The sequence below is a fragment of the Falco peregrinus genome, chromosome 1, assembly GCF_023634155.1.
Source record: "Falco peregrinus isolate bFalPer1 chromosome 1, bFalPer1.pri, whole genome shotgun sequence".
Classification (NCBI taxonomy): Eukaryota; Metazoa; Chordata; class Aves; order Falconiformes; family Falconidae; genus Falco; species Falco peregrinus.
The window spans coordinates 95486410-95625691 of NC_073721.1; the positions used below are offsets into that span (position 1 = coordinate 95486410).

General features: G+C 47.5%; 6 protein-coding genes and 1 long non-coding RNA gene across 11 annotated transcripts; 4 read left to right on the forward strand and 3 right to left on the reverse strand.

Moving 5' to 3' along the window:
- Nucleotides 1-2406: 2406 nt before the first annotated feature.
- On the reverse strand, nt 2407-44225 carry TXNDC16 (thioredoxin domain containing 16). Its single transcript, XM_005242996.3, has 20 exons — nt 43687-44225; nt 38521-38724; nt 37494-37576; nt 36317-36390; nt 35405-35479; nt 34952-35073; nt 34349-34439; nt 32074-32230; nt 30009-30175; nt 28845-28905; nt 27236-27389; nt 25916-26062; nt 25403-25462; nt 18919-19087; nt 18277-18413; nt 13350-13434; nt 8437-8575; nt 7658-7818; nt 5886-6076; nt 2407-4515 (listed from the first exon to the last, which is right to left on the reverse strand). The coding sequence occupies exons 2-20, from the start codon at nt 38687-38689 to the stop codon at nt 4232-4234; spliced, it is 2526 nt and encodes an 841-aa protein (XP_005243053.2). The 5' UTR covers nt 38690-38724; nt 43687-44225; the 3' UTR covers nt 2407-4231.
- On the forward strand, nt 8809-17572 carry LOC129785093 (uncharacterized). Its single transcript, XR_008748627.1, has 2 exons — nt 8809-9467; nt 15529-17572. It is a non-coding gene; the product is annotated as an uncharacterized LOC129785093 (long non-coding RNA).
- A 478-nt stretch (nt 44226-44703) lies between the features above and the next one.
- GPR137C (G protein-coupled receptor 137C) lies at nt 44704-61514 on the forward strand. 3 transcript variants are annotated; one of them, XM_055820076.1, is made up of 7 exons: nt 44707-45150; nt 52786-52829; nt 53584-53812; nt 56910-57059; nt 57616-57738; nt 57853-57968; nt 58825-61514. In XM_055820076.1, exons 1-7 carry the CDS (start codon nt 44782-44784, stop codon nt 58841-58843), a joined length of 1050 nt encoding a protein of 349 aa, XP_055676051.1. In that variant the 5' UTR covers nt 44707-44781; the 3' UTR covers nt 58844-61514. The 3 variants fall into 3 exon arrangements, with proteins under 3 accessions (XP_055676044.1, XP_055676051.1, XP_027650420.2); XM_027794619.2 differs by having other exon boundaries at nt 44711-45150; nt 58706-61514; XM_055820069.1 differs by lacking the exon at nt 56910-57059 and having other exon boundaries at nt 44704-45150; nt 58706-61514.
- Nucleotides 61515-63532: 2018 nt separating this feature from the next.
- Nucleotides 63533-86680, reverse strand: ERO1A (endoplasmic reticulum oxidoreductase 1 alpha). Of its 2 annotated transcripts, XM_055814966.1 has the most exons (16): nt 86390-86680; nt 77937-78056; nt 76259-76342; nt 74265-74303; nt 73711-73784; nt 73545-73618; nt 72939-73059; nt 72173-72210; nt 70955-70963; nt 69982-70008; nt 69719-69811; nt 67579-67825; nt 66752-66821; nt 66268-66354; nt 65596-65729; nt 63533-63972 (listed from the first exon to the last, which is right to left on the reverse strand). In XM_055814966.1, the coding sequence occupies exons 1-16, from the start codon at nt 86495-86497 to the stop codon at nt 63912-63914; spliced, it is 1386 nt and encodes a 461-aa protein (XP_055670941.1). In that variant the 5' UTR covers nt 86498-86680; the 3' UTR covers nt 63533-63911. The 2 variants fall into 2 exon arrangements, with proteins under 2 accessions (XP_055670941.1, XP_055670945.1); XM_055814970.1 differs by lacking the exon at nt 70955-70963.
- Nucleotides 86681-87647: 967 nt separating this feature from the next.
- PSMC6 (proteasome 26S subunit, ATPase 6) lies at nt 87648-100511 on the forward strand. The gene is made up of 14 exons (XM_055813215.1): nt 87648-87806; nt 88447-88526; nt 88883-88922; nt 89127-89179; nt 92861-92928; nt 93376-93490; nt 94430-94517; nt 94722-94783; nt 94873-94996; nt 95354-95415; nt 96410-96530; nt 96618-96698; nt 98804-98875; nt 100031-100511. Exons 1-14 carry the CDS (start codon nt 87680-87682, stop codon nt 100147-100149), a joined length of 1212 nt encoding a protein of 403 aa, XP_055669190.1. The 5' UTR covers nt 87648-87679; the 3' UTR covers nt 100150-100511.
- Nucleotides 100512-102780: 2269 nt separating this feature from the next.
- STYX (serine/threonine/tyrosine interacting protein) lies at nt 102781-121500 on the forward strand. Its single transcript, XM_055802978.1, has 11 exons — nt 102781-103048; nt 113550-113582; nt 114427-114480; nt 115602-115699; nt 116342-116402; nt 117747-117783; nt 118361-118400; nt 118485-118535; nt 119146-119218; nt 120208-120301; nt 120995-121500. Exons 1-11 carry the CDS (start codon nt 102992-102994, stop codon nt 121066-121068), a joined length of 672 nt encoding a protein of 223 aa, XP_055658953.1. The 5' UTR covers nt 102781-102991; the 3' UTR covers nt 121069-121500.
- A 4560-nt stretch (nt 121501-126060) lies between these two features.
- Nucleotides 126061-132939, reverse strand: GNPNAT1 (glucosamine-phosphate N-acetyltransferase 1). Of its 2 annotated transcripts, none has more exons than XM_027794673.2 (6): nt 132817-132939; nt 130250-130341; nt 129394-129456; nt 128608-128735; nt 128045-128106; nt 126061-127606 (listed from the first exon to the last, which is right to left on the reverse strand). In XM_027794673.2, the coding sequence occupies exons 2-6, from the start codon at nt 130323-130325 to the stop codon at nt 127459-127461; spliced, it is 477 nt and encodes a 158-aa protein (XP_027650474.1). In that variant the 5' UTR covers nt 130326-130341; nt 132817-132939; the 3' UTR covers nt 126061-127458. The 2 variants fall into 2 exon arrangements, with proteins under 2 accessions (XP_027650474.1, XP_013159136.1); XM_013303682.3 differs by having other exon boundaries at nt 130154-130341.
- Between the last annotated feature and the right edge of the window lie 6343 nt (nt 132940-139282).

Sequence of the window (139282 nt, forward strand, 5' to 3'; positions counted from 1 at the left end):
GCGTAGCACCAGGCACCGATGAGCCCAAGAGACACAAGCCAGCCCACCAGGTCTTGTCCTGATTCACATCCTGGCAGCGCTGCCAGGAATCGCTGACACGGCCACTGCCTGCACACAGGCAGACGTGTCCTCCCCGTGCCCCCGCTCCTGCCTTGCAGCATCTCCCTCCTGGAGGCAATGCCCTCTCCCACCTCCTCCCCACAGCCTTCTCTCACACCACCCTGAAGCTGTATCCCTATGGCAGAGCCAGATGAGAGCCTGGCCATGGAGCGAGGCTTACTGGGAGGGACTGTGGCCATCAGTGCTCCAGGATGAGCTGAGAACAGCTGATTTGGAAAATTCACCTTCCACCGCAAGGATTTGTCTTTCACCATCCTCGTTTTGCTCAAAGGGAGAAAAATCTGAGAGAAATGCCATAATTGCTTCCCGATGTCCCATGGTTTGGAGAGCACCCAGCAAAGACATCAGTGGGAGCAGGTGGGAGCTTGCTGGCTCCTGAGTCAGTTGGCACCAAACACCGAGGGTGGCAGACGGCATGGGAACCCTCGTCCTGCAGCCGGCTCCAGGCTTTCATGCTATTCAATCCAATGCCCCTTGGCCCAGCCATGCAGTGAGCACCTCTGTAACTCTTCCTCTAAAAGCTTTTTAAACAAGGACAAAACAACGTGCACCCTTAATGTTCCCTCTGCCCTGCAGTGAGCACTGCTGCTGCAAGCCTTCCTCCCTCTGAACTGATGATGATGGCTCTGCAGGACTCATCAAAGATGGCGAAACATCACTCAGACCACAGCACATGGAGAATTTCCTATTGTTTTGGACAATAATTTAAATTGTTTTGCTCTCCAGGACAAGCACTTAATCTATTTTTCGGGGTGTGTATTATCATTTTATCTTCTGGTCAACCACTGACATGTAAACATCCCCTGAAAGGCTCCAAAGCGCACAAAGCAGATGCAAATGCCCACCTTTGGCATAGTGCTGGAATAAAGCGCCATCAAGAGAAGAGTTTGGTCTGAAGCTATAAATAGTTGATACCGTATCTGTCAGAAAGTTTATCAGTTCTTCAGCTCAGCCTGCATCTTGCTAGCATCATCTAGGGAGCCAGGTCTGTGGTTTACCCAGATAGATGTGTTTTTTAGTGTTAAATGGTTGAAAAATGAGCTGATAGCATCAGTGTTCATTGTAACCTTGCCTCAGTTCAGCATCAGTACATGCTGAGACACAGAGAAGTGGTAGATGTGCGCACAGTCACCCAGCAGTCACTGGCTGCCTTCCACTTCTTTGCCAAGCAGTGTGTACAGGACAGCATCCTGCTCCTCAAGCCTGCTGGGATGTACTCCATCCCTCGCCGCTGCCCCCAGGCCCAGAGCTCTTCTTCCTCCATAAACACTGTCCCCTGAAAATCTCTTTCCACACTGGTCTGTCCCCTGAGCCGCAGCTATCAAGAACAACCTTGTGCAGGAATGTTTCCTCCAGCGAATGAGTGTGCTGTAGGATGTAGACCACAGTCAAACTGTCCCCAATGTCCCTAACATTTTCTCCCTGCCCATACATATCCTGTCACATATAGCCTCAATAGATTTCCTTAAGTGCCTGCTTGTGCTACACAATGGAAAAGACGTTTTGTATTGAAGAAAGCCTGAACTCAAAGCGAGGCCCATGTGCCCTGATGTGGTCCAGGACCCTGACCCACACCCATGCTCACAGTCAGCAGCTCCAGCAAACAGCTGCCGACCCAGTTCAATGCTGGCAGCAGTGGGACATGCACAAGCATGTCCCTTCCCCAAGTCAACACAGGTACTTATAGCACTGGCAGCTGCAGGGACCCACTGGCTGTGCTTGGCCAGGGGCTCCTGGCACCCCAGACCCCAGCTGGGAGGCTCGAGCTGATGGATCCTGCTGTTGATGTCAGGGCTGAAGCCTGCAGAGCTGAGACTTGCCAACCCTTCAGGCTCGCTGTTGCCCCTGGGAGCAAACAACCCCTTAGCTACCAGCATGCCCACGGGACCCCACCGGATTGCTGTTTCTGACCCCCCAGCACTTTGGTGGCAATGCTCCAGCATGAATTAAGCAGCACTGGGAGAGGCAGCAATTTTCACAGCCATAACCAAGATGTGGCACTGACCCCTAGTGACAAGCTCCCGCCCCGATGCCGCGCAAGAAGGGCTGCGATTGAAAAGGATGCACGGCAAAGAAGAGCAAGGATGCCATTGAAAAAGGATGCACGGCAAAGAGCAAGGATGCGGGAACGCTTCTTGTCTTGCACAAACCCTGCTGAAGGAAGGGGTCCTTCGGCTGCAGGGCTTGGCAGGCTGGGGGAGCCTTCCTGCAGGGGTGCATCCACCCCAGCCCAGGACACCAGCCCCTCCACTCAACACACTGCACCCAAAGCAGATGCAGATTGACTATATTTGAGACGGAGTTTATTGAAGACATCAATGGCAAGCCCAAATATCGCACTTCACCTGCATCAAGTGGGAAAGCGATGCTGTAACGTCAGCAGTGGCATCGGTAGGGACAGGATGGGAAATGACCAACGTACAGCTTGTAGAGCCCAGCAGTGTAACGACATTATACAGCAGAGGAATGACGGGAACTCACAGAGGATCTGTTCACGCCCTGACCTACTCCTTCCCTTGGGAATACTCAGCTGCATGGCAGGCTCCAATCTGCATGCTATAGTTTCTTATTTAAATACACACATTTTGGCTCTAAGCCTGTCATTAAGTCCAAAATCAGTCTGTTTCAATTAAGGGCTTCAAGAAGAGCCCTTGGACTAACCGTCTATTTCTGAGCATTTCAAAATACTCCCAACCATGTGGGCTGCTTGCAGGACGAGAAATACAGCCTTCACAATACTCTCAGCAGTTCCTTACCATCTATTTGTCCCCTTCCCAGTAACTTCAGAGCCATAAGGAGGAGGATCTGACCCTCCCAGCGGTGCTGTCAAAGGGAACAGATGTCTATTGAACGGGGTGGGGAGATCGTCATGGCATGGGTGGGATTACACAAAGCTTCCCTCCAAACGCATGGCTCGCCCCAGCCCACATCGGCCTGCAGGCTCAGGTCCTCCAGCAAGGAATGACAGACCTTCTGCTGTCCCCAGGAGATGGGCAGAGGGTGGAAAGCCACTTCGCCAGGTCTTGGATCTCCCCATCTAGATATGGATGTGAAGCAGCTCCATCCAACCTTGGAAGGACCTGTCCCCAGCAGCACCAGCCCTGCCCTTCATCTCCCTCCCCTCATTTCCAGAGCACTGGGCTTTCTGCAGACCTCACTCCCTGCACTGTCTCCAGCTCAGGAGGCACCAACCTTGCTGCTGTCACCGAGAGCAAAGAAAAATGGAGGCTGCAAATAACCCCCGGGCTTGTAACCAAGAAAATGCCAGCACTGAGCAAAGCCATCTTCCACCCTGCCTGCCCTTGGGATTTGCTGGCAGATTTTTGCCCCAGCTATTCACGGCTGTTGTGATGACCTGAGCTCTGGCCTTTGTAACAAAACTGCTTTAACCAGATACTGCTCTTACCCCTGAGGATGATATTGCTCACAAATTCGGTTCACAAGTCAGGTGTGAACACAAGTGGGTGCCAGCTGAAGCAGCCCTGGAGAGGGCGGCACACTTGCCCTCCCAGCTCCACGTGGCTACAGCGCAGGCATAACCACTTTTTGAGAGCAGGGCTCACCAACACACATCAGTAGAGCAGCTACTGTAACCCAGGGAAATGTGCCTTTTAACCTGGAGTCACTCATCCCTTCCTGATTAGAGGCAACCAAAGCGTCTAGGTGAGACATACAGAAACTGTAGAGCAGGGCTGCATTGATTTGACTTTTCCAGCGTAGTTTGTTGTGTGGGTGAGCCTCTAGCATGTGGTGAGCTCACCCCATCTCTCCCCAGTGATAGAGTGGGCTGAGCTCCTTCACAGCAACCTCCCTGCAGATCTGCTCACACCGCTTTCTGAAAAACGCAACCCCAACAGCACTGGGGGGCCAACACGCGCCGTGCAGACACGTTTCTGGCATCAGAAACCACAGCCACCGCAGAACAGCCAGCACCCTGCAGCCAGGCGCTCACACTCGGGCTTAGGGGCTGTTTTACCCCTTCACTATTAATTTACAGCTAAAAGCACTTCTCTCCCTGGTGTAAAGGCTCACGGAGGGCTGGGGAAGTGACAAGGTTTTCTGGGCGCTGTCCCATATCTTTCACTGCCCCAGGCAGGGAGATGCCCAGCTCTCAGAGCTCAGTGTGCCTCTTGCCCTGCTTCTCCCTTGCTGCCAGCCTCGGGGCTGTCCCCCGCAGGTCCCTCCCAGGGGACCCGACTTTCTCTGCCTTGGTCTCCTGGGACTGCTCCTCCTGGACAGCAGTGTCCCCTCCCAGGCTTTCGGGCAGGTGCCGTGCCGGCTTGTCCCTGCGGCGTTGGGAGGTGTGGAGGGGGAGCTCAGGCATGGCGGTCTCCATCATCTGAAGGAAGTCGTAAGCAGGGAGAGGTGGTTTCCAGTCTTCCTCAGACAAGGTACCTGAGAAACAAATACAGTCCCAGGTTAGCAAGAGTTACACAGCCCCACTGGGGTTTTTTCTGCTCTGCCAGTGAATGTGAAATTAAAGATAATTTCTTAACGATCACCCTCTTTCCTCCAGAACTAATATCACCACCCAAATTAAAGCAGCCAGGGGTGTGTTAATGTTTACTGGAGCTGGCCAAGGCTTTGCTCCCCAAAGGCTGAGCAGGGTCCCTCTGTCCTCAGTCACCCCCACTGCAAAGGCCACACTGGATGCCTGCCCACCACTGGGGGGATGTTTCATTCAGGCCCCAGATAATGACCGTGCGTTACTGAGATGCCATTAGGAGTGAGGGGAGACCGCCATCTACACGAGGAAGAAGCAGTCTCATAAGAGGATGCTCTTTAATTTACGCTTTTAACACTGATCACACAGTTTGTAGCACTGAAAAGCCGGAGGAGGGAGGCTGTGATGGCTGGCACAGCCCTTGGCCATGCAGTGAGCTGTGTGCATACACCCCCTCCCCCGACACCCCTGAAAACTAAGCCCCTACCTAGAGATCTACATGACAGCCAGGTGCCTTTAGCTGTAGCAATGGAAAGAGGTGTGGGAGGACAGCTGGCTCACAGGGTTCTCCCAGCGATTCCTGGATCAGAAATGGTGTCTTAAGCTCTGGTAGAAGCCTACACATCCTACCCCACCAGGCTGATACCAGCTTTTGGGAACACTTGCTTTGAAAGGGTCATTTGAAAGACCAAATGGAGCCACCCCATCACCATTCCAGAGCCTGGAGCCGGCTGGCAGCCAACAATTCCCAAGATCCCTGTAGCATCCCACGGCTACAAGTAACACATGAGGAAGGCATATCTGTGCTGCCTTTCTCCAAAGCTTCAGCAGACTGATCAAGGCAGAAGGGATGCAGTGAAAAGCTTCATGGTACAAGCCAACCCTTTATGTCTCAAAGACCACAGCAAGAAACCAGCTTCATTATCCTCTCCCATTCAAAAAAATGCTGGAAGGTGCCTAAAGAGCAGTTATTTCTTATGCCTGCAACTGGGAGTCAGGAGATGTTTTATTAGCAAGCTGTGTTTCAGAAGGTCTGTTCACAGCAACCAGAGAGCACAGTCAGGTTTGGGGATTATTGCAGGGAAGAGATTTGATTCAGAACTATTCACGCTTGGCTCTGAACATTAAACAGTCCCGATGCAAACTTGTGAGTGCGGGTATTCTCTTCTGTCCGGACTATTTGTACTTCTTAAACTAGCATAGCTAGTTTTTCCATCATTGAATTCCAGGGCAGACAATTTATTGCACGTAGCATCTTCTCATAAACAGACCGGAGCTAACAGTGTGTGCTTAGGAACGTTACAAACGTGTGTCCACTTACTGCTGGGAATCTCCAGTCCTGCTTTTAGCTTCTCCAGCCAAGACAAGATGTTCATTTCAGTGATGGACTGCTCTGATGGGAACTTGAATACCTCACCCCCAGCATGAAGGTTCACCCAGACAAGAACAGGCAGCGACGGCGTGGTGGCAAAGTATGCCTTCAGGACCCCGCGTCCCACTGGAGTCTTCTTCCTGATGGGAAGAGGAGATTCAACTTGCTCACCAGCTGTTTGGCAGCACAACAGGACCGAGCGCCAAGCAAGCACCAAAGCCCTTGAGCCACATCCAGCAAAGCACACGGTTTTGCCTACGAGACACCTGTAGAAGCTCACCACATTATTTTTAAGATCAACACCTTAAGCAAGCCATTAGAGTCCCATGGAGGGGAAGCGGATAGCACATTCGGTGTGTAAAGAAATCCTTGAGCAGGACAAGCTGGGGTAAACTCTGTCTGAGGGTGTGGAACATTCTCTATCCTAGGTTTTTAAGGACAGGTGAGACAGGAGGGGGGCAGGTCCTGCAGCCCACTGTGGTTAGCCCCTGTTTGCAGGGAGAGCTACTAGCTCCCTCCAGCCCAGCTGCTGCCACTGTCCCACAGCTGCAGCCAGCCCGCAGCAGGTGGAAAGGCAGGAGCTGATGCGGAGGGCTGTGCTCAGGTGGTCCAGCCCCTGGACAGCTGCTGGGTGTTTCCCCACAGCCCGAGGAGCTGGGATGGCAACTTCCCCAGGTGACACAGAAAGAGGCAAAAGAGGACATCGAGATGGGGGACAGCAAGCCCACGAAGATGCTGAGTCCTTCTGACACTATCTTCAGGCTGAGGAGTGATGCTCCAAGTCTGAGCTGGCTCTCACCATGGGAATGAGGTCCTCTTTCTAGGACTATCTTACTCTTTTTCCAAGCCAATGGTTGTATTCTGCCCTTTTTTGTGGCAATGCCCTTTTGCTCTGACAAAGGACAGCTCTTTCTCAGGAAAGGAGTGCAAAGGCAGATGTGTAGGTGGGGAAGTTCCAGGGGCTCTCGTCTATTCTGCATTACTGGCAAACAAATCGTCTTCTCTTCAAAAACGTGCATTCCCCGTTAGTTAAACTTCAGCCCACGCTGCGAGGCACTGCCCAGACTTCAAAGGACGTTATGATTAAGACAGTGAGGTGTCTCTGGGCTTGGGCAAAACAAACCAAGGCGAAAAATTGAAAATGCAACTAGGGAGGAGAGGATTAAAAAAAAAAAAATCCCCTCTCCTACAACCTTCTGCTTCTTAGTTCCTGGATTCATTTTGATTCTTGAATATTTTTTAAGTTTGCCTTACAGGGCTTCTGGCTGTCCCTTCTGAAAACTTCCTTTACCCCAGAGTCAGCAATCTGCAACTGCTTTGTTGTGCTTCCCTCTAATTGCCAGTGGAAAATCACCAGAAGACACACCAGGAGGGCCAGTCTACTTTTTTCTCCCACATGTGACACAAATACAAATGACACCAGAGCCAGGGTCAAGCTACTATACGATATCTTTGAGAACATTTTATTCTATTGAAAATTATATCTGCTATCAATTAGATGTTTACTAATTTTACTTTGTCGTGCAATTTTGCAGCTGCCCAGAACACGTACTGACTCATTGCCAAATGATTTGACCTCCCAACTCATGACGATTTTAGACCAAAGAGACACGTTACCCGCTAGATAGTGTTTTCAGTAGTTGCAGACTCAGTTTTTTCTTGCCCTGAAATGCTAAGAGCGAGCTAACGGAAAGAAGAAAAGAGGTTTTTTACACACTCACAAGTTCAACCAGCAAGCCACAAACTCTTGCTGGGGTCTTCCTTTTGCCAGCTTCAGCATTTCATTGCCTTCCATTTGACCGATGTCACCATCGCTGAACAAGATGAGGAAGGGCTTTCCGAGTTGCAGGTAGCAGGGCAGATTTTGCACAGTGATTTCTGGCTGCAAGATACCAAAACAAGAAGTTGGGGTTTATGGGGAGAACAGGACAAAATTAGACTTTTTGTCCTGATGCAAGAGGTGCGGGGGCAAAGCAACGCCGTAGTGTCTGCATATAACGCAAGCAGCTTGAAAATGAGTGTGGGTGCTGGGATGGTGGTGCACATTAGAGATGCCTCTGCCCAACCCTGCCCATTGCAAGCCAAGTCTGTAGGAGCAGCTGTGCACTCTGAGATGAAGGGATACAAGCAGAGAAAGCAGAAGCAGGGCCAGCTCAGAGCTCCACATGTTATGGCTATGACCAGTCTCTGAAAGGCACGTGCGAGAGGCAGGGAGCAGACCCTGCGAGAGGGCAACCCACCACAGCAGCGGGTCTGTGACTATGGGCACAAGCCAGTCAATCACCCCCCCAGGGTCTCCTCCCACAAGACCACACAGCAAACAGCAGATTCCTGTCCAGACTGTCTGATCCAAGCCATAAAATTTAAAAACAAACATAACACAGCATGATAAAAATAATGAGTAAACATATTTATCTTGCAGAGCTCCATGCTATAATCAGTGCTTCTGCAAATGACCACAATGGAAAAAGGATGTTGTTTTTTTTTTTTTTAAACTTACAAAAGCGTCCAGCAATTTGTATCTGATCATCTGCACCATCTCCTGTATGCTCTGTTTGGGCAAAGCCATGCCCTCGACTCTCTGACCTCCGCTCCTGGCAAGGAGGAGAGCTGGGGGAGACACCGCATATTTACGGGATCTGAAAAAGAAGTATGGAAAAAAGGACTGGTTGGGGGATTTGATGCACTCCAAATCTGCTGCATGCAGAGCTGGCATCCTCATGGTGAAAACTGGGGATGCCTAGATTTAGATGAGATATTAGGAAGAAATTCTTTACTGTGAGGGCGGCGAGGCGCTGGCACAGGCTGCCCAGAGCAGTTGTGGATGCCCCATCCCTGGGAGTGCTCAGGGCCAGGCTGGATGGGGCTGGGAGCAACTTGGGCTGGTGGGAGGTGTCCCTGCCCATGGCAGGGGGTCGGAACTAGATGGTCTTTAAGGTCTCTTCCAACCCAAACCATTCTGTGATACGGATTCTGTGCAGGGGAGGGAAAGGCTACTGTCAGAGGCCCAGGCGACTTCAGGAGGAAAGGGTCACCTGCCCCATCACCCACTCCAGCCCCTGCACAGCCCTCATTTGATGGGAGAAATGGGGCTGACACGTCCCCTCTTACCCTTCTGAAACAAGCACTTACCCAGCTCACACCAGCCGCTAAATACACACACACACACTAAACCAGCACTTTCTTCTGCAAAAAGGCACCAGCAGCTAAATAACAGGGAAAATTCAAAACACCACCGTCTGAACTGTTTGCTGCCACTTCTCTTTCATTTTCGCACCTAAGGTTAGGTGCTGCAAATACACACCCAGCGCCTTACTCTGCCTCACCAGCCAAGGCAAACAGAAGGTCATAGACTCCATCTGAGGGACACCAACCTACACCACATGAGCTCCAGGAGATCTGATTTTTGCCTTGGTGAACACAAGCAACTTTGCTGAAGGCCAGCCCTGCGTTAGAGCGACACGCTCAGCCTGCACACATATACTCCTGGTGGAGAAGCCAGCTCATCCTTTATTTCCCAAGATTCTTCTGGTAAGAGGGTTCAAGGGTATTTAAATAAAAGCTGAGAAAGTGGAAAGGGCAAAAATAGGAGAAGTCTGCGCAATGAAAGGGCAGGGGGTCCACCAAGATGGGAGAGTAATTTTCTGGAAGTTTGAGGAACTTCAGTCCTGGAGGCTCCAGATGTCAGTGCCCAGAGGAAGGGCAGGACAGGGGAAGTCAGCTGCCTCAACACTTTTTATGGAGGGCATCTGTAGTTCATTTTTCAAAGGCTACTGGTAATTTTTCAAAGGCCATGACACCAGAAATGCTGGGGAAGTGAGCGAGGTGTAAGGACATTTTGGGTTGTGGAGTTGGGAAGGTGGAAAGCCTTTGATTTTCCTTTTCAGAAGTTATCTGGTCCGTCTTTTTTTTTTTTCCCTCTATATGAGAAAGATTCAACAAAGACCCAGCCTACCGCAAAGGCAGCTCATACAAAAGTCATATTACAACCAATCGCACTTTCCTCTGTGGTTTGCCCGGGCAAATTCAGTTTGGACACCTATTTTAGCAGTTCTGAATGGGATGGAGATTTGTTCAAATTTCCTTTAAAAATGTCAGTGTTTGGTGGTTTAGGTCATCAATGACAAAGCACGTGGATGAAACTGAAGATAAATTTCTATGGTGTTCAGCTCATGTGCAGGCCTATCACTTCCTCCATCACAGCACTTATCTGCCTGGAAATAATACACCCACTGCAAATTTCTAAGGGGCACCCCAGATCTGCACAGATGTCTTGGTAAAGAGCAGCAGTAATGAACGACCATGGACTTTCTCCAGGCCTTCAAACATTGTGAATCCATTGCTAAACTGTTCTTGCACTTATCCAAGCCATTTTAGCTTTTTTAATTTATTTGCATAAATCCAGCCCTGAGCTAAGCTCCAAGCTCTGCTACTCAAAGCAGCTGATTCTCACACCTCTGGTCATGGCTGGAAATCCTTTGAGCTACCAGGAAGATCCCGAACATTCCTCTCTTGTTTTTCAAATTAACTTGTATTTGCCATTGAATAAAAATGGTAAAACCCTAGAAAATTCTTTAAAGCTGGGATTTTGAACTTCCCAAACTTCCACAGGCTTTAAAGAGACTCTGTGGCTTGATCATGTCTCAGAGGCAGTGAGGACTCTTGCTCCCTATGTCTAACTACATCAACTTGTTCAGCAGCCTTTGATAAGGAAGATTCTTATATACCACCAGAAAAGCCAACAAATTCCCCATCTAGTAGCTAGAGTCTACCCTGAAATCACTTCTCATCTTACTGGTACTGAGTGGTTGTATTGTTGCTTTCAACAGCTCTCTATTTATATAGCAGGGGTGTTCTATGGGTAATATGAGACTTGCATTTAAATCAAAAACATCTGCAAACAAATACTTGGCAGGAATCTATGACATCTCAGTATTTGAGAAATAAATAATGACTTCATTCAAAGCATTTCTTCCTTAACAGTTTCTTATTTTTTCAGTAGTTACCAACCAAACAGGTGCTTACTGCTAACAACATTCTTTGTTTATTTTGTGTACCTTTTTCTCTGGGAAGAGGGGACTCAGCTTTCCGTGACCTGGAGCCACAAATATTTCCTCCTTGAGTGTTTAGCAGAATAGCTTTTCTTTTCTTAAGAAGGGAAGTGAGCCTGGCTCTTGCATAAGGAATTCCTGTAAGTGTTTACTTTCTGCTTACAGTTGAGAAGATGACCAGCTACAGTAGCTTCACCCACAAATCACAGCCAAAATCCAAACTTGGCAGAACGAGTATCAATATAAACTGTATTAATTATTCCAGCTACACAGGAGCACAGCTGCAGAGTGGAACAGCAGGATGGAGGGGTATTCTTGCATGTGTCATTGCTAAGAGAACACAGGCTTTTTCTGCTGGTACCTTGTTTTGTAAGATCACCCTACCTTCCTTAGCTTTTTTTTTTTTTCTTCTACCAGCTGGACCGAGATCCTTAGGGGAGAAAAGCCTTTTAGTTTGGGGGGGGTCAGGTTTTTCACCTGGTTGCAGCTCCTGTAGCTCTGTTTCCCAGTGGTCTCCCACCCCATCGCTGAACAAGCCTGGTGTTGCCTCATTTCTAAGACCCAGCCACAACCAGTGCTTCGAGCACAGTTTGGTTAATAGAGATGTACTACCACGGTATTTGCATTTTCATTCTCCATGCGTAACACAAAAATGCCCACAACTCATCAGACATGCTAGAGATGCGCTTGCATCTGTTGCATTTCTGGCTTTTAAACCCACACATGGAAAACAGGCCAAGGACCTTCTGGGATTTTTAACTCTGCCTTGATAGCTAATTCCTGATGGAAATGAGATGCCAGGGCAAGCTGAAGATTCCTCCCGGCTCTAGCTGCATTTATAGCCACTGAAGCATCTCTCGCAGTCTAATCCAAAGCACTTTGCCCCTTACTGGAGTGAGTCAATGACAGTTAAGTGCATGGGCTGATACGTGCTCAGATCCCATTAGCTCCAATTTGGCTTGAAGTTAGGGCTGCAGCTGACACCCTTATTCAATCAAAAACCGACCAAGAAAGCCCTGACTTCACCTTTACCCTATGTAGGGGAAGGCAGCTGCTATATTTTTCCAGCACTCCATCAGAAAGAGGATGCACCTCCCCAAAGCTCTGTCTGGAAATGGTGGCAATGTCTTGCCAAGGGGAGGGAAATGTGTGGGCACATCTTTCAAGAAAAAAAAACATCCACGGTAAGATTAACTGTTGAAAATATAGAGGTAGGCTCTTCCCTGTCCTCAGCAGCCACAAACACCTCACAGCCAGATGTGAGTGCCCACCGGGAAGCTGGATGAGACCGAAGTGGTGTAACACCTTTCACAGCGCTGTAGAAAGGCCACCTGCTCCAGGGACAGAGAGCATTTATTTCAGGGCTTTCAAATCATTTCCCAGACACAATTCCCACTCCATTGCTACCTGAGAAAGCCTGCAAGTGGTCACAAGCAGCCTTTCTTTTGGCTGCTCTTGGCAACTGGGGGGCAACCATCAGAGCAAGGCTCACATTTACACACCAGGCTTTGCAGCAATCCCCTTGCCCTCCCCTTCCCCACCACAGGCAGGCACCTTCACAGCATCAGGGTGTTGCAGCACTCTCCAGACTATCAAGCTGCAACAAAGTCTTTTACCACCTCATACCAGCACACTCTTCATACAGTCCCTCTGCTTCCTTCTCCTCCTCTTGCCTCATCCAGGACATGTGGTGTCTCTTCTCTTGCTTCTTCCTCGGCTGCTCCCTCTTCATTGGCTCTCAACCACTTAACAGCACCAGCCACAGCTGCACCTTATCTACATCAGCCAACCCACCGCCCCTGAAGCCAGCCCACAGCTGTATATTATCAATGCTAATTAACCCAGCTTCATTCCTCTACATCAGGACAGGGAAGGGGAGATGAGAAGGTGGAGGGACTGTAGAAGGAGGAAGACCAGTAACAATTCATCACCTCTTCCTGATGTTTTTTTCTTCCTCACACACTGATCCTAGCTACAGGGTATAATTTTTCTAGCCTGTTTTTTCCTCCATAAAAGCTTGGTCCTGTTTGTATCAGGAATGCAACAGGTGCATGGGGGCTGGCAGGGCTGGAGGACTGAACGTACCCAGCATGAACCTGAACAGTGGGAAGGGAGATGACAGTTCATTTCAACAGGACAGAATGAGTTGACCATGGACGGGCTGCAAATCAGTGGCAGAGCCAGGGCTACATCTTCCTTTGGCTGAGTCCTGAGCAATCTCCCTACAGGACTGAGTCACTTGTAGCTGTTTGGAGCTGCTGCTAAACACCCAGCGTGGCCACTGACGCTTGCTCTAGGTACTGGCTTTCACTAAATGCAGAACAGCCTCAATTCTCCCCAAAGAAAAAAAGAATCTACTTACAAAGCCAAGGCATCATCTTCAAAATACATCCCCATTGTCACATGGCCACTTAAGATGTTTCCTGCCTCTTCGAAAGCTTCCCTGGCTGTAAAAAAGACAAAGATACAAAAACAAACAACTGAAAGAGAAGCATCAGCTTCCTCCTGGAAGCTAGCTCGCTGTCTGCATACATAACACCCTCCCACAGCAAACTGTCAGTTGGGAACAAAACTACGATTAGAGGCTCATGAGAAATGGATGTGTCTCATGGCTGCAGGCTACAGGAGGAGGACTTGGCAGAGACTGAAAGGACCAGAAGGAAAGTTCCTATTATGAGAACAGTATTTGCTCTTCAGCCACCAGCACTGAGCTTCCAGGATCTGCGTGACAGAGGCACTGATGGAAAATGAAATGGCTTTAAGGACTTAAAGTCCGTAAGTGTTCTTAGAAACAGGAGACCAATTATAAGTCTAAATAGAAATCTTATAAACCACAGTGACCTTTCAGAAATGACTGATGATGACTTAACTGGACTAGTTTTAAGAGCCAAGCAGATAAACCAGCCTCTCCCTCAAGAGTCTTTTGGTTTTATCCAGTTCCTCAGAGCAGGTCAGGGTTTCAAGCACCCAGCTGGGACAGGGAGGATGTCTACTGCAAAGCTACATGCTTTGCAGACACAGCATCTCTGCCGCTTTATGCAAAGAGAGGACAGCACCTCTGCTGTCACAGCTCAGCATAAACCCACTTGCAGTGGCTGTGAGGGTCCACTGCTCATCTTCAGGTAGAGGTCAGGTAGAGGATGAAGAAGAAAGGACAGGGCTGGGCCTTTCTTCATCCATCACAGCTGAATCTATCTGTGCTGAGAGGCTGGAAACAGATGCCTTTATAAACCAGCCTGTTTTAAGCAGCTGAATCCATGGGAGGTACAAGCTTTATAAGAACATGAGGGCCATAGCACGTGAGCTTGTAAAATACCGTTATAGAACAGAGATCAAAACTGCTGCTGCCAAAGGTGGGGTGAAACCGGGGCGTATTACAACACCATCCCTCCTCCCACTTTGTATTGAGCAACTGGAAGCAATAAGAAGGCTCTTCCGACTTAAGGAGAGTGAGAAACCACACTCTTCAAAAAAATCCAAAGAATTAAAGTTACATCTCAGATACAGCCATGATAGATGTTGCTTTATAACTGAAATAAGATCTCATTCAGATACTATTTAGTGTTCCTCACAGTATTCACCGTCATATCCCAACTGGCCAGCCCAAGCTCTTGGGACCGGTGACTCAGACCTCAACAGACTGAGGCTGGGTCACAACTGGTCACTTTTTGGTTCTTTGCCTCCTGCTTTCCAGCTCCACTCAAAGCTGTCTTTTCCATTGTGTTGGAACACACATGAAAGTGCAGGAACCACACACTTTCATTTACACTATTTTCCTTTCCAAGTGGAAGCTTAGATCCTTAAGGGCGTGGCTGAATGAGGGTTCAGACATGCAGGAAACAACACACATACAACAAAGCTGGTGACACAGCTTGGCTGGTTCATCTTGTGATATAGAGAAATCACCATTGCAGAAGTTTGATGCTGGTTTCCAGCTCTTCGGCTACTTCATTTTATCAGCATTGAAAGAGAAGCAACTCATAGGACTAGCTGATAAGGATCGCTGGGAACTTCACCAACAACCCCCTTGTGAAGTTATCGGTGTCCCAGCTACAGGAGAAAAGGCCACAGAGCAGACCACCAGCTCACCCTGTGCCATAAGGCACTGAAGGACACAGCCTGACATGGAAAGAGCAGGCTCACGTCCAAACTCCCTCAGGGGAGCACTTCTACAGGCATTTAACTTTAAACCCTCACTTGAGACTTAAGCTTGTGTTGAAGTGCTGCCCTGGAACAGCCCTAGCTGCAGGAATTCTCTCCTAAATTAGGACAACCTTCAGCAGAGTCCAGGCTTACTCCTTTCATCAGTGTCATTCCCGATGCCATCTTCCCTCCCTATCACACTTCCAAATTTTTCCTTATTTTGGGGGCTGTTCCAGACCCAGAGCTGTTCACCAGACTGTGTTTCTCAACAACTCACAGTGATGGTGCAAGAACTCCCCCAAATTCACACAGCTCCACTACAGACATGAAGCACTTCAAAAGAAGCTGTTTCCTAGAAAATTACTCCTCCCCAAGAGCACTGTTTTAATTCTCTGCAGGGCCTGATCGTGAACTGCGGTACATGCCTTGAGTTGGAATCCCAGCTGCCTTCCACGACAGCTGCCACGAATTGCACAAGCCCAGCTTCACTGCAGGATTTGAGAATAAGAAGGAATAAAACTGCCAGATGGCGAAGGGTCTACAGCTCCTGCAGAGATTTCTGGAGACAGGATCTGAGTATCACCCCTTATCCCTCTAGCAGAAGGCCTCTCATGAAACTATGCCCTCCAGCAGCACCTGCAGCATCTTTGCATGCCACCTGCACTTGGTTTATACCAATGCTGGGAAGCCCTACAATGGCACTAGAGCTTTGCAGAATACAGATATATTTTTAAACATTTGCTTCATGGTTTAGGACAGAGACTTACTTCCAAGCATGCTTCCAGTTTCTGCACAGCAAACAAATTTCTCTCCTGTAAGTTCTCCAAGTTTCCAGGAAAATGCTCGTTCATTGCCCTAGTAATACCATTCACCTCTTTGTAACACATTTTAATTAAATTTTTTCCAACAAGCCTCTTTTAGCTCAGACCCACTGAAGGGCTTCTTAACATAGTTGTGACGCCAAGTGTTGGAAAAAATCCAGGGCTTTATTTAACTGGACATCTTGCTGCTCTGTTTCAGTTAACTAGAAATGGCAATGGCATGGTTTGTCGCTGGTTCAGGTTACAGCAAGAATTCTCGCCGTGAGAAAATCATTGGAAATTCCAGGTAAGCCTGCAGGCTGATAAGAGCAGCAATGTGGTTTCCCTGACTCTGGCCTGGGTTTGGTGCCAGAACAGCTGGCTCCAGTTTTCTGCTCCCTCAGGTCGTTCTGCATGACGCCCGAACGCCCCGCAGGTTCCAGGCGGTGAAAGCATCACAAATTTCATCTCCCTTGGCATCTGCGGCTGAGCTACCCCAGACTGCCGCTCCAGATTGCAGCCTGAGCGTGCCCCGAAGGAAGAGACAATCTTGTGGCTCTGCAACAGAGCCATCTGAAAGCTCCAAGACTCATTTTTGCACGGAAGGAAATTAACAGCTTCTATATAGGAAAGAATCTGAGCTCACACGTCCAGCCAGATCCAGGCAGGTTCCTTCCATGAACCCCTCTCACCATTCCCGTGTTGTCCAAGGTCCTACCATGGGGCTAATCCAGGACCCACCGCAGAGTGGAGTATGTTGAATAGAAGGAAGATTCTGCAGCTGAACTGATGAAAATCAGGGAGAAATGGACTACAGTTTTTTTAAGCTCAGTAAGATTTTCTGCTATATTTAACAGACCTAGACTCTCCAGAAGAAAGCAGGTGTATTAGCTGTCAGCTGGCTCGGTGAACACAGCCCAAGTGTTTCCTGGTTGGTTCCAGACATTTTATTTTGTTCTTACCTCTGAGTACAGTGGATTTCCTCTGGACCTCTTCATGTGAGAAAGTAGCTTGTTTTGCATTTAACCAACGTTTACAGGCACAACGGAACTTCAAAATGAAAAATAGTCTAAAATTTTCATCTTAAGAAAGATCAGAAAGTTCTCCTTTTTTTAACGCAGTAATTCCCAGGTGCAGCTGGTAACAGAGAGACTGTGGGGTTGGAAGGCCCTAGCCTTCCACTGTGCATTTGACTGAAGCATGACATCATGTCCCCTTTCCAGACTGACTTTTTTCCCTTTCCCTTGTTACCATAAAGAATTGTCACAAGAAAAATCACTGCAGCTCTCGGGTCCATTTCCCTGTCTTTCTGCAAGGCTGTGGAAAAACCTGATGGATCCTGGACCACAGCCATGGCATGCAGCGAATGATACCTGCGTGGCTAAAAGTACCCCATGTACAGGCAAGGGAGGGAGAGCAGAACTGCTCCACAGTTCAGCCACTGGCCAGGACTACACTGACCAAGACTACAAAGCCAGACAAATTCAAACAAGTTCAGAACACTCCTTCCAGCAACTTTGCTTAGCATTTCTAGCTGATGTCCACCGCTCTGGGGGCTGTGCCTACCTATTTCAAAGTCCAGAAGTAGATTTCATTGAGTTATTTATATTTCATTCATTTGATGCAATAAATTTGCACGTTACCTCATTGTTGCTTTGCCTTTTTTTAAAAAAAATATGTTTTGGATTGTGTGTTGGTTGCAAGGACTGGGACTACCACATTTGCAGGAGGTGTCAGCAAGATGACTATCAATCCAATAGCAGAAAGGGCTTGCTTTAAGAAACAGTATGCTGTGATATGTGGTACATGGACTGCAACAAGAGGCTGATGGATCTAGGCTTGTTCAGTCAGAGGCCAAGATGGGATTTAATGGCAGCCTACAACTGTTTGAAGGGGACTCATAACGAGGACAGAGCCAAACTTCGAGCAGTAAGGGGGAGGAGATACAACAGGGACAACAGGCACAAATCATGGCTTGGTAAATTCAGATTGGGCATATGCAAACTTTCTTTGCAGAGACAGGTCACCCAGGGCACTGGTGTTTTGTGCTGCTACCCAAGCACCATGTCCTGATCCTGTCAGGATTGCCAGATGCCACCACACTGAGTGTTGTACAGGTGCCTGGCAGCCGAATGTCCCCTGAGCCAGGATATGGATCCTAGGTCCCACATCTGGAATCACCTGCTATCTTCTTGCAAAAATAAAAAGGGTGGTGCCAGGCAAGGCTGTGATGTGAGTAAACACGTTTAGAGAAGATGAAACATGGAGGAACTTCCAAGCACCTGGAATCATCCCTCTCCCATTAGGAATGAAGCTGAGCGCTTAACCCACAAATACAACACTAACCTTCACTGGTGGCTGGACTAAATACTCCTAGAAGCACAGTGTGGTGATAGGATGACAGCTCAGATGGAAACTCTCCTCTTAAATATCCTTCTGCTTCCTCAATGGTGGCCAGCTTCAGAGGGCAGGGAACTCTGCTCCTATGGGAAGGCAGAGAAACAACATTGGCTGCCACCTTGTTCACTTTCCGGATGAAGAGACAAAAGGGCAACCTCAATCCAGCAATGCCCCAACCCAATATGACAACTGTTATGCCTCATTAGGCACAAAAACCAGTCACCTGGGAAGGAAGGACAATGCCTAGTCACAGAAAGGCACTGGAACTGGTTATGGGGAAGAGAGAAGAGCCCTGAGCTAAACTGGCTGGTCTGAGATCTTTGAGATGCCTGTTAAAAATAACAGAGAAGGAATTCCAGCAAAGAGAGAGGGACAGTGACAACAGGTGGATGCACTGCCCAAGAACAGATGTTCCCTGATATTGAAAAGCACAAAAAGTTCCTCAGCTCATTTCCAAACCAGGTCTACAACCAGACCTGACATTATTTTTCCAAAAAGGATTCCATTACACAGGCCGTGAAGCATCCAGAACATCACCTAGCAGATGTGCCAGCCTTACTGTGTGGGGACTCATTTACAGACACTTACAGCATGATGAAGCTGGTCAGTTCTTCAGTTCCCCACATGCCGTTGTACCTCACTGATCGCTCTCCCCTCTCATAAATCTTGATGGCAGGAAACTGAGTGACATTCTCCTTTGTGCAAATGCCAGGCCAGTCCCAGCAGTTCACCCGAGACAGCAAAACCCCCTGAGTTCCTAGAATGGAATACAAACACATATAAATAATCTGGGAGGGTGGGGCAGAAAAAGGAAAAATGAAATGGTTGAAAAAGAGACCTTTTTATTAGCTTCTTTGGGTATTATCACATCTACTTGTATTAACGCTGCCAGAACTCCTATTGGCTTTGGCACGCATCCTACAGGGCTGGACCCTAGCACTCGAAGTGAGCCCAGGTGGGCTACCGCTGAGAAGCTGCTGGACCATTCCTGGAGTCAACCGCTGCTTTGTGTGGGCAGGATGTCAAAATCCAGCCCTAAATATACAATCCTTTTGAGTACAGGCTACCTCCCTCTTGAAATCATTCATGGATGTGCCTTACACTTTTGAGCATAACAGTAACTGTTTCCAGCCTGTGAATGTATTAAACACCCCAGCAGGTGGGGATTGATCCAAACAACAGACCATGGGGAAAATAAACTCAGGGAACTGGCAGGTTGCACTGCGCAGAAAGAAATTCCCAGAGACGTTCACATCTGGCTGGTTACTCAAAGGGACACCATGAAACCCTGAGGCAACTGTCCAGGGGCATAAAAGGCAGTAAGGAAATGTACTGAAAATAATTTAGGATTAAGGCCAAGACAAAGAAACAGGCCCTCACAGGAAAAAGGGAAGATAAAGCTTGGCATGGAGAAGGCTGAAGAGAAGGCTCCAGAGAGCCTTCATAGTGGCCTTTCAATACTTAAAGGGGGCTTGCAAAAAAGATGGGGACAGACTTCTTAGTAGGTCCTGTTGCAATAGGACAAGGGGGAGTGGTTTCAAACTGAAAGAGAGCAGATTTAGGTTAGACAGTAGGAAGAAATTCTTTACTGTGAGGGCGGCGAGGCGCTGGCACAGGCTGCCCAGAGCAGCTGTGGATGCCCCATCCCTGGGAGTGCTCAGGGCCAGGCTGGATGGGGCTGGGAGCAACCTGGGCTGGTGGGAGGTGTCCCTGCCCGTGGCAGGGGGCTGGAACTGGATGGTCTTTAAGGTCCCTTCCAACCCAAGCCATTCTGTGCCTCTATGATTCAAAGCTTTTTCATTTACTAAGGTGCCTGGTATTGAAAAGTGTCTGTTCTAACTAAAGTATGAAGGAAAATACATAAGGAGCAGTTAAAGGTGATGTAAGACACGTGTAATACAGGCCGGCAGTCTGATGGCATTCCCCCTATCCTACCTATGCCAGCTGTTCATGCCCAAGCCACTAGCAGGTTCCTTTAGGACCTTAAGACAGGGGTCTTAAGGCAAAGGAAGAGCACCTGGGAATTACAGAGCAGTCAGTCCAACTTTGGTTCCTGGGAAAAGTCTTAAAAAAGCTTTTTATGAGTCTCACCAAAGCTATACACTCAAGGGATTTGTAAGCAGCAAAACAAATGAAGGCTCTGTTCCCCTCACGTTCTCCATCAGCCCAAGACACAGTGCCTGCAACTCCACCATGTCCTTTCTTTCATCTGCAGGCTGGGCGCAGACCAGCACATGCTGCTGCTGGTTCACAGCTGAGTCCCTGCTAACCAGGTGGCAGGTGAACCTGGCTACCACCCCTTGGTTGCCAGCCTCGCCTAAGCTGCCTCCTACCTACATCAGGCTTGACCAAGGATGGCAGGGCTGCATACAGTCCTCAGGCCATACATTGTCCATGCCCACTGCAGGAATGTCATATCTCTGCAATCTTCATACCTTCCCTAAATTTGTTTGAACAGGGTCCAACAGTTACATGGGAAAGTTGGGATGAAACCTAGAGACTAGCACACACACGGAGGCAGACCATCGCAAAGTGTCCTTCAGAAACCAGGGTCAGGGCAGGTGACGACAATTTCTCAAGAGTATAGCACATCAAAACCAGCTGAACTTTCTTCTCTGTGTGGCCTGGGTTTGATTCTGATCATTATTTTCATGGCCTGGCTGATGGAATAACACACACATGCAATCTGCAAATGACCCCAAGCCCAGAGGGGCAGAAAGGAATTTGAAGGGCAAAGTCTAACAGCAGCAGCATTCTGGGATGAGAAGCAGGATGTGCAGATATCATCAATATTGCAGAAACGGGCAAAGCTCATTCTGGGATGAGCTCTCAACAGTGTCTGCAAGACACGAGAGGAAAACGATGCTCTGCTGTCCCAGTGAGACCTCTGCAGAGCCCAGAAGTGAAACATGTTTTTAGAAAGGCTGAAGCAGATGAGAAAGAATCTGGAGAATTTTGGAAGACGTGCCTCCTGAGGAAAAACCCAAAGAAGAGTGTTTCTTTTGATTGGAAATTGCCTGGAAGAAAGAAACAATAAAATCTACTAATAATATGTAAAGTCAGCTTTGGAGGCAACAGTGAGAACGCTCTCAAGTGTTGCTCAAGGACAAGCAACAACCCATTCCCAGGTAGGGAGCTTTGCCCAAATATTAAAACAAGCAACTGAGAACCAAGCACAGCTGAAGCCTTTCTGGCAGAGAAGCTGTGAAGGGTTTTAATCACAGGTCAGAAACGTGTCTGCCAGGGATGGGCAAGGCATCTCCACAGACCAGGGTGATGGCAGATGTGATCTTAGCATGTGTTCCTATCTCCTATCCCTATGTCCTTGGCATCCCACTGGACCACTTTCTGCCACCCTCATTTTATGTTCTGCTTTCACAGCTCACATGAGGAGTTCGCTGCTGTTCTGCCTTGTGTCAAGCTCATGTACAGAAAAAGCAAGCAGCAGCATGGGCCTAAGGGTCTATTCCACTCAGACAGCCGGGAGTTGTCAAAACACTCCACGAGAGCAGAAATGGTTTGTGTCATTCTCCAGGCTCTGAAATAACATCTGAAATTAAAAGCCTGCCCTTGGATTTTTTTCACACCTTTGATCCAGTATAGCTGTTTTTCATCATCTGTTACCACATAATCTTGTGTCTTGCCCAACTGTGAAAAATAATGACATGGAAACGGGGCTTTGATGTCTCATTAAAACTGAGTTGCAAGGCTGCTCTAAGGTCCCTCGTATATGAGTTTTAGTATTTGGATACTACCTCCAAAGGAGCCCCATCTGGCCTGAGGAACACCTTGTACAGGATGACCATTCTCCCATCCCAATCTGCACAATATTATTAATTACAAAACAAGCAGCAGTTTCAGGAGTTGAGTAACAGCAACAGACTGCTCAGCCCTGTGGTCACTGTTGGGCTGCTGGATGGGAAGAAAGCTGAAAGAGGAACACGAGATCCTACTGTTCTGTGATTTCAGGTGCTACTAAAACCAGCAAACAGCAAGAACCTCTGTCCTGGGGGTCTTATAAAACCAGGACAAGACAAATCATCAGTGTTACAGGGAACAAGAAAAATCAAGAATCTCTTAAACTTCTAATCCTTTGGAGGGCAGAACTGGCATTAGAAACAGCTCACTTGAAGAGCTGTTCCAAAGGCTACAACATGAAAGACAGGTAAATTATGTACACGGTGCTGCACTTCAAGAGGACGAATTCAATATGGAATCCTTACTCCAGATTTAGGTTCCATGAATATACATTGCTAAATCACACCAGTGATTTTCATGCCTTTGAACTACAACTTCAGACCCCTGTCTCTGGAAGTCATTGGCCAAGAAGACCACAGAAGCACAGAAGAAGGAAGCAGAACTGTGTTTCATCACAGCCTATCGTTCTTCTTAGACATTTTTTTCCTCTCTTCTTTGCAAAAAAGGCCAATGACACACCTAAGAAATGCTCAGCACTGCCTCACCTTCACATCCCCTTCATGGGTGCTGCTTCCATAAATTCCCATCCTGCAGAAGAGACCAAGAGCTGCAGCAGTTAGCCCCAGTGGCAGTGAGAATGGCACGCTCTTGCTGCCAGAGCAGAAAACGTGCTTGCTTCAGCAAGACAGACGTGCTTGTCTTTTTCTCTTGCTAGATTGGATCTCTCAACAAAGGAAAAACACTTGGGAGGCTATAAAATTAATTTTGTGACGATATGCTGAACATCTGTTATTGGATGATTCACAGGGTCATTCCAGTCTCCAGCCTCCCCCACTCCCTTGGCACTTGATCTCATAGGGCCCGTTCTTAGTGCCATTTTGCACAAAGAATTGGCATCAGAAGTGGGACCTGGTTCTGCAATTCAAAATGTGGCTCCAGAGCGGGTGATTCATGCCTCAGACAGCTGGTCGTGTCTTCTCAGCCCTTGGGGGAGAGCTCCACCCCAGAGAGCAGGCAGGAACACCAGCACTTCTGGGGGAGCTGTGAGATTGCCCCAAAGCCATGCCCCAGGTTTTATTCTCAGTCCTGCACAGCTCAAGATCTTCTTCTTGATCCAGACTTCTGTCCCTTGCACGGCTGGATCTCCCCTCGCCCTGGCCATAACTGAAAGCCCAGGGACCCCCATCCTTTTAGGTCTTCCAGCTCCCCTGGTAGCCCACCTGTGCCTGAGGCTCCCTCAGCAGCAGGGACAAAGAACTCCAGATCCACTAATGCAGCCGCTCTCCATCCTCTTGAAGGCTGCAGTAGGGAAAGCAGACTGGAGACATTCCACAGGTCACATCTGGCCTGGGAGCCTTTGGTGGGATCTCACTGATCACAGAGGAAAGGCCCTAACCCCAATTGGTTCCTAATCTCTGTTGAGAATCTGCCGGTGTCTGCTTCCATGAACCGAGATTGTTATCAAATCATTCAAAAAACACATGGTGAAAGCCTGGCCGCATGGAATCAGCCAAGGCTTGGCCACTGGCTGAGGAAGAGGCAGGGTTTCATCTACTGCCTTTCCCAAGCTGCTCCCCTAGCTGGTCTGACTGCTGGGCAGTCTAAAGAAACCCCAAACCATCAACAACCATAACATCTCTAACAACAACCACTCCCTCTGAGCTTTCCTGTTTATTCCTGGGATTTCGGTCCAGATCAAAGCTACTGATGACTTTCCCTCCATGCAATCTATGAATGCAGAATCACTTGCATCCAAACCACAGCACTGTCCACAGCGTTCCCAGGAGGGTTTCCTGTAAGCAATTCCCACTGAATCTGCTTCCCAGAAAGTTGGCCGGGTCCTCTGCAGGCTCTACACGTGTCCCCACTGCTGACAGCTCAGCCCAAATCCTGCTTGCACTCTGCAGAATGTGGTGCCCACTCCCAGGGAAGTGCCACCTTGATGAAGAAGAAAACCAAGAGAAGGCACCAGCCACCTCCAGGGGTGCCAGAACAGCTCTTGCCCAGATCCATCCGATTTCCCCACTGTGCTGCAATGACTTGGGGATGAAGCCACCTCTGAGTTCCCTGGAGCCAGAGGGAGAAAGAGGCCTTTCTGGAAGAGATTCAGCTCATGTAAGAATGATGGATGTGCAGAAGAACCCACCTCTTTCCACTAATCGCAGAGGGATGGGGCTGAAGACCTGAACGAAGCTGAACTGGGGCTTACACTGCTCAAGAACTGCTGAGACCCTCTTGAAAGATCACTCCCTTCTGCCTTTACTACCAGACTACCCAATTTGTGCTGTCTTTAAGTGTAGCTGATTCTTTACTGTCACGTGTTATTTATGGATTTCTGTGGCTGCCTGCAAGACTTCCTATGTAATTAAGACAGTCTCCAGGCCCTGAAGGCATCATCATTGTAAATTCTTCCTCTGACACTGTCCTGCCCAGGCGGTGCCTGCCCACACCTGTCTGCCATGCTTTCCACCAAAACCAGGGCAAATTACTGCCCCTTTCGAGATGAAGTACTTCCAAGGACAGGAGATCTGATGTGCCACCCAGCACACTGATTTTCTGTGCATCTCCTGGGTCTGTGAGGACCTAGCACTGAGGGGCACAGAGAGGATCCTGTTTCCATGATGCAGGCTACAGTGCCTGCTGTTTGTTCTTCCTCGCCCCAAAGCCCACCCTCCCCATGTCACCCACTGCTGCTGATGCTCTGCCCTGGTCCTCCCCACACTCTTGGGCATTCATCACACTGTCACTGTGCCCACCAACATCACCATCGTCATCACCACCATCACCACCGTCCATCATGCTGCCACTGTGCCCACCAACATCGCCACCTCAGCTGTAAGGCAGTTGGAGCAGCTGCTGTGTGCCAATTTACACCAACAACATAAGGTGACTGCAGAAGGCTGCATGCCAAGGCTGCATGCCCGGTCCCATGACTTTATAGAGGCATAAATGGACTGCAAAGATCCCTAAATAAGAAACAAAGGACTCTTCTTAAGCAACCTGATGTGGGTATGCCTTTCTTAAGAGTCTGAGGGGAAAAAAATGTGTATATTCTGGGTAAGGAAGTACTACCAACACCCTCCCAGGCTTCTGGTTCCTCCTGCCAGGGCAGGTGGATGCCAGCTGTAAAGCACCCAGCCCTGTGGCACCTTACCTTTCAGGTGAACGGCTACCTCGGTGTAAGACTGCAGCACTGCCAGGGACACTGCCTCCCCTGAAACACAGGAGAGACACAGCCCTGAGGGACATACAGGTGACAGACCAGCCCCACCTCGCCCACTAATAATGTCACATTATGATTCTCTGCATCCTAAGGTGCTTCAAGCTCCAGAAGACTTGAAAGAAATAAGGATAATTGGACTTTGGCAGCAACCAGGCTGTCTAGGCTATCCCTTGAGTCCATGCTATCACAATTTCCCCTCTTATCCTACATTCAGTCCCTGTAAAATGAAGGTTAAAAACCTATGAACGTCTTCTGTACTAGGAGCTACTGTCTGCACACATCACCAGAATTTAATCTGATTGCTAACAGTGGGTGGAGGCCCACAGGGCAGGATGCGGCATTTATTTATCGTTTAAACTTGTCTACAGGATCACCACATTATAGAGAGCATGGCGAGCAGTGCAAGCTTAGAGAAGGGACAGCCAGGCTACATGTCATACTCACAGCTGGCATAGAACAGCACCACAGTCCGGGCAGTCTCCAAGAGGGCAGAGTGGAAGGTCTCTTCCGTCAGCACAACGATCTGCTCCAGGGGCAGCTCTCGCTTCTTGTCCCTGGAAACGGCTTCCACCACCTGATCATCCTGAATGTCTGCAAGGGACCCACAGCCCTGCATGAGCGCACACACACACAGGGCAGAGGGAAGTGCAGCCCCCTGTGCCACCCCAGTGGCATCTTCTTATAGAATCTCAGGACCATTTAGGTTGGAAAAGACCTTTCAGATCATCAGGTCCAACCGTTAACCCAGCACTGCCAAGCCTACCACTAAACCCTGTCCCTAAGCACCACATCTGTGCATCTTTTAAACACCTCCAGGGATGGTGACTCCACCATGTCCCTGGACAGCCTGTGCCAGTGCTTGACAATCCTTTTGGTGAAGACATTTTTCCTCATATCCAATCTAAACCTCCCCTAGTGCAACTTGAGGCCATTTTCTCTTGTCCTGTCGCTAGTTACCTGGGAGAAGAGACTGACCGCACCTCGCTACACCCTCCTTTCAGGTAGCTGCAGAGAGCAATAAGGTCCCCCTATGTTAGCCAGCACCGCTCAGCAGAGACACAGTGACTGGCAGCAGGGGCAACTGCCTCGTATAGGGGAGTGGAGGCACAGACACACACACCAACTCATCAAAATGCACTTATGCCATCTCACACCAGTTGTGCCCCCTGATTTGAACACTATTCTTCAAGCACGTTGGCTCCTCTAGGATCCTGTGCCACTTTTTTTGGAAAACGAAACCAATTTTGTATGGAAAGCAAGTGCATTTTCAAGGACACATTGCAGGGCCTAGTGTTTTCTCCCTGCAGAAAGCAAGTCTGGAACAGCTCTTACAAAAACATGTCTCAAAGCTTTCCAAAGGGACTGATAATTCTGAGGCTTTTCTTCTGATGGTTGAAAAGGAGACAGTGTTGGGTGTACTTTAAACTCCTCATGCCTCTGAAGCTGGATGTGCTCAAGCAGAAGCACCCCCATTTCCACTTCTGCATGCACTTCACATGCAGCACTTCTGCAACACTTTCTCTAACGGCTGCTGATTTTTCTCCCTGGTGTTTCCCCTAAAAATTATTCCTGTCTGTCACAAAACTCCAGTGATCTGCGAAGAATGAAAGAGCCACTTTGTACAGCCGTGATGTGACTGTGATAGCTTGCCTTGGATTTGCAAAAGTGTTCTCTAATGCTTTTACACATGCCTGCATGTCCCTAGCAGGTGCTGACTGCATGTCCTATCTGATGACAATCAGCTTTTCACTGTTATTTGCACACCTTGATTGTTATTCTCTTTTTCATCCTCTTCTTCCTCCTCCTCTTCCTCTTCTTCCTCCTCCTCCTTCTGGATTTGTTCAACCTTGTTCTTATCTTCCACCAGGGTTATAACTTCATCAGTGTCTTCCAAGACCAGGTATTTGATTGGCACTCCCTAAAGAAAACAGAATAAATCAGTGAGAGCAAAACATCACTCTCTGCCTCTTCTGCCTGCAAATCAAACTCAAGGCTGATGGGGCACCATCACCCAACTTCTTACTTTTGGGTGTATGTCAACAGATTCTTAAAGCTGCCAAGAAAGGAAGCTTCTGGGATGTGTTTTTTTGGCCCAGTTTCACCTGTGCGTGAGTTTTTTTCACTCCAGACTGATGTTTTGCCCACTTCCACCCGTGCATGAGTTTTTCTCACCGCAGACTGACATCTCCTTGCAAGGAAGTAACTGTGTCTATGTGGGATCCTGTGCCTGGAGTTGTGAAAGTGAACACCCACTGCACCTCCCAGCGTCTCAACATAGATCTACCACTGCAAGAAAAAGCCTAGTGGCCAAACAATGAAGGAGAGTGGGGAGGTACGGGGTCTGTATGGCTGCCCCCAGACTAGGAGGGGTCAGGCTTGGTCAGAGCAGCCCACCACAGCCTAGGAAACTGGCACAAAAAATCCTTTATCTCATGAAGCTCAAGCAAAAAGAGTGCTCCCCAGTGTACACAGGCTGCCAATCCATGTAAACAAAGGAGCAAAATGTATTTGGAAAGAAAAGAGCAAAATGCATTTCTCAGAAAGGAGACCTTGTCAGCTTAAAAAAAAATGTTCTGGCACTGTCTCAGCGAAAGGCACTTCAGAAAAAAATTGATTTGATAATGAACTGAGAGAAATGACAAACTGCTGGCACCTCCCATTGGCTCTAAGAGGAGAAACACCACATGCACATCTCTCACCAGGGCATGGGAAGCCCTCAGGGGATGCTCAGGTTCAGGTCTGATCCTGTATCTTTGCAATCACAAGTGTGACAGTTCAGGTAATCTGGGGCAACGTGTGCTCCCTGGCATTTGTCGGCACTGAATTCCATCTTGCCTCACAAGCTGGGTCAGGTCCCTCCAGAGTTTAGCTCATCTTGATCAACCTCATTTAACTTACACCCTGCCCTTTTCCCAGATCTCTGCCAGAGGCATTCGGCTACACCAGTTCAGCACAGACCTTTGGTTGTCTGCTCTTTGTTTCACACTCATTTCCTCTCCCGTCTTTTGAACGCTTTTCCTAAGGGGGCAAGGGCCTTCAGAAGTCCAGATCTTTGGGGATTTTGCACTTGGACTACTACCTTAGCTAGTTCACAACCTTGTGTTGCCTTAAGGTGTAACAGAGATGTCACCCTACGTTTTGAATCCAAAATAAACTCCGTATGTTATCTTTGCCAGCACGTACAACTGCTCTGCAGCACCAGACTCGGGCAGTTCCAAATACATGCATGCATCTAGGGAAAGACACTTCCCCTTGAGCTTCTGGGAAGGCTGTCAAATAACAACGGAGCCAAGCAACATCCCAACACCTCTCAAGAGCACCATGCCCAGATAGGGAAATGAGAGTTGTACAAGAAAGAAATCCAGCATCTAACCTCATCTGGTGTCTTGAGAGCGACGTTTGACTGGAGCAGAATGTTCAAATCTACGTGGTCCCTTCCAAAATACAAAGTGAACATTAGATGGTGTGACACGCAAGGTCACCCCCTCCATTTAGCCTGCCTGGCTGGCAAGCCCACCTCTCAGCAGCACCACGTCCTCACAGAGTTGTGCTTCAAGGCTCCCGAGAACTTGCAGGAACCCAGAATCAACGTCAGTGGCGGAGAAATAGGCTCTAAATGACCTTCTGGTGGCACTGCACTGCACAACATGCCTATTTCACAAGGGGCTTGGATTCCCTTTCTGTGATTCAAGTCTTTGCTCACACACTGGTAGCCACATCCCAGCGCAGCTGCTCTGCTGGTGGACTTCAGCTCATGACTACATGGAACCAAGAAGTGCCTCCATACAGGGAGGTACCATGGTGGCAGAAAGCTGGAATGAAAGAACCCACACCCATCCTTCCTCCACCTCCTCCCATTTGCACAGCTGCCAGCAGACATCCCCAGAGGCTGTGCAACCATGCCTACAGGGGCTGCACACCTCCTTTGGCAAGATAGCATGGAAGCGTTTTCAAACACAAGCCAGACTGGAGTATGCAGGCTGCTCCTGAGCCCATGGAGCAGAGAGAAGTAACTGAAGGTCAGCCATGGAGGAAGGCAGGTATGCTCAGCACAGCTGCCCTATGGCCAGCCACAAGCGTGTCTCCTGCGCTCCTGGGGAGCAAGCGTGTTGCTTTAACTCCAAGAGCCCTTGTTGACTCAGGAGGCATCACTCACTGAGCAGAGACCTTGATCGCATCCTAGCACCCACAGTCCACCTCCTTTACTGGATCTCCTTCTGCTCTTAATTTGAGGGCAAAATACAAACCTTCCATCTGTGCTAAATTTCCTTTCCAAAATCTCTCTTAGTCTGTTTTTCCACTTCTAAGTCAGCAAGAAACTCAAACGTTTCTACGCTTCCAGCCAGTCTGAAACCAAACTAATCTGATTCTGGGCAAGTCCTTAAACGTGACACCCTCTTGCAGGACATAGCCTAGTTTTACTGCCTCTCACCCAAATGTGAGTAAGCCCATTGACTCTCATCCTGGCGGTGGGGTAACTGAGCTTGGAAACACCACAAAAAGCCAGGAGAACCCCAAAACACCCGAGAGCAAATACCTGGACAAAAGGGCAACTCCTGCTTTCCCTAAGAGCCGCCAGGCCACAAACTCTGCTGTCCTCCTGTCAGCCTCGTAGGTCTCTTTCTGGCTAAGGATGAACACAAGTGGTAGCCCAAGCTGTAAGTGAACGGTGGAAACCTTCTCTGGGTCCTCAGCAACCTCTGTCTGGAGAAGAGAAATGGTTATACTGCAGCACATCTCCACACCACTTGAAGATACCTCAGGTCTTCTCCTGTACAGCCCAAGCCACTGTGTGTTCCCCAGACACAAAAATAATGAGGCCCTCGAGAAAAAAGCCTCCAACTCTGATTCTAAAACATCAATTGAAGCAGAACCCACACAATCCCAGTTAAATTGTTCTAACCTGTCATGACTCTCCCTGTTAAAAACCCAGGCACTATTATGCACGTTCTTTGTGACTTAGCAACTCCAGATGTCAGAACTCCATTAATTTTTATTTACCTGCCATCCATTCCCTGGGGCACTTTGAGAGTCCCAGCCACAACATGCAAGAGCTGGCATCCTCTCCCTTCCTGCCTTGGACGTGCTACTTCACGACAGCACGGAGCTGCTTAACAAAGTGCCTTCCCTCCATGGGCCTAACCCATGCTGGCTGAAGGAGGCACTTCCCAGCTCATCTACCTGTCCTTTTGGCTGGGCAGAGATGTCACCAGTGGGAACTGGAGGCCTGCTGAAGTTTACTGCCCCATGGGACGAGGAGATAGGAGGAACCTCCAGCCCCTTGTGTTCACCAAGGCATGAATCATAGAAAAGTTTGGGTTGGAAGGGACCTTAAAGACCATCCAGTTCCAACCCCCTGCCACAGGCAGGGACACCTTCCACCAGCCCAGGTTGCTCCCAGCCCCATCCAGCCTGGCCCTGAGCACTCCCAGGGATGGGGCATCCACAGCTGCTCTGGGCAGCCTGTGCCAGTGCCTCGCCGCCCTCACAGTAAAGAATTTCTTCCTACTGTCTAACCTAAATCTGCCCTCTTTCAGTTTAAAGCCATTCCCCCTTGTCCTGCACTCCAGGCCCCTGTAAAAAGCCCCTCCCCAGCTTCCCTGTCGGCCCCTTTGGGCACTGGCAGGTGCTGTCAGGTCTCCCCGCAGCCTTCTCTTCTCCAGGCTGAGCAGCCCCAACTCCCTCAGCCTGTCTCCACAGCAGAGGGGCTCCAGCCCTCTGAGCATCTCCGTGGCCTCCTCTGGACTCGCTCCAGCAGGTCCATGTCCCCCTGATGCTGGGGGCCTCAGAGGATGACTGATACAAACTCCCCAGGGTGCTGAGCCTCCTGTGGGGAGCCTAGGAACACCTAAGGACTTTGGGTTTGTTTAGTTCGGAGAAAAGGAGGCTGGGGGCTGACCGCACTGCTCCCTACAGCTTCCTCAGGAGGTGCCATGGAGAAGGAGGTGCTGATCTCTTCTCTCTGGTATCCAGAGATGGGATGTATGGGAATGGTTCAACACTGCACCAAGGGTGGTTTAGACTGGACATTAGGAAGCATTTATTTACCAAGAAGATAGTCAAACACTGGAACAGGCTCCCTAGAGAGGTGGTTGATGACCTGAGCCTGTCGGTGTTTAAGAGGCATTTGGATGATGCCCTTAATATCATGCTTTAACTTTTGGTTGGCCCCGAATTGGTCACGCAGTTGGACTAGATGGTCGTTGTAGGTCCCTTCCAACTGAAATAGTCTAGTCCTATTCTATGTTATTCTATTCTTTCCTATCCTACCCTACCCTATCCTAATGTTCCAGCAAAGTCCAAGAAACACCTCCACCCCTTTCCCACTCATGGTGCTTACAGACAACTAGAGGACCAGACATTGGTGCCAGGGCTCCCTGGAAAGGTCTAAGCAGGCTGAGCAGTGCAATGCAGTGTCGCTCCCATCCAGCCCTGTGCCTGTGTCTTCCTTGGACCTGACCTGGGAGCTTTGTCATTAACTTCATGGGGAAGGGACAGATTCTCATACTCAGCCTTGCCTTCTGCTCACACCTCCCTCATCCTCATCCACCCCAGCTGCCCTCGTCCCCACAGGGCAAGTGGTTCCTCTTTCCCAGTCATACCACCAGAGGAGCTCCCATAAGCTTGAGGTGTCTGTGGATGTTGAGCATTGTCAGAGCCTGCCCCATAGCTGTCCTCCTGCAGGGTTGTGCCAGGTCCGTGGCCTGCTGGCAGTGGCAGAACAACAGCCACGCAGACGGCACATCAGGCTCATCATTGCTGTGAGAGAAAAAAAAAAACAACCCATGCTGATCATCCACCACAGGGTTTTTAAAATGCCCCAAAAGAATCACCATGTTTGCTGATGTTTTACAGAGCAGATGATCCTCAAGTTCAGGGATTGGTAGGCTTGTAGGACCTCTTCAATAACCCTACTACTGACAGGTATAATCGGGTTCAGGTACCTTTCAGAATTGTGCTGAACAACTAATAAAGACCCTGGCTCACCAGATGTAAATGAGCCCAACCACAGAAAAGTTGGCCCAGCCTGAGAATCACAGAATCACTTAGGTCAGAAAAGACCTTTAAGATCACAGAATCAAAGAATCATAGACTGGTTTGGTTGGAAGAAAGCTTAAAGACCATTTAGTTCCTAAGCCCCTGCCACGGGCAGGGACACCTCCCACCAGCCCAGGTTGCTCCCAGCCCCATCCAGCCTGGCCCTGAGCACTCCCAGGGATGGGGCACCCACAGCTGCTCTGGGCAGCCTGTGCCAGCGCCTCGCCACCATCGTAGTGAAGAACTTCTTCCCCATATCTGTATCTGTCCTCCTTCAGTTTAAAACCACATCCCCTTGCCTTATCACAGCAGGACCTACTAAGAAGTCTGTCCTCAACGTTTTTGCAAGCCCCCTTTAATTATTGAAAGGCCACTATAAGGTCTGCCCAGAGCCTTCTCTTCTCCAGAAGATCATCAAGTCCAGCTTTTCTCAGTGGAACCAGTCATGCCATTGCAGTGAAGACCCTGAGAGGAGATGGAGAGATAAAATCTACAGCTTTGCTCATGCCTTTTACCTCACTGATGACATCTTACAGACTGTATAAGGAATATTCCACCTTCTGGACAGCATTTGTTTTGGCGGCGCCACAGGAAGCAGTGAGGTTGAGTTGCTGGGATGGGTCTCTGGTTAGTCATTCCTGCTCTGGTACCATCACTAGTGTTGGCCTGTGTGTTAACTCTGGGAAGTCACGTTCCTTTCCCTATGCACCCATTCCCTACATCTAAACCAGGGATGACCTTCTTCGTAAAGGGTTTTAAGATCTCTCTGTGGAAGAGTAGAGTATAGTAGTAAGACCTCAAAGCCTGCAGTGTCCCGGTTGGCTGAAGGCTGTCATGTTGGCGAAGCTACCACCATTTCACCAGCTAAGGCGATGGCCTGCTGGGGTCTCCTCTGCTTTAAGCAGAACGAAGCCGATTCCTGTCCAAATGACAACCGTGCCACCTAGTGGCGGCCACGACGTGCTGTCCTTGATGACGATGGGATGGCACCTTGGGAAGGACCACTGTCGTAGGCAAATCGTTGTACAAATGCTTTGCCGAGGATGCAACGTGCTATGTGATATTCCCACCTTCCTCCTTCTCAGCCTCCTGACTGCAGCAGGTCACAGCAGCAGCAAGTCACGTTGAAGGATCTGCCCCTCTACTGCAGCTCCTCCTGCGTGGGAAGAGGATGGCCTGAGCTGGGCAGCTCCCGTTGGGTGGGAAGTCCCAAATACATGAGCAGTGTCTCAGGCAGCTGAACTGGAGAACTTGCTGCTGCCAGAAGTTGCTGAGATGAAAACTAAAAATGTGTTTAAAAACTTCTGGTGGCTGTTAACACCATGAGTCCTGAAACCTCCGACTGCCAGAAGATGGGAGGCTGCAGGCAACGCACATCCATTTCCTCAGGTCCTTTGTGAAGCACCTGTGGCCACTGCAGGGGTAAGATATGGAGCTGGGTGGTCTTTGCTCTGACCCGCTACAGCAGTTCTTACCCTTCTCAGCTGGCCAGACTTGGTCATCAAAGCACAAAGCTGAGTGTTTTAAGACTGTAACATCAGCTCTATCAGCCCTCCCGAAAACCCATGGCTGGGGTTTGATCAGTCAGCTACGGAAAGGAGACAGTGGGCTCTTCTCCCGTAAAATCCCATTCCATGAACAGTCACAAATAGCATGGCTAGTCCAAGTCCAGGAACAGAAGCAGCAGCTGGTTTTGGAAAAGAAACCAGATCTGACTGCCCACCCTTGGCATAACACCCTAATACCACCCCAGTATCTGACCTGGGAATCTGAGAAACCCAGAGCAGAGCAAACAGGGCAGGGGAGCAGCTCTCCCTGGTGGGGGTGCATTGGACATACCCAGTGTCTTTCAACAGTGTTGCCTCAGTTGTCAGAACAAACTGGTGCACAGTCCCGTAGACAAACGCTGCCTCCATCACGGCTCTGTGCTCTGGAAAGAGAAAAGCAAGATGAACTCATCTCAGCTCCCTCCAGATCTCCCTCTTCATCCTTCCCAACTGTAAACACCAGCGCCCAGGCTTTCAGAAACTCTCGGTAAAATGCCACAGCTGTCTGAAGACACACGCTGAAGGTGACAGTGTAACTGGAGCTGGACCCAGTTGCTGATTGCCTGTAAACACACAGGTGATGGATGTGAATCCATTCCACTGCATAACCAGAGATCTGCCTATGAAGTTATTTTTAAAGACAGTAACCTCTGGCTTGCTTTCCTTCTCAAGTCCACCTCTGAAAGTTAATGCTCCCAGCAAAACTTTGCTGGTGCAACTCATCCCTTTGGAAACAGAGTGAGACATATAGAGGTGGAGAACTTGTGGCTGGGTGGCCCTTTCAGGTTTCCCTGATCCTCCATTTGCAGGATTTTGGGTCAGAAACCCAGCTCCCTTGCCCCTCACTAAAAAAGGCTCTGGAGGAGAGCAAAGAAGAAAATTTGAGTATTAATACCTGCTGTGCCAGTAGCTGGTACATAGGCAAAGACCATGTTCAACTTCCCTTTCAATGCGTTTTCAATGTTCTGAAGTTCAGCCAGTGTTTCAACATATTTAACTTCATTAAAGAGCAGGGCACTGAGGATCAGAAAAAAAATGCATCAGCAACTGTTTTAAGAGCAAATTTGCAGCTACATAACCGTGATGGGAAAAGCAAGGTCAAATTCCAGTTTCTTGCTGGCAGATTGAAGATTCACAGCCAAATACAGCTGCCCAGATGTGTGCTGGTGAGTTATCTCAAGGGCATAGATTTAACAGGGTTAAACCATCCCAAAGAGAGAAGCAGCCTTCTGCTTGGCTGAGAGCAGCCTCCAGAATATGTGGGGGTTGTATTTATGCAAAATTTTATATCAACAATTGCAAATGGAAATTAAAGGATTTCACCGAGATGCATCTGGTCTGTACTTACAACAAAACGTTAGCAACAATGGAGTTCACGTCAAACAAGGCATCGGTGGGGAACTCTCGGATCAGCATATTACCTCTAGGGAGGGAAGGAAAGAGTATCACCAAAGAAACTATGAAAGATTAGCTACACGTACTCATTTAATTTTTACTCTGCTGAATACTTCCAGACATCTGCTGGCAGGTATGGCTGGCAAGAAAATGTTAGAATTGAATTTGGGGATCTCCTAGAACGAGGTGTCCCAGCAACACCGTTTTAGTGAAGCCACCTCCGCCACTACTGTTTCACTCAGCTTCTGATGCTGGTAAGAAGCCTAGCACAGGCTGACAGAAGCTCTCTACACACTAAGCATCACCCTGTAGATTCTCACACCAGAGGAAATATTTCTGTGGGTCCTGTACAACAGTCAATGAGAACTGAGCCAATTCATGGAGAAGCTTCCAGATGACAACCCATGGAGAGACCAAGAGCTCAACCTTCACATCCAGGGCAGATGAGCTAACCACACCCACAGGAAGAACAAATGCAAAGAAAACTTCTTTCTAGGGCTAGACCCAAAACCTAGTGATCTGAGCATAACTCTGGAGGACCTGGGGTAGGAGGCCACAAGGACAGAAGAACACTGATGGAGGATTTCTCTCGTGGTTTCACGTAGCAGCACAACCCTCTGCTGCTCAAAGGAGCGTGGGGCAGGACGGGAGGTTTGACACTGAGGACAAAGCATCTACTTTGCCTGTGTTGGACCTTTCAGGGGTAGTTTTCACTAAAGTCTGTATGTCACTGCTGTCCTCATGGCTCCTCTCTTCCTCCACAGACTTCTCTGATCACTGACAGCACTGCCTTCAAACATCTGCACTGGCAAGCAATGACAGTTGTGGCTGGGTGGCATCATGGTGCCCAGAAAGCGCTCCTCACCTGAACAGGTAGGCTTTCCTTAGTGTATTTTCCTTTCCACAATATCTTGAGACATCTTCTTTGGGACAATGAACCTAGACATTGAAAGCATGTAATTAGACACTCAGCTCCACAAATAACTACAAACATACAGCACTACGGTTTTCTTCCATTCAAGAGTCTAAATACAGCCTTTGCAGACCTGCTGGGAGAGAAAATACAAGAAAATAGGGTCCAGAGATGGGGTTTGGAGCTTGTACTTCAGTTCTCCAGCTCAGCCTGCCTTGATTTGGGTCTAATGGGATCAAGAGATCTTATGATCTGCCCAGCATATTCAAAGTGACAGATCACTGTTTGCTTATTAAATTTAGCCTGTCTCTGGAGGAAATTTAAGACATACACACAAACATATAAGCACTTTCTATAATCTAATTACACTGAATTTGTAGTTCCCTCACCTCAACCTGCATGAAGTTGCAGCTAAAAACTCCTTTATAAGAAATACTTATTGCACTGAATTGAAACAAAGTGAACTCTCCCCATCCATCATTCCCAGCAGTTTGAGCTGGCAGGAGGGAGCTACAGAGGGAGCTGGGCAGGTCCCACCCAGGTGAGATGAGCGGGCTGATGCCCTCCTGTGCAGCACACTGGGACCGTACTCTTCCTTGTGCCATGCCTGTGGGTACCCAGCAGTGAGCAGGCAACTCCACGCACCCATGCAGCTGCTGGGAGGCCAGATTAGATCAGCCAGCTAAGCCAGGCACGTGGCGTTGCCCATGAAGAAGACCAAACAGTGGGAAATATGTGAGTCGCTCAGTGCCCCCTAAACCCACGAACGCCCAACAAAGCACACAGGTTCATCTACTGAGACTGAACTGGAGGCTGGGGGCAGCTCAGGGCTGCCCCTGTCTGAGCCACAGCACTGCCAGTGCTCCGCTTCATGGTGTTTGGAGCCACAGGCACAACATCGAGCCTCTCTGGGACACAGGAACCTGCCCACATCCCACAGGCTGAAGGTGTGATGCAACACCCAAGCAGCAGATGTAAGGCCAGGGCAAGGGATAAAACTGTGTGCCCTGGCCTGCCAACATCTGCTTTCTTCTGGGGTCAGTCCCCAGGGTGGTTCTGCCCACCCTGCAGGAAGCCCTGCAGAAATAATCTGCAGAAACAGCCTGTCCCACTCCTTGTCCCCATTTACCTTCACCACCGAAATGCCATAGTCCTGGAGGGCCTCGGCTGCGTTCTCAATCTGCTCCAAGAAGGGCTGGGCACCAGGAGAAACTGAAACACAAAAAACCCTGGTTTTCATCCCTTCCCTTTACAGATGAGGCAGATGGGAGGACCTTCAGGGCAAGCACCGTGCTCTGGCACTCTAACAGCACGTTAAGGTCTCCAGGAAAACAACCCTGGGACGTCTGAGCAGGGCAAATGGAGCTGTGGCACGCTGCTGGCGGAGGTGCCTGCAGGGATGTGGCTGAGGGGGGCAGAGGGACTGGGATAGGTTTTGTCAAACAAGTGCTGCTGTGCTGGGCTACAAGTCCTCAGAAGTCAAGAGCATCCTCCTGCTGCGCACTGAGACAGTGCTTGATGTGATATGGTCTTGCTGTTACTCAGAGTAAGGTACTTACCGAAACAAAACTAATTACAGGCAACAACATGAATGGCCTCAGACTCCCCTCCTTCCTTTCTAACACACCCAGCTCCTCAGCGCTGACATGGGAGCTGTGCTGGTACCTCAGCCCACACCAGTGTCTCTGGGAAACCACACCTGGGGGTCACGAAGGAGCAGAACAAGAAGGGCAAGGCCAAGGATCTTCTAATTCTTGACAGCCCTTAGTTCCCCTGCATGCAAGGGATCCCCCTTTCCCTGGGAGGTACCATGGCAGAGAAACCCAGCCCCTTTGACGGGCCAAGTCCTTAGGATGCTGGGTTTCTCTTCCACGGTACCTCCAGAAAATAATCCAGAAAATTATCAAAGAGATTTGAAGGAGCGTCCCTGGGGACACAGCCAGGAAAGATCCCACCCCAAGACATCTCTGCCTGTGAGGAGCACTTGGAACTGTGTAAACACAGATTTGCCAGCTGAGCTCAACCAGCTCTTCAAAATAACTCTGGGTGTAAAAGTCTCGAGAATTGTCTCTTCATTGTCCCACTCTCACACACACCCTCACCAAGCCTTTGCTGAAAACCCAGGCTGATGTAAATCCATACTGTTAAATACACACCATTATGGCTGAAATAAGCCAGGGATGCTCTGCCGGCTTGCAAGCTGCTGAAATACCGCTGGGGGCTCAGCTCCTGCAGCAGCCTTGCACTTCCCCACCTTGGGACGGAGAAAACGCAGAAGAGCAGGAAAGAGAAGGAAGACACCCATCTGTCCTTCTGAGCTGACATGGCTGTTATCAGATACAGGCACGGGAGAGTCACAGCTGGGAAAAAAGTAAAAAAAAAAATATATATATATTGTGTATATATATATACACACAAACATATATAAGAGTGTCTGTCTGTTTGGGCAGGCACAGCATGACTGTAATTTCCAGATGTGACACAAACATCTTAAGGACATCACAAATTAGTTGCTAGAACAGCAGATGATTCAGACAACTGCAAAGGTGACAGCAAAGGCCATTCTCTTTCCTCTGAGCAGCATGTGCAACTGCACAGACCCTCGGTGCTTTCAGTTTAGGGCTGGTTTTCTTCCTTTTTTTTTTTCTCCTTTTTTTTTTAAGACTCAAACAGAAATTACGTGTACAGGCAGAATTCTGCGACAGTATTATACAAGAACAAACTCCAACCACCTAAGATGCCTCAATTCTTTTTAAAAAGCTCTGAGGATGCCACTAGCATTACATGTGCCACTGACAGGGGTGTTCACAAAGGGACGGGCCATATTGCTCACTTCAGACCATGCCAGATGATGTGGGCAGGTTCAAGAGCCCTCCCCTAGTGCCTGCCCCATCTCACCACCGTTCAAGGTTTCACCTCCACCAAATGGGAGAGGGGTTTGCACAGGCTCCTCGGGTTTGTCACTCTTGGCTCGGTCCAGCCTCACATTATTCTGATATCAGTGGCAGGGGAGCAAAACCCCTGAGCTACTCCCTTCCGTGCCGGGTCTCCACATGGAGCTGATTAGGAGTGGAGCCAAGGAAATTTGTGAAAGGCTTCAGAGAATGGAGCAAAGACCAAGCATGCAAGTGGCTGCCCTGCCACGGCTGTTTAATTCTTCTTGCTCAGATTAAGGGGCTCAGGATGAGAAAACACCTTCTTCCCACTTTATTCCTTTGTGTAATACCAGGTTCCTTTGCAGCCTGCTCTTCAGGCATCGCTCCCTGCTGCTGCGCGTGCTGCAGCACGGCTGGTCCCTGGCCAACAGAGACAGAGCTGGAACTGAAGCCATGCAGAAGCTGTTTGCTTTGCATCACGAGCTGCAGCTGTTTCCACTAACAAACACCCCTGTGTCCACTGACTGTCATTCCCTCCAACACCCTGTCAGATGCTGTCAGCTTACTGCTGCTGCTCTGCAAGGAACCCAAATTCAAAGGCTCAAAACCAAGCAAAGTCCCCCTGCCTTGCTCCCAGTCAGTGACAGCCAGGGATGCTCAGCCTTCACAGGCTCCCTCGCATGCAGGTGGGGTGTGCAGATCAGGCCTGAATGGCACAAAGGAACAAAGACAAAGCTGAGAAAGGCATGAATTTTTTTTTCTTTTCATCTCAAAGTCTTCAGTTCTTTCCAGCTTTGGGAAGTGCCAGGCATTTCTGGTCCTTTGCCCTCCCATCTGTTCCTCTGATTTACAGAGGGGAGGGGGATGAGGGCAGGGGGATGTTTATTAAATGACAAACTTGGCTACGGCGAGATGGAAAAATAAATCCTGGCATGTGGGAACCAGCCCAGGTCAAATGGGAGAGTTTACTGTCAAGGAGGAAAGAGGAGCAGCCTCCAATGACTCCACGGAGTTCCAAGACTTCATGGAATTATACCTGGAGGAGGGTGCCAGCAACTTAACACACAACTCCAGCCTCTACCCAGCTTCATGTCTCCTCTGGCTCTCGTAGCCTTTCTAGCATCCACCTTCTGCCCTCTCCACATCCCTCTGTGACTGCTGCTCTTCTCCTTGCAGCTCCCCCAAAATCAGCCCTGCCTGCCTCACTGCGACCCCTCACTCTGTCCCACCACCCTCGACCTTGCTCCTCCCCATGCTTTTTTTCACACAAAAAAGCGTGCTCCTCCCTTCCCTACCCACATCCTCACCTACTCAGTCCTGCCCAGCAGCTTCCCTCTGTGCTCCACCAGTCCACACCTGAGTATTCAGCTTTTAGCCCGTTTCCTCAGTCATCTCTTTTCCATCAACAGAAAATTAACGCCATAGGGCTGGAAACAGCCAGAACCCGGTACCGCAGCCACATGCGGGACTACCAGAGATGTGTGAAAATACCAGGGATGTGTGAGCCAGCTCTGTCACTGCTGGGAAACCCTCAAGCCCATGGACCACAGGGCAGCTGAGCACAGCATAGGTGGTAGAAAGGCCCGATTGATGTCTTCAGTGTCATACCTCCAAGCCAGAGCCAGGCAAAGTGGTTAAGGCTACTGTAGATGAACTAAAATGAAACCAAATACACCTGAGACACCCAGCACAAATGCTTGTGTTGGTATAAATTGCTTGTGCCACATCAGTTTTGCTTGGAAGTCCTGCAGCAGCAACCACGGGCTGGGAGCCCTGCCACACTGCCGGGATCCCAGCTGCTTTCCCTGACACCTTGCCCCACAGAGCCCCCGGCTGCCAATATTTATTACTGAGGAAGCTGCAGCACATTTCATTCAACAAGGGGTGATGGGGGGTGGTTTTTATGACTCACAAGATGAGGAAGAACCACTGTCCTACTGGAATCATGGACTGCACAGACAGCCAGGTACCATCTCCGTCACCTATGGGCCTCCCCGAACTCAGGAGAAACACCACCAACCCCGACTTAAATGCCAGTGATGTAAAATCTCCCCCATCCCTCAGCAGAATATTTTCCTCCCGGTGATCAATCACCTTCTTACAAAACCCCTACACTTTATGTCTGGTCCAAATATGTTACACTGCTGCTTCCCCCTTGTTTTATTTCAGTCTATCAGTAATCTTCCAGCCCGCAGAGCCCTCAGTTGGCAGGTTGTAACGCCCTAGGTAGATGCTCTGAAACCAGGAGCACTGAGAATGCTCCTAAATGCAGTCACTTCAGCCTCTCCTGTCATGATCAATGCAGATCAAGACTTTTGTTGCAGCAGGACCTTAACCCCTCTCCCAGCTGGCACAATGCTTTGGCAGCCTGCTTGCCTGCCTTTCCTGCCCTTCTGGCAGCAGTCAACCAGTGTGCTGCCCTCCCAAATTTGCTGGCACAAGACAGACCCCAAATCCACGTGGGGCTGACTCAACCCCTTAGCTACAGCAGGCTAAACAACGCTGAAGCACTCTCACTGGCATGGCTGGATGTCCCAGCACAAATACACCTCCTGCTGCTGCAGCTGAAAAACGCAAAGACGAGTGTAACGCTGATGGCTCTTCTTGCTCTTTGGACCATGCACGCACGTTTCCTTAAAGGGGTCCAGAAAAACTCCCTGAAAAGCTCTCTGTTCCAGCCTGCTGCTCTGCGGATCTGCTGCACATCACTGCCCGACCAGCGAGCCCTTCCCAAACACATCCAGCTTGCAGCCAGCTTGGCTGGAGATGGAAGCTGTCCCAACAGCTGTATAGTTTGCAAATTTCTTTTCTCCTGAAAAGATGATAAATTGGCCCTTCAGGGCTAAAGAAAGCATCCTTGGGATCCCACTGAAGCTTATCTGGATGACAGTGACCCTCCGGTGGCAACCCACTATGGGAAACTGTCACCCTGCGGCCACTTCACTGCCTGGGGGTGGGGGACGAGGTTTGTCCTGCAGGATTTTATTTCACTAGGAGAATACAGTGCCCCACATCACACGCCTGACGATTGCTGACACGTACTGCTGACAACTGTTGAAATATTGCTTATGCTTTTTTTTTTCTGGGTGAGGTTATGCGTTAGTTTTATGGAATCCTACAGCTGCCTGGAAATAACCTTACTTCCTTATCAGATATTGCATTATTTTGCACATTTTTCATCTTTGAAAAAGCAGCCATCACCAGCCTTTTCCTAATCAGCAGGTAAGTCAGGCTAATTATCACTACCCAGTTTTGCTGGAACAGAGCTCAACCCAGCTCCCTTCAAATTTTCCAAAGGTAACTTCTTTGACCCAGCTGACTTCAATAAGGTCAAAAAGCTGCAGCTCCCCAGCATCTGGAGCTGGAACAGCACTGAGAGCGTTCTCCAGCTGCTTCAGGATGGGCTTGCAATCATGGCATTGAAATACCTGCTGGCTTTTCCCACCCACCCCCTTCTCCCCAGCAGCCTGTGGAGGAGGCAGGAGTTGCCACCTGCAACTGCGGGGCCCCTACAGCTGTGCCCCCCCATCCTGCGCTGCCGCTGCCATGACCGTGACCCTACAGCTATGGGGAGATGTTTCCACCCGTGCTGGATGCCCCCACAAGCCTCCCAGCCAGGCTGTGATGCCAGGACCCACAGTAGCCCCCATGCACTGCTGGTTTCCAGCCAGAAAACAGCGCCGTCACCTCAGAGGTGTTTCTTTATCTCGCAGTTATCCACAAGCACCGTTTTGAGCCAGCAAGCTGCTCGGCCTTTTGTGTGCAGAGGCAGACGCGCTTTTCGACCAGCAGCGTTGTAAGGATGGTGCAGATTGCTGCATAACCAGCCTGTGGCGTAAATCCATGCTGGGGCAGCTCGTGAGACCGGAGGCACATCTGGCACACTGCGTCGGATGATAACGGAGCTTTTCTCCCACGTCATTGCCGCTCCCCGGCCTCTGACCCCTTGCACCAGACATGCCCGATTGTCCGTGCAAATGCAAGATAGGGGCCAGCAGGCAGGGCAGGAGGGGGCCCGCAGGGACAGCTGCGGTGAGGGGCACCTGGCAGTGCAGGGACCCTTCTCAAGGGTCAGCAGCAGAGGTGGGACATCAAAGTGCATCCCAGCCTGTTGCCTGGCATGCTTTGCCTCGATGATTTTTTTTTTTGCAGCGATGCTGCCACCGCTGCCCTGTCCAGAGAGTTTCACTTTCATTTTCGATCCCAGGTCCCATTTCCCAGCACCTAGTAGCCCCGCTGGGCCTCGCTTGCTGGCCGAGGCTGCGGCTGGGACATGCCACAGCCTTTCCCTCTGCCCACGCAGCGAGAGGAGTGCTCCGATGCCCCGGCACCCACAGACAGCTGCTGCACCCACTTAGTCTGGCCTTGGGGACTAAGGTGCTGGGAAAGAGCTGGCACTGGAGGGACAACATGGCTGAGCTCCCTCCAAGTAGGGATGTCACCTACCTGGGTGTCCCGAGCATTCGGGCTGAAGTCCTCATCCCACCGCCGCAGCTGCTGGGAGAGCATCCTGCATCCAGGTCTCCCCTTGGCCCCAGCAGCCCCGGCCTGGCTGCACAGCTGGAGAATGTGGGATGCCCAAAACGAAGCTGCTGGGTCTGTGCCCCCCCAGCGGCGGGATCGCTGAGACCTGAGCTGGGCTCTCAGTACTGGGGGGTCTCTGAAGGTTCCCCTGGCTGCTGTGGCCTCTGAGCATTCCCCACTGCCATAGGTGCGGCTGCTCGTACGGAACAGGCGGTCTTTCAGCTACATTTGGGACATCCCCACACCAGCAGAGACCCAACCTGCACCCACCACCGTGGGACCTCCCCCGCACCTCCCCGCAGCCTGTCGGGGGTGCGCCGGTGCCCCCGCAACCAGCTCCAGGAACCCCTCTAGGAACGCTGCCTGTTTCCTCCCGGAGGCCCCTGCCCGGCCCCGGAGCAGGGTGCTGCTAGCGCCGACCCCCCAAGGCGGGGACCCCCTGCTCGCAGTAACGGAGACCCCCAGAGCTGCTCCCCCCCCCACACACACTCCCCCTTTTGTGGTTCCCCGCAGCCGCCGGGCCCCGCCGCGCCCCGCCACGGCCGGCCGAGACCCCGCCCCCGGGGGGAGGACGCGAGGGGCGGGGCCAGTTCCGCGAGGGGCGTGGCCTCCTCCCGCCGCTCCAGGTAGGCGGTGCGGGAGAGGGAGGAGGCGGGCGGCGGCGGCAACCCAAGAAGCAAGAAGCGAACGGCGGGGGCGGCCGTGAGTGACAGGCAGCGGCGACCACTCGGCGCGTCGGATGGGCGCGGTGGGGGCGGGCCGGCGGGGAGCCAATGGGGAGAGCGCGCTGTCAGGAGCGAGCGCCTCAAATAATCGGGCTCAGCTGATTGTCCTCGGCAGAGAGTTGTTTGGCGGCGGGCGGGCGGGCGGCGCAGCCAGGAGGGCGGGCGCGCGCGAGGGAGCGCGAGAGGCGGGGGGCTCCCCTTTGTTGCATGGGGGTGTCCAGCCGGGGCTGAGGGGAGGGGCGGGGCGGGCGCGCGCGGCGACCGTTGGCGGGCCGTTGCCTCCCGCTGCCCCATGAGCGCTACGGCGGCGGCGGCCCTCGCTGAGGGGGCGGCCCTGGCGGAGGGGGCCGCCGTGCCCTACGCGGTGGAGCTGGGGCTGACCGTGCTCCACACGGCGCTTTACGCCGCCCTGTTCCTCTTCGCCTACCTGCAGCTCTGGCTGCTCCTCTACTACCGGGAGCGGCGGCTGAGCTACCACACGCTCTGCCTCTTCCTCTGCCTGCTCTGGGCAGCCCTCAGGACCACCCTCTTCTCCTTCTACCTGCAGAACTCCCTGCAGGCCCTTCGCCTCCAGCAGCCCTTCGCCCACTGGCTGCTCTACTGCCTGCCCGGCTGCCTGCTCTTCTCCAGCCTCTGCCTCCTCAACCTCTATTTCGCTGAGGTAAGTTTTTTCCTTTGGGGGGCAGGGACGCTCCAAGCCCTCACCCTGCAGGACGCCGGGGCTAAATCTTCCTTTTCAGCCGCCCTCCCCAAACTTGGAGGTGCACAGAGGTGTGCCCTGGAGCCAAGGCTTTGGGGTGGGATGGGGGGGGTGTATGTGTGCCCTGACCAGGCTCGGTGGGAGAGGGTGCGAAGAGGGGTGCCCTCAGTGTAGGCTCTGGGGCAGGTTGGGGAGGTACAAGGTTGTGCCCTGAATCCAGGCTGGGGGGGTGGGGGGGCGAAGGCACGTAGATTAATGCCCTGAATCTAGGCTTGGGGGTGGGGTGGGATGGAGGGGGTTGTGTGAGCAAAAAGTGTGCCCTGGATCCTAGTGCCGGGCTGGCGGAGTGCAGGGGTGCGCCCGGAATGCAGACCCCGCGGGGTGGTACGGGGGTGCCGGGGGGGGGGGGAGGGGGGCACATGCCCTGAATCTGGGGTTGGGGGGGGTGCAGAGATGTGCCCTGCTCCCGGGTGGGGCTTTCCTCTTTGCAAGAGGGGTTGCAGCGCCGTGGGGCTCTCCTGGGGGACTGTTTTGCATCTTTTTTAAATTGATTCCCCGTCTCTAAAGGGGACCAGAAAGTGGCAGCAGCAGGGGCTGCTCTGGCCTGGAGTGATGCCAACCATTACGTCACCAGCTAGAGCCTCTTCTGCTATTGTTGCTGCGCTCCCTCCTTCTCTCCATCTCTCTGCTCCGCTGTGAACTGGGCTTGTTGTTCTGCAGCTTGTTGTCAGACAAAAACCCTGAGATCCCTCTGCCTCCCCCAGACAACAGCCTGGGGCTGGAGAGGTGGGCCCCTTCCTAGCACAAAGATCGGGACTGGGACAGTGCAGGGCTGCTTGTTATTGTTGCTGAGCTGTATTCCTTCTTTTCTGGGCTTCCCATCACTTGTTTTGTGGTGTTTTTTTAATCCCCCTCTCTCTAGTCCTTTCACTTGTCTTTATCTTTTAAAGCCTTGTCTCTCCCCTCCCCTTCTTCCTCTGAATATTTTGTTTCTGCTCCAGTTTCTCATGAGCAGCCCTTTGCTTGCCTGCCTTCCAGTTTGGTGACTTGTTTCATAAATAGGCAGTACTTTCCTTCCAGCTTTGTTGTTGTTCAGATTCTTTGCAGCTCTCAGCTGTTCGCCAGCCTCACAAAGGAATCGCTAACACACAGCGAAATCGCTCCGATGTGTCACCGATGGGAGTTATGATTTCATTTTCCCGAGGACATCAACATTCACATGATAACGTGAGACTTGGAGCAATTAGGTTGTTCAGCTCTTTTGGTTCTTCCCCCCCCACCTGTGTTCTGTTCCCCCCCCAGCCCTGAAATAAACACCTGGAAGCTAAGGTAAACTGCCTGTTGCAAAAGCCATCAGTGTTAGATATGCTGCTGATCGAGTGGCAGCAAAATAACAAATGGTGCATAGTGTGCATAATCCATCTTGTCTGTTAAAGGGAGCCTGACCTACCAAATGCTCCAACCAATAGGTGTTTGTGTGTCCTGTGAAAGGCAAGCTGAGGAAGGGATCCTATGTTCTGGTACCACAAAGTGGCTGGATTTCTGCTTTCCTCTAAGTCACTGGACTTGAATGACAGCAGATTTGCCTCTGTGGGCTCGTTAAAAGGCATCTTTAAAGAAGGGCAAGATAAATTCAAATAGGTTCTCAGGCTTCCCTTCATCCCTAGTCATCTGTTTTTGAGTGGACTCTGGTGGAATATACCCTGTTTCTTTCTCCTTGAAGACCCAGAGGCAAGGGGAATCCTGTCTGAGGAAATAAGAGCTCAGAATCTAGAGTAGGGAAGGATAAAATGACTTAAGAAAATGGGTATGCATGCTTGCTACAAAGAGGGTCTGATGCTTGGCTGTCGCAAGCAGAATGGGTGTCCAGCGCTTCATGGTATTTGTGGGTGATCTCACAGTGGTGGTACGTAGTGAAGCTTGCAGCTCCAGAGGTTTGGAGAAAGAGTGCAGCTAGATGGACTGAAAGTCTTTGGTGCTTTTCTGGCTTCCATTTTAACAAAAGAAATGATGCTGAGCAGTGATACTTGGCTGTCTCTGCTTGGGCTACAGGCTGATAAAACTAGCCCATCCTTCTCTAGGTGGGAGGATGCTGTGTACTGGTAGCTAACTTGAGATGTGCCTGGCTTGGTTGTGTTTGGTCCTTGCCTTAAGGCACAGGAGCAGTTGTGTTTAAGGGGGCTTAGGGAGTAATTAAACAAGAATTGTCCCTATCTGGAGGAAGGAGAGAAGCTGTGGTAGAACCACAGCAGTTTACCTGAAGTGGCTCAAGATCTGGAGATGACTGGTACATTTACTAGTGTGACTTCAAGCAGAACCTGCTGTGGAGGGCCCATCCCTTCCTAGTTCTTAAAGGACAGCTGGTAGCAACCTGTAGAAGGGCATTGGGCTTCTGCTATGCTGGGGGTGGTGTCCTGGTCTTAGATGTCCTCAGATAAAAGCATAGGCTGTTTCTGTGCTGAAGGCCTGGGTAATTGTTTTTGTATACAGTGCCTCCTTTGTGGAGATACTGGAGAAATGGCATCTGTCTAAGCAGAGAAAGAAAGTGTGGCCTGTGCTATGTTATTTGAGCTAATCTTGCTTGATTTACAGAGCTCCTCAGGCTATGTACAAGCTGAGGGTGAAATGGTGCTGGGTGGGGGAAAAGCTCCAGGGAACAATAAATACCCATGAAGAGCTAGCATTATTTTGCACTCCAGGCTGGGAAATTCAAACTTGTGAAACTACCTGGTGTTTCCACCTTTCTGTGGGGAGAGGCTATCTTCTTCCTGTCCCCTCGTAGCTCCTGAGAGGATGTGGAGACCTGACAAAAAACTTATTTCATAGATTCACTGAATGGTTTGGGTCAAAAGGGACCTTAAAGATCATCTAGTTCCAACCCCCTGCTACGGGAGGGACACTTTCCACTAGACCAGATTGCTCAAGGCCAGCAATTGGATGGAGCTTTGAACACTTCCAGAACACTTACTTGGTGGAAACAGTTTCTTTTTGTCACTGCCTTATTTCCACCTGGAACATCAAAAAGTGTAATGGGTTCTGCTTGGGAAGATCTCTTCCTTTCTGCTTCAGCTTGTAACAGAATTAGTTCCTTTCCAGGAAATCCAGAGTTTGCAGTATATCAGGTCTGGATTCCTCGGATTCGTTCCCAGTCTTGCCTCAAACTGGCAGAACAGTGGCTCTGATAACCAACCCAGGGTCCTTCTCTGCCTTGCTTTTGGAATAGCTCCTCTGCTGCCAGCTAGACATCTGCTTGAGTAATTCTACCTTTCCCAAGAGTCTGTGCTAATTTCTGCTTTCCCCCAGGTCACTGTCAGGAGCCCAGTACATAGAAATGTAGCCACAACAACCCAACCTCCATCTTGACCCTTTCAAAGACCTTCTTGAGCACTTGGCATCGTTGTCTCACTTGGGAGTCAGCAGCAATGTGCAACAATGAGTAAGGTCTTCTGCTAGAGTGATCAGGCTCTGCCAGACTGGTGTGGCCATAACCCTTAACCTGTCTGGGTTTCTTTAAGTGCTCCATCTGTGATGACATCAACCTCTTTCATCCCTTGCTGCTCTAATTGCACTGAAGCAGACATGCATGGGAAGAGCATCCAGCCTGGGAGCCATTTGTCCTTGTTGTCCTGTATCTTCCTGCCTTTTCAGATGGAAAACTGGAAAAGCCTCAATCATTCTTGCACCCTTCCATTCTCCTTGTCTGGCAGACACCTAGCATGTGCCCTCTGCCTCAGGGACTGGTAAGGGGTCACTTAAGCTCAAAACTGCTCCATCCCATAGCTGATGATTCCCATGGGCTCCACTGTTCCTGAATGAACAGGTGGCTATGCCAGCAACCAGTTATTCTAGGAAATCAGGGTCCAAGCAAGTTGTACCCTGTGTTCTTGATGGCATAGGATGATCCCAGTATTAGTAGGAATGGTGAGAGATCCTCATGGATAATCCCAACTGTTTCTGAGGGACAAGTGGGGGCTTGAACACTTGTTATGGGGCATAGTCCCAAAATAGTCTGTGCTGTGCTCTAGTGCTTGCTGCTGAATCTCTGTGGTGAGAGAAGGAATCTGTTGGTGGATGCAACTCTTGCAACTGAGGTCTGTGTTCATGTCAAGGCAGGACATGGTTATATCTTGTATCTGGAGAGCCCAATCACATGATTTCTTTAGGAGCAAAAGAGACTTTGACTCCATCAAACAATGACAAGCTTCTGGCTCTCCTGGATCTTTCAGATCAATTATGAATGGTTGTAACAAAACCAAGCTGAAATGCTATCTGAGGCTCAGTGTTGGGGTTGAGATCTTGGTTTGTACAGGTACCGAAAGTGGTCCTTAGAGCTATCTGTGGGATATGGTGTCTGTCACTTCTCTTAGGAGCTGTGACATCTCCAATACACCTTCTAAGGATGACTGTGTTCCCTAAACAATGCTCTGAGAACATACTCTTAGCAAGTTCACTTTCTGGGTTCAGTGATGTGAGCAAGGTATGCACTTCTGTGAAATACAGCAACTCTTCATAAAAAAACCGAAAGCCTCCAGCATCACAAGGGACTTTGAGGTCTGTAGCTCTTCTCACTTGCCTTCTTTCCATGTCTCTGGCTGATGTAAAATGCTCAAAGGATTTGTGGCTCCATAAAGACAACAGAGTATTGCCTAATTTAAAAAGGCTTGCTTAAGAGTAAGTTTCTCAGCCCTGCTGAGGCTGGGCTAGCAGGGACCTCTGTTCCCTATTTTCAGCAGGCAACTGCATGGCTTCTGGGGCTGATCTCAGCTAGGAACTGAAGGAACTGTTCATCTTGCAAGGGTTGCCACTAGCAACTTGGCATAACGCACTTGTCTGAGGGCATGGGTCAGTGTTGCCTGTTTTTATGAAGAATAGGGTTACTCCGGAGCGCTCTGCACTGATTTCTTCACAGCAGAACCCTCTACATAAGCTGTCCTTGGGCTTGGAAAGCAGCAGAGCTAGTCCAGTGCTGAAAGGCTAGCAAGATTATCTTGAGGGCAAGAACCCAAAGATGCAGTGTGAACACTGCTGATGTCACCTACTGACCCAGCACTATGAATTAAAAACAAGCTTCAGATGAGTTGTCATGTCTTAATAATGAAACCCACTGTAAAGAGTGGTGCCTGCTCCCTTCCTGAAGTTATAGGACTAAGTATCTGGGGGCTAATAGGAGTATAAGGCTGGGACCTGGTCCCCTTCTGCTTTTCATGGCAGCAGTCCAAGTGCAAGTCTCAGGTTGCTATTGTGCTCTTAACCCTGAGACAGCTTTGTGTGCCTTAATCCTCAGGTTTGTAGAGGAGGGTCTTGGTGGACTATCTTGCACGGGGCTACTGCAGAAGCCAGCATCTTTCTGTTGGCCAGTGGCGTTCCCCTGCTTAGCCAAAGGGCTGTTCTCAGCCAGGGTGAGCAGCTGAGATACAAGCCAGGGACTCTGTCTGCACCACTACTCAGAGGCTGTGGTTACAAATGACTTTTCTGGGAGACAGAGCAGATGTACAAATACCTTAAATGAATTTCCATGCTGTGCAAATGGGTGCTGAACAAAGAGGTTTCCTAGCCTGACGTCCTTGATGTCTGTTTTGACACTGCCAAAGGGCTTGAATGTAACCTACAGGCAAGCGAAGGACAGAGGAGGATTTGGGGATTTTTCTGTTTTGAAGCCACCACGTGGTCCTTCTGAGGCCCAGGTTTCCTGTAACTCAGATGAGCTTTGGGGCTCAGTGTGTTATGCCACACTTCTGTACTTCCCTGGGCTGGTGTAGGCCAAGACAACAGGGTAGAGGGTTTCAGAGACTGCATGTACTACTGTGCCCCTCAGCCATGGGGGCTGGATACCTCCCTCTGCTGAAGTACTGTGTCTTGTTCCCCATTAAGTGCTTCTCAAGTGAACTCAAGTTCATCCTCCCTCAGACTGGGGAAGAGGAGCCAGACAGTGAATCTGGCTCTCGGATCAGGGTTGCTGAAGCTGTCCCATGCCCTGTAGGGGGGGTTTCAAATGCTTGACATTACTACAATGGATCAGACAACCCTCAAATCCTGAAATGTCCCTGGAAATCCTGTTGGCAGGAGCCTTATTTTTGAAGCTTCAGAGTGCCATTTCTGCCTCGGTGCTGACTGGAAGGCAGGAGCCAAGAAATCCCATCGGGGGGGAAAAAAAAAGCTGACTAAGAGTGCCTTGTAAGAGATGACTGATCCTTCACTGCAGCCAGAGTCTGGATGCTGACAGGAAGGACTCCCTGCAGAAGCAGTGAAACTAAACCTCCGCACCTGTGCAGTGATCCCATAGTGGTCTTGTGCTGACCACAAGTACATGGTTGCTGGATCTGGCTAGATGGCTCTCTGCTTCTTCCAAGTTTCTTCAGAGTCTCTAATGAGCTTTGGCTGAGACTGAATGTGACCTCAGCTCTGGGACTCTTCCTGGTGGAGTCTGTACCAGGATCTGCATTTTTCACAGGACAAAAACCAGTTCCTGCCATACTGTGCTAAATCAGTATGTGACAAACAAGCTCCATGTAGCTCTGTCAGCATGCTGCTTGTCCTGACAATATGAGAGCACTGGTTACCTATCCCTTTGCAGTGGGACTGCTGTGGTCACATCTGTGACTTGGGAGTGTCTCTGCACCTCTCTAAACTGTCCATACTTCCTTAGGCAAGAAGTCCTGCCCCTGCATGCTTCAGCAGGAGCCAGTCTGCAGCCCAAAGGGGTATAGAAGGGTGTCTGGCGCTTGGGAAGAGTGCTGTAGGGCTGCAGGGCTGCCTGAGTATGAGCTGATGGTTCTCCTCCAGCCCTCCCAACCCAAATGGGTTCAGTCCCCTGCAGTCTGAGGAATGGCTTGTAAGCCTTTGCTTTGAAGCACTGGTCTCTCCTGTGCAGCTTTCATCTTGAGTCTCCTAACTCCTTGTGTAGTGAGGAGATTTGCAGAACCCAGATCCACTCCTGGACACAGCATGTGTCGCTTTGAAGAGTGAAACAGTCTGCAAATAACTGTTATCTAATACACTTGTCTGACAAGTGTGCCATGCAACTTGGTAGGCTGGGCCTTCCACCTCTGGAGGACTTCCTACCATCTCAGGGTTACATTTCAGGTGTATTTGGCCTACAAACATCTCAAAGGTGGAGGAGCTGTGAGCTCCAAATGCTTGTTATAGCCTGCAGGTCCATCATCCAATACCAGAAGGCTATTTTAGATCAGCTATTTGTCTTGCTGAGGCAGCCTTCTCTAACGTGGGAATCAAGGATGATTGAGGTCCTAAAATATGCAGCAGAGAACACTGGGGAAAGTAGATGTATTTTTGAATGACCTTAGCAACTGAGTGCTAAACTTCCTGATCTTCTCAGAGTCCTTAGGTGTGGTGTTAAAGCCCTTGCCACATATGGGGTGTTAAACACATTTATGCCTGTTGGACACCTACATTTGCTTTTGGCTTTTGTAAGAAAGACTGGTACTCTTTCTTGCAAGTGGGTCCAGTGCAAGGCTTGGTGTTGATAGGTAATTTGGAGTCCTTCAAGATGTCCAGCTGGATGATGGCTCCAGTGTTGTTAAGTTTAAAGGAGAGCTATAGGTCATGTTAAGTAATGCTGTGCAAATCTTTCCCCAGGTCATATTCAAAGTGAAATGTGCAGCTGAATTCAACAAGTACAAGTAAGTAGTACTTTTCTAAAGTTACCTTCAAAGCTGGCTTAAGGTAAACTCATGCTCCAGTGCTAGGAACGGGAGCTTCAGACCCCAAAGGCTCAACAGGGCTAATTTTATACTCTGACAAGAATCAGTGTTGTGCCTTGGAGCAGGACTGGGAGCTTCAAGGGTACCAAGGAAGCTAAAAGCATATACTGCATGCTTCCATCCATGTTGTTAGCATCCCAATACCAGTGCTGCTAGCAAACTAGATGAGTTCTCAAGGTCATTCTGAGCTAAAAAAGATCTGCAGGATAAGGCTTGAGCGATAGGCGAGACCACTGTTAGTGCAGCCCAGGCACTTCTTGGCCATTTCTAGGGAAACCCACAATGGAAAATGTGAGCTCCAGTGGCTTTCAATAAAGAAGTTGCAGTGGCTGTGATGACTCATAGCTTATTGACTGAAGTTAATGCAGAGCTAGAGCAACACTTAAAATCTGCAAGATAAGAACCTGACTGTCAGAAGATGAGTCTTGTAACTCATGACTACTTACACTGCTTATGCATTATGAGAGCAGCTCAGACGAATACTCTGTGGATTTGGGCTGTCAATACAACTGCTGAAACTTGCTGGAATGTCTGATCTTCATAGCAAGCAGAGCACTGGGCATGTTAGGAGGCTCTTTTGTCTGATGAGGCAAGAGGGTGGTGCAGAATGAGCCCAGAACTGTCTAATTTTTAACTCCACTTGTATTTTTTTTTTCCCTCACTATTTCTTCAGGGTCCTGTTGTATCTGGGCTCCATCTTTACCAGCCTTCTCTTCTTAGTTGTGAACTTAACTTGTGCAATGTTAATCCACGGTGAGGTCCCAGAGAACCAGCTGAGGTGGACAGTCCTTGCCCGTGCCCTAGTCAATGACAGCCTCTTCATCCTCTGTGCCATCTCGCTGGCTTGCTGCATGTGCAAACTAGGAAAGATGTCTTCAGCAAATGTCTACCTCGAGTCCAAGGTAGGTAAATACCTCAAACTACACTGGAACTGCAGTAGTCGGCTGGATTCTCAACTGGATTTATGCGTGCTTAGTCAGAGCAATGCTGGCCTGGTGGCACCTGAGCTACTCTTGCTCCAACACTACTTCCAGCATGGAGGTGGCAGCTCTTGGACTCTTCCCTCCAGAAAGTGAATGTTTTTGCTGTAGGAATGAAGTGCCCTGGATGTTTTAGGGGAATATGTTGTCTGCAGCTTTGCTGGCACGATAGGAGACTCATGACCTGCTTACGCTTTTCAGGTTTAGAAGTATAATTTAGGGTTTGACTGGAAGAGAGGGCTTTCTAAGAATAGCAGATGCAGTTTCTGCAGTATATTGTCACTAAGGACAGTTAAGTCTCTGTCATATCTCTGGCAGATGCAGAACAGCTCTCTGCAAAGGGCATCCCTCCCAGCAGTCCAGCTTTAGTTGCCTGCCTCCTTGAGCCAGAGGCAGTGCTTGCCTGTCCTGGATGAGGTGAGCATCTTAAAAGGGGAGGAGAAATTGCTGTAGGTCCTGCCCCAAGGCAGAAGGAAAGGGGAGGGTCTGAACATACTCTTCTTAAGCAGGTAGGAAACTAGACAAGATACCACCAGTCTCATCTTGGTGTGGCAGTAGGCTGGCATTAAGAGTGCCCCTGAGCTGCCACCCCTTCCTCTGGAAAGCCATATCACTCCTGTCAAGGGTAGTGATTCCAGGGGGACCTGGCCTCTTGAGAAGGGCAGGCAGTAGTCTTTTGATGAGCCTGGAAATGTCTGTAGGAAAAACTTGCACACCTGAGCATAGTCAGGCTCAGGGAAGCCAGCTGCCTGGCTCTAGTACTTTGCAGTACAGCCCCTCACCCTGTATGCTGTGACTCTCCAGTGTCAGAAGGTGGGGCTCTGGCCTCCTGCAGAGACCCTGTTTCCAATGTGCCCTCAGGTGAATCTACATAAGCTCGAAGCACTACTGTATGTGGCTCAGCTGGGAGGCTGCCCACAGCATAGAGCTTCTGGAGGTAGTTAGATGGCTCCATCCCCCCTCAGGATGAGGATGAAGAGGGTAACAAGCTGCCTTGCAGCAGACACTGCTACAGAGATACTCTGGATCCAGGCAACTGCCTTGCATTGGCTGGAGGCATCTCCTTGCTGCTTAGCAGGCCATCTGCATGACCACTCAAAGTGGCTGCAGTCCATTGCCCCTTCTCCTAGGGAAGCAAGATGTGAGGGTGGCCTCTGCTTTCAAGTTCAAGCTGAGGCTGTCTGTAGAAGTCTGGGCTTCTTAAGCAGCAGAGAGTGGTGGTGGTTGCCCAGAATCCAGGATGTGTGGGCCTTGGGTGGCTAGGACTGACATCCAGCTGGCTCTGGTGACTGCTCTCCACAGAGGCTGCTGATTGCAGCCAGGTGATCTGAAATGATACAGAGGAGCCATGACTAAGCTGAGAACCTGCTCGCATCCCTCTTGCATGGGCCAGGTATCCAGCTCTGACTGGCTCTGGACACTAATTAACTTACCAAGTTCACCCAGCAGTAGTTTATGAATGCAGTAACTTCCTCTACTTACATGCCTGAGGCTGCCTGTGGGGCCCTGTTCTTGCAGAAATGCCATAGAGAAGTCCAATCTCAGGTTGAATACTCAGCCTGGCTGTCTGGTAAATGTCTCTTGCATTCAAATGCTGTCTCCCTTCCCTACCTTGGAGGCATTCCCTGACTTTGTTGTGGAGGAGCTGCAAGAATAGGATGGGGGATGAACAGAAGTGTTACACAAATACCTGAAAAGGTTGTCCTGCCTCCTGAGCTCCAGCTGTGAACCTGCTGACTCAAAGCAATACAGCAAGGCTGGAGGGGCCCAGTGAGGCAGCTGCCTCCACTCCTGAAGGTAGGAAGGCTTTGAGCCATCTGATACTTGAGGAGGCTGTGCTGTTGGACTGCAGCCAGATCCTGTACTGTGGTCCTTGTTAGCTGGAGGTTTGTTTCACTACCTCCTGCTCTGCTGGACTGGACACCAAGGGCTCAGCTAACTGTGCTAGAACAGGCTGTGTTCCTGTGCTCCAGTGGTGTCACGGGGACTTGTCTGTTAGCAGCACTTTCATGATTACTCTTCAAAGATACTCTCTTGAGCAAGTGCTCTAAAGCTAGGAAAGAGCTAGCATGCCCCTAGCTTGGATGGGGAGCAGGCCAATGAGTGAGTAGACTATCTGCTTAAACACAAAGGCAAGTCAGCTGCTGAGATGTGTTTGTCTGCCTGCTCACTGACTTGGTGGCTCCCAGCAGCTATTAAAAGGCTTCACGGGTATATTTAGCAAAGAAGGGGAGATGCTTGCAGATCTTCAAGTGGCTTCCTCTCCCATGACTAGCTGTCCAGGAAAGGTAGGTACCATGACCTTCAGGTACCTCATGTACCTCTGACAGCACTGCATCTGAAACAATAGTGGAGGAAGCTCCTCACCGGCACAGGACAGCTAGCAGGAGTTGGAGATCCCGCAATATCTAGCCACCCTTCAGCACACTGCTCTGTAAGCAAAGCCTGGCTTGTCCCACAGCAGTGCTGGGGTTCAGGTCCTGGGTCTTTCTGCCTGTTCTCACAGTTCCCCACTCCAAATATTTGAGTTTATTGCCTAGACAAATGTGTTTGGTGTCAGGGGCGCTGAACTGCTGCGGGGTGAGCAAGCTGGGTGGATGCTCCTGCTCTGGAGTCTGATCAGGGTGTAAAGCAGAAAGTTGATTCTCTTAATGGTTTTTGGCTGCTCTCCTGGAGAGTACCACGGTATGGCAGTGGGGGGGATGGCATCTCTCTGGACCATCATTTTGAAGCTGACTGATAAGATTCTGAGGATAATTTTCCTGTGCCTCAAGCTTTGCTTGCTCCCAGTTGACACTGGCTGTGTAGCTCTGCTACTGCAATGAACTCATCACACAAGAAAGCTCTTAACCAGCTCTGAATATTTTAGCAGCAACATACAAATGTTCTAGGTCATTCTTGCCTGCATAGCTTCTCATGTGTTTAAGGAGAGGGTGGTGTTGGTGGTGGTGTGTGTGGAATTGCAGCTCTGTTGGAAGGTCTGTATTAAAACTGGGTGGTTTTTTTCTTCCTGTTGTAGGGAACATCTGTCTGCCAGGCTATTCTTGTGGGATCTGTAGTTGCTCTTCTGTATTCCTCAAGGGCTTGCTATAACCTGGTAGCTGTGGCCATATCTCCAGACAATGTTCCTGGTCCTTTTAACTATGGCTGGGACAACCTTTCAGACAAGGTGAGTGTCTGGGACCCCCAATCCAGAGCTAGTAAAGTGAACGGCAGTTACTCTACCTTCCCGTGAGGGTGTGCGTAGGTGAAAAGGTTGCTACATGGGGGCGTCTCTTCAGCTGAATCCCCAGATGAGCTGGCTTTCTGCCTTCAGAAGCCCTGCTTGCACTCTCCACCACAGCAAACCTTGATCTTTTATCTGGCTGCTTCTCCAGGAGGGATTCCCTGTTGTGCTCTTCAGTTCTAGCCTGCCAACTCTTCTTTTGGGGAAGAGGAGGAACATGTCAACTAGAGCAGAAAAGCAATGCTTAATCAGGCGTGGCTGCATGCAAGGGAGTCATTGGTGTGGGGAGGGAGCTAAGAGTACCCTGGTAGCACACTGAGCTCACTAAAACCAGTAGCAGCAGTCAGGTGACGGTCACCATTCTGGTTTGGGGATTCCTGCAATTGTAAGGGTTTCTCTGCATTCCTGGTTCTAAGCTGTGTTGTGTGTCCAGCTTTGGGAGCTGTGTGGCTCTGCTGATGGCTAGGTTTATACAGAGACTTCTAACTTCTGTCCGCAGGTGCATGTGGAAGTGAGCAGTGAAGAGTATGTGGTGTTCGGAGTGGTCCTCTTCCTCTGGGAGCTGGTGCCGACAACTTTTGTGGTGCTGTTCTTCCGGGCTCAGAGACTGAGTCAGAACTTGGTAAGCCTGAGCAAGCTGCTGTAGCTCGAGGAGATGCCTGGGGTGTGGGGGCAGGCCTTCAGAAAGGTTGTCAGAAATATCCCACCTCTGGCCTAACTCCTTTCTCTTTAACAGACTCCAGCGGGGATGGTGAATAGTCACAGTTACAGCTCCAGAGCCTACTTCTTTGACAATCCGAGGCGCTATGACAGCGATGATGACTTGTCACGGCTTGGGGCCAGAGATGGAGGGTAAGTGTCCTGCGGGACAAGTAAAAGCACAGCTGCCATTCTGTTGCCCTGAGTAGAAGCAACAGAGCTGTTGGCTTCTGCTCCTAGGAGAAAAATTTAGTGTTAAGAGGCAGCTTGGGCAGGGTGGGTGGGGCAAGGAGCCTTCTGACTGAGCTTGCTTTGGTTCCCTCCTGCAGCTCACAAGGAGCTATTTTTATTAGACAGAAGTGACCAGCTCTGAGAGGTGGATATCGCACTGGGTGCTCGCAGGTAGAAAATACATGGTGGCTACAGATGGGAAGGCCTCATCCAGGGGGGCTGATCTTGCTGGGAACCCTCCTCAGCTGTGGGGGCAGAGGGCTCTGAAGTGGCCTCCAGAGGAGTTTCTCCACTGGGAAGGATGTGGTCTGCAGGAAGCTCCTGGTGTCCAGGAGAATGGTCCAATATCCCCAGCAAAACTGGGGGGAAGCCTGACAGCCCTGTCCTTTGCACGCTGCTTGGGGGCGTAGTGAGGGATTCAGAGCTTCTGGCTCTTCTTGACCAGTGTGTTTAGGGCCTGGTGCTTTTCTCCTTGTACCTGTCTTGTTGAAGCCAAGTTCCTTGGAGATACTGTGCCTGCATGTTATAGCCTGCTTCTGCAGGCTTGGATAACCCTGTCGGTGCTGGCAGCGGAAGTCTTTACTAGCAGTGGAGACTAGCTGCAGCCAAATTATCCATCTCTAAGAGTCCACGTCTGGTTTTTCTGTCTCTTCTCCCAGCTTGGCTACCCCTCAGTGCTCTGGCTGCTATGGGTCCCTGGCTGGAAATGACAGCTATGTGGTGGGTCCCCACCTCAGCGGAACAGCTACAGACAGTGCCCCCTTGCTCTTTGCCGCAGGCGGCTCGGAGATGAATAATCACCATAGCTCATACCCTGCACCACAGAACTGAAGAGGCTGCGAGGTCCCTTTCTTCCCAGAAGTGGCATTCATGTATAGGATTGTAACCTGGTTTTCTTTCATTCTTCCCCAAAGCATCTAACTCATCGACACAAACATTCCACTACCTGCTGCAGCTGTAAGCGGGACTGAGCCTATGGCTGCAGGCAGTAAGCAAGAGAACTGTGACTTTAAGGTACCATGTAGCAAAGTGAAGCGGAACTCTCTGGAAGCTTTTTCTTGGTCTGGTCTTCAAGATGTTGGCAGCTAAATGCACCAGAGCTTCCTCACTAGAAAAGAAACATCAAATGCATATTTGCACTTTTATCTGCACACTTGGAAGGAACGAATCTTGCTCAGACTGTGCTTGGTCTGAGACTGTTCTAGTTACTCTTAATTGCACATCCATAGCTGGGAGAGGCACTATCTTCCTGCAAAGACGTGTTCCGTGAAGTACTCTGCATCCTGACTCACTTGGGAGTGTGAAGCTCTTTTAACAGAGCGTTACGGGCAGGGCCTCCTGTGGTGAATGTTAAAGCATACTGTGCCATATTCACACCTGGCAGGGCTGATGCCTCTGGGCTGACTGTGGTCTTGCCCTGACTGCTGGCCCTCGTTTCACCTGGTTGCTGAACTGTCCTACCTAGGACTGTGGGTTCAAAGCTTGGCTCGAAGCATACCCTAGAGCAGAGGCCTATGAGGGTGAGACCCAGTGTTCCTACTGGCGTTGAGATAACTATGTTGTAACCAACCTGCTAGTTTCTGGCAAAGGAAGAGGGCTGGCTCGGATGGTAGCTGCTGTTGGGTGGTGGGCAAGGCTCCATGGGCTGCTGCCTTCAGGGAAAGCTTGGAGCTGGAGCTGGCCCAGGGAGAGTGCGTATGCAGGAATGTGTGTGGCCCAAAGCACATGTGGAACCAGGGCTGCTTTAACTGGGGGGTGGTAAGAGCAGTCCGGCTCCCCTTTCCCCCGCAGTATTAAATTGCATTTAGCAGATAACCAAGGGTTTTAACTTCAAGTGAATGTGAACCGGTGGGGTCACTGCTGAGGTGCAGGGGCTGTCTGTCTGCTTGGGGAGGCAAGGCCTGCTCTTGCAGAAGGAGGTGGCAGACACTGTGGAGACCTGACCATGGAGCAGGACCATGGGCCTGGAGTCCTCCCACTGCCACAGAAGCTGCATCAGCAGGGCTTAGCAGTGTACACAGCATTTTGAGTGTGCTGGGTTGGTCTGGGAGGAGGTTTCTGTCTCTTTAACCAAAACAGCCATGTTTGACCTGGCTGGTAGCTCCACTGGGCTCCTGGAGGTGGAGGCTTGGTGTTATTCCTGGCTTGCCCTGAGCTTGATGTGGGGATGAGTGAAGCAGCTTTGGATGTGGCCTTGGATGGAGGCCCTGGCCCAGGGAGGGCAGCTGCTCTGCCCTATCATGACAGCCTGAACTGGAACTGCTTTTAGCCCACCCAGGGCTGCTCCTGCGGGTCAAAGCCAGGTCTGACACTGAAGGACCCGGTGGGGGTGAAGGACTTGCCTGTGCGTGGAGCGGTCTGGCACTGCCTGGCTCCAGCCATGTGACACTGGGCTGGCTCTGGTGCTGGAGCCCCCATAGCTCTGTGAGAGAACCCCCAAGCACTGGGGCAGCCCCGGCCTCTCCTCACTTGCCATGTGCTCACTAGTATGGCCTGCTCACCCTGTCACCCACCTCACTTTTACTGAGCTAGATGTCACTTGTCACACCGAGAATGCCCTGTCCCTCTGTGTGGTCTGTGCCAGCTTGTGGGCCTCCCTGCTAACCCGCTTCACTCTTGCTGGCCCCCAAAAAGGAGCAATCCCAGCTGCTTTTTGGAGAAGGCTTGGAGATGACAACTTTCAGCACATCCCTCTTGCTCTAGTACTTGAACCAGAGCCCTGCCCCCACTGCCGTGGCTCTCCTGGCTGCTCTGCCTGTCTCCTCGCCTCGGCCGGGGCACAGAAACAGGTTGCTCCATCTCAATCACTGCTTGACTTACGGCAAAGCTAAGGGAGGACCTGGACTCAGTGTGTTGCCCTTCTTTCTTCTGCTGTAAGTCACCAAAGATAGTAAGTGATGCTAGTGGCCCCTGTTCTTGCTTAAATTCCAAAGCACTAGGAGCACTTTAAGTTTTTCTTTGGAGGGGAAGGAGTGTAGTGCAAAAAAAATAATAATTTTAAAATAAAGAATTAAAGGGCTACAGGCTCATTGTTCATATTGCACTGAAGCACACAACAATAATACGATCTTCCTGGCATTAGGATGGCAGGTCGGGGGTCGGGGCAGTGAGTCTTGTTGCTAATGTACTTGTGAGTGACTGGCAAAGTGTTTTGGTTTTACTCATTTGTACGGATGGCCGTTAATTTCAAAACTCTGACTTGCTCCTGCTGGGGCTGGTCCCATGTTTTACTGAAGTAATTTATAGCTGAGAAATACAATGACTTTTTTAATGCATAGTTGCCTTTCATTAAACTTTTTTTGTTGGTATGGTTTAACAGTGTTTTGGCTTTGCAGTCAGGCAGCAGCTGGCTGTGACAGGAAGCTGTGGCCAATGAATGTACCTATTTGTTCTTCACTAAACTGTAACCAAGCACTACTATGTTGAAATAAATAAAAAAAGCCTACTTTCTGTGCTAGGCTGCCAGAGGCCTGGCTGTGTTTTGCTCTCGATGTGACCCAGCCCCACCAGCTCCAGATGTTGGTCCTGCAGCCCTGGCCCGTGCGGGGCCCTGGCCGGCTCTGCCAAGCTGTGGCTGGCAACATGGTAAAGCTGCTTCTTGGTGGGCTGGAGGGCTGAGCTGGCACAGCTGGCACAGCTCGGGGCTGGCCAGCCAGCTCTGCTCCGGCGTGACTGCAGGGGCCTGTGTGTCCCGCTGGCCTTAAAGCTGGCTGGGTGCAGTGCACGGGGAGGGTTTCTTTGCACGGGGTCCTGCAGCTCCCCGTTGCAGCAGTGGTTTTCTGGGGTGGGCAGAGCAGCTTTTCTTCCCCCTGCCCTCGTGGTGCGCTTTGTTCTTTGATGTTTCTCAGGGCTGGAGGGACATGATATTCTCCGTGTCACCAGCTCATGAGGTACAGCGTGCTGGAGCCATGGCCTCTGCTTCAGGGCCTCTGCCCCCTCCAGCCGCCTCTGTGGCGCAGAGGAGCTGAACCCCCAGCTCAGTAACTCTGTGCTTCCCGTATCTCCTTGCGCAGGTTTATCTCTGTGGCCTTGAGCTCACCGCGAATTGCAGCGGCTTAGCTGGAGCACACTGCACCTTCCTGCACAGCTGCTACCTGCCCCCACAGCACATTTTTGAGGGCTCGGGGTGAAGAGCAGCGTGGCTGCTGGGGGTGCCTGTCCTCCAGTGGCACTGACTGTGCCTGAGCCGGCCCTCTGCCCCTCTTGCAAAGGTGGATGGTGTAATCGGGGCTGGTGGGACCAGCTGGCAGCAGGGCTGGGGGCTCCGGCCCCTTGGCTGTGCAGGATGGGCAGCTGGCGGGGGGGGCCTTGGCTCGGCCACAGCAGCTCTCTGCCCTACTTCCCCAGCTGCTTGTCCTTGGAGTGGCAAAATTCAACTTCCCTTCAGCCACCGAGCAGCTCCGCGCCGCCTCTGAGGAGCAGCAGCCCCACAGCGGCTACGTCCTTTCCCTTTTTTAGCCCTGCCGTCTAGCAGCAGCAGGCAGCCGGGTCCCAAAAGAGGGCAAACATGCTGTCCCAGGCTGGGGGGGACAGGCAGGATGACGGCTCCCGGCGCTTGCTGCAGGAGAGGCTGTGAGCAATGCGGATGCTGCCCCACAGGCAGGTGTGGGGTGCGGAGGCACGGCCAGCCGCTGGCTCTTCTTGCCCTCTGAGGAGAGCAGGTGCCTTTGGGTGCCGGCTGGAAGCTGAGCAGCTTTGTGGGGCTCATAACTCAGCCCTGTTTGGTGCCACACGGGACCCCAGCCTGGTGGGGCTGGAAGGGACCTCTGGAGCTCACCCAGCCCAACCCCCTGCTCAAGCAGGGTCTCCTAGAGCGGGCTGCACAGCCCAGGCGGGTTTGGATGTCTCCAGAGAAGGAGACCCCACCGCCTCTCTGGGCGGCCCGGCCCAGCGCTCCGGCACCCTCACGGTAAAGACGTTTTTCCTCACATTCAGGTGGAACTCCCCGTGTTGCAGCGTGTGCCCGTTGCCCCGGCGCTGGGCAGGGCTGGCTCTCTGTGGCAGAGCCGGCAGAAGATGGCTGCATTCACCCTGTGTCCACCTTCCCCTCATCGCACACCCCCCCTCTCCTTCCAACAAGGGACCAAAGCCCGGCACCACCTTTCAGCAGCCTCACCGCGTGCAGGATGCCAGCCCCATTGCTTCGCCAAGGTTCTAGCCCAGGCAGAGGCACAAGGCTGGCCAAATGGCAACCAGCAGGGCTCCTCTCGTGGCCTGCTGCAGGGGGCATCTCCCCCTGCCTTCAACTGGGAAGCAAGGACTGAAGCCTACAAAACGCAGGCAGCACAGTGCTGCGGGGCTGCGGCCGCAGAGACCATCAGGAGCAGCCAGGTGCCGTAAGGGTGGTTCACCAGGATGAGGAAGGCACCCAGGTACAGCCACAGCCCTAGAGCTCAGGCAGCTGGGTTTTGTTTTTTTTTTTCCTTCTTTTCTTAGTGTAGAGACACTGTAAGCAAGAGGCTAGTTGGAATTATGGAGCAGACAAGGAATTTTCCCCAAATTTATTGTGTGTCATAGTTCTTGCCCTACCTCCAGCGCCTGAAGGCAAAGAGATGGGTCTAAGCCCTCAGAAGAGTACAGCAATATCCAAAGTTACTCAGAATGACCTTCCCCCATATAAATTTATATATATATTTTTTATTTTTTTTTTTTTTAAAAGTGGAGACTGTATTTAGAGTAACTTTTTCTTTCCTTGTAAAAAATATTTGTCACCAGCAGTTTGCAGACAACCAGGAAGAGGAGGTCCAGCAAGTGGTGTTCAGGGTGTAGTGGTTGGGAGAGAGATGGAAGGTGGCGTTTGTCCATTTTTAGAGAACCCAGAACAGCCAAGCCAGAAAACATTCAGTCTCTCTTTCTGCAATGAATTCACTGCATATTGTGCAAGATGTTCCTGAAGTTTTCCAGTTCTCTGACGCTTGTTGAAATCCTGTGTGCAAGGAAAGCAAAAGGGAAACATTAGAGTAACACACACATCACGCTTTATTTAAAATTCAAGGGAAAAGAAGTGCTATTGAGTAAAGCTTCAAACAGCTCCTGGGGAGAGAGACATCAGCTAAATCAGGTTCTGGCGATAACCTGGCCCTTCGCTAATTTCACAGATTTTTTAAAGCAAACACTGGAGAAACACAGTGGAACTGGATGTTACAGTGAGCACAGCAGTGATCAGACAAACCCATTAACTAGAGGTCAAGAAACAGACTAATATTATGAGCTGCGCAGGCAGGTCACAGTCTCCTTGTGATATAAGCTGGTTTCTGCTGAAGGCTCCTTTGAATCACCTACCTAGTTTTTCTTGCTGAATGCATTTTACCCCCAGAGCATCGGCAAGGATGCCAGCTTTGGCTCCGAGGATGTGGCCTGTGAGTACCTCTCCCACAAAGAGAGCTCTGCTCTTCCCAGCTGGGACAAGCTACTGGTTTAAGAAGGTTTTGAATAACCCAAATCGCTTTTGAAGGAGCAAAAGATGGAGGTCTGCTTTAAAATGCTCTTTTAATCCAGGTAGGCGGGACATGAGGTGGAAGCCTGAAAGAGAGCTGCCTGGCCCCTGTCTTTTCACACAGCAGAGGGCTTCCAGGTTAGAGTTTCAGCTGGGCAGCAGAGGTGGGAAGGGAAGACAGAAAAAGGCTTTTTGCCTGCCAGCCCTCAGCTTCCTCTGAAAGCAGACCTTCAGAGGGTCCATAAGTCTCCACGCTGCTTCCAAAGGCTGTGTTGACACAGCAAGAGAAAGGCAGAAGGAAGCCCAGCTCCTCTGGCGTGAGGGGAATGCAGCAGCCACGCTCAGGAGGGGAGCACCACAACAGTCCCAGGGAAGGGTGCTTTGGGCTGTTGCAGATTTGACGCACATTAAGGGTCTCCCTGTTGCTGGCAATTCACACTGCAGAAGGTAACACCAGTAGGTCCGAAGTGAGACATAGCAGGTCCCCTGAGCTTCAGCATAGCAGCAACATCACTGGGAGAATCCTTTGTAAAAACCGTTTGCCAGAAACTCTGATCCGTCACCACCATGAAGTGGTAACACGTAACCAGAGTGTCTTGCTATTGCTGTTCCCTCCTCTAAAGGCCTCATTACCCCCCTCTTCTGCCAAAGCCTTCTCATCCAGCTCTCTGCAAGGGCTGGACTGATGGATTCCTGTTAAATGCAATCACCACAAACAGATCTGGGAATGAACTGGTGGAAGCAAGCAGCTTGAAGGAGAGCTCTAAAGCGAGCACAGAACAAGAACAGCAACCTTTGTCTGGGGAACATGTGCTCCAAGGACAGACTCACAGTTTCTTAAAAATCACCAAATACAAATGCTTCCTTGAATTCTTTACAGAAACATAAAGAAGTTGTTTTAAATTATTTCAACTGTTGCATGCCATATTATCATCATTTGATATTTGCGAGCTTCTTTGTGAGATAATATGACCAGAATGGGAGTGAACACCAATATTGCCAGTAAGATCTGTTGAAACTTAAACAGGATGTAATACAGCAGCATGTAGAAGCAAGAGGTGAGGGAGGGAGAAGGAAAAAAAAAAAAAAAGAAAAAAAAAGTCTCAAACTCACCTTCCAAAGGCATTGAATAAGGCAACGATTTCTTGTCTGGTCAGCTGGAACCCATAGGAAGAGCCGCTTTCAGGTATCTTTTCTATGAGGTTTTCAGAAAAGAGGATCTTCAGCGCTGTTCCCAAGCCCTGCGTCTGTGCGCAACAAACAAGATCATTTAACAGCTGGGGAGACATCCAGGGCCTGACTCACAAGTTTAACTTTACTTCCCTCCATCTTTGCAAGGATCCCTGTTAACATCACCTTAACAGAGCAGGACCTGGACTTGACTTAACACAGCTCAGGGAAGGGAGCAGAACACAGCCAAGATGTTTTATTTATTTATTTAGTATTCCTTGGGTAGCTCTGCTGTCACACAGATGCTTCCTGGCTAGGTTTGGCCATGTGTAAACACCAGTGCCCATCTCCCCATCTCCCTGAACTCCCAGATTTACAGCACCCTCTGCCTCACTTGCCAGAGGCTCTGCACCCGCTCCCCTCTCTCAGGGAGCAGCTTAATCCATTTTTCCACTGGAAAGGGACGCAGGCTTCCTCCTGCCTGAGCTAGGTGCCAGCTCAAGAGCCCTGATCTGTACCTAGGAGCTGACTGGTATCTAAGAACCACATCTAAGTGCCAGAGACCCATCAGATGAGGTGCATCCAGACATGTCTCCAGCTGCTGACAAAGCTTACCTGCAACTTCCCCCACAGGCGACATTTGAAACAGCCAACACAGTCCATTATCTTAGAAATATTCTTAAAGTGTAGCCTGAATTCCTCCTAGGGGAAGAGACATTCAAGTTGATCGTGGTTACACACTAATTAGGAGTTCTTCCATGTATTAATCCAAACCCAACAATGCATTAATCCTGGACTTCAAGCTAAATTCAGCAGGACTGAGTGAGGGAGATGCCTCCTGAAGTGGGGTCCTCAGCAGCAATTCATCACTTGCCTTAAGGCACACTCAACTGTCTGTAGTTACCCACACCTGCCCAAACCATTCAGAAAGCTTTGCTTTCTTTTTTCACTTTCACTTTTTTGCTTTCTTTTGTATCGGAAATACCTGACCCAGTGCCTTGAGCGTACTGGGGTCCCTTTCAGATCTAGTAGTATCCCAGACACACCAGAAAACATGCTTTAGATAGCAAGAGTCCCAAAGGGCAGGGTGGCAAATTACCTTTAGTTTAGCAGCTTCCCTTTTATTCCCCGCAAAGAATGAGTTTTCATCGAAATGCAGTGGGAAAGACCTGAAATAAAACGAAGAGTTTTAGCTCTCCACTGTTTGTTTGTATGGCTGAAGTCCAGCTCCGCAGAAGTACCTGGTCAGGTGTGCAAATGAAACTGATAGGTGTTAGACACTGGGCATCTCTAGATGCATTTTAAGTGCAAGCTGCTTGTTTCTTACATCTCTTGAAGGCTCTCAGTTTTAGCTTGCATCTCACCTTGGAGACATTTTCAGCAATCACTCTATGGTTTATAAGCAATCGTAGTCTGTTTTCTAACAGATGTAAGCACTGAAGGCACAGGAGTGCGACAAGATCAGTTCAAGCATTGATCACATTAGGAGATACCCGTTTCCTTCTGGTTCCGCTATCTTTGATTCTTCTTAGTCCAAATTCTGTCCAATAGCCCAAACTTCTGTTACCAACATGTTTAGAATTTTTTCTCTAGTCAAAAACACAAAGCCAGGGCTGGTATTCCACAGATGAGTCAAACAAGTAGCCCATTTCAGGGCTGACACGTAAGCAGTTATTAAATTCAATTCTGCTAAATCAAAGAGGCAGCCTAGACTATTAAACTGTGGGCCTAATTACTCTATTTTGCAATTTGAACACAGATACCAACGTACTCCCAGCAATACTATGCTACTGCACACATCATGCTATCCCACCACAAGAAAGAACCCAGAACCTGCCTTTCTAGGCGCTTTAAGCGAAAGGTTAAGCACACTGAGAGATGCCAGGGTTGAAAGAGCCATCCTCCCCAGGTACCGAATGTAATTACTTGGCCAGATGGAGAATTTCCAGCAGTAAGTTTTTCACTTCTGCATCATGACTTCTGTTCCCTGTGTACAGCTGGAAACCTGGGCGCTCAAAGAATGGCAGCACTTTAGATAGGGCCCGCAGCTCTATCAGGTAGAGAAAATACAGGTTCTTGAGTCTTCTGGGACCTTCCCCTCTGGTGATGACTTCATCAAATCTCTGCTGGAACTCTGTAACATTGGGGCCCCATTTCTTCTCTGACCACGTTTCTGAGAGAGCAAAAGAAACCCAAGAGTGAGGCAGGTGGGTATAGTTGTGGTTCAACTCCTCCCACCGTCGCAAGCTGAACAGTGAAATGTAACTCTGATCAGGCAGAGCCAAGCTTTACAACAGTCCCAGCCCTTTCACCGACCACAAATTGTTCAAGAGTCAAGGGGCAACGCTTTTAACCAAACTCAAATTCCAAGGAATGCAGAACTCCTGCAGACCTTTGTCAGTTGGTTTAAAACATGACCCAGGCTTAGAGGCAAGAGCTAAAAATTGAGGCTGCCCATTTTAAACATAGTTTGAGTTGAAGAGTTGAGACTCAGTTGAAGAGTTTCTCAGCAGGCAAAGTGATTGTTTCTGACCAGCAGTTCTATGTAAGCTGGTGATAGCTCAGCATTTGTCTGCAAGTGAGGAGTCCCTTCACTCCTACCCACAAAAGCCACTGGCTTAACTGCAGAACTTGGAAGAGGGTCTCTGCTTTGGTCTGAGCATCTGCAGAGGCAGACAGTGCAGGCCTCCTGATCCCACTGCACTGGGAAGCAGCGTGGGGGCCAGCGGTTGGGAGGCTTCCTACTGAACAGGGACATCTTCATAGAATTCCTTCCGTTATGGAAAGGCAAGAACAAAAGCAGCCAAGGACCAGAGGAGACTGGCCCCTATTTTCCATTATCAAGCCCGCAGGTTTCACAAAGAATATTTCTGTTTGCTCATGCTATCACGTAGTATTTTATGACTATAGAAAGTAGGTAGTGGAAGATATAATACAGCAAGCTGACATACAAAAATAAAAAATTAAAAAAAGGGAGAAGATTTATCTTCTAATTCACCAGTGGATCACCAGCCCAGCAGGAAAGGACTCCTTCTCAACTCTGATCTGAGGTCGGCTCTCTACAAGAGAACCACGGCACCTGCAGATAGAAATCCCTGCATGGATCAAGCTGAGCCAAGGAACACCTTCTCAGCACAGAGATCACCTTCTGTAGCCTTTCATAACAGAAGCTATCCCTTTCTATGCACGCCAAAGACACTTACTTGGCTCTCTGTAGCCCACCTTATTTTCCTAATCCTCTCTGTAGTCCCAACTCACCTCTTGCCTTTAATTTTTCTCTTGTTATTCTATCCCCCAACTCTAACAGTCTCACTCACATCAAGGAGAGGCCTATGTGGGCTGTAGAGACTTAAGTATAATTACTTAGGTAAATCTGCATTATTTATCCAAATTCCAACGGCTATCTCTAAATCTGTACTTGAGTTTTGTAAGCTTTAGCATAATAAAGGTGGTAGGCTTGGTCTGCAGGTGCCACTCTAAACTACCATGGCTAAATCCTTCAGGAAGTCAGTGAGAATCTGCACCCCACACTGCCAGAGTGGCATGCCACAGCCTCTGGCCACGTGAGACAGACGTTGCCCTCAATTTTCAGCCCCAGGGCTGAAATTTGGATTCTTCAGATAGCTACTTATGGACAAAGGCAAGCAAAGGAAACGGAAACAGCACATGGAAATGGATTGAGGGTCTTTGGAAAGCCCAGCCACGCATTTCCTTTCACAGTCTAGGTGAGATTACTGCTAAACTGACTGCCATAAAGACAGGCTAGGAAGGAACAGCCTTGATATGCAGTCAGAAACCCACTCCAAAATAACCTTGGAGGAAGAGCAGAAGGAATACGTGCTGGAAGTCTTGGTACAGAGCACAGTCCAGCCATTGTCAGACCTGAAGGCATGTGGTAACTGCATTTCTAATTCTGTTACACAACCTGTGTGCTGAGGGAGGGAAGGGAAGAGCGCAGAAGAAGGCTGAGCCCTGCTGGAACAGGCTCCAGCTAGCATTTAGCAGAGCCACAGAAGCGTCAATTTAGGACTGACACAGGAGAGCTAAGGCAGGAAGTAGCATTTACCTTGTAAAAGGTACCTGGCACTCAAATGGATGTTGATACTTGCATGGAGACCAGAAATGAGTTTGTAGAAAGCTCGTTTCTCTACACAGACACCTGAAAAGAAATGGGCATTTTAAGATACTAAAAGCATACGCTGAATTTTCTCCTCCTGGCTGTCAGACAGAAATCTAATCCCACTTGAGTGTGGCTAGTAACTCCCACCCGCTCCCTGGCCATTTTGGGTTCCTCCAAGGAAGAGGAACCAAGTTTGGAAGAAGGCTTACCTTTCAGCCACTTGTAAAACATATGCCCTGGAAACAAAAGGAAAACAAACACATCAGTTCGAGAGTACTGCCCAAGCCTGATGCCCTGAAACCACCTCTGATGCCAGCCTCCAGAAGGCCTCTGCCCACTCCAGTTTGCAGGAGGGGGGAAAGGAACATCAGAAGAGTGTGACCATAGTTTTCCTCCCCACCCTTCTGCCTGATTCTTCTATAACACAGCGTGGCAGTAGCTAAACATAGCACATGGTCTTTCCCACCCATCTCGGTGAGGGCTGACAGAAGCGCAGGGGAAACAAGGATCACTGATTGCATTTCTCTTCTGGCCAGGGTGGGGAAAGGGGTATTTTTATAAACCAAACAACCCACACAGTGCAACCAAGTGTGTGCAATCACACAAGATGGTGTTTCACACTACCCCTGCTACATGCTTGAAAGGAATCTGGAGAACATAAAATGACTTGAAGATAATTTGGAGACAAAATGACATGGCATATACACAAGCCCAGTGCTGCAGAGGGTGAGAAGCTCCATGGCATAGCCCTTCCCAGAAATGAGCCCTGCAGGGCCTAAGGGAGTTGGGCATCCAGCTCCTACCAGCTGTCAGAGGCTGTTGGGACTATGAGTCTTTTCAAAGCTCCAACCCGAGTGCTGCTTTCTCAGCAATAACAAGCACTAAAAAAAAGAAAACCACAATGCAAGTCCTGTTCCTGAAGTTCAGTGACTACCTTCAAACAGGACTTGTACTCTCAAAAAACTGCTGGGCCTCCACACAAGGATGGGCTGGCCTCAGGTACTGGGAGCTCAAAGGGCTCTCCCCACAGGGTCCTGAACACAGCAGAACTTTCAGACAACTTCCGATTTGTCCATATAATGATTTTGCTAACCAGGTGCATTATCTAACAGTACAGCTCATGACAGCATGATAAAGACACCACTTTGTTTCAGTTGTCAGTAAAAACAGAGTGCCACTCACCTCCATCATCTGATGAAAAAAAGCACAAATGGTGGAGGGAGAGAAAAGAGGAGACAAAAGTTACACATGACCAAAATTAAACTCCAAAGCACAAGCATTAAGATTGCTCTGTTAATCTGCTCTGACAAGAGAATGAGCCTCTCCAGGGAGGTTTAGAAGTGTTCTGAATACATCATCTCAAACTGTAGCAGCGAACATATCAGATGAGCAATGCTACTGAATAACCTGACCAACACAGGAAAGATCAATATTTGCAACAGAAGTAAAACCACCACACAGCTGAAGCAAAGACCAGAAAACAAGGGACATAAATATCTACCTCTACCAGAGATCTCCTGTAAGATACTCAAAGACCCCATCCCTGCTTCCTGCGGTTTATTAGTCACTTGCAACAACTCTGGCAGGTATCAGGTCAGATCCTTCAATTTCATGTCCTCCTGCTTCCTCATCTGCAAAACAGCAGTCCTTCCCTCTCCCCTCAATGTACCTGTGCCATTTCATTCAGCTCTCGCCCTAAACAATCGAGGTGGTCAAGGGAAGCACTGATATTTTAAAGGACATTGTACATTTCCTTCAGTGCTGCTGCTGAAGTGCCACTCCTTTGCACAAGGGTCAAGGGAGGGGGGAAAGCACCTACACAGTTTTGGGGAAAAGATCACCCCAGAGGGTACTGCTGGAGCAGTGTTCAGGCCAAACAGATGGGGAGTGAGGCTGATGATGTTCTAGATGCTGGGCAGGATGGGGCACCAGGAGACGTGGGGGCTCTTAGCAGCCTTGGGCAAGAAGCTCTTACGCTTCCAAAACCCTTCCCTGCTTTCATGTACACCATCTAGCCTTAGCCTCTGGGACAGAGTTGCTCTTACAGGATGGTTTCCAGAGAGGATCCCAGCTGGTTTCTCATTTCAGACCATCACAGTCAGGTTGGCACTGCCAAGTACAGAAACCAGGGACCCAGGAGGAACTCAGGGCTCAGTCCTGCTCCCAGTCCCTCCAAAGCTCGCATTTCTTCTAGGAGCGGAAAATCAGACTTTCTTTCTCTGATGGATGCTAGAAAGCCACCCTTCCAGGTGCCCTTGCATTAGCCATAAAATTCTACACTTGATCAAGAGCTATAATGTACTACTTATTCAGTAGAAGTAGCTCAGAGAGCATTTACTGTTCCTGAACCTAGGATCAGTACACTACTACATGACTTAGTGAGATAAATAAATGACTCACCTCTACCAGGTGCCAAAGGTCTTTTTACATTCTGAGGCCTAAAAGGAAATAAAACAATAATTTAAATAACATATGTAAATAAGTTACTGTCTCCTTGCTGTGCAAAACCAGTGCCACACAAGTAGTTACTTCTCTGCAATGAAATAGCCTAAGGAGATCTAAGAACACCTTCTGTGCTTTGGCTTTGCTCAGACAGGAAAAGGATAGAGCAAAACGTGGCTTTCTCTGGTTTTAGGAGGGGGTTCTTTTTCTTTCTTTAGAAAAAAACAGCTAGGAAAACTCAAGTGTCTACGGAGGTGCTAGTGGACATCATTCCGTGGCCTTGGTGCAACGTGATATGTTAGTACAAACGGGGAGGAAGTCCCTAGAGAGACCACAGCAGGCAGGACTACAGACCAATGCCCACCGCTGCACCAGCCCCAGAAGTACCCACAGCATGCAGCCGGGGAAGAGAGCTCACCTCACCCGTGCAACGGCCAGGGAGGACGGGACTGTGCGTCCAGGACAGCATCACACAAGATATGTGCAGCCTCTGCTGTCTCACCACACTGCAGGGCTTGCATCGGTGAGCCACGGTACAAAGAACAGCCAAGCAGGCTCACGGGGCAGCCACACGGCTTGTCCCCTCCTCTGACAGCCCACACTGCAGGAGTGTTGCAGCAAAAGCAGGACAATGGGGATTAGTGGATCAGCTAAAGCTCACGCAGCCCCTCTACAAAAAATCAGGGCCTGCAGGCTTGTGGAACCTGTCTCCCAAAACACCTACTTGAAGCAGTTTTCTTCATAAATACTGTTCCAAATTTTCCAGGCATCCGGTCCTTTGTAGCCAGTATAGCGTTCAGGATTCAGGAGTAAATCCACATACTCCGCATCAGGAGAATAGATGTCTGTGAAGCAGAGCACTGGGTCAGTGACAAAAGAAATGCTGAAGGAAAATGACATCTTCTCCAAGGCTGACCCAGCCACCCCTTTGCATACTGAACAGTCTTGCCAGCAGAGACCAGTTCATCCCTCTCCAGAGAGGCAGGTGTGTAATATTTGCTACACATCAACCCATTGTGGCAGAGCAAAGCTCCCCAGCCTTCAGAGCTATCGGAGTGCAAGGCCACTGATGGCAAAGCAAGCTCTGAGCATGCTCCACCCAAGCTGCTAACTTGCTGAACACAGCAAGACCCTGACGAGCAACAAAGCTGTCAGAAACATTTGCATCATATTATTTTCAGATTACTGAGAGCAGGGCAGAAAAAAAAAAAGAGACGAAATGCTATATATGCTCCAGGTTTGCTGAAATATTACACATTGGCCTGAAAGTTCTGCAGAGGTGCTTAAAAATCCCATTACAAGACTTGTCAGATCTAACAGGTCCCCATACCATCAGCTTCACAGAAGCTGTCTGAAGAGTCATCGTGCAGTGTCCACTGGAGCACAGCTTGCTGGGTTTCCTCACTGCAAAGAAAGTGGAAAGAGACTATCAGAAAGAGCGCTGATGGCTAGGTTTCCTTCAAGACAAGTAAGGATTGTGGAAAAAGAAGTCAAACCTCAAAGAGCCATCAACAGCTCCAAGTCTCTTGGCTTCCTCACATTCTTCAAGGTTATTGGCTCCTTCAGAATACTGGGTTGAAAAGCAAAGGGGTGGGGAGAGAGGAGCATTAAAAAACAGTTTTTCTGCTGTTATAGTTCTGCCTTTAATGCACTAACCAGGTTAAGCATCAGAAACACTTTTATGATTCATCCCACCCTGTATTTCCACAGGATGTCTGCAGATATCCAGAGGTTCATGCAATTGCAGTAGCTGTTGCTGGGACACACAGCGGCCTCTGGTACTGCCGTAGTAGCGTTTTGTGCCTGACAATACCTGCTCTCGGAGAAGTCTGCTGAACTGCTCTGTGTTAGTGGAGGGGAATACCTGACTTCAGGACAGCCACCTCAAAGGCTCTATAGCAGGCCAAACACTTGAAGAGGGTAAAAATTTAGCCACAAAGTACATCCTGACACAAATCCTGCCCATCTGATCAAGGCAGCTTTTATCAGCTGCCGTGACACAAAGCCGGTCCTATAGGCTGCATCATTTTGCGCACACAGACATACCTACCTTGTAACTTCCAGACCTGATGCCATCAGGGACTTCGTCCTGAAAGACAAAATTGAGCATGTGCTACATGTAGGGCTGATGAGGCTTTCAGCCTAATCTTTGAGAAAGATTAGGAAGGTTACCACAGTTTCTAGAAGTTAGAAGGTAATCAAAGCACTCAGCTCAGCTTACAACAGATCCCACGTTCTGGCTGCTCCACAGACTAAGGTTAAGCAATAGTCTTGGCATTTTATTTTGATTTTTCGCAAGACTCCTCAAAAGGTCAGCAGCCTTCCACAGATGCTACGTCAGGTTATATTTTGCTTACCCAAGCACCAGGTTGAGGAAGCCAACATAAACTTCAGAGGAGCTGGAGTTGCCTCTGACCAGCTGATGTCTGACATCCTGTCTCCTGGTGATGTTGGCGTTCCTGGCCAGAGCCCAGGCGCCTCCTCAGATATTGCATCGACCACCCCTTTTACACGTCATCCAAAAGCCTCCCTTTTAACATTCCATCACAATGTCAGGCCTGCCAGCCCCACACAACCTGAGCAGTATGCACAAGAATCAGGCCCTAAATTCTCCTCAACTTCCATTTCCTCCATCAATAGGAAGGCAATAAAACCACTTTGGCACTGCAGGAGCAAATACTATGATGCCAAATAGCACAGGAAGTGAAAAAATAAGCAATGAATAAGAGTAATTTTTGTCACTTTCGGAGTGAAACGGACCCAAATAAAAATACCTAAAACCAGCAGTGACAGTCAGTTCTTAAAATAAGAACAACGTCTAGCTAAAACTAACATAACTGTAATATTACTCTGTCACACTGGTCATAATCATTAGCAAAACCATCCTTTTTAAGGAAAAAAAGAAGTATTTAAACAAAATGTAGGATTATTAAGAAAAAAAAATCATTCCATTTTGGGTCCATAATAGGTGCTTTTTGAAGACTAGGGAAGCAAAGAACACTCATTTGAGGGGTAGGGTAGCTGCTGAGAAGACAGATGAACTTAACGTACGTATCCAAATTTCTGTGACAGGTGATGCTCGCACACACACCTGTACCAGATTCCTTCAGGGTGTCACGTCAACTTAGACAGGTTCTTTTCAGCCAACAGCTACCCTGTACCAGGTTACCACAGAGCTGCCAGGTGACGGGGGCAGACATCTGCTTCACTGCACCATACTTTCAATCAGACAGAAATATAAACCAGTGAGTTAGAAACACACATGCAAGTAGGGTGAGGAGGCCTCTTCCCTTGAGAGCACTCACGGCACTGCCGGCATGGCATACCCCTGCGTGCCATTAGCACACAAACTGCTTGAGAGAGAAGTGAGAGGGTAAGACAGGCTGTTTGTTGCTGGCTGACAACCCACAAAGCCAGGCTGGGTGGCACTTTCTCCACCTCTATCAACCCAGTAACCAAGTTCTGATTCACTTTCTCATTCCCTTCTTTTCAGGCTGACACCTGCAGTCAAGATGGTTTCTTTTAGCTCAGATAACAAAACTTTTTTGTCCAGGATACAGGGACAAGAGCATTTGCTTTTGTACCGGGAAACAGAGGACTCAAAGAGCCATTTCACATCAAGAGAGAGAGGGCTGGAAAGGGCCTAGTCATATTCGTCGGCCAAAGCCGCAAATTACAGTGTAGCTCATGCATCAACAGGGCAAATATCCTGGCAATTAACACAAGAGGCACTTCTTGTAACAACAGTGGATTTACCCAAAAAACATCTCACTAACATCAAAAATAAAAGAGGGATCAGACAAGTTTTTGGCCATTCACAGAGGGTCAGCTATTAAAAGCCTAGCCTTTCTTTAAACTTCCATAATTTAGTATTTTGGCCTTTCTCATGGATACCAGTATTACTGCACCTATGAAAGCTCCATCACAGCTACAGTTCTGCTATAGCTACAATAATGCTAAGAGTACGTCATTTGCTGGCTTCTTCCTCTTGGTCTGCAAAAGCCAAATACAGAAGAGCTGTAACGGAATAGGTTTGGTACTTACAGATGGGCAGGGCTTTACGGCACAGTCTCGTATTCCACAGTGACTGTTCTCATTCCAAAAAGGACAAGGTTTCTTTAGGTTTACCTACAAGTAACATATTAGCCTGTTAGACATTTCCTCCATGCAACTAAGCCAATCTTCCACACCCCAGTTTACTGACACACATCTTCAGCGCCTTCGCACAAGGTTTCAGACAACAGACCTTAGTGCAAGGTCAAGTGCAGTCAGAGTGGAAACAGATGGTGTTATTTATCTTAAGTGAATGAGTATGATCAACTCTGTCTCATATGAGATGTGGGCACCCGGACGGCCTGGCCAGGACCGCTTGTGGTAACACAGAAGACAGGACACAAGCCACCAATTCTTAATCACATCCCAAGACTCCCGTTGAGCAATGACAAACTGGGTTTTGGCCAGGTGGTTTGTACCCTTCAGGAGCCAACAGCTACTATGGGACAACCTTTGGCCTTGGAATACTGCTCACTTCATTCTCCATGAATCTTCGGTGGAAGTTTGCTCCCCATTGATTTTGTTTCCTTGTTTGGGGCAGCTTAGGACTACAGCCTCCCTCTCTGTTAGAGGAACAGAAGGATGTGCTGAAGCCTTGCTGCCACCCCCCTGCAGCCAGGGTGCAGGCCTTCTGCTGTCAAGTCACCTGTGTTATGGACTTGTTAGCGTGCAAGACTTCTGGGCTTGACGGGAACAATTAATTCCTTTGTGTTTACTAGATTGATTGCTATTGCTCATGCCCTTGTTATCAGTACAGGTGATTCTTTTAATCCTTGCTTTGCTGTTTCTTCCGGTGCTTTCACACATGGACATCTCCATTCATGCTTCATTCAGACCAACCTTAGTATTTGCATTACAAATCCCAACACTGGGAGGGGAAAGGACATTAACTTCTTTGACAAATCCTACTCTTTCTTTTCTGTGAGCTGGCATCAAGTATTGTTCTTCCAAACAATTAACAGTTAACAAGATGATGTTGGTTTGATAAAGAGGGGGAGCAGGGAAAAAGCAGTGATTTTATCTATGCACCTGTTCTGGTTTGCAGTGCAGTGAAGTTGGGAACTTTTAGAACTGTTCTTACAGAAGAGTAAATACTCTTTTTTTTTTTTTTTTTGGGTCTGTGGAAACAATCAGGCAACAATCACTGTTAAGTATCTGTATGCAACAGGTAAAATACTGCTCCACGACCCAAGCACACTCAGACAAGTCCCACAGTAGTCATATACATGCAGTCTCACCGAACGGGAGCAGAATCCATCCAGTGATGAAGGTCTGGCAGTAACAACCCTCCATTCACCTGCAGGTCTGGTGACTAAACCAGGTTTTCCACATCAATGGGGACACACTATGAATACCCTCATTATGCAATGCAGCTCTCTGGTCATCAACAGTTTTGAGCCACAGCTCAACAAAAGAAGTTACTTCATTTTTCTACTGCTTAAGAGGGAAAAATGCATTAAAAAAAAGTATCTTTAAAACTGTATGCATCTTATAATCAAGATTCTCCTGATAATAGAAGAGTCCCACTTACTGACTGCATTCTTAACAGATCAGGATTAAAATGCAGGTAACTAATTTTAAAGAGATCAGCAATAATTTCAAGGGAGATCAAAAAAAAAAAAAAAAAGCAGCACACAAAAGAAATACAATTCTTGCATGAGAAAATTACCTTATAGTATCTAAAATAGTCACTTTCCAGAAGTTCATTCAGTCTAGGAAAAAGCTTGTAGTTGTTGAAGGCATCAATGGTTTCCACATCACAGGTGCAGTCATCTAAATGACCAGTAACCTGTTGGATTAAAAAAAAAAACAAAAACAAAACATACTGAACACTAACAACTTCACCAGTACTTTTTAACACTGCAGACAATGAAAAAAAAAACCCAAAAAACCCAATTTTCTTTCCTTTTACCAGTGAGTCAACTAGGTAAGTGTAACCTGAATTAAGCAACATCAAACCAGACTGCTAAATTGTCAGAGAACTTTTGATGCACCCTTTAGGATGGGTCTTCTACTTGTTGCTTGGGGACAGGCAGTTTTGTTTGGGAACACTTTAACACACATTGATATATCAGAATTCACCGATGTCAGAGTAATAGGCATCAGATGGACGCTTCCATCTCTAAAAAGCAGATATGACAGGCACATTCAACTAGACTGTCACACACATACACAAAAGTCACACAGCCCTTGTCCACATACCAGACACCGTTGTAGAGATCACAGATGTTTCCAGGGCCACATCCAGCAAGAAGCTGGATATGGGCTGCTGTAACAGCTGTGAGCCACCTCTACGCCCAGCTCAGGTTCCTGTTTGAGACTAGCCTCAGGATGTCAGGGCTGCAGGATGGCATACAGGTGAAAGCTGGCATTTGCATAAGGGACCAGTTCGGCAACAACAATGCCACCAAAGATTACAGCACTCAAAGAAAGTCCTTGTAGTTAATCAACTTTGCTGAAGCCATTTTTTTGATACAATCAGAATCACAACTGCAACAGTCTCTCTCCTTGCCTCAGAGCCATTTAGCAGTTTGTTCTAAATCTGATGTAGAAAGCCAATGCTTCTTGCATCATCCTGAACAACTCAAACTGCAAACCCTGGAGAAAAAAGTTTTTTATTAAAAAAAAAAAAAGTAGTACAAATGCAGCCATGGCTTTCTGACACATAGATTACTGTCTGGATGACAGAGTTGCCAACACAGAAGTAGTTTTGCTTCCCCTGCATGTCTGATGAGTGCTCAGGGACATTATAGAATGATAGAATTGTTTAGGTTGGAAGAGACCCTTAAGATCATCAGATCCAACTGTTAACCCAGCACTGCCAAGCCCACCACTAAACCCTGTCCCCAAGCGCCATGTCTACACAGCTTTTGAATATTTCCAGGGATGGTGACTCCACCACTTCCCTGGGCAGCCTGTGCCAGTGATTGACAACCCTTTTGGTGAAGACTACTTTTCCCCAATATCCAGTCTAAACCTCCCCATGTGCAAGTTGAGGTAATTTCTTCTTGTTCTATCACTTGTTACCTGGGAGAAGAGACTGCCCCCCACCTTCACTACAACCTCCTTTCAGGAAGCTGTAGAGCACAATAAGTTAAGCCAGTTTTTTACCCAGGGAACAGTACACCTGTCCAAGCCATGAGCAGCCAGTTTCTCCAGAACGCTGTGGGAAATGGTGTTAAAGGCTTTACTAAAATCCAGGTAGACAATATCCACAGCCTTTCCCTCACCCACTAAGAGGGTCACCCTGCCATAGAAGGAGATCAGGGCAGTCAAGCAGGATGGGTCTTTCACAAACTCATGCTGATGGCACCTGATCGCCTCTGGCTGTCCTGTACATCCCACGTGATGGCACTCAGGATGGTCGGCTCCATAACCTTCCTCAGCACTGAGGTCTGGCTGACAGGCCTGTAGTTCCCTGGATCCTCCTTCTGCCCCTTCCTGTAGATGGGCATCACATTGGCTAATCTCCAGTCACCTGGGAGCTCCCTGGTTAGGCAGGAACTGTATAAATGATGGAGACCAGCTTGGTGAACACTCCCACCAGCTTCCTCAGTACCTTGGGGTGGATCTCATCCCATCACCCCGACAAAAATCAAGTCTTAATACTCATTCACTCTCAACACCACACCAAGGATTTTTTCTGGATGTTGATATAGCAACACATGGCAAGCTGTCATTCCCCAGTATAAATTCAGGGGTTTAAGATGAGAGGGTTGTTCTAAGTTGATATTGCTGATTTATAAAGCAAAGAATGGGATGTTTGCCACAGCTTTTGATAAGAAAGTCTCTTGCCACTTCTGTCCCAGAAAGCCTACAAAGCCCTGGTAGCAGACAGCACAGAAGCGATGTCCTCCCCACTACACTGTTCTAGGGGGTTACGTGCAATCTCTGCCTTCTCTCTGTGCACAGGAAAGCTGGAAGCAGAGACAAGCAGAATAAGCCTGGAAAGACCGGCACAGGCAGATCCTGTGAAGTGTAACAGAGCACACTGCTGAGTGGCAACTCCCCAGGGGAGGCCAGGAACAAACAAGCAGGTAGGGGATGTACAACACCTAAGAAGGTGCTGAATTGTATTTAAGGGGCTCCCCCTTTTCCTACTTTTAAAGCACTCAACCAGCCTAAGGGTTGCTGAACGCTGTGGGACAGCAAACAGAAGCAGGTATCACCCTCCTTGCAGAAAAAGCAGCAGATGACCAAAGCCACAGGCATCTCTGCAATCAGACCCAGGAAAGGGAGTAAAATACTGCAAGCCTCAAGAAAAAGCTTCGCTGAATCCAAAGCAGAGGTGCTACTCCAGCCTTCACAATTAGAGCAAAATATATTGTGTACAGAGAGAAAAACAGCACCACGTGAGAAACATGAGCCACCTGCCTTGACGCATTTCCGGAGAGCCCTCAGATAATTCAACAAGAGCTACACATCGACTTACATAAAAGCATTATAATTACTACTGTGGAAATGAAGCTCCCTACCCTCCTTCTTGCAAGGAGGGCAGAAATGGAGCACTTGCCCTCAGAGCACATAGTCTGAAATGGGGAGGGGGTGGTGGTGGGGAAATAGCCTGGATTAAGCACAGAGCACCTTAAAGGCAAGGGCAAGTTTCTTCCTGCCACCCTGGACAGAGGTGAAAGGAATCCTGGTGCTAGCCCCCAGACTACTCTACAGCCCAAATCAGCACTTTGGAAACAGCTTTTTTTCAAAAGGGCTTTGATATTTTGGGCTTAGCCACACTGATTTGAGAGGGAGTGAAGGGAAATCAATCAGAGCATGCCAGAATGCCCTACTCCACTTGAGCAAATCATTCTTGTTAAGGCACCATGATTTGGAGGCTCACTTCTATTTCTAGTGTTCACATTGAAGCCCACCGCATCACCCTCACACATGTACTGCATTCTGTCATGCATATTGCATGGCAATGAAGGTTAACAGCATAGTAATTAAGCTTTCCACTAGCCTGAATCACCCCTGTAAAAAAACCAGCAACAATTTGCTAATCCAGTTACCCAATTTAAAGCTGTTTCAAAATTAGGAAGGGGGAAAAAAACCCAAACAGATCACAACAACAAAAAAAACCTCCACTAACCACATTTTTTATTTCCTGGAAACTTGCCATCATTTGAGGCAGGCAGCTTTTAGACCCATTCTATAAGTGGCCTACAAAAAGATCTGTGAATAATCTTCAGCTGCTCTCTGTATCCACACTAGACAAACATGTCACACCAAGGGAATGACACCCCTGTAAGAGGTAACACTGGAGCACACAGTAAGCCCTCAACTGAAACAGGTCACACCATTTGCACCAGGCCTGTCTTTGCTATATCTAGAGACCAATTCAAGCCAGAACCAACCTGACAAAACATCATCCTGAAAATAACCCAGAGTGAAGCACTGCAGATGCTCCCACAACTCAGGAGTAGATGGGGGTCATACTTTGGAGATCTCCTAACATCCACTGCTCAGTTTAGAAAAGCACTGGTAGGAAGATTAGCCACAATGCCACCAAGAACATGCCTACGAGGGCAGCACAGAGGGGAAATGCTGGGGAAAACATGAGCTCTGCCCAAATCAGAGAGAAAACTCCTTCTTCCTCCAAGGATTTCAGTCAGGCTGTGCAGAAACAGGCAATTTCCCTAGCCTGCACACAGCTAATCAGGTATCACTGGCCTGCTTACCTTCTTGCTCTGCCTCCTAAGCCACCAGGCTGCCGAGAAAAAAGCTCAGCCAGGCATGGTGATACTGCCTGTATGTGCCCAGCCTGCCAAAGTTCACAGCTGAAGGGGTACAGAAGATAGCATCAAGAGCCAAGTCTCCTCAGAGACCAAGATGAAAGCCCCAGTGATGCTACCACCAAACAGCACTGACCCACTTTAAGACATAGGGCAGCAGGCAGTATCAGACCACTTAGCAGGGCATAGTCTTCATCCCAATTTCCCTCTTGCTCTGTGACAGCCTGCTACCCCAGAACCAGTTTATTTCAGCCCTGTATGCAGCCAGACTCACTTTTTTTGTATTTCAATTCCTGCTGTCAGAGCAGTTGAGCCACAGCATGTGTCAAACATGCCCTGCAATGGGTGGTGCCTTAAAACACTTTCCCTCCACCTCCCTAAAGTACTTATCTACATCCTCAGCCTGTAATAATTAGAACAGTTGTTTAAGATTAAACAGAAATTGATCCAGCCCCAAACATGTGCCATGTGCTTGCTGGCATCTGTGAATCACCGAGCTGAGCAGCGGCAGCAATGGGTTTCACTCCACCCAGCATGAGACTGACAGGCAGGGCTGGGTTTGCCCAGCAGATAGAGATGCAATGGAGCTGCTGGTGGGACAGGAATGACACAAGTGACACTGGCTGCTGAGTAAGCACTGAGGAAGGCATTTGGCTGGCCCTCCACAACAGCCGCTCTCAATCCCTTAACACTGACACACTGACGTACCCACCTCATATGCATAACACAGGTTGAAACACCACCACACGTGGACTGCGTAATCCTTGGGACTGGCCTTTGCTTCATCTTCGTTTACCACCCTCCCAGGCTCCTGTAGTCTGCTCTTCCCTGCACTGCTGGTCTGTCTCTCCCCAACTCTTTCTGCTTTCCTCAGTGTCACTGAAATGTCCCCTGGGCAGTGGATTTAGGGCTTTCTTCTCTTGCTACATGTTCCATCCCAGACCCATACACCACCGTCTACTGTGCGGCTGGGCAAGAAAGGCAGCAAACTTTTCTGCATTTCCCACTTGCAGCTAAAATAGGGCACAGGGAAGGGAATACAGGACGGCTGAGGCTGGAGGGAACCTCTAGAAGTGATCTTGTCCAATCCCCCTGCTCAAGCAGGGCCACCTAGAGCTGGTTGCCCAGGATCATGTTTAGATGGTTTCTGAATAACCTCAAGGAGGGAAACTCCACAACCGCCCTGTGTGACCTCTGCCAGTGCTTGGTCACCCTCACAGTAAACTAGTATTATCTGATGTTCAGATGGACCCTCCTGTGTTTCAGTTTGTGCCCGTTGTCCTTTGTCCTGTCACTAGGCATCAGGCTTTTTTCACAACCTGGCTCCTTTTTTGCCCCCTCCTTTAGGTATTTACATACATTCATAAGATCCCCCTGAGCCATCTTTCTTCTAGGCTAAACAGTCCCTGCTCTCTCAGCCTTTCCTCATAGGAGAGATGTTCCAGTCCCTTCATCACCCTTGTGTCCCTTCACGTGACTGGCTCCAGCATGTCTATGTCTCTCTTGTACCAAGGAGCCCAGAACTGAACCCAGCACCTCAGGTGCAGCCTCACCACTGCCACATAGAGCAGAAGGATCCCCTCTCTTGTGGTAATGTGGGACCTTGCACCCTTCTGTATTTCTTTGGTAGTTCCAACTCAAGCTCAAGGTGAAATGCTACAGTGGCCAAGGAGTTGCTTTTAGCCTGTACCAACTTCACTGGCAGCTGCCTGCTTTTCTAGACAGGCCACTCCAGTCCCAGGCTGATGACAAGCAGATGCTTTCCCTACTAGCCCAGAAGAAACTTCCTTGCAGTCGCCCCACACAAGTGACTTGTGGCTCTGCTTGTAGCACTTGCTCCAGCTAGTTCTCCCTTCCATCCTTGTCAGCACACTTTAAGCAAGGAGCTGGCAGCCAGGAGAGGACAGTCACGCGCAGCACCTGACCTGAAGCAGTATATGCCAGCCCAGGTGCTTTCTCCCCCATCCTTCACCCAGAAAACAAGGACTGTGGCTGCTGGAGCTCACCAAGAAGCAAATCTTGTGTGAGAGCCTCAGGATGGGGTTAAACCACAGAGGGGAAGTGCTGTCAGATGGCACGTCCAAGCATCTGCTAGCAAAGAAGGATCTGCAGCTGCTCTGCACTTAGAAAGTACCTTTCGAGCCACCCCAGAGAGATCAGGAACTGTGCTAGGTATGAATTCCTGCCCTGGAGGCTGTTGGGTGAACATCAATTTAACAAGAACGCAAGAGTGGCTTGAAAGTGTGTTCAGGTAACAACAAGGTACCTCTCAGTGCCCAGACTCACCCCTAATGATGGCATACTGGCCACAGAAACACCACCGAAGGAAACCAGCCCTCTGCCAGGCCGGAAACTTCATCAAAATCCCAGTCTGCCAAACACCTGCAGCACATCCTTAATGCAACTACATCAGTCTGTAAACAACAAATGAGCAATAATTAATAGGAACACATAGAACTGATTCATGGCTGACTAAAGCATTAATACAAACAGGAATATCTGGGTGGGGGATGAGCTCTCTGTAAAGTTCGAGGGAACTCCGATATCGAAATGTTATTCAGCACTAATGAGACAGATTGGAAAGCAGAAAGAGTATGTGAAACTTCAGCATTTTTAGTAACAGATGGATGTTTCTAATGAAAGTTTCAGGACTGGTTAGCAACCTCTCCAAGCAATTGAGGAGCTAAAATAACAGTAAAAAAAAGCAGGTGAGGCATTGCTCTTAGCAGTACAAACAGATAAGACTGCAACACCCATTCCAGAATTACGGCTCACTTAAGTCAGCATTTGAAATATTGCTAGAGCAAGCAGTCTCAAAAGCAGCCCTTGTCAGCTGTCCCAGTGCCCGCTGATACACAAGTCAAAGCTCTTCCATTCACCCTACAACAAGGTTTCTTAATCTGACAAGCTCATAAGACAGCAAGAGATGGTTCACAGGAGGAACCCAAAAGCTATACCCAGGCCTTCAAGTATGTAAGGGGAGGTAAAACATATCATTTAAGGCTTGCCCTATACTTTATTTGGTGGTAAATAAAAACCACTAGACCAGTTCTGCACAAGATGATCAGATTATTTTTTTTTTACAAAAAGATGAGGCAGCCCTCATTACTGGAGGTGGTTTTTATAAGGTTAAGTGGTTAGTAAGGCTGAGAAATGCCACCCTACATAACACACTTTCCCAAAGGCAATAAAGTCTGGAAAAAAAATCTTGAACCTGAACACTTATATTGAAAACTAAACCAAAGCATATGCTACTCCATAAACAAGAAGTGCATTGCAACAAACAGTGTAAAAAGTACGCCAGTTCCTCCTACCCAAAGAAAAAAGCCTGCGAGCCACTACTATACCAACTCATTTAGTGGTTTGGGCTTCTTACCCCATACCACACTCTTGACTCAGATTTCAATCCTTAGGAGACAAACTTCAACTACAGAGGAAGCGTACGTGCAAAACCCCTATAGAGATGCAGAACTGACACACATTTTGCAATTCTTTACCAGCATACCTTGTATTTACCATTTCCACACAATACTGAAGTGTCAAGACTCATCCAGAGCATAAAGTCAACGCCAAGCACAGAACTGCATTTGTTTTCTTTCTCCACTCTCAATTTCTCACTCACATTTAAGCACTATAATGTTAATACAGCAAGAATAGGCTTTACAGTAGCTTCCTTTCAAGAAGTTCACTATGTGCATTGTATCATCACTGCTCCTTGATCTCAGATATTCAAAGTTAAGTCAAAAGGAATCTGCATAGCGACTGTTCCCCCAAAATCCAGCTCCTTGGTCTCACCTCTTGGTTGACTGTACCAAGTTCCCTTCATCGCTGTACATCAACAGAAAGTGCACCAAGTGCACCAGGCCAGACAGTATCATGCCTGGCACAAGGGGAATTAATCCTGGAAGAGCTTTAACAAGCAGGGCAGCCCAGCTCACCCCTGGGCATGGTAGGGTAGGGTAGCAGGCACCTGCTGCAATCACACTCTCCTGGAGAGCAGTTGGGAGGAACAGTAAAGGCAGACCTGCAGGAGGAGGGATGAGGTAGCTCCCAGGCATTGGAGTAACACACATTCCTGACACAGCTGACAAGAGGCACCTGGGTGGTTTGGGAAGACCTGCATCCCCAGCTGAAACACTCACCTTTCCTGCTAGAGGCAGGGAGAGAATACAGTTAAGAAGGCAAGGAAGAGGGCACGGGACTGCTCAGTCGGCAGAAGTCACCCCCCGCGTCCCTTTGCTCTAGACACCTCCCAGCAGGTTTCCCGATGCTCGGAGAGGAGCCGAGGCACCTGCGCCCAGCGGTGCCCACGGAAGGGCCGCCCGCCCCGAGGGCAGGAGCCCCAGCCCCACGCAGAGCGCCGCCGCCTGCCCCGTTCCCCTGCAGAGCCCACCTGGCAGAAGCAGCGTCGCTCCGCCGCTCCAGGCGGCCCGCAAGGCACCACCGGCAGTAGCAGAGCAGCGAGCCCCAGCACCCGCAGCACCCCGCTGCCCGCCGCCATCTCGCCACGCCAGCGCCGCCGCTGCCGGCTGAAGAAGCCGCGCACCGCACCGCACCGCCCCTCGCCGGGGGCGCGGCCGCCGCCGGCTACGCGCAGCGCCGCACGCAGCAGGGCCCGGCCCGGCCCGGCCCGCGGGGCTGCCGGCAGCGGAAGGGCGTCCGGGCCCTCACCGGGCAGCGGGGAGGCGGCCCGGGAAGGCTGCCCAACTTCTCGCCCGCGGTGACTCACTTGTGCCGGGACAGGGTGGCCCTGCCGGGAGGTGGGCGAAAGCCAGCCCGCGGTCAGAGCCCACGCCCGCAAAGGTGCTGCTGACCCGGGGCCCTCGGCAGCGGCCGGGCACTGCGGTGTGGGCGCTGTCCCGGGTCTGCCTGCCGTGCCAGCCCAGCAATCGGCCCGGCGTCCCGGGGGAGACCTGTGGCCCAGGACCACCGGCTCCGGGCAGTGCCTGGGAACTCCCCGGCCCGCGCGGGGCGAGGGGCCGCAGCTGGCCCCGCGGTGGGGCGGTGCCCGTGAGGGCACGCTGCCGGTCTCCGAGAGCGGGCGGGCAGCGCAGCGCCAGAGGGAACAGCCCCCGGCCTGCCGCGGCCCATCGTGCCCCGCTTTCTCACAGGCCCACGGGCCTTTCGTACTGGCCCTGGCTGCACAAGGGACACGTCCAGCTTCTGCACCTGCAGGCAGCCGCTGCTCCTTAAGCCATAAACTACTAAGAGCCAGCACTGAAAACAAATCCTCGCGGATTCCGCTAATAGCGTTTTTAACCAGGCCGTAACCTAGTGACCCGGGTTTTCTGTTGATGGTCTCAAAACTCCCATTCGGCCTAGGCCCGGGGCAGCGGCTGCGAGAGGGAACCCTCACACGGCAGCCGAGGAGAGGAGCCGCGGGGGGCTGCTGAGGAGGCTCGGCCTGGCTGGCACCCGCGCCAGACACCGCGGGCCACGCGTGTGCGCACGGGCGCACGGATACACACCCGCAGAGACGCACAGGCCCGCACCGTGTGCGCGGGGCCCGGCCCCGGCCCCTGCCCACAGCCCGGCTGCGTGTTGGCGCCTGCTGCAATGCGCATGCGCGTCGCTGGGCGCGCACGCCCCCTCCGCGGCGGTGGGGGGCGCTGTGGCAGGGCGGGCGGGCGCGGGGGCGCGCTCCGGGGGGCGGGGCGGGCGCGCGGCCCTGCCCCCGGCGGCCATGGCCCTTCCCGGCATTCCCTATGAGCGGCGGTTGCTCATCATGGCGGACCCGAGAGACAAGGCGCTGCAGGACTACCGCAAGAAGCTGCTGGAGCACAAGGAGATCGACGGCCGTCTCAAGGAGTGTGAGCGCCCACCTGGGGCCGCCGCCCCGCGCCCTCACCCTCGCTGAGCGCCCGGGGAACCCAGAGGGAACCCGGTGGCCGCTGTGCCGGTGCCCGCGCTTCGTCATGGGCCTGGCCGGGCCCCGCGGGGCAGCGGCGGCCGCCCGGCCGAGGGGCGAGCGGGCGGGCAAGGTCTGGCGCCGCGGCCCCCCGCTCCTTCCTGGGAGCCGGGCCCTGGGAACCCCCTCGCTTTGGGATGAAGCCGGGCAGATCTCTTTCGCAGCTTCCCCCCTCCGTAATGTTTTTCTGTCAGCCTTTCGCTGTCCTGTTGCGGTGCCGTTCGTACAGCGTTGTGGCAGCAGCGTGGCCTCCCGTACCCCTGTCAGCGCTGTGCAGAGGCGCGGACGCCTTTGAATTGGAGCTTTTTAAAGGCTGGCTTGGTCTTTTAGATGTCTTTCTGCAGCGCTGTCACGAGTGAGAGGCACCGCTGTGCGGAGGGTGTGCAGGCTCTGGAGCTGCTGAGCAGCAGTGCTTGCAGGAGGGGGGCTTGGTGTGATGCTATCTCCCACAGCCTAGCTCTACCCGCCGCTTTTCGGCTGCGAAAAGGACGTGATCGTGCCTTCTTGTTGGATTAAATCCTGTGTTTGTTTCCTTTTTCTAGTAAGGGAACAGCTGAAAGAGCTCACCAAGCAATATGAAAAATCAGAAAACGATCTCAAGGCCTTGCAGAGTGTCGGGCAGGTATGTAAGAAAAATGAGATTGTAGCATCCTGTGGTGGTGGTTGACAGTGAACTTGGCTGGAAATAGCATTTAAGTCCATTTTTGGCATCAAGAAAGACTAAGTGGGAACAGTCTGGCTAACAGAAATGGGGGCCTTACCATCAGTAATGGGCATACTGAGCACGTGGGGTAGAGAAGTTTTCTGTGTCCTGGTTACAGAAATGTGTTAAAGAAATAAAAGTACTGGCAAGCAGCGTGAAGCAAGAGAAAGAATTTCAAAGCTGATGATCATCTTCCATGTCCTGAAACACAAATTTAATGTTGTTTTGCAACGGTAATTTATCTGTAGGTTAATGCTGTGTTTATTCTTTTGCAGATTGTTGGCGAAGTTCTTAAACAGCTAACAGAAGAGAAATGTAAGTAGACTGGAGTGTTAGATTCTTTGAGATCTTGAAAATAAACTTTTGTAGTTAAAATCTGGCTAATGATTCTGAGGAGTAAAGAATTAAGAGTATTGGTAATCTAAGTATTGGCAGAAAAATATAACATACTGGATAGTTCAAAAGCAGAATTCAGAGCAGTGAATCAAGTACATTTGATTTGTTTTCTTCTCTCTCCAGTCATTGTGAAGGCTACAAATGGACCAAGATATGTGGTTGGCTGTCGCCGTCAGGTAACTGGTCTATGTGAATATTGGTTCGGAGTTTTGTTTTGGTTGAATATTAACATTGTTTTTCATAAGCTGGGTCCTTAATGTCCGTACTGGGATTAAGTATTTTCTTCTTTAATATATATAGCACCTTGCTTTATACCACTATCTGCTTGCCCTCTCCTTTTGTAGCTGGTAGTAGTGTAACTTCTTAGTAAAGACAAAGCAGTTCACAACATTCCTGGAACTTCACGTGTGTTTTATTCTTTTCCTTGAGTTGAAGCTATGTCTTTCTGTCTGATTTTGAACTCTCTGAAAGTTAATCATCAAGATGAAAATTGATCAGCTGTGTAAGGTCTCCATTACTGTGTTGTGAATGCAGCATGTGACCATTGCTGTCACAGTGCTGAGCTTTAGATTTAATGTTGTGTAACTGTATATGTTGGTTTTTTTCTAATGCTTTTGCACTCCAGTCAATAATTATGGTAGGTAAGGCCTCTGTTATAAACACTTTGAGGGATTTTTATTCGTCCTTAATGATGGTTAAAAAAAGCCCTGGCACTTCTAGTTCACAGGACAACAGCTTTCTTACCTACACCATAGCCTATAGAAATTAGACACTTTAATGCAGAACCTTGCTTACAGCATAATCCATCTGCTACAATCAGCAACAACTGCTTAGAGGTATTATTTGCTTTTTATTTTTATTAAAAACGTAAAGCAATCTGTTGCAGATGTGATGTAAATGCTTGTTGGTTAACTGAGCACTGAGTGTGACCCACTTAGAGTAATTAAACCCCATAGATTTGCTATTCCTTACCAAAGCTGCCTATTAAGCAGGAACCACAATAGTTGGTGAAAGTGTTCTACAATTGCAGAACTTTTGGGGGAGCAAAGTGAATCTCTAGTTAAATTTTACTACATTTTAAATTTTATTTTGTTACATTCCTGACTTTGAGAAGTGGAAGCAGAGAAGAATATGTATGAAATGTGAAGCTGTAAGGTATCTCTAAACAGAAATAGTGACCCCAGGGAAGGTTATGCATGCTGAGAAGGCAGCAGCATTTTACTTACTTATTTTAATGCACAAGTAAGTGCAAAATCTTTTAACAGCTCTGACCTCTCAGTGCATCTTGAACTAATTCCTTTGTGGTGGAGAAAGGTAACCTCAGCTGAGCTTTTAACACATCATGATTGTGGCACGTTGTCCTGTATTATTGAAGTGGTGAAAAATAGGAATTCCTTCAGTAAAAGGAGCACTGGGTAGTATTGATGTTAGAGGTGGCTTTTCTTTCTCTTTCTGAAGAGAATCTGATGTTCATTACAGAATTTTGAACTCTTACTGATGCTATGTAAAGACAGAAAAATCTGTTCACAAGACTAACATGTAAATGGTTTTGCAGTGCCACAAATCTCTGGATTAGCTTAAGATTTGTACGTGGAAGTTAAATTGAAGCACGGTGTGATAGAACTCCAATATCCAAAAGTTAACCAACTCTGTTTTAATGATTCATCTGTAATGGTATGGTGATGGCTGTAGGAGCCCAGAGGCAACAAGCAAGTGGCAGAGTGGGGAGCCTGTTGTACTCTGAAGAATTTAAAAAGAGGGGCAGAGAGGGGTTTCCAGCTGTCAGAGGAATTCCAGGTGAAGGCCCACAATTAACAATACTTAAGCAGTAAGCACTGAACAAAAGTTGTGCAGCAAATATTTTCCTATGGTGTGTGTTTTTCAGTAAGGATGGACCTTTTCTCCTCCTTTTAGAGACAAACTATTTGAGAAGTGTAGGTACCAATAAGTGTGTTGGTTCCTGTAGTATATATACAAATATCCTTGACTTTCCTTGAGCATGCTGATGTGATATATTTTTGCTTGCATAAAAGAACTGCAAGAATTGCTACTATTGAAATGCTCTTCAAATACATAATGTTAAGCTTCATACCCTTCAAGGTGTTCTGGTGCAGACTCACTATTTTCTTTTGCCAGAGTGAACAAAAATTTTTTCTAGAACATAAGTGTATTTAATTCCACCTAGGGGCATGTGAAGTAGTCTTGTGAGGTTCTGTGTTGAAACAGAGATAAATGCTAAGGACTAGGTTGTGCTTGGACAAACCTGGCGTTGCAGCATGTACTTTCGAGTTTATTCTTCAGTAAAAACACTCTTTTGATCTTAAAAGATCCTTTATTTGATACCAGAGACTAGAAAAACATATCCATGATTGTTTTCAAAATGTCAAAATATCAAGGCAAATAATTTCCCATGGAGTGTTTCACAGACTAGAAGAACTAGTTTCTAATTAAAGTCCTTGTGGTTGTGCCACTGAGGAAGGAGAGTGACCCTGTTTAAATTGAAACAAAATTACTTCCCTATGTAAAGTGCATTTCCTAAGGAATTCAAGGTTTCTCTTTGTTTTCTTCTCACTGCAGCATAACTTAGATCTATTGGTCAATGTTGAATCTGATAGAATTTCAAGCCTTTACAGATTTCTTAAGATTAGGCAGCTGGAAAGAGGTCTTACTAATGCCCCCAGTAATAGAGTGACAGTTTGATCCTAAACACTACTAGAGACTCGAGGACCCACGTGAGCAAGGGACCTTATAAATCCCTACAGCAGGGGTGATGGGAAGCTTCAGGCAGTGCTTGTAGACAGCTGTCAAAATCCTTGTTCAGATGCCATCGAATAAATAGGCTTCATATTCTTCAAATGTGGATTGAGCGCCTCTTAAAAAAAAATTATAAAGTGGTGAGGTAATCTCTATGAAAGTTGCTCAAGGTTGGGTTGTGTGATTAGCGAGATTGTTCTCCTGGACCAGGTTTCCTAAAAACAAGGTGAGAAACACAAGTTAGTTATTTTAATCCCAGCAGAATTTAGCAGGGTGTACTGGAATAGGACTGCTAATGTGTTTAAAAATCTCATAAAAAAAGAGTAAGCAGACAGAAACTGCTGAGGCAGACGAGTCGGGCATCTGAGGTAAATGTTACCAAGAGAATAACTGGAACGGCTGACTTTGCAGATGGGATATAAGTGGATATGTGAAAATATGCAAATGATGAAGGCTTGGAGAAAATAGGTTAGGAACATCTGTTCACCCTTTCTGTCAGTCCAGAAATGAGAAGGCTGTTGAGTAGAAGGGTGACAAGTTCAGACTTAAATAGGCAGGCTGTTTTCTGTGTTCTGGAAGGATTGCTTACTTGTTTTGAAACAGCTGGTTCTGTCTTGTGTCGAGCAAAGGGGAGGATTAGATTTCTTACTAATCCAGTCAGATTGACAGCAGTAAAAGAAAGATAAAAATAATTACAGTCTAGAAAATAGTATTTGTTTTCAAAAGTGGTAGAGGTAAGTTAATGACTTGCTGTTCAATGACCCATTTCAATGTTAACAAAAATTCTTCTGGTCTGGTTTAGCTTAGCTGGTGTCCAGTTGTGACAGCTGGTTCATTGATGTAGGCCAGCTCCTGGATTGCTGCTTTTGAAGATTGTATTCCCATGAAACATCAGGCCAGCTTTTTCCCAGTTTAAGCATTCCTGAATATGGTGGTAACAGGACACAGTCTACTAAATAAGCTGCTTGGCATGTAGCTCAGTAGCCTTGTTTTCTTCTTGTGTGTGATTGAGCAAAGAGTGCAAGCTACAGTAAGCATCTTGGCTAAAACCATACGTTGTTTTGGAGCGTGGTTCTAATAGAAATACCTTCTTTGTGATCTAGCTTGACAAAAGTAAGCTGAAGCCGGGGACAAGAGTTGCTCTGGATATGACCACCCTGACTATTATGAGGTAGGTTGCTGCTCTACAGCTGCTCTTCTGCTCATCATATAAAGGGGGAAAAGTAGTGATCCAAGTAGGTTATTCAAACCTTTATGTAATCAGTTCTGTAATATTTTGTAAATGTTTTCTGCAAAGCAGTGCTTATGTAAGGACAATTACTCTGAGAGAATGCTTATGCATCTATTATATAGTTTAAAAAGAAATTGGTTGTTCTTTTAAAACAAAAAAATTCAGTTACAACTCAGCATTTTCAGCGGTGTTTCAGGCTTTGGTTTAAAACTTGAACAAGTTTGCTAGGTTTGGGGTTTATTTTGTTTTTTCAACAAACATACTTGTCTTGTTACCAAGGTTAGAGAAAAAGAAATAATTTTCATAGCTGCTGTAAAATTTATTGCAATAACTTTATAAATGTGTCTGCACCATGAAAAATGTCTACTCTTAACTCTTCTTTTGCAGATATTTGCCAAGGGAAGTGGATCCATTGGTTTATAATATGTCTCATGAAGATCCAGGGGATGTTTCATATTCGGAGATTGGAGGGTTGTCAGAACAAATCAGAGAACTGCGAGAGGTATCCAATATCTCAAACCCACATATCAGATAGTGGTGTATGTTCCGAATGAAGTTTTTCAGGGCAAAAATGTGTTACTGATGTTTATCCTAAACTATCGTGAGACAGACTGTTAAAGGATCCTACTACATTAGTGCTTCCCATGTTTCATTAACTTAGACCGCATTTTCCTATATTGGAAGATAACTTCTGAAGCATTGTTTAAATGTTTTTCAGCTTTGTAATTCTTTGTGGCAAACAGCAGCATGATGGTGGGGTGCTGGTGCGCTCATACTGAAGTAATCCTGTTCGTTGGGGCATCAGTGCTGCCGGCTGTGCAAGCCCGCCCAGGAATGTGGGTGTTTGAAGAACTCGTGCTGCTGTGAGCTAACTGACTGTAGCAGAGATTGTTTGTGTGCTGTGCGCTTACTTAGCAGTAGCAGGGAAAGATTATTCTTACCAAGCCCAGTTCTCAAACTGGCGATATCTTATCTCTGCTGTTACAGAAGCTTGGATTGAGATTAAAATGAAGAAAATCCTCCAAAGAAGAGGGTTTGAAGAATCCAAGACCCTTTAGGCTAAGGGAGTGCCATGAAGTCAAGTGGGAGGGCATAGTTAGGATTGACAACCAGCAAAGCAAACTTGAATTTTGCACAAAAGCTACTGGAATCACTCTGGGTAGTGGTATTAAGACAGCAGCAAAACATGGTTTGAGCGGTGTTGAGGGAAACAAGCCGTTGCAGAGTTAAAGTCTGAGCAACGAGGGCAGGACTGTGGATCAGTCCATTAGATCAATCTGACGTTTTCTTACTGGACTGTTTCTCATACAAAATATGCTGCCCAGATACATAAGAATACAGGTGTCTGGAAAACAGGCTGACGAGTGTACCATTAGCTTCCTGGGATTGCTGATCCATTTTAAAACTCACAGTCTTTGTTTGTTTATCTGTCTTTTCATAGGTAATAGAATTGCCACTTACAAACCCAGAATTATTCCAGCGTGTGGGAATTATACCTCCAAAAGGCTGCTTGCTCTATGGCCCCCCTGGTGAGTCTCATGAAAGGATAGCGAATGCTTAGCTGTCACTCTCAAATTGTGGCAATAGCCTTGTTTGTTTTTCTTTTCTTCTTGTGTTTTCTTTTTTTTTTTATTCCTTTCTTCTTCTTTTTTCATTCCTTCTCTTTTTTTGGAAGTCAGTAGCATGCAGTGTTCTATTACTAGTTAAACAGTTTCAATCTCTTGTCTGTCCAGGTACAGGGAAAACACTTCTGGCCAGAGCTGTTGCTAGCCAGCTTGACTGCAACTTCCTGAAGGTATTGTACACTTACTCCTCTGGTCATACACATGCTTGGTCTGTTTGCTCTCCAGTCTCTTCATCCACATGTCTTTTGTCTTTCAAAAGGTTGTGTCAAGTTCGATAGTGGACAAGTACATTGGTGAAAGTGCACGACTGATCAGAGAGATGTTCAATTATGCCAGAGACCATCAGCCGTGTATCATTTTCATGGATGAGATAGATGCTATTGGTAAGGCTAATGGCCTGGAGGATGGCTAGAGTCTCCTTTTAATGCTGAAATAAGCTATGAAGCCATGATCTGTTGTCTTAGAGAGCGTGTGCATGTTTGTTCAGAAGAAACATAATGAGACAAGTGGTTCAGCTTCTTCCTGTAGCTATTGCAGCTAGCTTAGAACCATACCTGTTCATATCTGGCTTGGATATTTCTTACTATATGAAAAAGCATTTTAAAAATGTGTGTGTTTAACTCTTTAAATACCACCCCTCCTTCCCCCCAGTCTAAAAGTGATACCTAATTGTCTTCAGACTTAGTATTATATGGAGGCAAAAATAATACATTATAACTTAAGAGTTTGGTATGCTGCAGGTGGTCGCCGTTTTTCTGAAGGCACCTCAGCTGACAGAGAAATTCAGAGGACTCTGATGGAGGTGAGTGTCTGATCCCTGACTACATGTTGTGTTCTAAATAATAACACAGATGGGAATTGTTACACTATGGTCTGGCTCGGTAGAACTTTTTCCGAGTTAATAATCTTAAGCTAAAAGGGAACTAGGTGATACTCTTACAAAAGACAGCTGCACATCCTGATAACTCAGCCATGAATTCAACTTGGAGACAAATTGAAAGAATCTTTAAAATTGTGAAAATTATTTGGGATATTTCCTCTTCTTACTGTGACTTGACTTTGCTGCTTACTGCATAGTCTTTGAAGTTTTGTAGGGCCCCTCTTTTAGTCCCAGACACTTAACAATTTTAGAACTGTTGCAATTCAATTTTCAAAACTAGGAGAAGTAGTTGTATTTCTTTGTTTCTCTGCTAATTGGTCTGGTAAACTGGGTTGTGTGAAGAGAATTTTAAAACCATTGGTGACAATTAAGAACTCTGAAGCTAATGGGAAACTTCATTGGCCTATGTTTGCAAGCAGTGTGCCTGATTCAAAAGAATGTGTCTGCCTTACATAAAGAATTAAATTACTGTGACCAAAGAGCAAGTACTTTGAATCTTCACAATGAAATGTCTTCGTATGTGTGTATTAGTATTCTAGAGGCTGTTCTCCAAGTCTAATTTGAATGTCCTGTACTTAGTGCAATACAATTAAAATGTGTCAGCCAGCCATTGGCTCCTTTAGTCCTTGCACTGTTTTCATTGCTTTATTGTTTTAGCCACATCTTTCACGTTTGAGCTCTGCTTTGCTCAGTATCTTTTTCTCTGGGCAAAACATTTTCAGTGTCTCTTTTCAGCTCTTTATTTCTTATAGAATACTCAGGGAGCTTGCAGCCTTTCATTAAAAGGCTTGTAGCATTTTTTTCTGACTTACCTTTACTGCTTTTACACCTCGCTGAAAACACACAGAAAATAAGTAAATAGATCTCACTAGGAAGGTTTTGGGTTGTTTAAAAACAAACGTCTGTTTTCTATTAGTTATTGAATCAGATGGATGGATTCGATACTCTGCACAGAGTTAAAATGATTATGGCTACGAACAGACCAGACACTCTGGATCCTGCACTTCTGCGGCCTGGAAGACTGGATAGAAAAATCCGTGAGTTACTACTTCTCAGTGGCTGGAAGGAAGATATCCATATGAATTGTGCTTTTCTGCTTTTATTAAAGCTGTATTTCTTCCTAGATATTGATCTACCAAATGAACAAGCCAGATTAGATATTTTGAAGATTCATGCAGGTCCTATCACTAAACATGGTGAAATAGGTAAGTAGGAAGCTACCTGGATATCCTTCCTACTTCTGTTTGTGAAAATATGAAGGGCGTGAGTTGTTAGGATGACTCAGCCCTTCTAATTCTTACCTTTCCACTGGCCACCCAACTTTCCTTCTCTTGGGATTCTACTTTTTTTTTCTTTTAATGCATCCTGATTGAACTGTTGCTAAGTCTTCCTTTGCAAAGGAAAACCAAACATAAACCCTTGGAGCACAGTTGTAAACTGGAAAATCAACATGATTCTCATCAGATAGTTTCCTGTTTCTAAAGGAATAGCTTAATGCCTTAATGCAAGTAACAGCATTCTTATTAGCTCCCCTCCCCCCCCCCCGCCTTCTCTGCAAAGAAAGAAGAATTGTTACTGCAGAAATCTGAAAACATAAAAGAATCTTTAAAAGTCACAGAGCAACTTACTTTGGAGATGGTGTAATGAAAACCTTGTTGTTTGGAACAAGGCTTGTCTTTGGTTAGTGGTGTAGATTGCTCTCCCCAGAGGTTAAGGGGGAGAAGTATCTATTGGGTGAAACGGGGAAGGTTTATTTAATCACTGTGTTACTCTAAGCTAACCAGAGTCTTAGTTTCACAGTGACACTTAGGAGCTTTCTTAAAAAAAAAAAGTAATTGTGATTTGCCTTTAAAATGACATTTGGCTGCCTTTTATTTCAGTAAGGCCCCACAGACCCTGCCTGCTTATTCCCAGCCCCTGGCTCTTTGCTGACATGAGCTATTCATGCAGACAGGCAGCAGGATCTGGATAGTGGAACTGATCTCGTTCACCATCTGGCTGCATAAACAGCTGCAGCTCAACAGAGGGGATGGCTCGGGAGTGGGAGTGAGCTGGGGGAGGGTGAGAGGGATGAGGATTGCCTTTCTTAGTATCACTGTTGGCTTAAACATGCATGCATGCATGCCACCGTAGTCTAAGGTAGAGAAGGCACTCCAAAGCAAATAATGAACCTGATGTAAAGTACTTCATCCTGTTTCCTGTATCTTTGGGCACTGGAGTAGGAGCAGGGTAGGATCATTTGTTTACACCATTTAACAACTTGAGATGTCAGATGGGTACTAGCTAAATTTCAGAAGGTGATGTGGGAAGACTGCAATGCTCAGCTTTATCCTGAAAGGAAGGCCAGAACTTAGCGGCAAGGCGGGGTATGAATTGCATTAAAATTCAAAGGTAACGACCTGTTCCAGTTTCCAGCATTGGATTCTCCTGCTGTGGGAAGAACCTAAACTCATAAACCTTGCAATGTTTGATATTGCTTAGTCCCTTTGCGCTGCTTTGCTTTTTTTTTTTTTTTTTTTTACTTTCCAGTTATGGGAAAACTTGTTTGTTGGACATTGTGCTACATGGAATTAAAATACAGTGGAATTAATACATGGAATTAAAATACAAACCCTAATCTCTTAAGGTTTTTTTGATTCTTAAGACAAAAATGTTCAGTTCAAATGTTCTGAATTTCATACAGAAGGTGAACTGTTTTGAAAAGTTTTGTAGAAAGTTGATGGTGGGGTTTTTTGGGGGTTTTTTTCTTTGTTTGTTTGTTTTTTTTTAAATCAGCAGCCTTGCAAAAGCCAAAACTTGCTGGAGGCTTAGCAGGTGCAGTGTTTTAGAAATTGATTCTAATAACTATAACTGTAGCCACTATTTTAGTTAGTATATGTGCATAAAATACCAGTTTTAATGTATCAAGACATCAAATGCCTTTAATAGATGCAGTTGTTTTAAGTAGGAAGAGACTGAGTTATGATCACTTGGAGATAAGTTTTCTGGTTGGTTACATCATTTAAATGATAAGAACATTGCCTTGATGTAGCTTTTCTTGCATTTCATGTTGATGCTTGTAACCACAAGTTAGTGTCTTTGGGATTTAATTATATAATACAAGCTTTTGGCTGCAGTACATTTCTGCAGTATATTTAATGGAAGGGGTAAGACAGCTGATGATTTCAGTTAAATTAATGTATCAGTCTAGTGGACAGCTATCTATTTGCAGTAAAATCGAAGTAAAGTTTTAGTTGGATATGTATTTTGTTGGCATCTGTAATTAGAAGTGTGAATTTATTTCTAATTGGCATTAATGTTTTGTGAATAGATTATGAAGCAATTGTGAAGCTTTCAGATGGCTTTAATGGAGCAGACTTGAGAAATGTCTGTACTGAAGCAGGTATTTTCTTAACTCTTAATTTTAGTGTGCTAAGTCTTGGTTAATGCTGAACATTCAAGCTGGTTCTCTGATACTTCTGTCAATGGATTAAAATCGGGAAGTCAAAAATGTTCTGCTGGAACACAGCACTTGTTCACTGATGCTCACTTTTTGTATTCCTTTCTTAAGGGCTAGATAGCATTTACTTAATGGAAATGTTAGTGTCTGGACACTACCAAAATGCCGAAAGAGTTGCACGTTTCACAGCATGGCACACACATCTGGACTGTTAAGCATTAGCAGCAGCCTGGTGATACGCCCTGAAGCTTCAATGGAACAACTTGGAAGAAAATATTTTTGCTTTCTTCGAAGTTTCCTTATGATCTGTACGGTCACCCAGAACTTGATTCTTTACATCCTTCCTCTAAGGTTACCGATGAGTAACAAGTCTTTTAGCAGGTGTGCAGATAAACCAGCTGGGCACAGCAGCAGTCCAGCTGATACATGCAGATCTGCTGCCAGTTCAGAGCAGCAGCATTGCGTTCGTGTGACATCTGCTAATATCCCATGCCGTAGGCAAGCTGGATCACACAGAGTTACGTGGATTTGGGCACTGTCCTGTGGCATGTGTGATACAAAAGGTTATCTGTAGTTCAGATTCAGCACAATGGGAGGAAAAACCAAGCCATGTCATTTCTGAACTGGAGCTGGCCTCTAACCACTTGTTGGCCGAGTATTGTGACATATGTCATACTGTCCCATGAGAACTAAAAAGATTCCAGAAGCAGCCACGGTACCCCTTTTTCTCCTTTTTGTAAAGAATCCAAGTTTCTTAGCACCTGGGTGACTGGAGAGTTAATACTATTACATGCTTTTTCCACATTGTAAATTCATTGTAGGGTTTGCCTGCATGAGAAGGCTGAGTAACACAGTACGTATGCACTCATAGTTCACACAAGTCGTAAATTTCATCTTAGCAATCACCTAGTTCAGAAAGGTGACCTCACTGTAGTTTACTTCTCTTCCTCACATCCAGTACCTGCATGTAAAAGTTTACATGCTAACAGTGTAACTTGGATCTGTTTTCACTTCAATTTGAGTGATTCTTTATGTACTGTCTTCTCTACTGTTGCTGCAAGAAGCACCAACTTATTCCTGTTAAATTACTCTTCACAGGTATGTTTGCGATCCGTGCTGATCATGACTTTGTAGTTCAGGAAGACTTCATGAAAGCTGTGAGAAAAGTGGCTGATTCTAAGAAGCTGGAGTCCAAGCTTGACTACAAACCTGTTTAACCATATAACTTGTGATTGACTGCACATGTCATGCTGGATTAATGTATAAAAAGAGAGAAATAATGTTCCTCTTCATTATTTTAAGGTGTTTGTGTAACGTAGCTAGTAATTTGGTAACACTAGTTGCAAGTTGGCTGCACAAGTGTGTTTTCTGTACAATTCTGAAATGCAATATTCATTACAGCCCAGGTTAAGTAAAATGTGTGGAGACGTGTTATGTTAGCAGTTACGGTTGGAATTTATAAATGTGCCTGAAAGGGTTAGCAGACTTTCAGAAAGTAATTTTGTTTTGTGACTTTTTTATATCGGTAAATTTCCTTTCCCCAAACAATTTATGAATAAAACTTGTTTAAATCTGCTTATCCTGGTGTACCTTCTCTGTAACTGTTGAAGAGTGTTGAATTATGTGTCTTCAGAATTTGAAGAGGAACTTTTCCCTGGTGTAGGGATTGTATTGGAGTCCTATGCCTTACATACCAAATGGAGGCCACCCTCTCTCAGACAGAGGAGAGACAAGCGGTGTTTACTCCACTGCTGAAGTCTGGGAAGAGAATTTAGCTGAGCTAGCGTAATTATTGCGGGAAGTCAGTGAGTCTTAAATAAGTTTGCTGTCTTTCCTTATGCTGGGATAACTCCTGTCCTGAATGCCAGCTATAGACAAAGGCATCTAAGTGGAGGTGGAGAAACTGACAGCAGTTTGATAGGTAAAAGTTTTGGTTACAGCTTTTGGGGGGGGGGGGGAGATAGGCGAGATGGGATTTCCTTTCCAAGTTCCCATTTCAGCTGCTCTGTATAGACAGGAACTGTCCAATATAATTGGAACCTGCAGTGCTTTAGATGCACCAAGTGGGGTACCTAATACTTCTGGAGCGCTGAACGGGGCTTTGCCATGCAACTTACCTTCCGAGGCTGGAAACTGGCCATATGCTGGTTGCCTTTGTGCTCCCTGAAAGTTGACTGCTACAGCTGAGTAATCACTGAAACAAAAGTGTAGAGGCTAAGATGTTGGTGTTCTTAAGGGCATCTGTCACTATGCCTTTTTGTTTCCCAATCAGTTCCACCTGAGGGGTGTGCATGCAGATTGACTGCACTGTGCAACTTACCTAAATGTTGGGCTGGAACAGTAGTCTACTACACTGTACTTCTGACTACTTTTAATTATCCTAATTGGATTACTCTGGGCATGCTCAGCTGACAGACAAATAAATTAGATTAACTCTAGACTTCCCAGGAAACATGCTGCTTAACAGCATCTCCCTGGCAGTTTTAATAGCCATGTTCTATTTCTTCCCCCATCAGCGTGAGACAAAACAGCGTAGGGTGTGGAACAGTTACAACAGGACAGGTAACAATATTTTCATGTTCATATGGCTAATGGTTATTATGGACTTTTTTTTTTTTTCCTGGTTAGTGTGAAAACTTCCTCTAAAGACTCTGTCAGGAGAGTAAAAATGCAAATCTCACTTTTAGTTTACCGTAAGGCTCTTTTGAGTGAAGCTTGTACAGAGCTGCTAGGTCTGAGCACTACAGCCAGTGTGCTTGGAACAATTAGAAGTTTCTGAGCACTGCAGTGATATAAACAGTGAGCTGAGCTTCTGGCATTACCTTGGAGGAGGGTAAAAGGTGGCAAACTGTTTCTGGAAGCCCTGTGAATGTTTATAGCTCGTTTTTGAAGATCAGGCATAAGTAAGGCTACTGACACACATCCCTGTTCCTATTCTTGATGCCAGCTTTAGGTGGGAGCTGCAGTTTTGCTGTCGCTTTCTCCTTTGCCGACTCATTTTCCATCGTTCACTGAAAGGAAGTTGCAGTGCTGAAGGAACAGTTGCTGAAACGTGATCGTCAAAGGTTTCTCAAGGCGGGAAATGAGCAAATAAGCAAAACGTTTTAATAGTTTGGGGTGGTACCCTCAGAGTCCAGCAGAACATGGGACCAGGTAACCTCAAACAAAGCAGAGAAATAGGTTCCTGCCCCAAGACTGGTGTGTCAGAGGGCCTCTCCCATGTACAAAGAGGCCCTGTTTGAAAATAGCCCCCATTACAGTGCCAGCTCAAATTGGGAGGCAAGCAGTGTCTATCTGATGGCAGATAAAACAAGTGTCTGCTGGCCGAAATGGAAGCAGTTTGATCTGTGCACGGGGAGGAAAAGGCTACAAGCAACAGCAGGGTGGAGCAGCAAGAAGAACAGCTTTGGAAGCCTTACGGCTGCGCCATGGTGCCATGGCGGGGAGCATGCCCAAGTGCCGTGGCGGCCCAGGCGTGAGGCGCTTTGGGCCTGCGCGTCGACTGGACCGTGATCGCCTGGAAGCCGCGGCGGGCAGAGGGCCCGTTGTAGAAGTTCTTAATTGGGGTGGCGAGGAGTTAACGAAGGGGTGCGGGGTGGGGGCACCCCCGCCGCTGCCCGGCTTCGCCTCAGGACGGGCCGACAGGGGGAGGGCGACGCCGCGCGCGCCCGTTGCCGCCTCACAGCGGCGGGGGGCGCGGCCGCCGCGCGCGCCGGGCCCCCGCCCCTCGGGCCGTTGGCGGCCCCGCCCTCGCGCGCGGCGGCTGGTTGGGGGCGGGGCGGGGGTGGGGGCGCTGCCGCCGCTGGAGCGGAGCCCGGGGGCGGGCGGAAGGGAGGGGGAGCGGCGACGGCGGCGGCGGCAGCAGCAGCAGGAGGAGGAGGAGGAGGAGGGAAGAGTCGGCAGTAGCAGCAGCAGCAGCATGGCGGCCGGGCGCGAGCGGCTGAGCGCGCCGCCGCCTCCTCCGCCTCCTCTTGCCGCCGCTCCCGAGCCGGAGCCCGCGGGCCCGTTGCCCAAATAGCCGCCCTGCCCGGTCCTGCCCCGCCCGGAGAGCGCCCGGCCATGGAGCTCGCCAAGCCGGCCTTCCCCGCGCTGCCGCAGGCCAAAGAGGACTCTGAGGTGAGCGGCGGAGGGGAGCGGCCGGGGGTCGCCGCCCGGCCCCGCCTGAGGGGAGCCGAGAGCCGCCGGCCTCGTGTGCGTCCGGCCCCATGTGGCGCGGCTGGTCCCGGACCACCCCCCCCCCGCCCCGGGCTGTGGGCACTGTCCCCCAGCGGTGGGACCCCGCTGGTAGCCCCCCCCCCGCCGTGGGGTGCCTCCCCGGCCCCCTTCCCGTGCGCCCCGCTCCCCCTGGCCGGGGGGGTGCGCGCTCTCGCGGGTCTCCAGCGGGGCCAGGTCCGTCGTCTCCCCCTTGTGCTGGTGACACCGTAAGCCCCGCTGCCGGGGCGCTGTGCCACCCCTCTGCGACCACCGACCTCATCCTCCGGGCCTGCTTGCTGGCCCCTGCCGCCTCCGTTGCCCTCCCGGACCCCCTTCCCTCCTGCATCTCGCCTTTCGGCTGCCTCCGGCCTTCCCCCGCCTGCCTGCGCCCGGGGGTTCGCGGGCCGCGCTGAGGAGGGTGCCTGCTGTCAGAGACCCCTGCCCCGGCTCGTGGCTTGTGCCCTCTGGTAGCGACCCCCTCTGCTTGGCGCCTCTGGTGTCCCCTCCACCGTGCCCCAGCGTGTCACGGCCTGCCTGCTAGCCGCCCTTTTGCTTCCCACTGCCAGTTCCCTCTCCCTTTGTATGGCCACCAGCCCTGTCCTCCATCTGCTGCCTGCGTGCAGAAAGGAGCAGCCAGCAGTGAGTACCTGCGTGTCCCCTTCCACACAGTTGCCTACCAACTTGTAGGTGCCCAAGAAACGTTTTAGCGCGCTGGTGAGTCTGTCGGTCAGGCATTTTTACGGTGCTCAAGAGCCAGGACTCCGTTGCAAAGGAAGACAGGTGGCGAAGACTACGCCGCACCCTGTGCGGTGTCAGAGGAATCGGGTCGGTGTGGTGTCTGATTTCTGAGCTTGGCTTAGCTTCTCGGTTCTGACCCTGGATACTGGTGGTGTGTTTTCATGTGTCGCAAACAGCCCGGAGTGTCCCGCTTTGAATGTGCCAGGTATTTCAGGCAAAATGTCACAGCGTTCATGCGGGAAGCTGATAGTATCTGAGCTCTTCAGAGGTCTGTATCGTTGTGTATTTCATAAACGTCAGCATTTATTTCTGTTTTAACAGAGTTAGTGTTGAATACTGTTATTGTTTTAAGTTACCTGAAGTATGGAAGTTACTGTGGATTTTTTTGGTAGGGGTGTTTGGTGTTTTTTTTTTTTGGTTCTCTTGTCAAGATTTAATACCCTGTTCACTTCAGAGCTATGGAGGTATTTACCAGTCATCTTGATGGTTTTCAGAAACTTGTAATCAGTTTATATCTGAACACAAATTATGTACCACCCTGTGAGGTTTATAATTACTTTGGTTTAACTTCTTTGTCGAGAAACCAATCATATTACCTAGTTACTTCTGAAAATAGTTAATTAAATTAGCCTGGATAGCTTTTTCAAACCTGTTTATAACTGGAATGGCTAAAAAGAAGTGTGCAGTTAAAATAGCTTTAAAAACAGAGGTTGCTGCCTGTAACAACTCTCACCTGATGAAAATTGAAATTATAATACAGTATCCTTCAGAGCGTATTTTATGTTTTGCTTTTTGTTATGCTCTATCTCTCAATAGTATAATATATAGAATGTTAGGACTTTACTTGCGACAAGACGATAGCAGAGAATTTCAAGGATTATTTTTTAAAATGTCTAAGTTAATTTTATTTCAACACCTTGCATTTGTGTCTGACTTGATCTAAATACACCATAGCTGGAGTATTTGGGGGAAACAGAAAAGTTAAAGCCAGTAGAGAATGACAAAGTTCTTGTGGCATTAGCTTGTTAAGCAAAGCATAAGAGATGTCAGCCTTGGGGCTTCAGCCCAATCCTGAAGAAGATGCTTTGGAAAAGCAAACTAAGGAAACTGAAATCATTCTGCCTGAAAAATGTAGTTACTTGTGGAAAGCTGAAGATAATCTCTTGTGTATTGCCGTGAGGAGGTTCATCCATGAGGAGTACTCTACAATGTTATTGCTGGAAGTTGGTTATGTATGGTTTAATGCTGTCTTGGTAGGTTTGATTTCAAGACAGCGGAGGGGGCAGGGGAGGTGATAGAATTTGGGGAATTGCTGGTTTACTTCCTAATGTAGGCTGCTCAAGAGTAAGTGTAACCTTGTGGTCACTTTAAGGCAATCTAACTGCCACCCCCCAGCTCTCTTCTCCTGTCTGAACATGAATAACCATGTGACAGCTTTAATAATGATAATAATAATACTAATAATTTTTAAAAAGTCAAATCAGTGAGGTGATCTGGTTGACTGCACAGCTTCACACTCTAGTGTTGGCACAAGTTAAAATCAGAGAGCGGGCGAGGCTATCTGTTGGGGGGGTGATGGCAGCCTGCAGATGGATTGCCTTAGGCATACTGCAGAAGTGTACTCCAGATAAACAGGTCAGTTTTGTGGCCTGTAGATTGTTTGCAATGTCCCTAATCCATACGTAGTACTATGAATTACTGGATTTTTAGGCTATTTGACTGTTGGTACTTTTCGGAGCTTGTGAAATGCCGCGTTAAGAAGTGCTGGTGATACTTCTCTACTGGAGAGAGTTGTGCCTTCTTTCCATTCTGCATCTGATACCATCTTGGCAATCGATGGACCAGAAGTTTGTGCTTCTGAGTACTCTGACATGTGTAACTCCCCCCTTCCGCAGTTTGTGTGTACTTAAGAGTTCATTCAGGTGATGAAACTGTATTTGTTGTAGGTCAAGCACAGACAGGTATTGGCAAGTGTCTTGACACGCTTAGATACAACCGCATGTCAGTGCTGGCTTGTGGTGTTTCCTCTAGTCCGCTCTGGCGTGCTGGCTGCCGTCTAGGTGAGTTGTCCAGTTCTGCAAGATGAGCTAATGAAGCCTGGGATAAACCAGCTTCCGTCTCTCACTGGTGAGTCTCTCGCAGTTAAAAGCTGAACTCCTTTTTAGAGGTCCTTATGCCATTTGAGTGTTTTCTACTTTTGATTTTTGAATATTAAACATGTAACTCATCATTCTTGCAAGGCTTTTCTGGTATATGCCATGAATATCTGTAAACTGTATGTGTTCTCTTACAGATTTGTGATAGTGAGTATGTCAAAGTAATAGTAATTCTACATGGCATGGAAATCTTAAACTTTCTTAAATTTGAGAAGTGCTGGGGATTTCCCCCCCCCCCCCCCCCCCCCCAGTATAAACATAGAATCATTTAGGTTGGAAAATATCTTTAAGATAGAGTCCAGCCTTTAACCTAGCACTGCCAGGCCCACCACTAAACCACGTCCTTGTGGCTAAAGACCAGGTAAAAGAGCGTCAGGTTAATAACAGTGCATGCTGGCATAATTGTACTGAGACATCTTAGCACTTTTGATAAGATGGTAAATAGGGACTGGAATAATTCAAGGAATTTAATGGAAATAATTTTCCTATTAAATTAAAAAAAATTAGGGCTAGGATATATGTAATGGGAACACAGCAATAATTACCAGTTCACTTCTTTGTTAAAACATTAGTATGATTACTTGCAAGCAGGCAGAGTAAGCTAGTATTTGTGATGTATTTAGAACTTTTTTTAGGACTTTCTGTGGTTTTTGTAATGGAATTACCAGCTTATTGACTAAGCAGTCATATTTGTCTTTTATGCATAAAACCCAAGCTTTCTTTAGTGTATGATTTTTCTAAAAAAGCTTACATTTCTTGACAGTTATATTAAGCTGAAATGCTAATGTATTTTTTACTGCTTTTTTTAACTATGCAGTAGCACAGTCCATCTAAAGGTGGAACAAATTTCTTTAAACTTCTTTTACTCTTATCTTTGATAGGAAAGACAAATAACCCTCTTAAACATAGAGATTCCCCTCCTCTACAGACTCTTTAAAGTAAGTAGGAAGCCTGTATTATAAGATTATTTTTTTTTTACCTGCCCACATAATAGGGCAAAAGAAACTTGAAACAAATGCTACGTTATGCTGGGAAATGTAAATCAGGTGACAGATTTTGATTGTAACTCTGTGGGCTACTATCAGACTACTTTGCATACATCAAGAGAAGTGCACTGTGGCAGCTGAAGTTGAGCAGTCCTGTCAGTTGCGATCAACTTATGCCTTGCATCCGTGGGAAGCCTGTTGAAGTGCATAGGCATCCACATAGACACGAAGGTGGCTCACAACTGGAGCAGTTTGTAGAACTGAAGACTTAAAGCATGGGGGTTTTTTAATCTAAATGAGGATTGTAAAGAGGCCTGTACGTTCCTTGGCTGTCTTGGTATAGCCCAGCTCTTTAGGCTGTAGTTAAAAAAGAGGGAGGGCCCCAAAAAATCAGGCATGAAAAAGGACATACTTGTACCATTAAAAACAATTATAATAATCTGAATACAATTTTTCCTTTGTCAGTAAAACTTGTTCATTAGTTGTCATTCTACAGATTCTTCATAAAAAGTGAATTGTCAAGCCTTTTATTGTAGTGGGTAGAAATGCTGTGGGGTGAATGCGGGAGACTTTATACTAGAAAGAATTCAGATGAGTCTCAGCTTCTGTGCAGGTTCATCTAAAAAGAAAATAATACAAAATGTGTGGTAGTCCTGCCAGTTGGCTATGTGCTTCAAATAAGCTGAAGAATTAGAATTCTGCCTTCACTGCTTTATTGTGCTTTGATAAAAGCAGTGCTGATGACCCAGTGTACTAACTGGTATTTAACAAGTTAGTAGAGGTATCTTCTGGACCAATGTTGCAGAATGGGACAGAAGAACTGTTTGTTTCCTTTCTATGTTTATGTCTCTACTTTCCATTTAGTTGCCTTTTATCCTTTTCCGTAGCTTCTGTTTCTCTTCGCTACAATAACCTTTTTTCCCCTGTTGTATGTGTCTTCCTTCCTCTGTGTGCTCTGTCATTCCCACCTGCTATTGTTTTTTCCTCTCCACCTTCCTCCTTTTGTATTCCTTTTGTATTTTCAAAAGCAAAAATATCAGTATGGTGAGGACTTCCCATTATCCAAGTACTCTTTACAAATACACAGAAAGTACTGTTAAACACGGCTCCCCAGCTCACGTTTACCATCATTGGGACTGACTGAAGTGGGATCTGTGACCAAGGGGGGCCTTGCTGTTACAGCAAAGCACATCTCATAGCTGGCTTTGCTAAAAAGTGGCTTTACCCGCCCTGCCAACCACTCAGTGTTGTCACTGTTTTTGTCCCAGTGCTTATCTGACCTGTGGTGACCTGGAGCAGGGAGATTACTTGGTAGACAACCAGCTTTGCTAAAAAAGCTGTTAATTTGGGGCCATCATAGTTTTTTGAGCATGGTGAGCATCAGATTAAACAACTGTGCAAGGGTGGGAGCGTAAGCTCGCCCTTGAACCAGTCACTGGTTGGGTTAACGGTACTGTCAAAGCCTTCCTTAACCTTGTTAGCATAGCTCTGTTCTTGTTAGTGTCACACCCACATCTTGAGTGAACAAAAAGACTGGGTTCAATTTTTTATATTTTATATACTTGCGCTAGGGCTTCCACCTGGAAAAAAAAAAGTGTATATATTTAGCCCTGAAGTGGTCAGGCAGTAAGACTAAATGGTTGTTGTAGGTCCCCTCTTAACTGAAGTAATTGGATTCTAATATATATATTAAAAATACAGATAATAAAAAAAAATTGTTTCCAACTGGAATAACTGTCCAAGAACATGAAGTGTGACTGAAACTGAAGACACAGCCTTTCATTTAATTCTGATTTGTAGCTAATTTTGAGGCCCTTAAAGCAGTGTGCTTTCCAGCGATAATGTGTCAGGTTTGGTAGTATTCAAGTATTCTATTTCTTGAGTAAGTTTTCAGTACTTCATTTAACTTGTGTCTTATAAAAAGGTGGCAAATAAGTATGCTCTATTACTATTTTAGTATGTCATGATTTCATTTGGCAATTGTTTGTTCTCTTTTACAAAGGCCATTGGTGTAACTAGCTTTATTTTTGTGCAGGTCTTTAATGAAGACCCTCCCCCCTCCTTTTGTTGGACTGTATCAGCTGGGAGGTCTCTTTTTCAAAATATTGTCTAAAATACTTTCAAAACCAAGGTGTAGCCTCATTTCAATGTGTAAATTAGATTTAAAACTGCCTCAGAATTAAGCATAAAGCTTTTGTGTCAAGGTAATCGTTAAAGGATCAGGATCCATCCACAGTTCAAGCTGTAACCTCCGAAGGAGGGGTGACAGTAGTGTTGGCAGTCAATATAATCATGGCTTCTGACTGCTTTAACACTGTTTAGCTGTAATTTTAATTTCCTATACTGAGTGGTACAAAATTACAGCCAAGAGATCAGATGCAGGCCAGAGCAGATGAAGGAATTGAAGGAGGTCAGCAGAATGTGTGGCTGTCATTGCGTAACAGTTGTCTTCAGCTTTGATTTCACAACTTGTGGAATAATGTTGTACCGGGTTTGGAGGAGAGATTTTGAGTGTTACAGCTTATGTGGATATTCCACTAGACAGGGAAACAAATTTAGGCGAGAGAATTTTGACAGCCCTAGATTTTTGAGGTACATGAGGAACTATCAATCATGCAGAAGTCTTGCTGTGATGAATTGCGATGGGAAGACAAATCTGTACAGAGAGGTAAGTGATGCTATTAATCAACAACAAAAGAGCTGTCTGAGTGTTGGAGAAGGGTCAGAAACCTGGAGTGGTCAGGAAGGCTTTACTGGGAGTTGCTTGCAGCTTTTCAAAAGGACTTGAGTAATGGTCTTGAAAGCAGGGAAAACCATAGCAGATGGTGGCTGGTGCCCAGTGATGTTGAGCAGATAAGGGGCAGCAGCTAAAATCTAGAAAAGATGCTTCTTGATGTTGGATTCTCCTTTAATCCACCGATTTATTTTACTGGTGGTTTTTTCAGCACCTTTGAGAGCTGCTTCCTTCATCTAGGGCAGTCTGTGGTTTGTAGGCTCTACTAATTATAACGCAGCAGGAGTTTAACCATAATAATGAAAGCGCAGTACTGCAGGTTGTCTTGCAACCAAAGCTGAGCTTTGGCAAAGACCAACTAGGATTTACCTTTTATATGTGAAAATTAGATGGGTCTTCAGACTTGGACTGTCAATGAGGGACCAGTTAAGTGATGTCACGTATATCCATTTTACTACATTCCTTCTTGTGAGGCATACACAGATTGCATGAGGTATGTTGTGATGCTGTGTTTAAAAACACAGTCCTTGATTTTGTGCAGGTCTTGAGTGCAGACAAGTCTCTGTCAGGGCTGTTAAATAAAAAAATCATAATAAGAATTTTATGTTAAGGCCTAACCAAGGTCACTCTTTCAGGAAAAAGTCCAAACATGCATGCATTTGCACATGGTGATGTAAGGTGTTGGGGTTTTTGCCATTAAATTGTTCTTCTAAAGAATAACAGGTATAGCTATGGTAAAATACTGATAAATTAACCTTAACTGTTGGCAGAGTAACTCTTGGTGTAGTGTGGATATTGGTTACCAAAAAGCTTTGTAATGCAGGCAAGTTTTGCCTATTCATTCATAGCTTCAATTTATTTCAGCTAGAGATTGGCTGCAGATGAGGAAGGGAGGGCTTTGAAACATGCTTTATTCCCCTTTCTCTTGCTAGTTGCTCTGTTCTGGGACACTAGTTGAAGTGCTTTAGATAGTCCCTGCCATTTCACTTGTGCGAATACAAAATACACCAGCTATGTGCTGTGAATGCCCTCCGCAAAACAGCTGCAGTATCTTTTAAACTTGTCCATCAATGAATCTGTCTAGTTTGGGAAGACCTGGCAGAGGTGAGTGGCTGCTCTTTAAAACTTTGGTGTTGTGCGGGTTATATTTTGCATTCCTTCTTTTTACTTTTTGTGGCTTGTGAGTATTGAAGATATGTCTTCCAGGGAGTTGTCACTTATTATAGAACCTACCAAAGAGCAGCAAGGAATGCTGTTACTTTATCCAGCTCAGGCATCATCAACAAGCATGATTTTCTTAGCAAAATTTTTGCATGTGGTCTGTTAAAAGAGAAACCGTCAGTTATTATTTGTCTGGGTGCTTCAGACAGCGTGGAAAACATGGCTGATGAATGAATTCCTCAAAATGAGAACTCTGCTTGGTTCAGTCTACAGTAATAGATTATTTTTTGTTTACATAATTTTGCATAACACTTGAATAACCTGGCATTGTTAGTTTTAAAAGCCTTGAAGGGCTGTCAGGAAATCACCAGAATCACTCTTTCAGTAGTTTGTGTATTTGTCTCAGATTAAATGTTTTCTGTGTACATAATCTTTCAGATACTAATTTTGCAGACTAAATCCCATTGGAAACTGTATCTTTTTGGTTTCTTGAAGAACACTGAAGACTAATGTCTGGAGCCAATACTGACTTTTTTTCTTGTTCAGAACATCTGTGGCATCTGTTGTCTTACGGGTTTTGGTTTCCTTTGGACTGTATAATGCTAAATTCTTGCCTACTTACTTTGCACTGCTTACAGCTGCTGGGAATAACACCATTTCCTGCTTCTAATGCATTTGAAAGGAATATTTGTAATGTACTGTGAAGTCCTCTTGACCAAAGTAGGGGTGAATTTGTGTTTTCATTATGCTCCAGGTTAAGACTCTTAAATTCTAGAAATAGAGTAATAAACCCCACTGAAGTGCTTGTATACTCCTGGAGTGTAGCATAAGCTTTTCAGAGTTTATTGCTCTTACTGTTGGTTTTATACTTTATAAAACTGGGGTTTTCTTGTTTCTTGAGTGATTTAAGCTTTTGTATATGCAGTGAGACAACAGGGATATGCTAAAACACTCAGGTCAGACTTCAAAGGATACGGTTCAGTAAATATAATTGTTTTGTCACAGGATTTCTACTTTCTGCTACCAGGAGCTTTTATTATTACAGCTGGAACATGCCGAAATAATTTAGCTATCTTGATGTCTTTAGCAAAGACTATTTCAGTGCATTTTGTTTCTCTGTTTATACTACTGTTTAAGTAGTATTCAAAGAATTGTTTTGAGTGGCTTAATATTTGTTTGCTTTCTCAGAAACACTGTCCCAGATTCTATTCAAGTGGTTTCCAGAATAACTTTATTGATATTAAAATCCTTTCTAATTCCACTACCAAGAGGTAGCAAAAGCTCACTGTGTAACTGTGTGTGTCTAGGGGAAACACTGCATTTTTCTCATGTGTCTTAGTAAAAAGAGGGTTAATGTAAAATTGCTGCTGCCAGTACAACTGCAGGTGCTAAGGTGGGCAGTGCTGCAGTTTAAAGGACCTGGATCTTTCTTGGTGTAATGCTGACCTCACTTCAGAGGTGGAATATTTGGAGTTTATTTTTCTGATCGTTTTGAGGAGATTGGAGCATAATGACATATGGCAAAGCTTTTCCTTAGCTGCTGTTGTGTGTAGAGCAAACAGCAAAGTTATGTAAATAAATGTATGCAGTCTATTTGATTTGATATGTTTGACTATTTCCTTTTTTTTTTCTCCAGCTGGTAACTGTGATCTCAGATACAGCTCCGTCATGTGTGAGGGTCAAAGAATGAGTAAGAGCCTGTTAATAGAGGACAGTGGGAGTTGTAAAGAAGGAAAGACAGGAATAGAGTCTGCCAGAGCATTTTTCTGTTCAGCTTTGGCAGTTCTGTAAAATGGAGCAAAGGATGAAAATGTTGATGTTGGCATTTGCTCTGGGCAGTTCTGTTGGATGATAGTAAATAGTCAGCTGGGAAGGGGTGGTTCCTGAGTGGTGAACCTTCACAAACCTGAGGGTCTGAGTTTCTGTCGAAGGGTGCGATGTGCTAGCTGCAAATTAACAGGCAGGGAGAATCGTGTCCTTGGGGCTGAACATGGCTTATGTGTTTACTGTGTAAGAATCCTTCCCAGTGTAACTGTCTAGGATGGAGAACAGTGGAGATTCACTGCAATGGCTTGCTGTGTTCATGGGGGAACATTTGTTTACAGAATTGTTAAAGCTAAATCCTGAATATTCGGTATGAAGTTGGTTTGAATGGGTTAGGTGAGGCAGTGTTAGATTGTAAGGGAGTTACCTGCTATACCTACCTTGCTTTTTCAGTAGCTGTGGGAATGTATCAGTCAAAGGATTTTTTTTTTTTTTGTGGCTAGTACAGAATGTTCTAAAGCTTTTTTTCCTCTTTCTCTTTTTTTCCTCCCTGTTCTAGAGGGAAGTTTCTCAGCAGAAAGCTGAGGTGTGGATGTACAACACACTGGCTGTTCAGCCCAGGCTTCGTCACCAATGTAGCATACTTGAGGTTTCTTCACATTAGCTTTCAAAATAGCATTCCTTGCGCTTGAGTGTTACTGGTACCTGTCTGGAGAGTTAGCAGTAAGCGTAAGCAACGTGCCTGTTGCGTAGCAGGTAGCTTGTGCAATCTGCAGAAAATAGGTTTTGATTCTTTTATATAACGTGCACATACAGATCTCTGCCTGAATGTGGTTTTTTTCCCTTTGTATGCATATGTAATTGTTTTTTATTCTATTTTTAAGGATTGGACCTATCCCATGAGGAGAGAGATGCAGGTATGACACACATTTATCATTTAAGTCAAAACCCATAGTGTGTTCAGTAACAAAAAAAGTGTCCTGCAAAAGAGCTGGTATCAGAATCAGCCTTTAGAAGTAAAGTGTCAGGCAGCACCGTGGGAGAGATGTAGGAGGACTGCCAGCTTAGTGTACAGGTGTGCTTGGATCACTGTTGTGCAGGTACATAAAGTAATTTGGTAGTTTTCTTCAGAATCCCCCAAATAAGACATTTTTGCCTTTGTGAATGTTTTTAGATGTTTGCTAAAAATTTATTGGAGCTTTGCTTTTTTAACTTAAATCTGGTTGAAAGTAGGTGTTATCAAGTAGGATGGACAATTAAAATTCTCCTACCATGGTGGCAGCCAAATCTTTGCACAAGATAAGATCTACAGACCTGTGTGTCTTTATTGGTGGGGAGATAAATGGTTAAAAGTTGATATTTTCCTACTACTAGTACAAAGCTAGAAGGCTTGCCATGTGTATATCTTTTTCCATGAAAGCAATTTGGAATTAATTACAAGACACTATTATATGCAAAGTTGGTTCCCTTCATTTGATCTGGGCCTGGATAAGATGCAGTAATCAAACTGGAACTTTACCCAAATAAAGGACTTGATTTGTTCCAAAACAAGGTCTCCTGCACAAAGATTGTGTTTCTTTTATTTTGCCAAACTAGTATTTTTTTCCACCCCTTGTCCTGTTATTTTAAATGACGCTTGGTAACACATCTCTCACTAATATGTAAATTACTTGTTTCCACGGCCATAGTCTGAGTTGAGTGCAATGTATTATTTCAAATAATTTTGAGGTGATATTAAATGTCTGTTCTTCTGCCTCCTAGGAAATTTTACCTGGGTTATTTTTAGGCCCATATTCTTCAGCTATGAAAAGCAAGGTATGATTTTCAGAGTGTCTCATAAGGAAACTTTGCTGTGGTGATTTGATTTGTTACTGTGGTGATGTGTTCAAGTGTTATCTATATAGGTGTGAATTCGGTTGCAATCCTGACCTGGAATGTGAAAGATGCCAGAGCAGAAGTAATACATGGGGCATTTATGGGATGATGCTTTTAGTTTATCTGACTGGGGCTGGTGTCGATGTCTCCCCCTTCCAGAATGAATCTGAACAGGCACATGCTGGGGCAGTTAAGAAAAATGCAGCCTTGTGTCATCAGTCTTATGAGCTAAAGGGTTACTTCGGCAGATAAATGAAAAAAAGAACTCTGGTTAAGTTTTTTTTCCCTTATGGCTTGAAGTTCTGCGTGTGTTGGTACACACATATGTGCATGCTGTCTCAATTCAGCTAGTCTGCTTTACCTACTCCTCTCAAACAAGAGAAAAGTGCAAGTTTAAAGTGACTTGCATGCTAATTGCAGTGAGCATTCATATGTCAGCTTTTTGTATTAAAATTGAGTCTTGTAGTTAAGCTTGAAGAGAATTTTTCTTAGAAAAAGGTAAACCATTGAAGACATGCACGTTGCCAGTCAGGCAGTCTGTTTCCTTTGCTAAAGTGTTGCAACACAAGAATAATAAGTACTGGGAACTTGTATATATGCAGTAAAATAAGGTAAATTGCATCTACAATAAAGTCAAGTGCTGCTAAGACAAAGCTTATATATGTAAACTTACCTCATAGTTTAAATGATCTTACTTTCAATGGTCTGATTCCAGTAAGAATCCAATGCTAGCTGACAATTACTACGTCATGTAGGGACTTGCAATTTCAGGCTAAGTGAAAGGTGAGCAGAGACAAACAAGGTCATTGAATACCTTCTTTACTGCCTGTTCTTTTTACCGTTTTTAGGAATGCTTTTTCTTGCAGCTCCTAATGGTTACATTTTTGTCTCTTTTGAAAGACAACATTTTTCACACTGCTTTGACTGTTAGAAAACTAGCTCTTGATATTCCTTCAGGACACAGTAGAGCCCTATTGTGTATTTATGTATAGCTTTTTATTACTGTGTAATAGATGGATTATGTAATTAAAAAAAAAAAATGTGTTTTCCTTTTCCCACAGCTACCTATACTTCAGAAACATGGAATAACCCATGTAATATGCATACGACAAAACATTGAAGCAAATTTTATTAAACCAAACTTCCAACAGTTATTTAGGTGAGAAATTATCAAGATTTTTTTTGTCTTGGTTTCTTTCCAAATATTTTCACATTGTCAAAACTATTGGAAAAGTGTGATGAGGTACAGAAAGACTCTTAAATCCAATCTATGAAGTTTATTCATCCCAGTAAACTAGACATAGGCAGGTCTGCAAATGAGGAGTATCCATTAGTTTGCAGTAACTGTCTTCAGTTTTAAAGTTATTAGTTCCAAGTGTGGTTTGTCCTGCTAATAAAACATTTGAGGTAACTTAATCAGAATACATGTACCTCTGGAAGAGTTGTGTAGAGCCCCAGAAAAGAACACTGGTCCGTATTTACAAACAGATGGGGAGCATGTGAGTATGTAGTATGTTGCTTCCAAACAAAGTTGAATCACCTGTAGCATAGCATGTGTGAATTTCTTCCACTCCAAGAGGTGATTTTGTTAGGGGATGCTGGAGAAAGTTCCTTGCTTCCTTCCTGATAAGGACAACTCCACAGGTTACTGATTGTAGAATTTCTGGAGCTCAGACCAGACAGTAAAGCCAGGAGGGTAGTGCTAGGATCATTCTGCAGGTTTGAGTGTTGTGGTGGGGTTGAATCAGCTGTTTGTGTACTGGTGTTTACTGTGTACTTACAGCAACTGTCTTCATTGTAGGTATTTAGTCTTGGATATTGCAGATAATCCAGTTGAGAATATAATACGTTTTTTCCCTATGGTAAGTATTTGTGATAATGTGAATGGATTGGGAATGGAGTTGCCCAGTAGTTTTCTGAACTAACAGATAGCAGTTTCAAATTTGGGATACCCAGCCTGAGGCACCTGGAAGGGCTGTGAACTCTTAAATGACCTTGTTATTACCACCTTAGTAAGTGTAATTAACTCCTTTTTACAAGTATAGAAACTGAGGCAGAGTTGTAAGAGCTGTATCTTATTATAGTCTCAAAAAAAATGAGAAAAAGAAAGGCGGGGGGAAGACTGTTCTCAAAACAAAGAAATCGGATCATTGGAGAATACTGGGGAACTTGGCCTGTAGGAAACATGTTTTGAAGACCAGATACATCTCTTGTATGAAATATTAAAATTGAACAGGAAATAGTAATTAGTTTGTGTAACTAAGTTTTACAGCATCTTAAACATGTTTACTGTAGAGGAATTAAAAAGTAAGCTTAAGTTAAGCAGTATCCATTACATACTGACCTTTGGAAATAGAATAAATCCTTAGTTTTGAGCTATGGTTTTGTATCTTTATTTTAGGTTAGTTTGCAACAGAGCAAAAGCATTTTTTTGTTCCTTCCCCCACTCAAAAAAACCAACCCAAAATACCAAAAAGCTCTTCTGGCTTCCCTGTTCATGGCAGAGGTGGTCATGTTTTTGCAAAAGTGGCAAATCACTTTATGGCTTACAGCTTTTCTGAAGTATAATGCTGTTTGATCAAACAGCATCTGTTGCAAATCTTGCAGTTACTGATGTCTTAGTAGCTTTGTGTTGGTGTATTTTTAAGAGTCTAGTTTGAGGTTTTCCCCACAATAAATTATTTAGCTTTTGCTTTTCATCTAATCAAATGTTTCAGCCTGGCAATATTCCACAGACCTCACTGCATGTTGTCTCACGTTATAGTTTGATTAGACCTACTTTTAGAACTGAAAATAGCATTTAAGGACTTCTAGGAGGACACAGGTGTCAGTAGAGTGGTCCAGGCCATATTGCTGTTGTTGACGTGTGTGGGTTTTTGATAGTGATTTTGGGTTTTTTGGCATTCCCCCCCCCTGCCCCCCGCTAAGTAAAGATTTTTAGAAGTTAATTTTTATTATAGTAGTAATATGTAAACATTTTTGTTTCTGGCTTTGCACTAGTTTTTCACTGACGATTTTATGGATAGCTAAAAGTACAATAGAAGTATAAATGTCCAGTTGAAGTGATGTCTAAGACTGTATAAACAGAGTGCATTATTGTCACTGTATATAAAGATTGATACAAAAATTCTAGCAAATTTAAATGCAAGTAGCAGTAACATCTAAAATTATCTGAAACTGAGTCTTGTAATTTTTTTTCTTTGTAGACTAAAGAATTTATTGATGGAAGTTTACAAAGCGGAGGTAAAGTCTTAACTTTTTTCCTTCATTTACTAGTACGTTGTTGTTAGAGCTTTAAAGGTAACTTAGTGGTATGTATTAGGGACTCCTTAAGTATGAGGCTTTTTTAAATTTGGGGTTTTATTGTGCTTGACTTGAACTGTATAATACAAGTTCAGAGTAAAGTAGTGTTATTTTCTTTTTGCCTCCAACTGGAAAGCAAACCTCTTTGTATATCTGGGGTTGGGTTTTTTTTTCCCACTTTAAATGCAACTGTGCTCTGTGCATGAGTTTTGTTGGGTTTGGGTTTTTTTTTGTCCTTTCCAATGTAAGGCTTTAAATCTGCATTGTGGTCTGGAATGCAGCTTTTGTTACTCAAAATCCTCAGAGGAGCAGGAATCCATGCTCATCTGTCCTGTGGCAGTAATGAATGGAGTGTAGTTAGTAAGGAAGAGTGAGGTAACACACCTATTAGTCTAGGGATGTGCCTTGCTACTGAGTAGTTCTCCATAACAAGGAAAAACTACATTTCAAAGAATTTTCTTCAGTCTATAAAAGTATGGTTGGTTGGGTGTTTTTTGTTTGTTTTTTTTCTTCTCAGGAAAAGTTCTTGTCCATGGAAATGCAGGGATTTCTAGAAGGTAGGAAACTATCCATCCTGGTTATTAATTTTTTTTTAAATAACTGAAATACATTCTACTAATTCTTTCTTTGTTTCTTTTCAGTGCTGCCTTAGTTATTGCATACATAATGGAAACATTTGGGGTGAAGTACAGGTAAGAACAGAATGTGGTCATGTAGCTAATCATCTGTCTGAAGAGGCTGAAGTGAGAGAGTACTTTAGTACAGAGAAGAAGTCTGATATGTCTGTAGGTATTCATCTTTGAATTCAAGTGGTGTAAGTGAATAATAACTTTGGAGGGAATCTTAAACAGTTGTGTATTGGTGCATAAACCAGTTAATACCTACTGAGATTGAGTGAAGACTTTACATGGGGCAGATTATTCCATTTCACTTCGCTGCAGGTTTGTTTATGTCCTTTCTTTAAGAAGTAGGTACCTGCTGCTAATGGAAACAGGATACCAGCCTCCATAGATTGGTGCCTTCCTGTAAAACTATAGGAGAGGCCGCAAGAGGCTGTTCTAAGTGTGTTGAAAACAGGCCAGCAAGCTAAAAACTGGGGGTGGGGTTGGGCAAATAGTATTTTACAACTACTGCTTCCTATTTTGCCCAAACAATTTCAGTTACACAAATGAGTTCTGAGGAACATTTAGAGGTGGTGTGTTTCCTAAGAACTGATAATTGGAAGGAAGACTCCTGAAACCACAGAGGCTTTTGTCAATGTCTGTTTTCCACTGAAGTATTTTCTCTCTCCTCTTTTTAAAGGGACGCATTTACTTATGTTCAAGAAAGAAGATTCTGTATTAATCCTAATGCTGGATTTGTCCATCAACTTCAGGTGACTTTTTTTTTTTTGGTCACAACTCAAAAGCCATTTGATGAATCATCTTCCTGCAAAACAGCTGTTTCTACTTAGGCAGCTTAACATTTACTGTAGAAGTATGCTTAAAGTAAATGTCAGAAGCTATAGTAGAGCTTGGGAGGAAAATGAGTGGGTATCCTAAGTCATTAGGCTTAAGCTTTGAACAAAGCAAATCCAGGAATGGAGGAGAAATAAAAATCCTGTTTTGTGCATGGTTAAGAGACTCTGAAACAGCTTAATTGGTGGCTGAGGAAGCTACAAAGTCAAGTGTTGTAGCACTCGCCAGTGATGCTTCTTGACACTTGCATTCATAGGAAATTCACAGGTCTGGAATGGCAAACAGCAGTATTGTGAGGTTGTTTTATTATATTCCATGAGTCTGTTGGGTGAATGGTGGGCAAACACCAGGACAGTGTGTTGAAACAGATTTGTTGCATCTCTGCTATTACTTAGGTGGCTGGTAGCAAAACGAATATCTCCTGAGTTTGTGGTGTGTGTGGTTTTTTTGTGTTTTTTTTTTAAAAAAAAAGGTAGTTCCTGTGGGGAGTTGTTGTGTAGCACTGAAAGTGTGACAGGGTCACTAGAACACAACTTAAGGCCATGAATGGCTTGTCGTTGTAACAGAACTCTGAAGCTACTGTATTCTAAGTCTGGTTTGTTTCTACTGTCTGGATTGCCTTCTGGGAGCAACAATGAGTTCTCTGAACATCCTCACAGAACTTTTTTTAAGAAACAGCTTTAAGGAAGAGAGTAAACTTTTATTATCATCCTTTGTTTGGCTTTGCTCTTTCTTCCTGACAGTTCTTTGTTGTTCATGTCAAAGCAACAAAGAACTTTCCTCCTCTAAACTCTCTGCCTTGCTCTAAGATACTGTCTAGTCCATCCTAGCGAGCTCCCTGAATTAGTCCTCATCCTTATAATGCATTATGCCAAACTAATAGCAATATATATTATTAAAATTTCAGGAATATGAAGCCATCTATCTAGCAAAATTAACCATCCAGATGATGTCACCACTGCAGTTGGAGAGATCCCTCTCGGTTCCACCTGGTTCTACAGGTCAGCAGCCTCTCCTGCTGTGTGTCACACCGCCTGTTTTGCCTGGTGTTGTGAGGTGACATTTGCACTCCCTAAGTAAACCTCCAGCAGCAGTGAATCTCAAACTTTTGGGAAGGGGATGCCTGCAGCTGATATGCAAGTGATGTTCAGACCTCACTATGCACTACTTAAATATTCTGTTCTCCTATGTTTGAACTTTCCTGTTCGGATTTGAACTTTAGCAGTGGTGTCTGCACTTCCATACTGTACTGGAGAAGGGCCCTGTGCTTCAAAACCCCAGAGCTCTTTAGAGGATTCAAGAGTGACCTGCCCTTAAAATTAAGGCAGTTGCTCTGAAAAAAGAGTTTTGCTGTGCTTTTAAACAGACAATAGGGGATTAGGGCATGTAAAAAATTTTACTGTAATCATATAGAGGCCTGCCAGCAGCCACCCCTGCTAAAAGGCAGTGGAAATGGAGTTTGGGGGGAGATGTAAAGGGAGCACAAAACCTGGTGGATTCTAGGAAATTTCTTCCCTGTAGAGAAGTGCAAGGGAAGAGTGCTGTCAGCAACTGGCTGTCCAAAAGCTGAATGTCTTCAAAGGGTAGAGTCCCTGCAGGAAGACAGTAACCACTGCCATGCAGTCCTGTTTGCAGCTGTATATTGTTAGAACTGATCTTTTCAGGCATGTCCTCCTTCCTCTTGCCTTTTGCAGGAAGTTTAAAGCGAATGCATGAAGAGGATGAAGAACTTGGAACCATGCAAGTGGCAGCAGCACAGAATGGATGATGTCTGAGGACAAGCACTGTTTGTATTGTGAATTCCTGCCAAGAAAGGTGAAGAAAACTAGGGAAAAAGAATTAGTAATGCAAAATGATGAACACACACATAGCTTCTTTTCAATTACATGTTGCTTTCAGATGTAAATCTGCCTCTGCAACACACTAAGCATCATTTTTAAGATGTTGGACTTCTTGAATGAATAATGGCACTGATTGTTTTACTCCTTTTTTACACTTTACAGTTTTACTCTAAACCAAGATTTTTGGACTTGCAAAGAGGTATTATTGCAATAATGCACTTTTCATACTTGAAATTTCTTTATTTGTATGATATAAAGTTATTACTTTAAACAAAATGCAAGCTGGGGGGATTTGTTTATAAAGTTATTTGTGTAATTTATAACAAGAGACTTTAGTAAAGAAAAAGTTTGCTAAAACTTACCTTGTTCTCAGTATATATTATGGTCATGCATGTAGAAATGTGCTTTATGAACTGCAGGATGCGCTGCTACTGGCAATTGAGCAACAGCAGTGATCTTATCGCTATATAATTCTTTACTTTTTTATAAAACCTTACTATATACTGAATTAGTTTGACACTCTGAGACCAGTTTAAGACAAAATACTGTTCTAAAAATCTCACCTTGTTTTATGCAAGTTTAACAGAGGACTGATTAACTAATAAAATAGTCATGTGCTGAATTAATACAGAGGGCAGCTACCGATTTCACACATATCAAGACTGAATTCTTTTAGCTATAGTATTAAAAAGCTGCTTGTTAACTTAAATCCACTTCTAACTAATTTGAACAAGCCAGTATGGTCCAACTGTCTATTAGAACAATGCATCTTCAAACTGGTGTTGAAGTAGTTCCTTTTGTCAGACAATAGTTGCATCCTTTGAGGTAAAAAATTGGGTTGATGTTTGAAAACTGAGGCCTGAAGCACTGGCTGTAATAGTATAAAGACCTAAGGGATTCACCTTGGCTCTTCTAAAGCATTAGAGTCAATTAAGGTCACACAGTTATCAGTGCTTTAAAATTTTTAAGGTGGTTTGTGCAACTTAACTCTTCTCCCTTCTCAGAAGCACTATGATTGATAGCCACTAGTTGTGCCAGTACAGGCCCAGTTCTGGATCTCCGCTTCATTGGCCAGTTGGTCTGTGGTGTAGAAGATCTGAATGAAATGGTGGCCGCTTTAGAGCGCTGTGGTGACTGAGCAAATTACGAAGCTGTTAGAAGAACTTTGTGTTTTGGGGAAATCTGAGCTTGTAATTAGACTCTGTTTTAACAGGGAACAGGTAGGCTCAAAGGAGTTGAATGAATATAAAAGACATTTGAGGATCCGAGCACCCAGCTGTCTCCCTGTACAGCACTATGGCTGTGTGCCAGTGGCTAATGTCCTCTGTCAGCCTTGGTATCCTGGCCTGGTGGGGCTGGAAGGGACCTCTGGAGCTCACCCAGCCCAACCCCCTGCTCAAGCAGGGTCTCCTAGAGCGGGCTGCACAGCCCAGGCGGGTTTGGATGTCTCCAGAGAAGGAGACCCCACCGCCTCTCTGGGCGGCCCGGCCCAGCGCTCCGGCACCCTCACGGTAAAGACGTTTTTCCTCACATTCAGGTGGAACTCCCTGTGTTGCAGCGTGTGCCCGTTGCCCCTTGTCCTGGCGCTGGGCACCGCTGGAAAGAGCCTGGCCCCGTCCTCTTGGCGCTCGCCCCTAAGATATTTGTAGGCATTGATGAGATCCCCTCTCAGTCTTCTCTCCAGGCTCAACAGCCCCGGCTCTCGCCTGTCATCACCAGGGAGATGCTCCTGTCCCCTCATCATCTTTGTAGCCTCTGCTGGCCCCTCTCCAGCAGTTCCCCCTCTCTCTGGAACTGGGGAGCTCACACTGGACACAGCACTCCAGGTGCGGCTTCACCAGGGCAGACTTGGATGTGTGTGTGGGAGAAACCAGTGCTGGGGGGGACTGTGAGGGCAGGTACCTTTGAATTTGAAGGCAGGAAGCTGAACAGTGAAGCTGTTTTGTACTGGGGATTTCTTCTGATGGTGCCTTTTGCTGAAGGATTGCCCAGCATCTTGTTTACTCTGTAGGAGTTCTGTCTCACTTTGTGTAATCGAGGCAGGTTGACCTGCATCTGTGACTTGCTGATCTTTGCTTAGCTGGGGATCCTCTGCCTTGTCTTGCAGCTCCTTGGAAGGCTTGTGGAGGAGCTATCCTTCTGGAGCAAGCCTGAGCTCTTGGCCTGTGTCAAGGCTCTTACAAGTAGCTAGCGGGTTCTGGTTTGAAAACCACTGCCTGGGTTGAAGCCTGCTGCTAGAACAGATGGTGGCGGCATCTGAGGAGGAAATCCTGCTGCAGTGAGTCAGGGCTTTGAGCTGAGCCAGGACACCAGGGTGAGGCTTTATAGCCCAGTAACCTCTTCTCATGTGGAAGGTGAAGGCCCTGCAGTGCTGTGTGTGGGGAGGACTTACAGCTTCAGTAAGGATGAACCAGTGCTGAGCAGCACTTTCCTTTTACTGCTGCCTACATCAGTGAGGGAACAGTGCAAATCCTCCAGGGGAAGGAAAAAAAATCTTTAAAAACCATGATGCTTTAGTCAGGAAACGTTCAGCTTGAAAAAGAAAGTGTGACACTTAGCTCCTTAAGAACTACAGCCAGTCAGCTCAACACTGACAAGTTGAGCATGTGGTGCTGGTTTTGCAGTTGTAGGGTTTATTATGTGCTGGTAACTGATCTCTTTAAAAGAATGTTTCTGGGGCTGTTGGGAAATGCTTTGGTGATGTCTCCCCCCTTGCCCCATGAGGCTGCCACATGGCTGTGGCAGGGTTTGTGCGTGTCCATCTCTGCACAGCTCACCAAATACTGGCCGCTACAAGCTTCTGATGAAACAAGGATGGGAATCAGAATTTCTGCATAAAACTGCTTTCTATTTCAGCTCCCTTGGGAAGGAGTAGAGACAAAACACAGATGGGAGAATGCTTGATTCATCTAAATATCCTCTGTCAGAGAAGCTTGTTCATGTGTAATCTGGTTCTGTTACCTCACTGGGGTCCTGGTGCTTCCTTGGGGAAACTCTCCCGAACTTACAGGCTTCATGACTAAGGTTTTTCCAGCATTTTTTTTTTTTTTAAATGTTTGCCATGATCCCATACTGCTGCCTTCTACAGTCATTTTGGTCTGTTGCATTGCACATAACAGCTTCTCCGATCCTCGGGGATTTCTGACAAGATCCTTCATTCCTTTGTTCCCTGGGAGTGGGAGATCTTGCTCTTTTTTCTTGACCTGATTGTAGTATAGAAAAATTAACAGGGCTTCTTCAGCTTAGAATTTTTAATACCCCCCGTTGCTGTTGAATGCTGTTACTTGTGCCACGTTCCTGGGAGCGGTGACAGTTTAGAAGAACATTTCCTTGCATACTAGCAAGTGTTCTTCCAGCTGCCTGGAACCACTGTGGTGTTTGAGACGTTCCTGTCTTGGTGTAGTGTGTTTGCCAGCCAATGCTTCTTCCCCTGCCTCTGTTCCTGAGGCTGGTCCCTGCTCTGCAGCTCACCCATGACCCTGCCAGTAGAAGGGTGTACCCATCAGCCAGCCTGGCAGTGTGATGCAGCAGGTGACAGTGCCTTTCTTCTCACAACACAGCTGCTGGAATGGCTGTTTGTGTAGGGGTGGTGGCCTGCCGAGGTTGCACATGTCACCTCAGCTATGGAACAAAGAGCTCTTCAGAGCTAAAGGCTGCTGATGAGGCATTGTCATCCAGCCACAGAACCAAGCTTTCAACCCAGTTCATTTGTTTTACAATGATCTAAGCTGGGTACAAGCACCTGCTCCTCACTTGTACTAATTTTTTCATTAACTCCTAACAATGAAGGCCTGGAGCTATTTAGATGGTGTAGATACCATAGTATTTAAATAATACACTTGAAATCAGTGGAAATTCAGAGTTCACTAAAACTATCAAAGGCAAGAAAATTTGGGCCAGCAGAAAGCTGTAGCTGATTTTATAAAATTAGTTCTGAGGTAGATGCTCTGTCAACAGAGCATGCCAGGGGGAAGCCCTGCTGTCAGGGTTTAACCCCAGCCACTCACTTCCCCCGCCCCAGCTGGCCAGAGGAGGACAAGCAGAAGGGTAAAAGTGAGAAAACTCATGGGTTGAGGTAAAGACAGTTTAATGGGACAGAAAAGGAAGAAAATAATAATTAAAAGATATGGAAAATACAAAGCAGCTGCTCACCACTCACCAACCGATGCCCAGCCAGCTTTCCCCCAGTTTGTATGCTGAGCATGACATCTTGTGGTAGGGGACAGCCCTGTGGCCAGTTGGGGTCAGCTGTCCTAGCAGTGTCCCCTCCTCCTTGTGCCTCCCAGCCTGCTAGCTGGCAGGGCCTGAGAAGGCTTTGACTTCATATACAGTTAGCAACAACTAAACCATCAGTGTATTACCAACATTATTCTCAGCCTAAATCCAAACCAGCACTGTATCAGCTACCAGGATGAAAATTAACTATCTCAGCCAAAACCAGGACATCTGCTTTCCCTCAAGGGAGAGCACCCCTGAGAAAACAGGGTGCCAGGCCTACCTGCAGGCCTGCTGAGCATAAAATGGGTTAGAAACCTCTTACCCAGCACCAGGACATGTGCCCTGCTCTGGCCTTCTCTGTGGCCCTGCGCTCTCATCCGTGTCTGTAAGCAATCCAGCTGTTCAGATGCACACCTCTGGCTGGAGAAGAGGTACTTGGGCTGGCATTCATGCCTGCAGGCAAAGGCTCTGCCACCAGCACAAGCCAAGACTGTCCTTTAAAACACTTGTTTCAGTGAAGTCATGCTGGCAAAGATGCCCACAATCAACACCAAGTCTCCAAAAGTGGTTTGGGTTTTTTTGTCTAGGGAAAGGAAAATGAAGGTATTTGTAGCCAGACAGTACTGTTCTGAAAGACAACAGGTACACACTGTAGATACCTGCCACTAGGCACAACACAGCAATGTGAAAACTAGACTAGATACATTTGGCAGTCTTCATTTATTCAGCTTAAAGATTTTTTTTATTATTATTAAAAATAATCAATAAATAAAACAGACATCACCAAAGAAACACTATATCGAGTGGAGTACCATCAGGAACATTAAATAGAACCCCCACCACAGCTTAAAGTAGCTCTCCACACCACAATGAACGAACCTTTTTATAAGGCCCAACTGTTCACAAACAAGACTGGCTGTTCTGTACAAACCATGTATTTATAATGCCCTATTCATAGATGTAGGATTTGTCACTCTCTTCGCACAAAACACTACTGTTGAAACTAGGGCTTTGTATGTTATTTGCTTGCCATTGCTGGCAAAAGTGCTAACAATTATTTATCCAACCTTATAGCAAGAGGGATGCTCCAAAGAAGCAGCAATCCCTCAGTACAGGACGGGGGATTTCCCTGCTGGTTCACTATGGCATAGGCATAAGCCATTACCAGCAAAACCACAGCCTGCTGGCCAGGTGCGCTGGGTGAAGCTGAACACGCTACTGCCAATCCCAAACCACACTCCCATCACGTACTAGCCAGAGCCCCAGCCCTACTAGAGACAGGGCACCCTCTGCCAGACATTCCCATTTCCCAGTTATCTTTGCCCTGTTGCAAACCATGTTTGAGTTTGTTTGTTGGGTTTTTTGTCAGAAAAAAAAAAAAAAAAGTCATTATCCTGAAAACTAAGTTATCAGCTAAAGTGCAGGACCCCTGCTGTGAGAAGTACACATCCATTTTTAGATTTGGAACATCAGCTTCAGCATACACCATTAGGGTTCTCCCCTACTTGCACAAACAGTAACAAATTCAGTTTTGGAAAATAGTGCCTATAAAACTTTAGACACACTAATAACAGCAACAGCACTTCAGTGAGGTTCCATGGAAAGAACAGAACAAATGCCCATTCTGTATCGCTAATTCTGCATAAGAGAAGCATCATCCCCACCCAAGCTACATCATCCTTCCACAAAGTACGGATGGCAGAACAATCCCATGAGCTGTACTTTGGCTATCAAGAAAAAGAAGCGCAAATCTTTAGAAAAATACAATGCAAGAAAAAATCTGAGATAAAAATATATACCTTTGGTTAAAAACCATGCCTTTAACAAGAGTCCTTTGTAACTCAGACCAAAAAAAAGCTTCACTTAGACTGAACAGTAGTAAAAATTAGTTCTAAGCGCTTATTTCCTAACCCAGAGGACCCTTCTAAAATGTCAGTAATTTTTTTTAATGATTTACACATTTGATGTTAATTATTTATAGGGATCATTATATTTGTAGCAATAAACTATAGAAATTTTCCACGAAGAGAATGTTTGTAGCACAAGCTCCTCCACCAAGAGTCTTTAAAAAAAAAAACAAAACAAAAAACTGGAAGTTCTTAATTAAAGAACCGTTGAAACATGTAGTTTTCTTCAGATACTGAATAGCCAAACTTCTTATAGAAATCCACATTTTTTGGCAGACACTCGAGCGTAATTTTGTAACAGTTCAGTCTCTTACTTAGCAGCGTAAGGGTGGACGTTAATCTGCAAAAGACAAAACCAACAGTTAAACAGCCCTGAACGCTGCATCAATTAACATTTAACTAGCTTAAGTTATCAGACCTACAATACTGAAGTTCTACAGCACTCTGCGTTTTTTTCCCTTACTACACAGGACTGTTCTTATTTCTTGCGATAGCAAGTAAGCACCAGTGTCTTGCAGACAATTTTAGGTCACTGTTACAACAACCTCAGCTTGTGCTCTGCCAGCTAGTGATCCCTTCTGGCTAAATTCTTCTCATGTGTCTGGCTGGGGAAGATCCGCCCTGCAGAGCTAAAATCCTGGTCCCATAGGTCTGGTGAGCGATCTTTGCCAGCGTGTTTTGGCACCCATCAGCGCAGGAGGGTGGGGGGACAGGAAGTGACCAGGTAAGTAAGGGCTTCCTGCCTGCTGTTGAATGGCAAAGGTGGTGAAATACTTACAGTTTACCAAGCTGCTTTCCTCTGCACTCCCCGCTTACTACTACATCTTCTATCCTTCCTCTCTGTGAAAATACAGGCAACTGTGAGTCAAATAGAAAGCTGTTGTGTTAGTCTCCCTACTGCTTCACGTTTCACGCTTGGATTTTCTGCTTTCTATTCAGATACAACTCCTCTGGCAGTTGACACGCTTGTAATGCCCCTTGCAAGTGGGAGCTGCAGTCCCACCACAGACTTTCCCTGCCAAGGGATTTGTCTCTAGCTCCCCGTTTTCACACATCTAGCTGGGACTCCACAGCAGCGAGACCCTCAGCCATCTGCTCTGTCAGAACCAAGTCTGACTAGTTCAAAAGCTCACTGTGAGGGAGAATGGAACAGACATAAAATTGCTCTTTTTTAAGAAAAGCCAAAGCTTCCTTTTACTATTTAGCTGAGCACGCAAGGATGGGAGAGTCTTTAAAATGTCAAAGGTACTTCATCACACAGTAACACCATAAAAATATCATACATGGAGTCAGGGGACAGGGTCTTTCTCCTCACTTTACAGCTGCAGCAAGAGAATATACCTTTGCACAGGAGTGAGTGAACTTATGTTCTATAACCAGTGTTGCTGTAGCAACAATCTGCCCAAGATTTGTGTCTTCTACAACAGTAACGTAGTAATCTCCAGATCTCTTCATGTGCTCAAAGGTTTCTGTGGGAGCAGACAGACAGTGGAACAGCCACTGTTAATCTCAGATTAAATTGCTATGAAGTCTAACACTTGCAACAGATTCTGACTGCAGATCACTGCAGGGTTCAGGATCACAAGGAAGATGCACCCAAGACCCCAGCGCCTGAAAGCCCCAGAGTCACAACCAGCAAAAAGCAGAAATTAAACACATTCCTTTTCCTTAGCTGCCAAGAGAGCCCTCTTTCCCCAGCATCTCTGCAGATAGGCATTGTGACAAAGTTGTCAGTATCTCCTTTAAGTTTTCTTACGTCTCAGTCAAACCAGTGAAGCAACCTCAGGACACCACTGAGCTGCGATCAAAGGCAAGCCTCTGCCTCGCTACTGGTGCTGCAGTAAGTCAGCCCAAACAAGCCATCACCCAGTAGTCCCTTCTGCCAGGTGTCTAAAGCTCAGTCTCCAAGGCAGGTATTACAATTTAGGCCTGTCCCTGCCAAGAAACCCTTTGGGATAGCTGCGACAATGCTGAGTGCCAAAGGCTGCCTCAGGGGAACTGAGCTAATAAATCCCTTTGGCATCAGGCAGTTGGGAGCCTTGCACCCAAGTAGATTTGCTGTCAGTTTCAGTGTCCTCTGGCTCCCAGCAACCTCTATGGAAATGCCACAAATAATGATATACTCACTGATAAACTGCTCTGGGCTTGCAACTCCAGTTTCAGTCAGCTGACCCAGAACCTTAAAAAAGCCTGTTATAAAAGAAGTGTGGGGGGGAGACACCAAACAACCCTCAGTGAGGGACAGAGACACAATTAGCTCCAAATAGCACAGAAGAACCCGACAGGGCTGTTGGGAGAGTTAACATCCCCACAGCACCATCCAGCTCAGTGGTACATAAAAGCCTACACTCTGCATATTCTAGAACTAGACTGTAATCTTAAAATCAAACTCCTGCCTTGAGCAATGCTTAAGAATCAGCTACTGCCTCAGCAGCAAACTGCAGCTCAAGCACAGAAGATGCATACATTCAAGCAAGAAAAGTATAAGCCTGAAATGATGTGGTATTAAACTGTATGTTCAGAACAATCTTTTTGTCCACATTAAAGAACTGAAGTCTTCATGCACTAAGAATAATATGCTGGTTCACATTATTTTTATGTAAAAGGGAACAGTATGAACAACTGTACTCCCTCTCTAAAGGTGTGGTGAATAGGAAGCTGTGGATCACTTGGAAGATATGACATAACAGTAAAACCAGTTTCGAGGGTCCCCCAAACACAGCACCAATCCATGGTGCCAAGCACTCAAATTCCTTACTGATAAAAATAACCCAAATCAGATAAAATCAGCAATCCTAATCTGTTGAGAGATCACACAGAAATACATATTATCTAGTTCAGCACCCAGCTTTCACTTGTGGCAATCATTAAACAGGATTGATTCTACCTCGATTTAAATCAGCTGTGCAAAGCGGTCTTAAAACTAGGCCATCTCCTGGATCTAAAGGAGAAATAGCAGGAGAAAACGTCACTGTGTTCTCACTCCAGTCAAGTTCATGCAGAATATTTGGGTCAAACATCGGTGTGTCATCAGGCATCACTGTTGCAACAGGCATCATGGCTGCAACAAGTGTTCTGGAACAGAAAGCACATGTGTAAGGAACATTTTGGTTTGCTCTTGTTTTAATCTCTAAATATGCTGTCCCCTGGTTATGCCATGCCACATGACGTTCCTGGGACAGGTGAATGCGCTGCTGTTCACTTTATCTGCAATTGAAGCTCCTCAACCTTCTCCAGACTAAGCTGTGGGGTTAAACAAAGGTCACCCCCATGTTATCTAAAAGTCAACACGGAGCACTTATGGCACTTGGGTTCACCAAGGAAGTTTTTTTTCTCTTGGAAAAAACCAAGCAGATAAGGCATTCACCAGGATACTTAACCCCTATAGCCCTCAGAAAAGGAAAGCATCTCACATTCTCTAGAAACCTCCCTACATACTGTTTACTGAGCACAGAGGAGATCATTTGCATTGATGTTTCATTTAAAACTGGCAGAATAGTACACTTTTTTCAACTGGTCCCATCACATAAATATTGGGTGGCTCAGCCAAGAGGCACTACATCACACAAATGAAAACACAGATGATACAACAGCCTGCACACATGCTTAAAGCTCGTGCTGTGTTTCTCATGAGGTCACATTTGCTCTACGTATTTACAAAATCTAATACCATCTCAGCTGTATAGTGCAGCACCTCATTGTCCATTAACAGGTAAAACAGAACTGCCAAGATGACAGTTAATGATTAAAGAGATGCTGGGAATTGTGTATTATTTAGAATTTTAGCTGTACCAGAAAAGATATGGTAATCACACTATTGGACAGGCCAAATGAACATCAACAAGAAAAATGTATTTGGGATGCTTTTCAAAATAAGGCATCTTGCAGCCCTGTTAAGCTGTCCTGAGAAAGTACAGAGGACGTTAGCTATGAAACATCTCAGCATAACTGCAGCATAATAGCTTCGAAACTATTTAAAAAAAATCAAAAAAAGCCCACAAAATTTTTGTTATGCCACCTGCTGTTATCCACTGGCCTTTAAACCCCCATTCTTATCTCAATCTTGCATATAAAACTAAAAGAATTTGCTGTTAGAGCAATTAAACAACAATGAAAATTCATATGGGATGAGAATTTGTAAAATAAAAGTGGGAAAAGTGAAGTGCAAAGAAAAACATTTCCACAGACAACAGAGTCAGAAGTGAAAATCCGTTTCTTCTGAGCCCCAGTCTGGAGCTTTAGCGATCAGGTCACATTGATATGTGCAGAGGACTGCAAGCCCATCACGAGCATATTAATTATGTCACTGCTAAGCAAAACTGATGTCTCCCTGGTTCCAGCAATACATCTGGTATCTCTGTTCCTAGATCTCGATTATTGTCATATTGCTGTTACCCTGTCCCATTACAAAGCCTTCCTAGAATTCATGAGCGTTCATAGCATTCAAATAGTGTCCTGTACAGAATAAAATAAATTTAATTTCACCTTAGAATTACAGAATACCGAGCACACACAATACTAGAAAAGCCCTGTTGAAGGAAATAAAAGTTTTTTGATGCTCTCCAAGCAGTTAGTGACAAACTAAACAGTTATTTTCCAAACTACAGCCAGCACAGCTGGAGCAGGATGAAGTTCGAAGCTTCACACATTTTCTAGAGTTCGGAATATGACTTACTCCACAGAAATGCACTGGTCAGTTAAAGAAAAAGGGATGAAGGCATGGCCAGGAAGGGTAGCTCCGGCCTATTTCGATAGGTAGCCGGTTCCCCCTCCTGGCCTGCTGAGCTTACTCCAAGCCCGGGTGCTGGCCCTGGTGCACACCCCAAGGCTCCCCCCCCCGGAGCATCCCGGGCTCCCCACCCGTGTCAGCATCGGGACGGGGCCGTGCCTGCGCGCACGGGACACCCTCCCCCGCTCCGGGAAGTCGGCGGTGAAGGAGCACGGTATGCCTGCTCCTCCCGGAATCTGCTGCCTGCCTGAGGAAGGCCCTCCCCGGGGGCTGCTCGGTCAGACCTCACCCGGCTCCCCAGCCGTAGGGGAATGGGGCGACAGAGCCAGCCCCGCACTGCCCCCGGCGGGGTCCCCACCTGAAGCTGTCCCCGCCCCGAGGGGGTTTCCACAGGGCCCCGAGGGAGGGCCCCACAGCTCTCAGCTGCAGCAGCCCCTCAGGTGTGGGAACCCACACACAGCCCTTCGAGGGTCCCCTTAGCTCACGCCGGGGTGCTGTCCTCTCACCTCACACCCAGCCGCTCGGGGGGATGGCGGGGGGGGGTGGGGTGGGTGTCCCTCACCTCACACCCAGCCGCTCGGGGAGCAGAGCGTCCCTGACCTCACACCCAGCCTCTCCTTAGGGGGGGGCGGAGGGGGGTCCCCTCACCCCCTCAGCAGGGGCCCCGCAGGCCCATCCTTCACGCAGCCCCTCGTGGGGGGAGGCGCACGTCCCTCCCAGTCCCTCGGAGGCATCCCCGCTAGCCCGCCCCTCACCCAACTCCTGAGGGGGACGCCGAGGAGTTGGGCCACCTCCGCAGCCCCCGTCCCGCTCGCACTCACCCGTGCACGAGGCCGCGGCGCCGAATGCCGCCCGCACCGGCTCCACCGCAGGCGCCGCACGGACGTGGCAAGGGAGCGTGGCCCGGCACGCACGCACGCCAGCGCGCGGCCAATCACCGACCGCCGGCCCCGCCCCCGCTTCGCGGCCTTCCGACCTTCGGGAACAGCCCCCCCCTCGCGCACGGATTGGGCGGCGGGGGTGCGGCCACGCCCCCTCCCTGGGAGAGGCCCTGCCCCTGCGCGCGCGTAGCGCCGTGCCGGCGGAGGCGGGACAAGATGGCGGGTGCGGTTGTGCGCGGCCCGGGCAGCCCCGCCGAGCCCGCCGCCCCTCCCGCTGCTCCTCTGCCTGAACGGCCGTTTCACCGTGGCGGCTGCCCCGATGGGCTCGGCGGGGTGAAGGGTGAGGGCAGCGAGAGCAACCGGGCGCCAGGCCCGGCTGCCTCGCTCCACCTGGGGAGCGCGCAGGCAGAGGGATTTGCCCCGGCTGACAGCGTTTTGACGCCTGAAGGAAAATCCCTCCGGCTCCCTGCACTGGCATCCCTCCCAGGAGCCAGGCGGGTGGCAGGGGAGCAGGCAGTGCCCCTCAGTGCAGGCAGGATTCCTCCCTTCCGTGGGTGGTGGGAGTCCCGCTCCTCAGCGTGGTGTGGGGAGGGGGTGTGTGTCTGCTGGGTTACACCTCATCCCTGCCTGCTTTCACTTTACGGCTTGGCAGGCCTTTTTTTTTTTCAGCTGGCTGCCTTCCCTGTAGAGATAACTGGTGTTTATTTTGACTGACTGCTGCATTTGCTTCTGGGGGAAAGGTAAAACTGATGCTCAGACCACGTGAGGTCAGTGAGGGTCTGTGTGATGGTTTTCAGAAGCAACACGCCAGGCAGCTCGGAGGCTGTCCTTGCTGGCTGCTCTGCATACTTTTCCCGGTGTTTTCACTGGGGTTTGGCCTCCGGAGGTCCTCTGGGAAGCTGCCCGGTGCCTTTGGAGGGCTGCTCTCCAACCCCGAGCTGGACACAGCTCCGGAGGGGCCCAAGGGTAGCTGTGGAGGGATGGCTCAGATGAAAGGACTATACACAGGTTCCTTTCTCCTGAGGAATTGCAGGTGGGAGCAGCATTAGTAACGAAAGCATCCCTCACTTTGATAATTTTCATCTCTGGGGGATTGCTTTTGGAGGCTCCATCACTCCCTTTGGGCAAGACCTTGATCAGCCTCCAAGGCTGGCAGAGGGCATGAGTGAGGGTTTTTCTTCCTTTCCAATGAAAAAACCCAACCAACTCTGAGATCATCTTAAGAGGCTGTTTTATAAATAGCTGAGGTCAAGGCGTGCATGCAGCATGGAGCAGGAAGCCTTGCTGAACAAGATAAATCTACAATGTGCTTCTGAGACATGATTTTCATTTTCCATGTTTCTTCCCCGTGTTACTCTACCCTCAGAATGAATCACTGTTGCCATGGAAACAATCAACATTACTTAGTTTTTACTTCTTCAGGCCCAGAGTGACCAGATGACACACACCAACCTCCCTGGGCTCAGGCACACCCAAAATCTGGGGGCGATGCTTGTCCAGCAGAAACAGGGCTGGGGGCTGCATGGGTGAATCACTGTGACTATTAACCTTTTATTACAAGGGAGAGCTACAAACTGGATGTGAGCTTTTCCCTCCTATTCCTTCTCTGTTTCCTTCATTTTGAAGGGTTGAGAGGACTGGGAAGGTCCCATTCATGCTACAAAAAACGAACATCATGTCTCACTTCTGTGCAGAAAAAAACCCCAAACAACCCACAAACTGGGAGTGTGGACACATTTCCACAGTGTGAAAAATGGCAGGTGGCAGTTTAGCTTAACTCCCCTCCGCAGTGCCTTTTCCTGATTGAAAGATTTTATGGATGTGAGATAGATTTTGTGTTTCACCTAAATCACTGAAAAGTCAAGATTTTTTAAAAACAAAACCCGTGCCATAACAAGGCCATGGCCACATGGTGTCAGCCCAGCTCTCCCCAGTGAGGCTCGGAGACGAGGTCCTGGACCAGTGTGGGGAATACGTCTTTCTGGACAAGACTTATCCATATACATCCTCCCATCCAACAATGGAATGACCCAGAAGATGCATCAGGCCCGTGGTATTTAATAGCTGAATGGCGCTATCCTCTGTGCATGTATCTCAACTTCTGACCGCCAGAGCCCCTACTGTGCTCCAGCATAACATTGCAGAATGAGGAAAAAATCCTTTGGTTTGGTAAAACCTCTTGCCTTGCCCCAGCAGGGCTGTTTTTTAGCCCTTTAGACTAGTCCTGTCCTATTAACCACTGCAGGTACTGACTGTGGCTTGGGTTGAGGACAGAAACCTTTTTGCACATGGATTTTGTAGCAGCATGAGTCTAAACCAGAGCAGGGAAATGATCTGGATGGAAAAACCTTCCCAAGGAAAGGTGAATTTGCCAGTCTGTGAGCAGAGGTGGGAACATACTGCCTGCAACTGGATTTGCAAACTGAGAGCTAAGAAACCTGCCCTGATGGAGGGGCTTAAACTGAACAGTGCCTCTTGTCAGTGCTTCCAAAACCCTCTTCCATTTCAGGAACCCAGAGATACTTTGAAGAAGAGCTGCTGTCATGAGAGGATTAACCCCTCACAAAGATTTGCTCTTTACACCCTCCCAAGGGCCCATTCAAAACCCTCTGGCAAAACCTGAGCCAACCACACAGGCAGGGCAGAATGGGGCCAGCTGTTTTTCAGCCACCCCGCTTCCCGTGTGGTAAGTTTTAAGCTTTTTCTCTAATTTTAACCACATTGGAAGGAGGTGGCGGTGCTCTTATGGGCTTTTAAAGAAGAGGTGGCCAGCCAGGAAGGATTAGATTAGCGTACCCAGCAAGAGGAAACTGGGTCGGGGCTCAGCCACTTTGCAAAGGCTCCTGAGAGTCCGCGCATGAAACAGGCTTTGCTTCTTGCCAAAAGCTTGGCAAAAGGCATGTGGCTGCTGCTGAGCTCTCACATATCCATGAGACATCTCCAAGTCCCACCTGGTGGCTTTGTACAGGTCAAGCGATTAGGGCCGGTGAGGATTCACAGCAGCAAACAGATAAATCTCCCCAGTACCTCTGAGGCCAGGATTTCGTTGCTGAAGAGCAAGGGGAAAGTTGAAATAACTCATTTCCATTTGTGTCATGGATGCGTTCATCTCCTCTGCTGGTTCCACTGCGGTGTATTTTGTTGCAGAGGAAAAAAAAAGAAAAAAACAAACCAGCAAAGTGATATCCTCTGGCTGTTCTGTATTTGCCAGCACTGGAACAAGACAGTCACAAGGCAGGGAAATTGCAAATTCATGACCGCGGGACAGTCAGAAAGATGGGAAAGGAAGCACTTGCTTGATGTAAATGTTTGAGTCTGAAACACACCCTGCTTTATGAGGAGAGAAAAAGGCTCTCCTGTGGCTGTATGACACAAGGCAGTAAGAATGAATAAATCCTTGCCACAATAAAATTGTTTACATTCTGTTTTGGAAACAGATGTTTGGGGCTCAGTATACCCTGGGACCAGCCTCTGATTCTTTTTGCCTCTTGTAGATTGGGCTGTATCCAGCCACCAGTAAATCCCGAGCAGCGGAAATATCTGCGGAAGAGCTGCATAAACCAGCTCTGGGCACCTGGATTTTGCAGAGGGCTCGGCAGCCGCTTAACCCCCATCTCTCTGCCAGAGGCAATAAAGATGCTGCCATGTCTCCCCAAATGTTGCCCACGGGTGGATAATGAGAAACTAAATACCTGCTTGAACTTAATAAAGTCACAGAGGAAGCCTGGCAGTCTTTGGCAAAGCTCTGCCACCATCCAGATGGCTGCCTGGGACCTGGGAAATGATATTTCTTTGGGGTTTATTGTAGTGTTAGTGCAGTTATGAAAGGAGAAGAGCATCTGGACCATGTCTTCCTCACTGGAAATAAATATCCCATCTTTAGCCACAAAGCCAGATACAATCTAACTGCAGGGGCAGGGGAAGTGTTAGGACACCTGTGGTGTGTTGCAGCCCTCTGCCCCAGCCATTGCTTCCAGAGGGAAGCAGAGGCTGCCCCTTGCAGAGGCAGCCCCAGCCTGCTGTCTGCAGAGGCTGGAAAAAGTACATATTTAGTGTCTTCAGGTTTTCTTGTCTCTCCTCCCTATGGCCCAGAAACACCTTTTTTTTTTTTTTTTTTTAAATGGAGAAAATCCCTGCCCAAGGCTAACAACATTACGCCTCATTAATACTCAAATATCCCAGCTCAGAGTCCAAGATGGGGCTTTAAAAAAGTGCAAAAAAGTAGCTTCAGCAAGAAACTTACTTATTGCTCTCACCCTCCTTTGGATGTGGCTATTTTATGAGAAGTAAAATAGAATCAGCTCCCCCCCTGGAGTTGGGATCAGATTAAGCACAGGTCTGGCCTTGAGCTGAGAAATGGGGAATGCAACCCAAATGGTACTTCTGATCCCAGAGTGTCCCGAGTCTGCATGCAGCGGGTACGAGGGTGCATGAATTGCAGGTAACTCCAGAGATTTACAGTCCCTGCAGGTAAAAGGACATTTTCTCATCAGGCGCAACCAGAGTACTCTGGATGACGGATCTCCCTAGCCTTCCTGTAAAAAATGAGTGCACTGTGGATTTGATAAGCCATTTTCACTGGACGGATTAGTGAGTAAATAACAGCTTTTACTTTTCTCCCTTCCACCAAATACGAGCTGGTGGTGCCAAGATGGCATTTGTCTAGCAACTGTCTCTGCAAACGCTCTGTCTCACCTGACCTCCCATCAGTGTGCCAGTTAAGGAGGACTGTCGTCTATTTCCCAAAGGTTATATTTCTATAAGCTCAATTAAATTGAGGACTGAAGCTTCCTCAAAGGAACCGCAGCCCTGATTGTTTGTCCTCTGCTTCCATGGATGCTGGGGGAATACATTTAAGGGACAAAACTGGCCCCAGTGCAGCCGTGGGGCAGCCAGGGTTTGGGCATTGGTGGGTGTCCCTCCTGCGCCATCAGATCATCTGAAACCTGAAGACGAAATTGCCACCCTGGTGGGATGAGCAGTGGGAAGGGCTTTGGAGAGGAGCTATAGGCAGGAGGGAGCTCTCGCACCCTGGTTGTACATGAGTCCGAGCATGGCAGCAATGTGGCCAGCCCGGCCGAAGGCTCAGCAGTGTCCCAGAAGAGCCTTGGCATGTCCCTCGGCAGCCGGCTGCCTGGGGAACTGAGCATGGCTCTTGGGAAGAAGCACATCCTGAATCTGGGCAGCTGAGCAGGCCCAGGACAATATTGCTGTGTGAACTGCTTGACAGGCTTGATCTTTGTTTATCCATTGTGGTGGAAATGCTTTATCTTCCGCTTGGGCTGCACTGTGTGAGCAGTGATAAGAGGCAGTTGTTAAACAGATGCTGAAGCTGATGCTCCCTTGGTCTCCAATTTCCAGGGTTATGGAGAAGAAAAAAAAACGGTGGCTGCTTCCATTGCCCAGAGCCGGAATGGTGTGGGCAGGAGTCCCGTGGGAAGGGCAACAGGGCTGAAGTGAGCGAGGCCTGAAAGAGACTGAGCAGCTGGTCAGCAAAGGGGGGCCCGGGAAGGGTGGGAGGAGAAAACATGGGGGGGGGTTCTCAGAATTGCAGGGTGGTGACTGCTGGCTGCTCATGCCTGGAGAGGATGAGCAAGGCAGTGAAAACTTTAGTAGTTTGCTAAGGTCTCTGCATGGGCTACGCTGAGAGCAGCTGCTCCTGCACTGTGCTCCCACCTGCCCTGCCCAGGATGATGGTATTCCCCCAGGTCTTCCTGGACTCTGGGTTGGCTGGACACCAACCAGACCTGGTGGCAGCTCATGAGTGCTGGGAAAAGGTACCACAGCTTGTGCCAGTGGCTTCACCCTGACTTCATCCTTCCTTCCTTCCATGCATCCGTCTATGCGTCCATCCATCCATCCACACTTGGGTGTATTTGCATCCTCCATCCCTGAACAACCCTGAGGTTCAGCCAGATACAGCCACAAGTGGGGAGAGCAGCCCCAAATTTCCCTCTGAAGGAACCCCCTCCCATTGCACCTGGTGGGGGAGACCTCTGGAGATATTCAAAACCCGCCTGGACATGATTCTGTGCAACCTGCTCCAGGAGACCCTGCTTTAGCAGAGGGTTGGACTGGATGAGCTCCAGTGGTCCCTTTCAGCCTCCACCAGTCTGGGATTCTGTGGCCAACCGACTCCCAGGTTTGGTGGAGTCAGACCTGGCTGGAGAAGGGCAGAAGGTCTGGATGAGACAGGAGGCACTTCCCAGCTCTTATCTCTGACCAAACTGCAGATGGATCTGCTATTGAAAAAAAGGCAAATGAAAGTAAGCCAGAGCACATGGCTGTGGAGAACAAACTCTCAGATTTGGGGGGTATTTTAGCACTGGGTGTACTGGAACACTGGGAAGGGGATCGTAACAAGATATGTGTTTGTGCTGATTTCCCCACTGGTTTTGAACTGTGT

Coding starts and splice junctions, on each gene's coding strand:
- TXNDC16 (XM_005242996.3), bottom strand. CDS start 38,689: ATGTCAGCTCAGAAGGACAGATGGGTGTCTTCCTTCTCTTTCCTGCTC. Junction 35,074..35,404: donor ATTGTTGCTAACGTTTTGTT/GTAAGTACAGAC, acceptor TCTGATCCTCAG/TGCCCTGCTCTTTAATGAAG. Junction 13,435..18,276: donor TAGTCCAGCCACCAGTGAAG/GTTAGTGTTGTA, acceptor TCTTTTTTACAG/CCAGGGAAGCTTTCGAAGAG.
- GPR137C (XM_027794619.2), top strand. CDS start 44,782: ATGAGCGCTACGGCGGCGGCGGCCCTCGCTGAGGGGGCGGCCCTGGCG. Junction 45,151..52,785: donor TCAACCTCTATTTCGCTGAG/GTAAGTTTTTTC, acceptor ATCTTTCCCCAG/GTCATATTCAAAGTGAAATG. Junction 57,060..57,615: donor GGGACAACCTTTCAGACAAG/GTGAGTGTCTGG, acceptor TTCTGTCCGCAG/GTGCATGTGGAAGTGAGCAG.
- ERO1A (XM_055814966.1), bottom strand. CDS start 86,497: ATGGCGGCGGGCAGCGGGGTGCTGCGGGTGCTGGGGCTCGCTGCTCTG. Junction 73,060..73,544: donor CAGCTTCTGTGAAGCTGATG/GTATGGGGACCT, acceptor TCTGCTTCACAG/ACATCTATTCTCCTGATGCG. Junction 69,812..69,981: donor GTTTTACAAGTGGCTGAAAG/GTAAGCCTTCTT, acceptor ATTTCTTTTCAG/GTGTCTGTGTAGAGAAACGA.
- PSMC6 (XM_055813215.1), top strand. CDS start 87,680: ATGGCCCTTCCCGGCATTCCCTATGAGCGGCGGTTGCTCATCATGGCG. Junction 88,527..88,882: donor CCTTGCAGAGTGTCGGGCAG/GTATGTAAGAAA, acceptor ATTCTTTTGCAG/ATTGTTGGCGAAGTTCTTAA. Junction 92,929..93,375: donor ACCACCCTGACTATTATGAG/GTAGGTTGCTGC, acceptor CTTCTTTTGCAG/ATATTTGCCAAGGGAAGTGG.
- STYX (XM_055802978.1), top strand. CDS start 102,992: ATGGAGCTCGCCAAGCCGGCCTTCCCCGCGCTGCCGCAGGCCAAAGAG. Junction 114,481..115,601: donor CTTCAGCTATGAAAAGCAAG/GTATGATTTTCA, acceptor CTTTTCCCACAG/CTACCTATACTTCAGAAACA. Junction 120,302..120,994: donor GGTTCCACCTGGTTCTACAG/GTCAGCAGCCTC, acceptor TGCCTTTTGCAG/GAAGTTTAAAGCGAATGCAT.
- GNPNAT1 (XM_013303682.3), bottom strand. CDS start 130,325: ATGATGCCTGTTGCAACAGTGATGCCTGATGACACACCGATGTTTGAC. Junction 129,457..130,153: donor CACAGCTGATTTAAATCGAG/GTAGAATCAATC, acceptor CTTTTATAACAG/GCTTTTTTAAGGTTCTGGGT. Junction 127,607..128,044: donor GGAAAGCAGCTTGGTAAACT/GTAAGTATTTCA, acceptor TGTCTTTTGCAG/ATTAACGTCCACCCTTACGC.